General features: G+C 42.8%; 3 protein-coding genes and 1 non-coding gene across 24 annotated transcripts in view; 1 reads left to right on the top strand and 3 right to left on the bottom strand.

Annotated features, from left to right (window-relative positions):
- Positions 1–3,153: 3,153 nt before the first annotated feature.
- On the bottom strand, positions 3,154–15,278 carry Ikbip (IKBKB interacting protein). The gene is given in 4 exon segments (XM_051173020.1): positions 3,154–3,363; positions 3,366–3,989; positions 6,136–6,253; positions 14,919–15,278. Coding segments are annotated over 4 exon segments (1,122 nt in total). The 5' UTR covers positions 15,089–15,278.
- Positions 15,279–17,707: 2,429 nt separating this feature from the next.
- On the top strand, positions 17,708–92,236 carry Apaf1 (apoptotic peptidase activating factor 1). The gene is made up of 26 exons (XM_051172775.1): positions 17,708–17,905; positions 18,045–18,234; positions 19,557–19,754; positions 26,843–27,026; positions 33,924–34,036; positions 34,166–34,297; positions 35,620–35,858; positions 36,182–36,349; positions 37,342–37,473; positions 41,422–41,535; positions 43,472–43,656; positions 47,594–47,720; positions 48,942–49,067; positions 52,381–52,512; positions 56,311–56,436; positions 61,637–61,798; positions 65,995–66,123; positions 69,623–69,748; positions 71,292–71,411; positions 75,644–75,760; positions 78,268–78,393; positions 82,778–82,897; positions 84,094–84,219; positions 86,496–86,621; positions 88,473–88,619; positions 91,883–92,236. The coding sequence occupies exons 1-26, from the start codon at positions 17,768–17,770 to the stop codon at positions 92,027–92,029; spliced, it is 3,750 nt and encodes a 1,249-aa protein (XP_051028732.1). The 5' UTR covers positions 17,708–17,767; the 3' UTR covers positions 92,030–92,236.
- Positions 81,725–81,831, bottom strand: LOC127183815 (U6 spliceosomal RNA). Its single transcript, XR_007830067.1, has one exon. It is a non-coding gene; the product is annotated as a U6 spliceosomal RNA (small nuclear RNA).
- Positions 92,237–112,917: 20,681 nt separating the features above from the next.
- Positions 112,918–118,404, bottom strand: part of Anks1b (ankyrin repeat and sterile alpha motif domain containing 1B) — a 1,021,560-nt gene continuing 1,016,073 nt past the window's right edge. For 13 of the 21 annotated variants that reach the window (XM_051139819.1, XM_051139821.1, XM_051139818.1 and 10 more), the window contains 2 exons: positions 116,173–116,340; positions 112,918–113,366 (listed from right to left, as the gene is read on the bottom strand). In XM_051139819.1, coding sequence (XP_050995776.1) covers positions 113,256–113,366; positions 116,173–116,340 — 279 coding nt within the window. In that variant the 3' untranslated portion in view covers positions 112,918–113,255. Of the gene's footprint in view, positions 113,383–116,172; positions 116,341–118,404 lie in introns of all 21 variants that reach the window. The other 8 variants (XM_051139823.1, XM_051139820.1, XM_051139801.1 and 5 more) reach the window with 2 other exon arrangements.

Genomic DNA, 118,404 nt, shown 5'->3' with positions numbered 1-118,404 from the left:
TTCGAGACAGGGTCTCTCTGTGTAGCCTTGGCTGTCCTAGGCTTGCTTTGTAGACCAGGCTGGCCTCAAACTCACAGGGATCCACCTGCCTCTGCCTCCCGAGTGCTGGGATTAAAGGCGTGCACCACCACCGCCCGGCTACTGACTCCTCCTTATGCCCAAACCCCAAAGTATTTTTGAGCACAGTTAGCAAATTTACAAAACTTACAGTTTAGCTTATCTGTGATATAGGAACACACGTAGCCAAATTACAGCCTTTTTGATTCTCAAGAAAGCTACTGGCAACAGAGTCACAGGCAAGTTCTACAGACAGATTCCTGGTGCCCCAGGTGGAACAGTAGCAAGGGTAGCAGGTAGGTGGTCATCAGCCTCTGGAGTGGGGCAGGCCTAGCAGTGATTGCAAAATTTCATTAAAAAATTATGTGTGTGGCTGTTCGCCTACACGTATGTATGTGGACCATGCGTGTGCCTTGTTGCCTGTGGAGGTCAGATCCCCTGGAACTGGAGTTAAGGATGGTTGTGAGGCACCATGTGGGTGCTAGGAACCAAACTCAGGTCGTCTTTGAGAGCAATGAGTGTTCTTAACTCTCCAGCCCCTGACTAACTATTGCTATAAATATACCTCCAAACTTCACACCCAAAAGCTTAAAAATAATTAGGTGACTGTTTTGTGAAACCTGACCTATTTTATCATTTGTTTGTTTCTCTGTATTACGTGTATGCATTTGTATCTAGGTGTGGGTTTGTGCATGTGAGTCCATGTGGAGGCCAAAAGACGGCATCATCAATGCCCCTCACCAGTCCAGCATGATTGTTTTTGTTTCATTTTATTTAAAGATTTATTTATTTTTTATGTATACAGTGTTCTGCCTGCATGTTCACCTGCAGGTCAGTAGAGGGCATCAGATCATATTATAGATGGTTGTGAGCCACCATGTGGTTGTTGGGGGTTGAACTCAGGACCTTTGCAAGAGCAGGCGGTGCTCTTAACCACTGAGCCATCTCTCCAGCCGCAGCAGGCACTCTTAACTATTCTTCAGCCCCTCCTTGTACAACTTCTGCTGTGAGTGTCCTGCTAGATAGCCCAGCCTGGCTATGAACCTCACCTCTTCCTGCTTCAACCCGGAATTAGACACGCACCTCCATGCCTGGCTGTAAAACTGCTTTTTGTGTGCTGAAATTTTTAAATAAATGAACAACACTCTCTATAAGCTAACTGGCATAAAATTTTATTATCAAGTACAGAGACACAAACATGTGTATTAGAATATTGTTAAGTTCCCACAAAACACAACAAAATGAAGCTCTGTGACGTGACATATACCTGTAATCCCTGTTTCTTGAAATGCAGAGGCTGGAAAATGGAGAGTTAAGACCAACCTGGGCTACACACTGAGACCCTGTCTCAAAAATAAAACAAAATGTTCCAAAACAAAAAAGAAACAAAGGATGATCTGTCAAATGTATCTAGACATCTCCAATGACAACTTTGCTAAATAGGAAATTTAAGTTATATTTACTTTATGTAGATGAATGCTTTGCCTATATATGCCTGGTGCCTGCAGAAGGCAAAAGAGCGGCCAGATATGCTGGAAGCTGAGCTACAGACGGCCGTGAGCCATCATGTGGGTGCTGGCCATCAAACCCAAAGTCCTCTGCAAGGACAACCAGTGTTCTGAGCTATCTCTTCAGCTCTAGGGCAAATTTCTTAGCAAAGGAATGTATAGACACACATAAGGAATACACAGAAGAACATACTTAATGGTTTTTTTAATGCAATGTCTGCATTCTGTTCCTGTGTTGCAGTGCTGGTATTACAGGCAGGCGATGCTAGATCCAGCTTGTTACGTCACAGTTGGGTATCAAACTCAGGTCTTTGTTCTTTTCACAGCAAGCACAAGCACTTTGCTTACTGAGCTACCTCCTAGCCCTATTTTATTTTATTTTTTGAGACACGGTCTCACTATGTAGATCAGGGCAGCCTTGAACTCAGAGATCTGCTTGCCTCTGTCTCTGGAGTGCTGGTATTAAAGGCACACCTAGCTCCAGCCCTATTTGTTTTTTATATAAAATTAATATGTAAAACAAATCTAGTTTCATTCATTTGGGGAATCTTTAAAATAATGATATAAATATATCATAATTATCACACATTACTATTTGCTTGTTTTATTTTTAAAACAGGCACAGGCTTATTGGCATATTTTAAAGTATCTTAGTTATATTTATTAAACTCTAGTGTCACACAGTTTGAACTTGAGAAATAAATGTCCAGGTACACAGAGAGTCTCTGTAAGTTCATACTTCAGAGCATACCCAGTTAACAGAAAGAGCTACTAATGGGAACAAAATAACATATTTACGCATACTTTAAACTTTATATAGGTATCTGTAACACAGTGTAGAACCTATGCAAAAAGGAAAATACTCCTCAGGCTTCGTAGTTTTCAGAACGTGGCACTACCTTACAGAGGAGTCCCCAGGCTCTCCTGCAGGCCTATTACTTTTTTTTTTTTTTTGGTTTCTCAAGACAGGGTTTTTCTGTGTAGCCGTGGCTGTCCTAGACTCACTTTGTAGACCAGGCTGGCCTCGAACTCACAGCGATCCGTCTGCCTCTGCCTCCCGAGTGCTGGGATTAAAGGTATGCGCAACCACCGCCCAGCTACATAAAATTCTTATGAACTTGGCTGTCTGAATATAAAAATAACTGGAAGACAGGTGCTACCAACTGACTGCAAGAGCAGAAAAGGCGTAAGAAACAGATGTAGCTTTGAAAAACAGCAAAGTAGAGTCACATAGTGAAATGGTAAATGTCCTCAATATTTGCTATAGGTATGTGTGTGTTTATATATATATATATATATATAATATATATGTGTGTTTATATATATCTCCAGTATAATAAATGTAATTATTAATGATGCCTATTAGTTATTGGAAAGACATGTAAATATTAAATATATTGCCTAAAAAGTAGTGCAATGTACATTTTAGAAAAATGTCTACTCAAATGGTTAAAATAAGCTTTAGAGCTTAAAAAGATAAAGGTTTGGTTATAGGCATACTCCATGTATTCTCAAGGCAGAGCCAAACAACTAAAAACACATCGACCCGACTGACTTCCACCGGTCCATCAGAAGACGTGAAGGAAACTTAATAATCACCAGTTCCCTTATTTTCTAGGCTATATTCTCCCAGAGTCCCCTTTTCTCCCACACTTGGATATGCTATGAAGTTGTGGACTTTTTCCTTTAGAACAACCAGTTCGTTCTGCATCTTCAATATGTTATTGTCATACTGAATTCCCTCAAGGGCTGTCTGCACCTCCATTATCTCCGACACCGCCCTCAGCATCTCCTCTTCTCCACGTTAAACATCTGTAGAGTCAGCTCTTCTATCTTCTTTTCTGTCCCAGTCAGATCCTGAGAGACTCGGAGAACAGAGTGGATTGCATTTTCTACGGCCGGCAAGTGGGCCTTGCACTCTTCAACTTTGGGTTTGTAGCTGGAAAGTTTATCAGTCAGCTCTTCATCCCTGGCCACGAGCGTGAGCTGTTCTTCTTCTAGCCTCTCGAGCGCCTTCCTGTCAGAGCCAAGCTGTGCCTCTACTCGTAGGAGATCTTCCTCTTCTTGCCTGCTCACGGTTCTCATGTTTCGTAGTGTGCTGTCTTCCAGATCTTTCACTCGCTCAGTGAGCAATTTTATTTCATGATCAGCTGAGTTAATTTCCATGGTAACTTGAGAATGTATGTGTTTTGCTTCTGATTTGAAACTGGTGGTATTGTCGCTCATTTCGGTCAGTGTTCTCGTCCAGAAATCTGTAACGTTCTGGAATTTCTCATTCAGATTTTGTATCCTTTGTGTGAGCATCTCTTCACTATCCTCAATGTCATGGATGGATCTGTGGAGGCCAGCTACTTCCTGTTCAAACTGGGTCATCAAAGCCATGGATGATGTGGCTTCCTGCAGGGCACTTTCAGTGGACTCAAGCTGCATTTACAACACAAAACAATCCCTGAGCTATTTAATCATTTTTATATGAGAGGAATATAACTTTAGCAGTCAGGGGAGTAATATATACAAGGTTTAGATCCTGAAGCTACATAAACTATCTGAGTACATCTGAATCACATTGACAGAAACATTTATTATTAATGCTTTAGGCAACTTTAATAGAGTAGCCCTATGTTAGAAAAACGTATAAGTGAGCTCATAATCCTAGTTATTTAACATGTCTTTTTCATGAGGGCATAGTCAAAAGAAATGATGTTAAAATTTTGGAAGTATAGGCTGGGTGTGGTGGGACACACATTTAATCCCAGCACTTGGGAGGCAGAGGCAGGAAGATTGCTCTGAGTTTGAGGCCAGCCTGGTCTACAAAGCGAGTCTAGGACAGCCAAGGCTACACAGAGAAGCCCTGTCTCGAAAAACAAAAAAGAAAAAAAAGTTTAAAAAAATTTATTAAATATAACATAGTTTCTTTTTTCATGACAATGGCGGTTAGAATACTGCAGCAATGACACTTCCCCTAAATCCTATTTTGGAGATTTCTGGATGAATTGTAATTATTGTTTTTGCTAACCTCTTGCAGAGAAAGAACTAGAATTGGATTGTAGAAGGGCAAAAATGAATTTCTAAAAAAATAATTGAGATGGGCTAGAGAGATGACTCAGAGGTTGAGAGCACTGTCTGCTCTTCCAAAGGTCCTGAGTTCAATTCCCAGCAACCACATAATGGTTCACAACCATCTATAATGAGATCTGGTGCCCTCTTCTGGCGTGCAGTCATACATCCAGGCAGAACACTGTGTACATAATAAAAATAACAATTTATTATGTACACAGTCTTCTGCCTGCTTGTACCCCTGCAGGCCAGAAGAAGGCTCATCATATATGAGATAATTTCATTTCTAGAACTTGGAGAAATAGAAAAGATGCAGTGTTTGCTCTAAAAGGGAATGTGGGAGATGAAAAAATTAATAGCTAAAATACCCAGCTAGTGTGTTGATGGACTCAGCACAGGGCCACAAGAAATGTTCAGAGGAGAGATAAGTAGTCAGGAGAAAGCTTAAAGTGACTAAAATCTGCCTCAAAAGAGTGATTAATTGGCCAGGTGAAGAGCCGAAAGCCCCAGATTCCTTCCAGGAAGAAACCATGTCTTATATTTTTTTGTTGCTATGCTTGTTTTTGTCCCAAATATCAAGAATTTAAGGAACATATTTCTTTTTTTTTCCACTTTTAATTTTTAAATGTTATGTGTATGAATATTCTGCCTCCATGAATGCATGTGCTCCAGTGTATGCAGGCTCAGAACAAGGCTTGGGATCCCCTGGAGCAGGAGTTATAGATGGTAGCGAGTCACCACGTGGGTACTGGGAATCGAACCTAGGTGCTGTGGGAGGGCAGCCAATGCTCTTAACCACTAAGCCATCTCTCCCGGGAACACAGAAGATGAGAGGCTGAGGGCAGAATGTGAAACAATGGAGACGTAGAACTCTCGAGGGAACTCAATACGGCAACAGCTCTCTGGGATTATCTGAATGAAGGATCTATGTAGCAGGTGAAACAATGTGATACACAGGCGATCGATGACACACGTATACCCGAACTAGCAATGAAAGAAGCCCACTCTGAGACGTCTAAAAGTCACTTTAACACACGCATGTAGCCACACCACAATGAGAAGTCCATTGGTTCACTGGATGGAGCTGAGCGCATCAGTCTTGGCAACAAGAGTTTTTACCCACTAAGCCATCTTGCTGGCCCCACATTATAATTTTATATCTAAGGATCAAACATACCTTTTGTTTGTTTGTTTGTTCTGTTTAGCCCTGGCTGATCTGGGGCTCCCTATGGAGACCAGGCAAGCTTTGAACTCACAGAGATTTGCCAGCGTTAGTCTCCAGCGTGCTGGGATTAGAGGTGTGGATAGTGGGGCCCAGCTGGAGCCACCACACCTTCAGTGCTTTCTAAGAACTAACCTGGACTAGAGGGAGAATGTTGCGAAGTAGGACAGTCACTTAGGAGTTAAAACAGGGACAGTTTACAGGTAGAAAAAGAAGCTTTGGCCCAAAGTAGGAGAGTGGTAGTTGTGAGGAGGGGAGCATCTACCCTATACAGGCTAATTAATAGATTACCTTATTTGAAATTAAGCTGATTTTACTCTGCAGTCCTTGAAGCTCGCTGCTTTCTATGTGCAGTAATTGGTACTGGCTTTCCACCTTTGCAAACTTTTCTGATTGCTGATATAGAAGCCTGGAAGAGAAAAAAAAAAAAAAAAAATAATGGCTATTGTGCACTTCCCGTGAGAGCAGTGTGCTTTCTCGGATGGCTGCTGCAGTATTTGTCAGATGACAGCCAGGTGGCCTACTGTGTGGGAGGGGACTGCATGCATGGCCTCTGTCAGGGAGAGAGGCAGAGCAGCAGAAGTACGAGAAAGAAGGGTTTCGGAAGAAGCCAGGGTTGAACTATTTGGAATAAAAACTTCAGTCTCTTCTGAGGATACATGCCAGTAGTTCAGTCCCTGGCACTACTAAGCAATCGTCCCCCAAACTATTGCCCAGGCAATGGTATGGATATTCATGCCTGTGATTGTATTATCATTCAGGGAGGTGGAGGCAGGAGGAGCATAGGTTCAAGGCCATCCTCCACCACACAGTAAGTCGAAGGCTTACAGGCCAACTGGGGCTACATGAGACTCTGAAGAGATGGAAATACAAAAGAGAGCCATTGTCAAAGTGATAGAACACATATGCAGAGCAGGGCGTAAAGACTTTGTATTTGATTATACTCAACAATATGCTAATAGGCATACACACTGTAGAGATTGGTCTCTGTAGGTGTCAGGAGGGCTCAGGGCATCGGGAGATAGCTGTGGTGACAAGTGCTTGTCCTGTAACCATAAGGATCTCAGTGTGACCCCGAGCGCCCACATAAAAGGCTGGATGTGGTGGTACACTTGCCATCCTGGAGCTGCGGACACAGAGACGAGAGGACTCCTGGGCTAGCTAGTTAGTCAGCCTACTCTAATGAGTGAGACGCAGATCTTAGTGGGAGACCCTGTCTCAAAAAACAGGGTTGCTGGCTCCTAAGGAATGACAGCAGAGGTTGACCTCTGGCCGCCCCCCGACATGCATATGCACCCACATGCACACTCAGGCACAAAGTAAAATTAGGGTGGAGGGTAGGAAGGGTGTTTATGTGACATGTCAAAGACACCAGGTTTAATCCCAGCACATGAGCAAACAAAACTGGAGCATTCTCTTCATCTGATAAGTAGTAAAGGGGAGGAGCCAAAAAAAAAAAAGCTATCCTTAGGCTACGGAGCTGGTTCAGTGGCTAAGAGCACTAGGCTGCTCTTCTAGAAGACACAGGTTTTATTCCACACCCTCATGGCAGCTCACAACTATAATTCCAATTCTAGGGATTCAATGCACTCATCTTGCCTTTGCTGGCACTGGGCATACACTGAGCACATACATGCAGGGAAAACACTCCAGGCTTTAAGATGCTTTACTGATTGAGTTAGCCAGGTACTTATCCTAGTCTTTGAAACAATAAGTGAGCACATTTTGTAGAGGATTTGAAATGAGTAGGCACAAAGGAAAGGTTTTACATCATTTTGTTTATCTACTTGAACTCCATCCTCTGGGCTCAGGAAAGGCACTTCCCACATTTTGTACACTGAGTCACCAAGTGCCTAAGTCACAGGATCTTTTTTCTAAAAAAATTAATTAATTAATTATGTATACAGTATTCTGCCTCCATGTTCACCTGCAGGCCAGAAGAGGGCACCAGATCACATTATAGATGGTTGTGAGCCACTATGTGGTTGCTGGGAATTGAACTCAGGACCTCTGGAAGAACAGCCAGTGCTCTTACCCTCTGAGCCACCTCTCCAGCCCCATGTTACAGATCTTGATTAGTGCTTGAGCATCTTCCCTACATACTGGAATCAATCGGCAGCTTTCAGGCACCCATGTCCGGGTCCCATTCACAGAGATTCTTATTCAGTCCGTCATGGACGCGGCTTGGCTACTGGCTGTTCTAACAGCTTCCCAGAGAATCCGCGTATGCAGCCAAGCTGAGGTTTACTTACCCATCATATTTATAATCCTTTCCCAGTGAAAGACAAGGATCCACGGAGACACTTCTCTGAGTGCAGCTGAGCTGTGCTTTGAACTTAACAATGGTCTCACTGGGCTAACTGCCTGTAAGACTGTGTAAAGCTAAATAAACAGTTACCGTGTTGGATGAAATAATATCTTTTGATGAAGCAGGCTAATGTACACCATATGAGACCCTTACAATCCCTGGTTATGGAGTTAGTAGAGATCAACTTCTTTTTTTGTGTGTATTAACTTTTAAATAAAACTTATATTAAAAAGCATCGTCTTCCTAATTTTTAAAGTTAGATGATGGTTAGACAATTCTTCCTCCCCCACTTTTTAAATCTTTTTTGTTGTTGTTGTTGTTGTTGCTATTTCTGGGCACCTAGAGCCTGAGGCATGCTGGGTGAGTACTCCATGCTGAGCTACATCCCCACAATTGCTTTTGTCTTATTATGAATTTTAAGTTTCCCCTCTCTTTCATAGCATAGGCTTATCACCCATAAAAATGAATTTTTTTTTGAGGCAGGGTTTCTCTGTGTAGCTCTGGCTGTCCTGGACTTGCTTTGTAGACCAGGCTAGCCTAGAAATCATAGAGATCTGCCTGCCTCTGCATTCCTGAGTACTGGGATTAAAGGTGTGTGCCATCATACCAGGCTAATTAATTAATTTCAATGACTAGTTTTAATCATCTATTATTTCCTGTGTCACTTCATGAATTTATTCTCATAAACTTATCCTACAGAAGAACAACTTTACCCAGAATACAAACATGATTATAGGAGACTATGAGTAAAATTGATCATTATAAAAATGCCTTACTAGCCGGGTGGTGGTGGCACATGCCTTTAATGCCAGCACTTGGGAGGCAGAGGCAGGAGGATCTCTGTGAGTTCGAGGCCAGCCTGGTCTACAGAGAGAGTTCCAGGACAGCTAGAGCTGTTACACAGAGAAACCCTGTATCGAGGGGGAAAAAAAAAAAGGCCTTACTGAGCCTGGAGAGATAGCTCAATTATTAAAAGTCCTTGCTGCTATTCCAGAAGACTCAAGACCCAAGTTCAGTTCTCAGCAATGATGTCTAGAGGTACACGCACGCATGCACGCACATGAGACAGTGCACAAGCCTGAGTGCTGAGGCTTTTTGGTTTTATTAGACATTTTAATATTGTCTACTGGTGGACTTTTCTTCAAATTCAGGCACTGAGCAATGTCGGGTTGGTGGAGGAAATACCTTTGATACTTTGTCCCTTCCCGCTTTAGGTTAGCCTCTCACCAGAGTAAGAGTCACCCTTCCTGCAAGTGGATAAGAAAAAGAGCAGCATGCAGCTGACTTAGTGCTAGAGTTGAAAAAAAATTTTTTTTTGGTCTACACAGTGCTGAGGAGCTCATAATGCATTCTATTTCCACCTGCATTTCATAAACATTAACTCACTTGAAATCAAGAAAGAGAATGTTTCATTTTCTAGAAGTCAAGAAAATATGCCAGGGGGTGGAGAGGTGGCTCTGACGTTAAAAGCGCTGACTGCTCTTCCAGAGGACCTGGCAACCACATGGTGGCTCACGACCATCTATAATGTGATCTAATGCCCTCTTCTGGCCTGCAGATGTACACAGAGCACTCATATATATGTAAAATAAATAAATAAATAAATAAATACAATCTTTTAAAAAATGTTAAAAAAAAACAACAGGTGTGGTGATGCATGCCTTTAATCCCAACACTCGGGAGGCAGAGGCAGGCAGATCTCTGCAATTCCGAGGCCAGCCTGGTCTACAAAGTGAGTCCAGGACAGCCAAGACTACAAGAAAACCAAAACAAAACAAAAAAAGAAAATAAAAAAGAGAGGAAGGAAAGAAGGAAGGAAGGAAGGAAGGAAGGCTGCTTGAGCCCTGAGGACCATGTCCTTAATCTGCATCAGGTTTATGTCCAAGGTGTTTCATTCTGTTTAACGAATGACAAGCATCTCCTGACAGGAGCAATCCCCAGTCTTCCTGTTTAGACGAGGATGCCAGAGACCTGAACTTGGAGGGATACAGCTTCTGACAGAGGAAAGGACCAATCCAGGCCTAGGGGGAGTCACTATTTCCAGAATCCTTAAAATTAATAATTTTAAGATTTTATTTATTTATTTTATGTTTGGGTGTTTACCTCTATGTATGTATATGTACCACATGTGTGCCTAGTACATGAGGCCAGAAGTAGAGGTCAGAAGTTATGGACAGTTGTGAGCCATTCTGTGGGTGCTGGGTACAGGACCTGCACCCTGGGCAAGAGCAGCAAGTGCTAACCACTGAGCCATCAAGCTCTCCAACCCTCTATTCCTAGAATTTGTTTTGTTTGTTTTGAGACAGGGTGGTCTCACTATGTAGCCCTGGGTGTCCTGGAACTCACTCTGTAGACCGAGCTGGCCTCAAGCTCACAGAGATCTGCTGCCTCTGCTCTGGGTTCTGGGATTAAAGGTCTTTGAACTGTGTCTATCTTCAGACATTGATCTGATTTTGGGTTAATACTGAGGGAAGGAAACATATCACACAGGTTAGGTGGTTAGACTACCTTGGCTCCACACTTTCTAGCCGTATAACCAACCATCTTGGACACATTACACAATTTATCTTTGCTATTGTTTCCTCATCTAGAAAGTAGGAATGATAACATCTCCAAGGGTTTTTGGAGAAATAAAATAGGTTCATATTTATAGGAGCACATAGAGCAATACCCAGAACAACGGTTCTCAAACTGTGGGTCATAACCCATTTGGCAAACTTGTATCTCCAAAGAGACTTACATTAGGATACACACCACTAGCAAAACTATACCAGGTGGCGGCGGCACATGCCTTTAGTCCCAGCATTTGGGAGGCAGAGGCAGGCAAATCTCTGAGTTTGAGGCCAGCCTGGTCTTACAGAGTGAGTTCTAGGTCAGCCAGGGCTATTACATAGAGAAACCCTGTTTCAAAAACCAAAAACAATGAACAAAACAGAAAACAACAGTAGCAAAATTAGTTATGAGGTAGCGATAAAGATGATTTTATAATTGGGGTCACCACGACAGGCTTGACCTTGGCATCTATTTTTTCTTTCTGGCCTGGCTTCCTTCCTTTATGAAAGGGAGGGTGAAACTCAGGGTTTTGTGAATGCTAGGCAAGTAAGCGGTCCTTAGTCCTTTCTTTTGGACCCCGCTGTATACTTTCCCATCTTGTACATGCCTATGGCTGCCTGCCTAAAGGATTTTGACTCCCTTCTTCTTGCACATGGTCAAAGCCCCTGAGCACTAAGTTGGACAAGAGGGTTGGTTTGATAAGAAACAAAGCAGGGAATAGGTGTACTGACCACCTCTAAGTCTCTATGGGACTAGGACTTTGGATTTTCTTTGCTGTCCCACAGGTAAAGTCTTAAAAGTGTTAGCTGTAGGGGAAAAGGACCCACAAGCTTAATTGGATTTCAGTAAAGACCTTCCAAAAGTGTTCCCGCTCCTTCACATCCACTGTGGTCTATCAAGTCCTCAAACAAATTTAGGACCCCGTGTTAATGAATGGCACACAGCACCACCTCTGAGTGAGCCATATGTGGTGGCGGACAGCTGACTGAGGGCTTTGAAATAAAGGATTTCTCTGCCTCGCAGAGACTTAACACTGAAAAAGAGCGAACAGTCATAGGAAGCATTTTGGCTCAATACAGGTCACTATTAGGGTTAGTGCCCATTTATCATTGTTTCATACCATCTACAGCTACCCAATGTCCAAGGAAACACTGACTATATTTCATTGTTTAAAAACAAGGGCAAGGAGCCTGGCGTGGTGAGACATGCTTTTAATCCCAGCACTTGAGAAGGCAGAGGCAGGCAGATCGTTTGTGAGTTCAAGGCCAGCCTGGTCTACAAAGAGAGTTCAGGACAGTCAGAGCTGTTACACACAGAAACTCGTCTCGGGAAACAAACAAACAAACAAACAAACAAGGGCAAGGCTGGGTGTTGGCCCATGTCTTAGAATCTGAGTATTTGGAAGGAGAAGTAGGAGGACTGTTATAAGTTTGAGGCTAGACCTCAGCCCTCCCCCCAAAAAACAGCCATGAATGGCACATGTCTTTAGCACCAGCAGCTGGGAGGCCTTCTTAGTGAGTTCCAGGCCACCCAGGGCTACATAGTATAAAACTCCATCTTAACAAAAGTCAGAACTCAAACCAAACCAAATCACCCACCCAGAACTAGAAAGTGTTTAAAGTATAACCCCTACTTTATACCACACTCTACTGGTACTATTAACAAAAGCATTAGAAATAGAGTTAGCTAATATATTAAAAGATTCATAGACATAGACAAAGTTATACTGGATGAGAGAAAAAAGCCCTGAATCCTATACTTGTTAAAAGAGCTTTTGGGGAGCTGGGAAGATGGCCCAGTGGGTAAAATGCTTGGCCCTCAAGCAAGTGGACCTGAGTTCCTATCTCCAATGCTCATGTGAAACTGGGTGTGACTCTGTCTACAACCCCAGTGCGTGGGGGGGGGGGGAGAAGGTTAGAGACAGCAGGTTCGATGGAACTCACTGGCCAGCCAGGCCAGCCAACCAGTGAGTTCTAAGTTCAGTGAAACTCTAGCTTAAAAAAATGAAGTATGGGGCTGGAGAGATGGCTCAGTGGTTAAGAGGGCCACCTGTTCTTCTAAAGGTCCTGAGTTCAATTCCCAGCAACCACATGGTGGCTCGCAACCATCTGTAATGAGATCTGGTGCCCTCTTCTGGCATGCTGGTGCACATGCAGGCAGAACACAGTATACATAATAATAAATAAATCTTTAAAAAAAAATGAGGTATGTGTGTGGGAGGTAACAGGCACAGGTGCTGATGTCTGGCTGCCATATGTGTACACCATGTACCTGCATATATATCACCCCTACAACCCCAAGCAGCTTTTATTATTATTATTATTAATTAATTAAATTTTTTTTCTTTTTTTTTTTTTTTGAGACAGAGTTTCTCTGTGTAGCCTTGGCTGTCCTGGGCTCACTTTGTAGACCAGGCTGGCCTCGAACTCACAGAGACACAAAAGAGACACCTAAAATGTCATGGAAGGTGGACACTCTGCTTTTTGCCAGCTTGTCCTCACTGTCACTGGCAAGTTCATGTATCCTGTTGCTAAGGCTTCTTCAGGGTTCCACTGTGGATGGAAGACCAGCAGCTCTCCAGGAGTCCCCCACAGCTCCAGTGCCACATTGGACTACTGAGGTATCCAGCCTCGTGGATCGATTGAGCAATTACTGGATTTGCTGTAAGGCGGCCATTGTTGGACTACCTGGACCATATCATGTAAGCTAGTTTAACAAACTCCCTTTAATATATATTCTCTCTCTCTCTCTCTTTCTCTCTCTCTCTCTTTCTCTCAGCAGTTCTGTCCTTTAGAGAACCTTAATACAGTGTAAATTCTTTTCTTTTTTCTCTTTGAGACAGAGTTTCTCTGTGTAGCCCTGGCTGTCCTTGAACTTACTCTGTAGACCAGTCTGGCCTCAAACTCACAGAGATCCACCTGCCTCTGCCTCTTTTTTTTTGTTTTTGTTTTTGTTTTTGTTTTTTTCGAGCCTGTGTAGCCTTGGCGTCCTGGACTCACTTTGTAGACCAGGCTGGCCTCGAACTCACAGCGATCCGCCTGCCTCTGCCTCCCGAGTGCTGGGATTAAAGCCGTGCGCCACCACGCCCGGCTCGCCTCTGCCTCTTTTATATAAGCGTCTTTAATTACATGAAAGCTTAAGCAACTGAAAATTCCATTAGGAAGACTCTCTGGGATCTGGCACTAAAGGTGTGCACCACCACAGCCTGGTAAAAGAGTGTATGTTCTTGCATGAGCCTGTGGAAGCCAGAAGTAGGCACTTTATTCCATGGAACTGGAATTACGGCAGGTTGTGAGTTGTCACATGGGTACTGGAAACTGAACCTGGGTCCTTTACAAGAGCAACAAGCACTTTCGACCACTGAGCCATCTCTCCAGATAAGGTATACAAGCCATGCCTTTGGGCAACTGTCATCTTCAATACTATCTAGATGTGGCGATTTGAATGAGAAAGGCTCCCATAGGCTCATTTATTTGAATACTTGGTGGAATTATCTGGGAAGGATTAGGAGGTGTGGCCTTGCTGGAGGAGGTATGTCACTGGGTAAGCTTTGCCATTTCCCAGTTAGCGCACTTTCTCTCTCTCTGCCTCTTGCTTGTGGGTCAGATGTACGTACTCTACTATTGCTCCAGTGCCATACCTATGTGCCATTGTGTTCTCCCGCCATGATAGTCACGGACCAACCCTCTGCAACTGTAAGCCCTCAATTAAATGCCTTTATAAGTTGCTTTGGTCAGGGCATTTTGTCACGGCAACAGAAAAGTAACTGAGAAAATAAACCTAGACTTTAGGGGAAAGAAGAGATGAAAAGTAATATACTTTTAGGTTTGTTACATATTTTGTACTTTCCAAACAAGCTTTCAAACGTTAAAGTAGGCACGCATTTGTTTCTCAGCAACAACGAACTCTTTTTTTTTTTTTTTTTTTTTAAGGGTGCAGCCATTTCACTCGTGTGATTTTTGGGGAAAGGTTGGGTGGGGGGCAAACCCATCCGCAAAGCTGCAGGGTGGATGGGCAGTAGTGGTTTTTAGCTGCGTGCAAACTTGTGTTGTAGGCGCTTCTTGGGGGACTGGTTCCCAAACTTTAGCGGGCAGCGACAGCAGCATGCTACTAGACAGAGTTAAATGAGCGCATTCAAGCAAAAGTGGGTCGGCTCGAGGTGCTAGGTGCCCACGCGAGGCCCGACCCACGACCTGGGGCATCGAGCACTTACCAGGCTAGGCCCAGGCTGGTCGCCAGCGACAGAAGGCTGAGCCCAGTGCGGGGGTCCGCCCAGCCTGCGCCGCCCCGCGCCTCGGGGTTCTTTCTGCTGTCGCTCCGCTTCTCCGGCTCGGCCGCACCCGCCTTGGGCCCCGGCTTTTTCCGGCTCTTCACCTCGGACATGTCTGGAACCCTGAGGATCTGGAAGCCTGGACGGCTTCACAAGGGTGTGTGTAGGGGGTGAGGATCGTGGGACGTGGCTGTAGCACCGTCCCCCTTTACCGGCAGTGCTCCGCCCCGCAAGCGGCTGGCCCTGCCTCCGTGTTCCGCAAGCACCCGGGAGCGCTGGGGAAAAACTCTTAACTCGCGGGCGCGCGCGCCGGCTGCGAGAACGCGAGGGGAGGGGCCGGGGGCGGGGCCGAGCGTGCCACGTCCGTCTGGGCGCGCGCCCGCGGCTAGGCCCCGCCCGACTGCGCGTGCGCAGACGTTCTTTCCGCCCCTGGGCTTGCGGGCACGCGCTGGGCCCTCCCGAGAGTGGCTCTGCGTGCGCGGGCCCGCGGGGCGCGCGCGCGGTCTGGGACTGGGCGGGCCCAAGCAGTGTTTGAGCGCTCCGCGGTCCTGAGGCAGAGACGGGGGAGGTAAGCCGGCGAAGCAGACGGGTCTCTCTGCGCCCCCAAGGGCGTGAGAGGAGGGGTCGCCCGAGAGAGGGAGAGGTGTGAGCCGTCAGTGACCAGCGACCATCCGAGACAGTCGCGGCAGCGTTCCGAGGGGCGTCCGCTTCCGGCCCGGGCAGCTCCCGCTGGATGGGGAAAAGCGGAGGCAGGAGTGGCCGTGCTTTTAGGTTCTAGGTTCTGGTACTTTCCCCCCCAGCCCCCCCCATTGTCCCCCTGTGCGTCCCGAGGCAAGCCTGTGGGGTCAGCCCATCTGGGTGACCACCCCTCGACACCGCTCGGAGGTCCCGAGCATCCCCCTGCGCCCTGAGGTGTCTGTCTGGACCTGCCCGGGGCGCGGGGGTGGGTCGCTAGAAGCCAGGCAGACCCCGAGGTGTCCTCACGCCGCCGTCGGTTATTAGCTTCTGACCCTCCCCGGCTGCTCTTCCGAGCACAGCTCTGGTGCAAAAGCTCGGGTAAGTAAGTGTACCGCCTCGCTCTCGCTCTTCCCCGACGCCCTGCAGGCCAGTTCTTTTTGCAAGTTCTGCTGCGGCTCCCAGGGACTGAGGATCGAGGAACCCAGGATATTTTGGTAATAATCACCCTGCTCCTGTACCAGGAAGAGAAATTATCTAAGGAGGAAGTAGACCACTATTACTGTTTTCCGGGACAGACAGACTTAGACTTTATTTTGTGGTTCTGTTTCTTGCAGCAGTTTGACTTTCTCTTTTGAGAGGTGTGGCACACGCAGAGGTTGCCCAGTTTTTCAGTTTGTGTAAAGTTTGGAAAAAGTTCTTTAAAATTTATATATTTGAGTTTAATAAGGCTAGAGAGAATGGGCACTTAGTTGCCAAACAGTGTTTCTGCTTAATTATTACACATAACATAAAGTCCTTTTTTGTCATAATGAATTTAACAACTGCTAGTTGAGAAACCTTTAAGTGACTAAAATTGTTAATATTAAAAAATGATAGTCTTGTTTCTGATCATTTCTTTCTTCTTTGTTTTATTTATTTATTTTTCTTAGTTTCGCTGTAGTCCTGGGCATTTTGTGAACTTGGCAAGCACAAACAAATGCCTTCTTTTTTATTATTCTTTTGAAGTTGAATGATACTCGCCGTTTTGCATGCTCTAAATTACAATGTGCTTATCTCTGGTTTTGCATTTCAGATAGTTACAATCTGATTATCCCTATTTTTGTTTTACTAGATTGTAAATTTCTTCAGGGATATGAGTTAATATTCTGTAGTCTCAGGATGGGCTCAGTATATTGAGGGCTGAAACTATACAGCACTAGTGGTAGGTAGTTTGCCCACCACACATAAGAAGGCAGTAGGTTCAAGCCCCAGCACACACTCATAACCACGTATTGAAGGGAGGCTTAAGCCTGTTTAAGACATTCGCACTTTACTACATTGCATGGAGTTCTGTCAGTGTTTTTAGAACTTTCGAGCATTCGTAGCTGAGCTTTATATCCATGAAAAAAGATTTCATTATATTGTAGGGAGGTTGTTAGGAAGTGAAACTGTCTTTCTGTAAAGAATATAATTTATTACCTTGGTCCGAGAAGTGACATCAGAGGGAGTTTCCTATGCTTCTGTGAGTATGTGCTTACTAGTGAAGATGTGGGGCTGACGTCTACTTTGAGAACTCAGTATCAGCAGTGCCACTCCGTTTTAGGGTGGATAAGGGAGACAATTCAAAACGTCAGGACTTAAGTCTGATAACTTTAAAAGAACCTCAACCTAAGAAAAGAAATTTTTACTGTAAAAAATAGCAGTATGTATTGAAAAAATGATAACACTTTGTAAAATTACAAAGGGAGAAAGCTAAAATCTTACTATATATATTCTCCTAAACACTTGGATTAACAAACTTTTAAGCATCTTCTGATACATTTATGTGATATAACACATTTCATGTTATTTGGGGCTTTATTTCTCTTTTTCAAATCAGCAGTGTCAAAAACATCTTTTCTTGCCAGTATATGTACTGCATAGAGATATATGCCATAAAATTTTAAGTGGCTATGTAATGTTCCATTTTTACTTATAAACCCCAGTTAGGAAATGATTTAAAAAAAGTCTTGTCTTCCTTATATTTCTTGATTACCATTGAAGTTACACATTATGTTTCTTGTCACAGCAAATGTCTTGGTCCTATGCCTGCAGCTCATGCTTGACAGCGAAGAGAAAAAAAAACCCGAGGGACAATGGACGCCAAGGCCCGGAATTGTTTGCTTCAACATAGAGAAGCTCTGGAGAAGGACATCAAAACATCCTACATCATGGATCACATGATCAGTAATGGCGCGTTAACAGTCCGAGAGGAAGAAAAAGTGAAAAGTCAGGTAAAGCCGCCCCCCCCCCCCAGGCATTCTATACTTCTTTAAAACTCTTCAGACACTTTCAGAACATGCCCCAGTCTCCGCTAATTTGTGTTGTAAACATACTCACTGCTGTATTCTTACACTGTTTAATATTTTTCAGGCCACTCAATCTCAACGAGCAGCTACTTTAATTAAAATGATAGTTAACAAGGATAATTGTGCCTACGTTTCCTTCTACAATGCTCTGCTACATGAGGGCTATAAAGACCTGGCTGCGCTTCTCCACAGTGGCCTTCCGTTTGTTTCTTCTTCCAGTGGCAAAGACACAGATGGTGGAATAACTTCATTTGGTTTGTATCCCTGATACCTTGTGGCATATTGCCATGCTCGTGGCTGTCCTGCTTACAGGTCTGATTGAGTGAAAGCGTGCATGTGCAAAAGTATTTTAAGTTCAAGCTTAATATGTATTTGTGTCCGTGTTAATACGTTTTCTTCTTGCCCAGTGAACTATTTGTTGTGATGTAGTGGCCTGTGTATCTTAGAATTTAGAGCTAGTGAGAACGTTTGTAGCGCCATGATTATTTTTATTTGTGTGTTTATATAGAGTTTTTAGGACGGGAAAAAGATCTTTAGGAATTTATATTCTTTTAAAAAAAAAAAAAGGTTAATTTTATGTGCATGTGTTACCTGCATATATCCCCATACACCATGTGTATGTCTGGTGTCCTCAGAGGCCAGAAGAGGGCATTGGATCTTCTGGAACTAGGGTTACAGACAGTTGTGAGATACTGTCTGGGAATGGATCCCAGCTCCTCTAGAAGCGCAGCCAGCACTCCTTTTTATTTAGTATTTTATTTATTTATTTAATTTTATATTTTAATGTGCATTGGTGTGAGAGTGTCAGATCCCTTGGAACTGGAATTAACAGACAGTTGTGAGCTGCCGTGTGGGTGCTGGGAATTGAACCCAGGTCCTTTGGAAGAGTAGCCAGTGCTCTTAACCACTAAGCCATGTCTCTAGCCCCCTACTTTTTTTTTTTTTTTAAAGATTTATTTATTTATTTTATGTGTATGAGTACTCTATCTGCATATATACCTGTACACCAGAAGAGGGCATCAGATCCTAGTATAGATGGTTGTGAGCCACCATGTGGTTGTTGGGAATTGAACTCAGGACCTCTGGAAGAACAGACAGTGCTCTTAATTGCTGAGGCATCTCTCCAGCCCACAAGTCTATATATTTTGAAAGAATTCCATAAACATTGTTCCTTTTACATTCTGTCCCTGTTTCCTTTTTTTTTTTTCCCCCCTGTGGTTTTTGGGATAAAACCTATGACCGTGCACATACTAAGCAAATTTAGCCACTGAACTTTACCCTTCTTCTTCCCCAGAATTTAACATAAGACAAAAGAGGTTGGAGGGTCGGGGACTACTAGTGTGTCCAAGGCAGGAGTAGATGGAGACTTCCTTTGTGGGTAGCATTCTGGAAGAATACATGCTTTGTGTTCTGAGGCACAGGATCTGTGAGGTTCATATTCTAGTCATATTTAGAATTTCGTCTTGAAAAATTTGAGGCTAAGACCTCAGCCTTGCTTGTCTGGGTTTTTGTGGGAGGATTCCTCAGAAGCAGTTGTTCCAAAGTTGAGTTCATTCCCACTCGGTCCGCCTTTCAGTGAGGACGGTGCTGTGTGAAGGCGGGGTACCACAGAGGCCAGTCGTCTTTGTTACCAGGAAGAAGCTGGTGAGCATGGTTCAGCAGAAGCTCTGGAGGCTGAACGGTGAACCCGGGTGGGTCGCCATATATGGAATGGCAGGCTGTGGGAAGTCTGTGTTAGCCGCGGAAGCTGTCCGAGATCACTCCCTCTTAGAAGGTAATTGTCGCTGTCACGTGAGTGCCGCTTTTTAAGACTTTGCTTTTATTTTGACACTGGAATTTTTTTATTTATTGGTGCTTTTAGGCATTCCCGTTGCCGCTGGTAATAAAACTGCCACAAATTTAGTGACTTAAAGCAACACACGTCTCTTGTCTTAGTTTTGTTGTTGTTGTTGTTTGCTTGATTTTTTAAAAACTAGGTTGGAATCAAAGTGTTACAACTGCATTCCCTTGGAAGTTCTTAGGGTGCTATTGCTGTGAGGAAACACCATGACCCAAAGCAACTTGGGGAGGAAAAGGGAATATACGGCTTCTGCTCTCATTTCTCTGTTCATCACTGAAGGAAGCCAGGACAGGAACTCAAACAGGGCAGGAACCTAGAGACAGGAGCTGATGCAGAGGCCATGGACGGGTGCTGCTTACTGGCTTGCTCCTCATGGCTTGCTCAGCTTGCTTTCTTATAGAACCCAGGCCCACCAGCCCAGGGGTGGCACCACCCACAACGGGCTGGGCCCTCCCCCATTGGTTACTAATTAAGAAACTGTCCTACAGGCTTGTCCACAGCTCTATCTTATGTAGATATGTTCTTAATTGAGGTTCCCTCCTCTTAGATGACTTTAGCTTGTGTTAAGCTAACATAAAACTATTTGTCACATGCCTATATTTGTTTGGTATACACATACCACATACATATACACATACACACACAAATATATATATGCATGTGTGTGGATACATAGGAGTGTGCACCATTAAGTGTGTACATGTATATGAAAGCTAGAAAGTGACATAGGTTTTCTTTGATCATTCTCCATTGTATATGTTTAGGCAGTGTCACTTACTCTGATCCAGAGATCGTTGGGTATAACTAGCCAATTTCCTCTGGGGATCCTGTTTCTGCCTCTGGGATTGTAAGTGAGCCACTTTGACCACTTGGTATTTACATGAGTGCTGAGGATCTGAATTCAGGCCCTTATGCTTGTAGCAGTGCTTTTACTGTTGAGCCATCAGCTCAGCCGCCCCCCCCTTTTTTTTCTATAATTCTTTCTTCTTATTTTCTTTTTATTTTTCTCAGGACACCATTTCTCTATGTAGCTTTGACTATCCTGGAACTTGCTTTGTAGACCATGCTGGCCTTGAAGTCAGAGATCCACCTGCCTCTGCCTCCTGAGTACTGGGATTAAAGGCATTACTACCACCTTGCTAAAAATAACAACATCTTGGGCTGCAGGCATGGCTCGGAGATTAAGAGCACTGTCTGTTCTTCCAAAGGTCCTGAGTTCAATTCCTAGCAACCACATGGTGGCTCACAACCATCTATAATGAGATCTGGTGCTCTCTTCTGGTGTGCAGGTGTATATGCAAGCAGAACACTGTATAAATAAAAAAAATTAACATCTTAAAAAAACCGTTAGTAACTCATTTACCTTGTGTAATTCCCAAGAAGGAATCCTGAGGATTGGCTACAATTAGTGGAGTTTTTAAAAGAGCAGCCTTATAGATCCATTTATCATCTGGTGACTGATTTTTCTTTCTCAGGTTATTCATGTATACAGTAAATATTTGAAGCCAACAGTTTGACAGTTTGGGCCATGGGAGATCAAAAAAGAAGGCCGGGCATTTGAGGACTCATCCATAGTCTAGTAGGGGACAGGCATGTCACCAACTTATTGTGGGTGTGAAAGATGAAGAGTAGAAGAAAGTACCGGGTATGTGCTGTTCTTGCTTGCCACCTTGACTGCGTCCAGAATTAACTAAAACCCAAGCAGCAGGATACATGTCTGAGGGGTTTTTTTCCTTACTAAATCATTTGAAGAGGGAAGACCCACTTTTAACCCAGATCTTTTGAGGCGGAGAGATTCGCTTCTAATCTGGGCCACATCTTCTGCTGGCAGTTTATAGAAAGGATGTGGATGAAGGACGCTTGCTCTTTGCCTGCTTGTCCTCAGTCTCACTGGCAAGTCCACTTCTTCACTGGCATTAGAGCTTACTTCTTTGGCATTCTGGTGTAATGGTAGACCAGCTGAGACATCCAGCCTCGAGGACTGAACGCCTACTGGATTCTTGGACCTTCCATTGGTAGACATCCATTGTTGGGCTAGCTGGACCACAGCTTGTAAGCCGCTCTAATGATCCCCCCCCCCACCCCCGGTAGAGATTCATTCTGTAAGTTCTGTTCCTCTAGAGAACCTTAAGTAATACAGGGAACAAGGTTGGAAGGAAGGAATGCTTATCTTCTGGAGGAAGGGAATAGACAGGGTGGGGTTCCTGAATGAGAGGCCATTTAGTTGAATTTTAGAGAAAGAAGACAAGCTTGCTGGGCAGACTAGGGATGGAAGTAGGAAGCGTGGTTTGTGGTTAATGGAGAGGTGGAAGACAGACTTGGTAGAAGAGGGTTCAGATTAGCTTGGCAGGGTTCTCAGGATACCTCATTAGCGGTAAATGTATAACTACCCAATGTTTGACTTCCTCTATTCTTCTATACTTTCTAAAAATATTCCTTTGTGTGCATACTTGTGTGTGTGTGTGTGTGTGTGTGTGTGTGTGTGTGTGTGTACATGAGAGTACACATGCCACGTCACTTGAGTGAAGGACAGAGGACAGTTAGTGAGAGTTGGTTTTCTCTTTCTGTCATGTAGGTTCTAGCAATCCAAACTCAGGCTTAGATGTCTCACCAGCTCCTTCATTTTTCAGTGAGTCCCATTTGCGTAACACTTGTAGGGAACTCAGACAGTTTCTGACTTCTAGTGATCATTTAAAAAGTACAAGTCTTAACCAGCAGTCAAGGCAGTTTAAATGATACATTAAGTGGATGAAGTAATAGGCCTGTAAGAGATTGGGAAGATACAGGCTAGGGCACATGTTCATGCACACAAGGATTCAGTTTACAACTTCTTAGTCTTCTCAGCAGTGTTGTTGTCAGTTTTGACAGGATGCCCAGGCCTTAACTCTTAGTTTGTTTGTTTGTTTTTCTGTCATAAGAGAAGTTTCTTAGGACTTACTAGCTCCTTGAAAGTCTCTAGAGCCTTGGAATGGTTTTTAAAACCTCTTCAGTTGCCTAGTACTCGCATGCCATTAATTCCAGCACATGGGAGGTAGAGGTAGGTAGATCTCTGAGTTGAAGGGCAGCTTGGTCTACAGAGTGAGTTCCTGGATAGCCAGGGCTACACAGTGAGATCCTATCTAAAACAAAACAAAACCTTAACAAACTAGTGCTGACCTGGTTACTGAAGATACTTCAGCATGAAATGTGCTTAAGTTCCTTTAGTGTAAAGAATTAGGCTTTCATATCAGATTCATGATGAACTTTCTTTAAAATGTATATTTAAAGAATACTTCACTTAAGTTGCTCTATATTATGATGAACTTTCAATTTTAGGGGTTAAAAGTGAATAAAAACTTAGAGGGCTAAAAAACTCCACAACTTAGAGGGCTAATGGCTTTGGAAACACTGTATGATTTAACCACTGTGTGTGTGTGTGTGTGTGTGTGTGTGTGTGTGTATACACACACACATGCTGGTGGAGCAGAGGTCAACATAGATATCTTCCTCTGTTGCTCTCCACTTCCACTTTTTTTTTGAGACAGAGTGTCTCACTGAACCTAGAGCTCCATGGCTGAGCTAGGCTAGCCGCAGCCGGCCCGGGGCTGTGCCTCTCTCTACAGACTGTAGGCACTCCCTGTTCTACCTGGCCACATCTGACTTTTATATTGCTCTTAGGGAGTAAATCTAGATCCTCTTGTTTGATGCCTGTGCAAACACTGTACCAACAGAGTCATCTTCCTGTTTCTTTCTTTCTTTTTTTTTCATCTTCCAGTTTCTAACTGCTTGGCTTTGAGAAAGCCCCAGATACCCTAGTAACTGATTGATACATATGAGCTTAACTCATCCCTTGGAGATTTTGTGAGATCCAAGTGCTGGGATTTTCCTTGCCTGCCTATATGCTTTTAAGTAAACTAGTTTTCTTTGAAAGTTTAATTCTTTGTTTCATGTACAAACACACACATAATACATACTTAAATGGAAAATGCCAACACATCTTTAAACCACTTAAAGTTCCCTGTCTCTCTTTGTGTGAAATCCATGTAGATTTCAGAGGTTGAACTGAGGTTGTCAAGTTTGGTCCTTATTCACTGAGTCGTCTTGCCAGCCCTCTGCTGTGTTTTCAAAACAGGGAAGCTTTTCCTATAGGCTTCCTACTACTTGATTCTGTCTTTTCCAAGATTTCCTTGATGCTATTAGATTATTAATTTCTAGCAGGAAAAAAACTCATGTGAAAATGGAATGGGACCTCTTTTTTTTCCCTCTCTGAATAAGGGCTGTTTTTCCTTTGAATAAGTTTCTCCAAGTGAATATAAGCCTCATTCAAGGCTGAATTGCTCCCTCTTGTGCCCATAGTTAAGATGCTTAGATTCTTCCTTAAATGTAGATAACAGTTTACTGTTTAATTAAATGCTGTACTGTAGTGGTAAATTTGTAGTCAGTTTGATCACTTAATCTATTTGTTTATCTTTCTTTTAGAGGTTTTTGCTTTTCTTGCATATGCTTATAATGCCCCAATGTAGGGTAGGAAGGCTATAACCTAGGAAAATGGTACTTAAATGTGGAAGAGTTTACCAGGTAGCTCCATTAAGATACTTTGCTTTTTTTCAATCCTGGGATAATTTTTTAGAATATAAATTTGTTTAAATATAAAAGTAGAATTAAAAAAATTTTTAAAGTTTTTTTATTTGGTTTTTTGAGACAAGGTTTCTATGTGTAGACTGGCCATCCTAGGACTTGATCTGTAGAACAGGTTGGCCTCAAATTCAGAGACCTCCCACCTCTGTCTCCTGAGTGCTGGGATTAAAGGCATGCACCACTGGCAAAAGTAGAATTTTTAATTTAAGAAGTAAAAACGAAGTGTGAAGGTGTATTCAGGAGTCTGAGGCAAGAGAATTGGGAGATTGAATCAGACCTAGGCTGCAGAGTGAGATGCTGTCTCAGAAACAGCCAATAAGACGGCTGGATTAACTCACTTGGTAGAATGCTTGGGTAGCACACATAATGCGTAGGTTCAATCACAAAACAGAACAGCAGCAAAAGAAATAAAAGCTGTCTTCATTTGCCAGTCTCCTGAATTTTTCTTTTTCCCGAGACACGGTTTCTCTGTGTAGCCCTGGCTGTCTTGGACTCCCTTTGTAGACCAAGGTGGCCTCAAACTCACAGAGATCCACCTGCCTTTGCCTCCTGAGTGCTGGATTAAAGGTATGCACTACCACTCCTGGCTTATTTATGTTTTGAAATACATCTCATTATGTAGACCAGGCTGACCTTGAACTCATAGAGAGATCTTTCTGCCTCTGATCCCCTGAGTGCCAGGATTAAAGGCATATTGTGCCATATACCTACCACATTTTATATTTTAAATTTCTTTTAGCAGCAGTCAGTCAGTAGAGTACTCTCATTCCAGTATAACAGATGAGAACAACGTGAAATGACGTGCCAGAAGTGCGTAGCTAGTAAGCAATGGAGCCACACTTCAGAACCCTAGTGAACGAGTTACGTGTTCATGGATGTTGTTTGTTCTTTTTTTTTTAAAAGATTTATTTATTTATTATTTATTTATGTAGTACTCTGCCTGCATGTGAGACCAGAAGATGGCACTAGATCTCATTACAGATGGTTGTGAGCCACCATGTGGTTACTGGGAATTGAACTCAGGACCTTTGGAAGAACAGGCAGTGCTCTTAACCTCTGAGCCATCTCTCCAGCCTGTTTGTTCTTTTTTTTTTTTTTTTTTTTTTTTTTTTTTTTTTTTTTATCTCTATTTTATGTGTGTGTGTACACCACATGTCTGCCCCTCAGAGGCAGAAGAGGGAGTCAGATCCTCTGGAAGTGGAGTTAAGAAAGATTATGAGCTGCCATATGGATGCTATGACTCATACATGGGTCCTCTGTAAGAACAGCTAGCTCTCTAAACCACTGAGCCATCTCTTCAGCCTTGGGGTCAATTTGCTCTCAATTCACCCTCTATTATAGCAGGACTTATAGACCTGCCAGTGGTATAAACAGTGACACAGGCGTTTTCTTTTCTTTCTTTTCTCCCCTCCCCACCTCCCCCCCAGGCAGGGTTTCTCTGTGTAGCCCTGGCTGTCCTGGACTTGCTTTGTAGATCAGGCTGGCCTCGAACTCACAGTGATCCACCTGCCTCTGTCTCCCAAGTGCTGGGATTAAAGGCGTGCGCCACCATCATCCGATTTAGGCTTTTTAATATTTTAAAGCATAGGTGTTTGGGCTGAGCAGATTTCCAGCCAGCTTTGTAGCTTAACCCGACTACTTCTGGCACTGTTTCCTGCCACGGGGCCAGCTTTACTTCTCTGTTCCTGTCTAGCTGGCGAATCTCCCAGCAACCTTTGCTTCCTCCTAGGGACCCTCTCTCCCAGAAGTTCTGCCTTCCATTGCCTGCCCAGCTTTTGGCTGTCAGCTTTGTATTACATCCAATAGGCAAGTGAGAAAGGACGGATGTTTATAAAATATAAGGTGGGGTGATGGGCCATAGAAATAACAATACCACGATTGGCTAACTAACAGTTGACCCTACAGAGACACGCGTTCATACAATGTACCTCAACACCTGATAGGGGTATTCACAGTGTTTGAGGATATTTTTGGTTGTCAGTACTGATAAGGAGAGTCCTACTAAGTGTCCCAGAGTGGGGACCAGAGGGCTGTTAATCATCCTAGTATACACGGGAAAGTCCCTTACAACAAACAGTAACTCAGCCCCATATGTCTAGAGCACTGATGGTAAGAACAGCCATTATAAGGCACTGGTTGCTGGGAACAAAGATTATGAAAATATGCTTGGCAAAGCACAAAAACACTTACCTGAAAGCCTCAGATAGAGTCCTAAGTTAAAATCTTAAGTTTCAGTATTTCTGGTTTGTAGTTCAGCAATTAACTCCTATCAAAATGTATAGCTTGACTCAAGAGAAGACAAAGTTATAAGGTAAAAGCTTGGCATGCATTTGATACTTAGCAGTAAGACAGTTCAGAGGGACCTTGTTCAGAGGCCTTACAGTTACTCTGCTTTCCCTTATCAGGTTGTTTCCCAGGGGGTGTACATTGGGTTTCAGTTGGAAAACAAGACAAATCTGGGCTTCTCATGAAACTGCAGAATCTTTGTACACGGTTGGATCAAGATGGGAGTTTTTCTCAAAGGCTGCCGCTTAATATTGAGGAGGCTAAGGACCGTCTCCGCGTTCTGATGCTGCGCAAGCACCCAAGGTATGGATGGTGAAATGGACACAGTGTACGAGACCTTCCTGACACTCTGAGAGCAACATGCCCTGCCCTAGAGCCAGTGCTTTCCTGCTCTTCTCTCTTACACTTTAAAAACAGGAAGCCATTGCTCTGAATGGCTCATATTTGCCCCTTATTTATTACATTGCTTCCTAAATGCCATTGTAGGGTTTTGAGAATTACAATTTATAGTTGGCTATGGTCTTTACTGCTTCTACTGGATAAACATAGAATAAGGAAAAAAAAAATAAGATAAAGACTGAGAAAGGAAAGAAGGAAGGGTTTCTTATTTTGTGGGGCTGGGAATTGAACCCGCAGCCTAATCCATGTTATGCACGTGTTCTACCACTGGGCCACATGCTTGCTAAAAGGGTTTATTTTGTGTTATTATTTATTATGCTTTAAAATGCATTGTGTGTGTGTGTGTGTGTGTGTGTGTGTGTGTTTGTGTGTTTGTCTGGTTCTTTCTTTCTGCCATGAATTCTGGGAGTTGAAGTCAGGTCTAGGTCATCCCACTGGCCTGACAACTGTGTGTGTGCGTGTGTCCCTTTGTGTGCACGTGAGGAGGTGCCTTCCTCTCTAGCTCTCTGCCTTATTACTGTGGTGCAGGCTGTCTTACAGACCCTGCAGCTTGTAGTTCGTTTGGCCAGGCTAGTGCCTAGCAGACCCCAATGGTCGTGCCACTTGTGCTGCATCTCAGATGCTGCAGCAGTCATGCTCTTAGTCACTTTTCTGTTGCTGTGACCAAGGTGATTTGTAGAAGAGAGTTTCTTTTTGTGTTTACAGTTTCAGAAAGTTAGAGCCCATGATGGCAGAGTAAAGGCATGCCAGCAGGAATAGCTGAGATCTCACCTCTTGAACCCAAAACAGGAAACAGAGGTACACTGGCATTTACAATTTGAAACCCAACAGATGGCTTCTAGTGAAATACCTCCTTCACAGGCCACACCTCCTAATCCTTCACAGACAGTTGCACTAACGGGACCATTCTCACTCAAACCACCATACCCTAAAATCGTTGTTACGGAGATGCCCACAAGTGTCCAGAATTTTTTATTTTTTATCTGTGAGACAGGGCTTCTCTACATAGCCTTATTGTCCTGGAACTTATTGGAGAGCGCTTTAGGGGTTAAGAAATGGCTTAGCAGTTAAGAGCACTGGCTACTCTTCCAAAAGACCCAGCCCAATTTTGAGCACCCACATGGCAGCTCATAACTGTAAGTCTGGCTCCAGGGGCTCTGATACCCTCACACAGACATACATGCAGACAAAACACCAATGTACATAAAATAAGAATAAATAAGTTATTATTAGAAAAAGCACACACACACACATACACTTTCCAGCTGGGTGGTGGTGGCACACATCTTTATGCCAATACTTGGGAGGTGGATTTTTATGAGTTCAAAGCCAGCCTGGTCTACAGAACAAGTTTCAGGCCAGCCAAGGATACATAGAGAGACCTGTCTGGAAAATAAAAGCAGCAGCAACAAAAACAAACAAACAAACAAAAAACTTTGCTTAGAAATGCTGTTTTTCAGAAATAAAGGACAAATAAAGTCTTTCTGAATGAAATGACTTAATTAGCACTAATTTACAAGACAGGTTCTTTTTTTTTCTTTTAAGATTTATTTATTATGTATACGGTGCTCTGCCTGCATATGTGCCTATAGGCCAGAAGAGGGCACCAGATCTCAGTACAGATGGCTGTGAGCCACCATGTGGTTGCTGGGAATTGAACTCAGGACCTCTGGAAGAGCAGCCGGTGCTCTTAACCTCTGAGCCATCTCTCCAGCCCACAAGACAGATTCTTAAGGCAGATGCGAAAAGATAGCTCTCTCATGAAAACATGTAAAAGAACAAAACTCACTGGTCGAGTGTCAGCTGGAAAGACGATCAACACAGCACAGACGAGAATAGAAGAGGAAGAAGGGGATATCTAAAGCAACCAGTTTGAATGCCAACAATGAAAACATTCAGGCTGGGTGAGCTGGCTTAAGAAAAAAGTGATGTGCTCTTCACAAGAAGCTCGGCGCGCAGCTGGGTGCTCACGGGGGAGCAAAGAGCAGGCTGCAGTGCCTGCAGGATGCTGAAGCAGAGCTTCGAGGTTCCGAGTCAAAGGCCGGGAGCCGATGCTGGGACCTGAAGGAGGCTCTGATTGCTTGGACTATTATGTTCAGTTTGTGTGTGTGTCTTTACCAGTAAGGGAATTTCTTGTCGATAGAAAAGAGCTAGATGTTGGTTTTTGGTCCATTCAGCAATTTATGTCTTTAATTGAAGAATCAAGACCACTTTTTGGCTACTAGTAAGTGGTATGTAGTAATTTCTTCTTTCTTTATATTGAAGGCTTGCTGGGTTACCAAATTAATATAGTTTGATATTTTCCCCTAATTCTCTTTTGTTTATTCTCATAATGAAGTTTGTTCTCTCCTAAGCTGTCATAGTTTATATATATATATGATATATATATTTTTTTTCTTTTATGTGTAGTATTTCTTTAGTATCTTTCACAACTGGCCTAATGGTCATGGATTGTTTTAGTTTGTGTTTATCATGAAAGATCTTTTTTTTTTCTTTATTTGGTTTTAGAAATAATGTTGATGCATATAGCAATCTCTGTTGGTGGTTATTTTATTTCAGGGCTTAAAATAAATCAGTTCATGCTGTCCTGGCCTTTAAGTTATTCTGATGAAAGGCCTGTAGTTATTTTGGTTGGTTTCCTTTTACTGACTTGGTACCCGTCTCTTGCAGCTTCCAGTAGGTTTTTTTTTTTCATGTAGCTCAGGCTGGCCTCAGATCCACTGTGTAGCGAGGATGACCTTGAACGTCTGACCCTCCACTTAAGTGCTAGGATTACAAGACTGTACCATCATGCATGGTGTATGCTGTGCTGGAGATCAAATCCAGGACTTCACACATGCTAGGCAAACCATGCCAATATCCTTATCATCGGACTTGCTTCCTTCTGTACTTTTGACATTTTAATAGGTATAATACGATCTGGAAAGGGCTTTCTGTTTGTTTGTTTATAGGTGTAAATGCTTAGATGTCCACCCTCTCCCACCTAGATTTGGGAAAGTTTCTGCTATAATTTTATGGAATATGTTTTCTATGCCTTTAGTCTATATCTTCTTTCACGCTTTCAAAACTATATAACCATAAGTTAATTCTATTCTTTCTTTCCTCCTTTCCTCTTTCTTTCTTTTTCTTTCTTTTTTTTAAAGACAGAGTGTCATATAGTACAGGCTAGCCTTGAACTTAACTGTGTAGCCGAGAAAACCTTGAACTTCTAATCTCCTGCCTCCACCTCCTAGGTGGTGGGATAAGAGGTGTGTGGCATGGTGCCCACCTTATGTGGAACTGGGAATTGAATCAGGAGCTTTGTGCATGCGAGGCAACTGAGATACATCCTTAGCCTCCAGTCTCTTAGTTATGTCCTGGAGGTGCTTATTGCTGTGGTTATGATTGTTTTTTTTTAAAAATTGCTGTTCAAATATAATCATTCTTCAACCTTGTATTCATTTCTGATATTCTTTCTTTTACCTGGTCTAGTCCATTTAGTTTGATTGGTTGATCCCCTCTTTCCTCCCCAAGTTTCTCTTTGCTGGATTTGTCATTCAGGTGGTAGACTTTTTTCATCTAAATCTGGAATTGATGTCTTTGTTTCTTTTCTCTGTTTATTTGAATTCTTTCTGAGGCCACTGATTGTTTTGAAAACTTAAATTCTTTAGATTTCAACCATTTCAATGTTTTTGCATAATTATTAAAGAGTTATGAGCTTTTGGAGGAGTCATATTACTTTGCTCTTTCATGTTTCTTGTGTTTTTGTGTTGTGAGTTGCACATCTGTTGGGTTTTAGGTTTTACAGGGTCTTCCTGAGTAGCTTTCTGGTAAGGGTTCAATCCCCATGCCTCCAGGAGAAGGGAAGGCAGTATACCACACCACCACCACCACCACCAAACCCAACTACGTACAAAATACAGTAAAAGTCCATCACAGGTAACTTCCACACCCAGTAACCAGAGAAAAGAATACAAAAGTAAAAGTAACATAGAATAAACTTTGAAATTCAAAATTAGTAAAAATAAATAATGGACTTCAAAGAATTAATCAAGGAAGGTTCAGAGAAAGGGGAAGTAACAAATAAATTAGAGACAAAGAAATATGAAGAGAAAGAAAAGTTAAAAACCCCATTACAAAATAAAATTTTATAAATAAAATTAGATAAAAATAAGAGGAATACTTCTCTGAGATGATGGAGGGGAAGCATGGGGACAGGGGTGAGGACTGGACTGGGAGGAGAGGGGGGGAGGGTGTGAGGACTGGACTGGGAGGGGAGCATGGGGGCAGCTAACAACAGTCTAATTCAGTTCCAGGGAATCCTGCAGTCAGGATGTAAAGTGAATAAGTTAGTGGGGTTAAAAAAAAAAAAAAGGGATATGATGACATAATAGACTTTAAAGAATTAATACTAGACTATGGTTTCTACAGGGATTAAGATAGGGACTGGTAGGGGCTGGAGAGATGGCTCAGAGGTTAAGAGCACTGTCTGCTCTTCCAGAGGTCCTGAGTTCAATTCCCAGAAACCACATGGTGGCTCACAACTGTCTATAATGTGATCTAATGCCCTCTTCTGGTGTGCAGGTGTACATGAGGCAGAGCACTGTATACGTAATAAATAAATAAACATTTAAAAAAAGATAGGGATTGGAGAAGCCTCTTCTGGATTCTCTAGTCTTTCAGGTCTCCAGATGGGTAGTGAGGCACATCTGGAGTCCATTATGTTTTCCGCTGTGTGGCTTGGTGCCACATGTGGGGTCAGCTGTTAGCATTATGGGTATGTTCACTGTAGAAGTTTTTTTCTTGGAGCACAGACTGCCTCTGCTGGCCCCAGCAAACTTAGCAGCCTGGTGCTGCTCCAGAGGCCTCCCAGTTTGTGCTCTGAGGAGTGGCAAACTTCCAAATTAAGCAAATCTTCTAAGTGTGGAAAAGTAGAAAAAGCAAACAGCGTTGTGTTTTGTGTTGGAGTCAGGGACAGGAAGGAACTGCATACCCCTGTCACAGGTGTCAGTTCTGTCTGGCAGCAAACCACAGGCGAAAAAGAGGCAGCTGCTGTCTGGGTACCCTCAGTCTCCTTGGGCATACACAGGCCAAGGGTTCCTGCCTCTCCACAGGTGACAGGGCTGCCGACCACCGTCTTTTTTTTTTTTTTTTTAGTTTTAGAGACAGGGTTTCTCTGTGTAGCCTTGGCTGTCCTGAACTCGCTTTGTAGACCAGGCTGGCCTTGAACTCACAGCGATCCGCCTGCCTCTGCCTCCTGAGTGCTGGGATTAAAGGTGTGCGCCACCACGCCCGGCTCCACCGTCTTCTCCATAGCCAGAGCTTACCTTGTGGTTTGTTTCCTTACTGGCCTAGGAAGCTGTGTTAGAGTGTGCACTGTTTGCTGTTTTACCCCTCTGTGCCAACCTTCTGTTTTTCTTTTTTTTTTTTTTAAAGAAATCTTTATTGTTTTACGTGTATTAGTATTTTGCCTGCGCATGTGTATGTGCAGGATGGGTGTGCTTGGTGCCTGTGGAAGGTGGAAGAGGGCTTTGGATTCCCTGGAGCTGGGAATACAGACTGTTGTTAGCTGCCCTATGAGTTCTGGGAGCCAAACCTGGTTCCTCTCTAGGAGTGCCCAGTTCTTTTAACTGCTGAGCCATCTTTCCAGTTGTTCTTTATGTAAATTTATTTTGTATATGTATATGCGTGTATACTTTTTTTGTTTTGGTATGGTTGCCAACCTTGACTTCTGTCCTACTTACTATTCTGTTGTTGTGAAGCAATACCATGGCCAAGGCAGCTGCTATAAAAGAAAGCATTTAATTGGAGGCTTACTTACACTTTCAGAGGGTTTGTCCATGGTCATCATGGCAGGAGGCAGACAGGCATGGCACTCACTGGAGGAGTAGATGACAGCTTTGCATCCCGATCCACGGGCAGCAGGCAGAGAACAAGACACTTACCCTGGCATGGGCTTTTGAAACCTCAAAGTCCCCAGGCATGGTGGCACACGCCTTTAATCCCAGCACTTGGGAGACAGAAGCAGGCGGATTGCTTTGAGTTTGAGGCCACCCTGCTCTACAAAGAGAGAGTCCAGGACAGCAAAGGCTACACAGAGAAACCCTGTCTCAAAAAACCAAAAAAAAAAAAAAAAAGAAATCTTAATGTCTGTTTCTAGTGACATGCCTTCTCCAACAAGGCCATACCTCCTAATCCTTTCCAGACAGTTCACCAACTGGGGACTGAGCATGTGGGGGACCAGGGTTATTCAAACCACCACAATTCCTCATACTAAAATTTTATAAAATTCCAAAGCAGTTTTTAAATGATGTTCATAATAATTTTCACTGTTTGACAGCAAAGGTCTTAACCTCATTTCACCTTTCTCATTAAGGTACTCTTTAACATATGGTGAGTACATGTGACAATATTTAAAGAGTTAATAAATACCACGTGTACTCACTTAGGGAATATTAAATAGCATAAAATAGAGTCCCTGACTCTTCTTGTTCATGGAGATACATGGAAGAAATTTCTAGTCAGTCAGCTTACTCTTGTCTCAGAATTTATTTTTTCCCCTCTGTGTCCTGTACTCACTTTGTAGACCAGGCTGGCCTCAAACTCACAGAGATCCGCCTGCCTCAGAATTTATTTTTTCCCCTCTGTGTCCTGTACTCACTTTGTAGACCAGGCTGGCCTCAAACTCACAGAGATCCGCCTGCCTCTGCCTTCTGAGTGCTGGGATTAAAGGCGTGCGCCACCACGCCTGGCTGTCTGAGGATATTTTTAAAGGAAGTGTAAAATAAGTGTAAGTAGTCTTTTTTTATTTTTTTAACTTAGGTCTCTGTTGATCTTGGATGATGTTTGGGATCCTTGGGTGTTAAAAGCTTTTGACAATCAGTGTCAGATTCTTCTTACAACCAGAGATAAGAGTGTTACAGATTCAGTAATGGGTAAGGATTTTTCAATTTACTTTTTAGTACTACAGTAAAATTACCAAATTTATAAATCATTGTTTCATTCAGTACGTGTACACCTGTGACATAACAACTTGTTTACCTTGTGTTATGATTTTGTTTCAGGCCCTAAGTATGTTGTGCCTGTGGAGAGTGGTCTGGGGAAAGAGAAAGGGCTTGAAATCCTGTCGCTTTTTGTTAACATGAAGAAAGAAGATCTGCCTGTGGAGGCTCACAGTATTATCCAAGAATGCAAAGGTATGGTTGCTTGTGTGTGAGGGGGTGTTGTGGAAATGCCGATGCTCTCTTTATAAGTAAGCTGAGTCTGGTAACTCAGAACATGGACACCAAAACCTGTTTCATAGTTTTTAATATTCCCTAAGTGAGTACACGTGGTATTTATTAACTCTTTAAATATTGTCACATGTACTCACCATATGTTAAAGAGCAAGTTAATGAGAAAGATGAAATGAGGTTAAGACCTTTGCTGTCAAACAGTGAAAAATATTATGAACATCATTTAAAAATTGCTTTGGAATTTTATAAAATTAACGTTTCAGTTTGGAAGTTTTTATTTGTGGAATAAAACTTTTAACTTGTCTGAAGACATGGAGGGAAACAAAGCCTGCAATGTCAGCCTTAGTTTCTCTTACTAAACTTCGACAGCACAGATGACTGACAGCACATGTGTAGCTATATTTACCAGACAGCACGTGAGTAACCAGTTCTGCGGTATTCACAAGCTGCGTATCCCCTTAGTTAATTGTTACATGGTTTACATGGAAAAAGTGTCCTTCCTGCAGGTTGGGGTGTCAGTTCCCATGAGGATCTCTCTACTTCCAAGCCCTAGGCAGTTGTACCCATGCTTCTGACTCAGCGGCTAGAAACCCCCTCCTCAAATCTGCTTAATTGGTTTAGGCAGCTCACAGAAATCAGGGAAACATACATACAAGAGGCACATTGCTAAGTTTTAGGAGGGAGGACAGTTCCAGTGTTGCCGTCAGAGTGGCACCCTTCAGGAGCTCTTCCCTGTGTTCAGCCTGTGCGACTCTCCCTGGACTTCATTGCGTAGGCGTGACTCAAGTGTGGATAGCCACCTAGCAGAGGGATTGGGCAGAAAGAATAATGCAAACACAGCTAATGATATAGTAATGAGTATCTGTGAGGGAAATCTGCCTTATTTCTCATGATTTCCTTGGAAGGTATACCCTGAAGTAAAGTAAACCAGGAGCTAAGAATGTTCTAAGGCCTTGGATAACATGACTAAAAATTGTTTCTTATGCTGGTGAGATGGCTTAGTTGGGTAAAGATGGAAACCGCTAAGCCTGACGGCCTGAGGTTCATCCTCAGAGTTTGCATGGAAAGGCAGAACAGGACTCCTACAAGCTGTCCTCTAACCTTCGTACACTCACAGCGCCCACACTCACGCACTCACACACTCTCCTACATCCTCTGCACACCCACATACCTGCCGCTTCACACTCAGAGAGAGTAGGGAGGGAGATATTAAAAAATGTAAATAAATGGTTCACTGGTGATTTTAAAATAAGATGGTACTGACATAATCACCTCTCCCCCAGGGTCTCCTCTTGTAGTGTCTTTAATTGGTGCACTTTTACGTGATTTTCCCAATCGCTGGGTGTACTACCTCAGACAACTTCAGAATAAGCAGTTTAAGAGAATAAGGAAATCTTCATCTTACGATTATGAGGCTCTGGATGAAGCCATGTCTATAAGTGTTGAAATGCTCAGAGAAGATATCAAAGACTATTACACCGATCTGTCCATCCTCCAGAAAGATGTCAAGGTGCCTACGAAGGTAACGCACTGGCCAGCACTCCTTTTCATTGGGTATTATGGCATGTGAGCTTTGCTGACTGAACTGTGGTTGCTAGGTGAGGGTGCCAGAGTCACTCCGCTCCTAGTCTCTGAAAAGGCTGTCTGTGTTGAGCTTGTGAGTTACTTAATTCTCAAGAAGTGCTAGGGAAGCCAGAGAACCATGCAGTTTCTCTTTTTATCTTAAAGACTAGCTGAACTTCTTAAGACCATTCTAAGAGTGGTGTATTGGTCAAGACGCTTGTCCCCAGTACTGCCTCCTCAGGGTTCTTTCGTGGTCTATTAAATGCTTGCAACGGTTCCCAGGTGTTATGTGTTCTCTGGGACTTGGAGACTGAAGAAGTTGAAGACATCCTGCAGGAGTTTGTCAACAAGTCTCTTTTATTCTGTGATCGAAACGGAAAGTCGTTTTGTTACTATTTACATGATCTTCAGGTAGACTTTCTTACAGAGAAGAACCGAAGTCAGCTTCAGGTACTTAAATGTCCTCACATGTCTTTTTACTTTTGAAACCATTTTAGACTTTGATATACAAAGACTTTCTCTGTGTAAACGTTTGCCTTGTTTCCCTTATTGCATAACTTTTGCATAACTATAATACAATTATCAAAACCAGAAAATCCCCACTGAGGCAGCATTATAAGCTAATCCACAAGTTTATTTGAATTTTTCCACCTTCTCTACCAGTGTTCTTTCTATGGTCCAGATCCAGTTCAGGATCCTATGAACCATCTGATAATGACAACATTGATTTCCCTATTTGTCATCTCCCTAATGTCCTCCAATTTGTGAAAATTCTTGTGTTTGTCTTTAATGGGAATTAAGCCCAAGGCTGCAAGCATATCAGGCAGGTGCTTTACCCTAAGCTGTCTGTATCAGCAGCTCAGCTTTGCTTGTTTCAAAGAACACTAATCAGTTTGTTTAACCAGCGTTTCCTAATTTGCTTTTGTCTGATGCCTTCTCCTGAGTGAGGTTGGCAAGAATAACACGGGGGCTGGAGAGATGGCTTAGTGGTTAAGAACATTTGCTGCTCTTCCAGAAGACCCAAATTCTGTTCCCAGCACCATGTTAGGCAGCTCACAACTGCCTGTAATTCCAGTTCCAGAGGATCTGACAGCCTCTTCTGGCCTCTGCAGGCCCCTGCTTTCAACGTTCACAAACCTACACATGCACGCGCGCGCGCGCGCGCGCACACACACACACACACACACACACACACACACGACTTTTAAAGACTTAAGCAGAAGTGATTCTGTGCCTTTAGCACACGCTGTCAGGGGTTGAATTTGAGGTATCTTGTGGATAATGCAGATGATGATGATTTGGTTCAAGGGTACTTACTTGATGTTTCCTCTCTCTTTTGTAACTAGCTTGTGGGGGGATTTTCTTTATAGGGAGTGGGAGATGCTGTGCTGCTCAGGTTATTATATTATTTATGTCCTCTGACATGCTCTGTGTGGTTTCAGGATCTACATAGGAAGATGGTCACGCAGTTTCAGAGGTATTATCAGCCACACACGCTGTCTCCAGATCAGGAGGACTGCATGTATTGGTACAACTTTTTAGCCTATCACATGGCCAGTGCCAATATGCACAAAGTAAGATGACACATTTCAAAATCCTTTTATTTCACTTTCCTGCTTCCATATGTTGCATATGTTGTAAATGTTCCCTGCTTGGGTTTACTTATTAAGTATTTTATTTTTATTTTATGTGTATGAATGTTGTGGCTGCATGTATGAATGTGTACTACATGTGTGTAGTACCCAGGGAAGCCAAAAGAGGCACCAGGCCCTGGGAACTGGAGTTACAGATAGCTGTGAGCTTCCAGATGTGGGTTCTGGGAACAGGACCTGGGTCCTCTGAAAGAACGTCATGTGCTATTAACCACTGAGCCATCTCTCCAACTCTTTCTCTAGCTCTTTCTTTCTTTTTTCTTTTTTCTTTTTTGGTTTTTGGAGACAGGCTGTCCTGGCCTGGCCTTGCTTTGTAGACTAGGCTGGCCTCGAACTCACAGTGATCTGCATGCATCTGCCTCCCGAGTGCTGGGATTAAAGGCGTGCATCACCACACCTGGCCTTGATGCTACTGTAATTTAGTACTGTTATGAATCATAATGTAAATATCTGATATACAAGCTATCTGATATGTGATCCTCAAAGGTGTTGAGAAGCACTTAGTCAGAGAAAAGGATTGTTCTTCGTTATGAGTCTGAATCATGGACAGAGTGTCTGCTCTCACGTAGCTGCTGTCCTTGGGGAGAGAGACAATGCATTTATAGTAAGGCACTGAGTAAATCCGAGAAGGAAGGGATGATAAAGGGGATACTCATGGTTTGCAGGTGCATTTGCTGTGTGTTGTAACCGAAAGAGAAGGCTCAAAGATGATTGCGAGCATGTGCAGATGAGAGGCTGCAGTTGCCTTGCCCTGAAATACACAAGGGAAAAGGGGTTTAGGAATTGAATTTAATATTTTAATCCTAATACCTACTAAAGCATCTGATTTTAGATACTGGTAAGCTGTTAGATAAATGGATGTGGAATTCTGAGAATTATGGACAAAAGATAAAAGTATGGAATCAGTACCCAGATGGGATACGAAGTCATGACAAGCTACTGCACTGCAATGCTGTCTTCTGGATTTGACATGGCAGTTGCCTGCATAAACCTGCATAAGATCAAGCCATTTAAAATTTCACCTGAGAAGCCGGGTGTGGTGGTACACACCTTTAATTCCCAGCAGAGGCAGAGACAGGCGGATCGCTGTGAGACCAGGCTGGTCTAAAAAGCAAGTCCAGGACAGCCAAGGTTACACAGAGAAACCCTGTCTCAGAAAACAAAACAAAACAAAACAAAAAAACAGCAAAAAAAAAAAAAAAAAAAAAAATCAGCTGAGGATGGGGAGGGAGGAGCTCCTGGAAGCTGATGACTACCAGTGGAGGAAGAGTCCCTTTCCTTTGGGCCAGGACCCCAGTGGAGGAAGAGTCCCTTTCCTTCGGGCCAGCGCCCCAGTGGAGGAAGAGTCCCTTTCCTTCCGGCCAGCGCCCCAGTGGAGGAAGAGTCCCTTTCCTTCCGGCCAGCGCCCCATTGGAGGAAGAGTCCCTTTCCTTCGGGCCAGCGCCCCAGTGGAGGAAGAGTCCTTTTCCTTCGGGCCAGCGCCCCAGTGGAGGAAGAGTCCCTTTCCTTCGGGCCAGCGCCCCAGTGGAGGAAGAGTCCCTTTCCTTTGGGCCAGCGCCCCAGTGGAGGAAGAGTCCCTTTCCTTTGGGCCAGCGCCCCAGTGGAGGAAGAGTCCCTTTCCTTTGGGCCAGCGCCCCAGTGGAGGAAGAGTCCCTTTTCTTTCGGGCCAGCGCCCCAGTGGCTTGTCCCATTCTCATTCCCATATGGACAGAACTGATGAATTTAGATGATTATTAAAATAAAAGAGTATAGAAGTTAGGAACAGATGTCTTTATAGGCACCGATAAGGGAGTGGGACATGGATAAGATCAAGATACATCGTACATTGTATATATGCAGGACATTTTAAAAAAGTAAAACACTCTGTAGAAGAATATTCTCTATTATGTCACTACCGCTAGTAGGTGAGAGTGTTTATTTTGTCTCATCAGCCATTTTTTTTTTTTTTTTGAGTCAAGGTTTCTCTGTGTAGTTCTGAATGTTCTGGAACTCAGTCTGTGGACCAGGCTGGCTTTAAACTCAGTGTCTCTGGAGTGCTGGGATTAAAGGCCTGTGCCAGAGCTGACCGGCCATAGCCGGTATTCTTATAATTCCTTTATTCTTAGCAACCCAACATTATAAAATTGGTAAATCTTTCACTTTGATTACTTGTGAAATTTTGACTATTGGCTGTATATACATTTATTTTGTGAATGGCCCTTCTGTTGTTATAAACACAGTAAATCCCAAACCATTCGATTTTTACCAATAAAGACTCAGGAGCCAGATGCTGGGATGAAAGCCTGCTAGCTCAGAGAGGCAGAGAAAGCCCAGCTGACCTTATTACTCAGCTCACATCCCAGAGGAAAAGGCCAAAAGCCCCAAAGCCAAAGCTCCTTCTTCTGCACTGTCTTAAATACCCTCCCTCAGTGTCTTAAATACCCTCCCTCCTATCTGTTTATTCCCCGTCAGCTGGTTACATACTCTGCCTCTTGACCTAGGGTTAACCTCATTTAATCCTGTTTACACAAAGCTCTTGGATTAAAGGTGTGTGCTAGGGCTGAGCCACTCCACAACTAGAAACAGGTTTTTACAGTTCATAATCTCAGGGTTCACAATGGGATCAAATATCCTGCAACACTCTCAATCTTTTTTTTTTTTTTTTTTTTTTTTTTTTTTTTTTTTGGTTTTTCGAGACAGGGTCTCTCTGTGTAGCCTTGGCCATCCTGGACTCACTTTGTAGACCAGGCTGGCCTCGAACTCACAGCGATTCGCCTGCCTCTGCCTCCCGAGTGCTGGGATTAAAGGCGTGCGCCACCACGCCCGGCTTCAATCTTTTCTTTTTACTTTTGTCTCTCTGTGCCGCCCAGGCTGGCTTTGCTTTTGTGGTCCTTCTGCCTCAGCTTCATGAGTGCTAAGAATACAAGTTTTGGCCCCTGGACAGTGCAGACCCAGTCTGTCGCACTTGAGATGGAATGCAAGGCTTGGGATGCTGCCTCTTTTTCCTGTTGCTCTGGAGGGTGCTGGGGAGGAGTGGAGGTGGGTGAAGGAAGAAGTTTATGGGAAAAGGGAACCTTCGCCCACATATGCTGTCCTGCATGGCTCACATGCCCTACAGTGGATGAATGTGCTTCCCATCCCCCATTATATCCAAATGTTAAATCATTTGGCAAGAGTATTTTAATAATGTCTAACTACTCTATGTTCTATTTCAAGGTTTCTGTCTAAATAAAGTTGTCTTTTGAAATTCTAAAAAAAAAGAATACAAGTTTTTATGCCACCACATCTGAGGCCTCTCGTTTTATCCTGTTCTTTTTTCTTGTTGGCATTTGTCATTTTTATTGTTGTAGTGTTTTTATAATTTTCTATAAAGAATTACATTAAGCCTTACTTCATTATGTGTTTCAGTAATGTTTATTCACGTATTTAAAAAGTTTTGCATATATTGCTTTCTACTCTATAGACTATTTGGATTTTTATCTAGTTAAATTTTTATGTGTTTGCATGTTTGTGTATGTGTGTGTATGTTTTCATAGTGAGCATATGCACATGTGTTTGTTTTGTTTTTGTGTCATGATTGCAAAGATTTCCTTTATCCAATCTCTTTAAATTTTTTAGAAAATTTCAATTTTATACTTAAGTCCTTTATACAACTGAAGTTTTGTTTTGAGTTAAGATGTGGGACCCATTTTCTATTTCTTTTGAATTATGTCTTCATTTTATCACCTTTCCTCTGGTCTTAAATTTTAAATATATACAAAATGTTTCTCAGTAGTGTTAGGATAATGAATTCTGGTTGAAATAAATTCATTCATTCATGCATTCATGCATTCATTTATTCTTTCTTTTTAAAAACAGTTCCCCATCTTACTATTTTTCTTTATTTTTAAGGAACTTTGTGCTTTAATGTTTTCCCTGGATTGGATTAAAGCAAAAACAGAACTTGTCGGCCCTGCCCATTTGATTCACGAGTTTGTGGAATATAGGCATATATTGGATGAAAAGGTATCTACTAGCGTGAAAACAGTATTTAAAGGATGTCTCGTTTTGACATTTAGTTCTAAGTTTAATGGTGGGAATAAACAGAATGGAGACCATTTCCTTGCTCTGACCTTTGATTTTGGTTAGTTGCTGCCTGGCCCACTGAGAATACAGGTAGGACTGAAGTTTGGAAATTGGGGAAGCATGGTTTTCTTTTCTTTTTTTAAAATTAATTTATTATTAATTCATTCATATTACATCTCAATTGTTATCCCATCCCTTCTATCCTCCCATTCCTCCCTCCCTCCCACTTTCCCCCTACTCCCCTCCCCTATGACCGTGACTGAGGGGGACCTCCTCACCCTGTATATGCTCATAGGGTATAAAGTCTGGAAGCATGGTTTTCAGTGCTTTTTTTTTTCTTTTTTCTTTTTTGAATGTGCTGAGAAATGTGATTGATAATAAGATTTTTTTTTTGTTACTTGATTTTTTTTCTTTTTGAGACAGCATCTAACTATGTAGCGCTGGTTGTCCTGGAATATTCTCTGTAGACCAGGCTGATCTTCTTGCCTCTGGCTCCCAAGTGCTAGGACTAAAGGTGTGAGCCACCATGCTTGATGATAATGAAAAAAAATTTGTTTTTAAAAAAATTTTTCAAGATAGGATTTCTCTGTGTAGCTTTCACCGTCCAGGATGTGCTTCGTAGACAGGCTGGCCTTGAACTCACAGAAATCTGCCTGCCTCTGCCTCCTAAGCTCTGTGATTAAAGGTGTGTGCCACCACACCCTGCTAATAATAACTTTTTTTTTCTGAGTCTAAAAGTCAATAGATGATCATTGTATATTTATTTATTTTTATTTGGATCTAGTATTTCTTTTTGTCCTGTTTTCACTTGAAATCTCCTGTTAATGAAATGAATCTAGAGCCGGGCGTGGTGGCACACACCTTTAATCCCAGCACTTGGGAAGCAGAGGCAGGCGGATCACTGTGAGTTCAAGGACAGCCTGGTCTACAAAGCGAGTCCAGGACAGCCAAGGCTACACAGAGAGACCCTGTCTTAAAATACCAAAAAAAGCAAAACAACAACAAAAAAAGAAATGAATCCAAAACTCTTTAATTTAGCCTCAGATACATTCAAAGGTAATGGCCAAAAACCAGCTACATTTTTTTTGGCCAAAATATCACAAGAGCAGTCTCTAGCCCAGTTGCTGATATTGCTCTACTCTGAAACCTCTTTAGCTGGGCCTCCATAGTCCACATTACTCACAACGCTCTGTCTTCCAAGCTTTGGTCAGGATGGCCTGTTAAGCCCCATACAGCGTTCAGCTGCTTTTCTAGTCTGAAGTCCCAGTGTCTTCCATAGTCCTCAAAACAACAACAAACCACCACCAAAGAAAACCCAAGATGGCCAGGCCTATTCAGCAATACCTAGGTCCTGGTACCAACTTCTGTCTTAGATACTTTTCTATTGTTGAGACACCCAGGCCACTTATAAAGCATTTTAATGGGGGCATGCTTGAAGTTTCATAGGATGAGTCCATGACCATCATGTGAGGGAGCATGGTGCCATGTATACAGGCATGGCCCTGAAGCAGCTAGGTGAGGTGGAGGGAGGGAGAGAGAGAGAGAGAGAGAGAGAGAGAGAGAGAGAGAGAGAGAGAGAGAGAGACACACACACACATACACACACACACACACACACACACACACAGAAACAGACACAGACAGACAGTGTGAGAGGTAGACAGACAGTGAGAGAGAGACAGAGACAGTGTGGGAGAGACAGAATATGAGAATGAATATGAGAACACACTGTATTTATTGCTTAGTGGCTGACTGTCGTATTTCAGTTCATCTAGGGAATACTTAATTTACGTTTTAAAATGTCAAGATCACAGAAACAAAAAGATGTCAGGTTTTGCTCTGGCTATGTGTCTCACAGATTTCACTCTTTTCATAGGATTGTGCAGTGTGTGAGAATTTTCAAGAGTTTTTATCTTTAAATGGACACCTTCTTGGACGACAGCCATTTCCTAATATTATACAGCTGGGCCTGTGTGAACCAGAGATTTCTGAAGTTTATCAGCAAGCAAAGCTGCAGGCCAAGCAGGAGGTGGACACTGGGCGGCTCTACCTGGAGTGGATGTGAGTTGCTAGAGAGAGCAGAGGGGCTCCATGGCTGACTGTTCCTTTCCAGGTGATGAGTAAACTCCTCGTGAACCTTAACTGCCTTAGAAACGCAGTAAGTATACTACTCAGTGCAGAGTTCCAGAGCAGTGAGCAAGGAGAAGATGATTATGTCGTCACAGCCCATAGAAACAGCAGAAAGGCCTCCCTGAGTATAGTATCAAATGCTGCTATAATCTAGTACAGTAGAGAGGGCCACAGACTTGGAAGCCACAGGCCCAGGTGGGAGTCTCCATATTAAGACTTAGTTGTCTTATGATTTTTGAACATACTCTACGTTGCTTTCTTATGTGTGAAATGGAGATAACAACCCTTTGAGGTAAATACTACTTTTCTGAAAATTTAAATGAGATAATGTCTGTGAGGTCACTTTTACTTTGCCATAGAGATTTTTTTAATGCCACTGACTTTTAAAAAATATTTATTAATTATGTATACAGTGTTTTGCCTGCAAGCATGCATGCACAGCAGAAGAGGGCACCAGATCTCATTATAGATGGTTGTGACCCAGCATGTGAGCCGTCTCTCCAGCCTGTCACTGAATTTTTAAAAAAGCATTTTTACAGACTTTTCCTTCTTTTCATATTTATATGTGTATGGTGTGCATATCTGTATATATGCATGTCTTTATGTATGTATGCAGGTGCATGCATGTGTGGGCATGTGGATGTGGGAGCCCTAGGTTAATATCAGAAATCTTCCACGATAGCTCTCCCTTCTTATTCTTTGAGGCAGGCTCCCTGCTGCGCCTGATGTTGCTGGCCAGCTTGCTCTGGAGAGTCTTGTATGTCTTTGCCTTCCTTAGGTGTATTGCCATGCCCACCTGGCATTTAGATGGGCTCTGGGGATCCAAACTGCTGTCATCTTCCCCAGCCTGACTCTTCATATTTTTTAAAGGTGTGTTATTTATTGCTTATGTATAGTGTGTGCCCTTTTAAAGCTTATGTGTACCACATGCATGTAGGTGCATGGAGAGGTCAGAGAGCATCAGATTCCCTAGGACTGGACTTACAGGTGGTTGTAAGCCATCTGGTGTGGGTGCTCAGAACCAAGCTTGAGTCCTCTGCAGGAGCAGTAAGTACTCTTAACTGCTGAGATTTCTCTCCAGCCCCAGTTTTTCCAGATCTTAAAAAAGGCCATTCCCAGGGCAGGAGAGACAGCTCAGTCTTTAAGATCGCATTTACTTACTTACTTGGTGTGTGTGCAGGTGCATGTGCAACAGTGCACTTGTGCAGGTCAGAGAACAACTTGCAGAAATCGATTCCCTCTTCTGCCTGTGTGGGTCCCAGGGATTGAATCAGGTTATCATCAGGTTTGGACATAAGTGCCATTTCCTGTTGAGCCATCTTGCCATCCCATAATGTATATCTTGATGAAAACAACAACAAATTGAAGAGCTAGCGTGATGGCCCAGAGCTTAAGTGTGCTTACTGCTCTTGCAGGGGACCCTAGTTCAATTTCTTTCTTTCTTTCTTTCTTTTTTTTTTTTGATTTATTTATTTATTATTTATACAGTGTTTTGTCTGAATGTACACCTGCACGCCAGAAGAGGGCACCAGATCTCATCATAGATGGTTGTGAGCCACCATGTGGTTTCTGGGAATTGAACTCAGGACCTTTGGAAGAACAGCCAGTGCTCTTAACCTCTGAGCCATCTCTCCAACCCCCTAGTTCAATTTCTAGTGGGAGGCTCGTAACTGCCGAGGCTCTAGTATTGGGGGATTTGATGTCTTTGGCCTTCATGGCCTTCACTAGACTCATGCGTATACACACCTATAGACTCACACATAATTAAATGTTTTTAGTTAAAAAGCTGAGAGATGTAAAGTAAGAATTCATGCTTCCTATCATCCCTTTCACAGACTCAACTATCTTAGCATTTTCTTCAAAAGTGAAATTTTACTTCCATTAAGCAAAGTGAACGTTTGCTTTCACTCAGGGTAGCAAACTTGTGGAAGCTCCATCGGATCTGTTTGTTTAAGATTTATTTATTAAAAAAAAAAAGAAAAAGAAAAAAAAAGATTTATTTATTATATATACAGTGCTCTGCCTGCTTGTACACCTGTGGGCCAGAAGAGGGCACCAGATCACATTATAGATGGTTGCGAGCCACCACATGGTTGCTAGGAATTGAACTTGGGACCTCTAGAAGAGCAGACAGTGCTCTTAACCTGTGAGCCATCTCTCCAGCCCTCTATTGGATCTGTTGATGTTCTAGAATCCTCCCTGTTGCCACTTAGCCTTTATTGTGTTTTCTTTTTACTTCTGTGTTAGTTCATCTATTCTATAGTTGCTCAATAGTTTGGGGATTAAAATAGGATTCTTGCCCTTGGTTGCCTGGGCTTGGATCCCAGCTCTCAGTTATAGTTGTGTATTGTTGGGAAAACGGAGTCAACTTCTCTTGCCAAATCATACTAATTCAAAGCATGGTCATAGTGTAGGAAGTGAGGATTAGAGGGCTGTGTGTATATGTACCTTCATGTAGTATCTTGTTCACAGGAAGTGCTCGGAAAATATTAGCTGTTGTTACTAGGGAGAACATTTAAACTTTGCCTGCTTCTTATCATTGGTATTCAATAGAAACTTGTAGAAGTTTGAATAAACTGTTGTTTAGTTAGTGACTAAATGAAATCCTTTAAACAATTATTTATGGATACATGTTCAGATGTGTGTATGGTTTGCATGTGTGTTGGGTGCATGTGTTTATGGAGCCGTGCAGTTGACATCTGAACTCTTCCTTCATCTCTCCATCTTACCCGTTGAGATGGCTCTCTGAGTTGGACTCAGCTGATCAGTAGGGTTAGCCTGGCTAGCCGGCTAGCCCTAAGGAGAGCCCGGTCTTCACCTTGCCTCCCAAGTGCAGGAATTACAGGCAGGCTGCCCCTCAGCTGACAATTTATGTGTGTTCTGGGGACCGGACCTGTGGATTTTGTGTGTGTGTGCTAAGCACTTTAACAACAGGGCTATGTCTCCAGCTCTTAAATGGATTCTTAACACTTGATCTGATCAAATGGACAGAGATTCAGTTGTTTTTCTCGTAGGAGTTATTGAGTCATTTAATATGTTTTGCTGCCTTTCCTCCATTGCCTAGCTACATTTCAGCCTGTGACACTCTCAGAAAAGGATTAGTTAGCCATAGCTGTGTTTTTCTTTACCTAGATTGGATCAGACCATACTCAAACTATGCTTTATTTCAGTATCAGCCTTCCCTTTTAGATTTACAAAGGCTTACATTGGCATGAGCTTAAATTTGAGTTTAAGTTTTCAAAGAAGTAATTTGTTCACTCATCCATTTGTTATCTTTATACTCTGTGTCTTCATTTTTGCAGTGATTTCTTTAATTTTAAAGAAGTGTATTAAGAAGATATGCTTACATATATTATATTGATGTATCAAGAAAACAAGGGGCTAGAGAGATGGCTCAGTGGCTGAGAGCACTTGTTATAGAGGACCTGTTTTAGTTTCTGGCACCATGTGCTGGCTCACAACTCTCTGTCATTCCACCTCTAGGGGAAATGATGCCATGTTCTGACCTCGGTGGCCACTGCATGCATGTACATGGTGCTCAGATATACATGCAGGCAAAACCCATAAAAGTAAAATCTTTTTTAAAAAGGGAAAATAAAAAGTGGCATGTGTTTGATTAAGTGGATTTCTTTTAACTCACTGACCTTTGTAACATGCCAGGTGACTTGCTATAATATATTTCACTTAAAATGTCACTTTTGTTGGATTACTTTTTTCTTTATGTGTTATCATTTGCATGTTAGTAATTCGAGAATTTTGTATTTGGGAGAATTACAACCATGTTAAAAGACCTACAACCGTTATTGAAAGAAAATACTACTTTTACCCTCATTCATTGAATTTTTCTTCATCTTTCACTTATATTTAGAAACAAAAAAACTATCAAGAATCTTTCCCGCTTAGTTGTCCGCCCCCATACAGATGCTGTTTACCACGCATGTTTCTCTCAGGACGGTCAGAGAATAGCTTCTTGTGGAGCTGATAAAACCTTACAGGTAAGGCATATCTCTTGGGAGACACTGGAAGAAGCATGTGGCCTATTTGTGCAGATTACAATATGCTTAAATACTAACATTTAGGAAAATGGCAGTCTAGAAGTTAAGAGATGGAAATGTCTTGAACATTGGCAGAAGCTTCTTTACGGCATTAAAGATGTAGCTGCTTTTAGTAGTTCCAAACCTGCCAGGGACATTGCAGAGCTCCTTACCTCAGCACTTACTGCCCATCTGTTTGCCAGTTATGAGTAATGAGAAAATGACAGTTCTTAATAGACATGCAGACTGCGTCAGCTAATAGAAAAGACATTGCTGCTATTGAAAAACAACAACAACAACAACAACAACAACACAACAACAAACCATTGGTTAAACAAATCGTAAAACGCTAAGACAGAGTTCTGACAGGTAAATGGGAATTAGACTGATTGTTTCCAAAGGTGCTTAGTTCTTACGTTGTTTTTGGAAAGAACAAATGAGTGCTTTCCCCCGACATTTGTTCTCTACCTGCATTTGGAGAAAGTAGAATCTAACTATAATTTGAAAATTTAGAATAATTTTAATCTTTCCAAGATCATAATTGTAATTGTATACTCATTTCTGTAGTGCTTGATCACTAATTATTTCAATGTTGGCCTTAAAAAATGGCCCTGTTAATGCTGAAGATTAAACTCAGGGTCTTATGCATGTTAGGCAAGCATTCAACTACTGAACTATGTCTGCAGCCTTAATTTGAGTTTTTGACCCCCCCAAAGAAAGCATATTTGATTGGTTAGAATTTGACAGTGTAGTTCCAAGAAATGACGCTGTATCTCACCTCTCCTTTTTAATGATACTTAGCAACACTTAACAATGGACATGTCTCTGTTCATGCTTACACTTAGGAATTCTGACAAATTCTGATTTTTGAGTCCTTTTTTTATAGTTTCACTTGTTAAAAATAACCGTGATTAAGAACTTTCAGAAGCTGGGCATGGTGACACATGCCTTTAATCCCAACTCTCAGAAGGGAAGAGGCGGGTGGATCTATAAAGCAAGTTTCATGACAACCAGGGCTGTTACACAGAAAAACTTTGTCTTAAAAAACCAAAAAATTCCAAAAACCAAAAAAACCAAAAAAACCCAAACAAACAAAAAACCTCTCGGAGATGTGTTTTCATTAAATGATGCCCTAGAGATAAGTGGTCTACAGTAAAAAAAGATCTTACCGTTGTTGTGCAGGTGTTCAAAGCCGAGACAGGAGAGAAACTTCTTGACATCAAAGCTCACGAAGATGAAGTGCTTTGCTGTGCGTTCTCTTCAGATGACAGTTACATAGCAACCTGCTCAGTGGATAAGAAAGTTAAGGTATGGCTGGAGCAGTGGCTCAGAGTTAAAAGCACTTACCACTCTTGCAGAGCACCCACATGGCAGCTCACAACCCCTGTAACTCCAATCCCAGGGGATCTGACACACACCTCTGACCTCTGCTGACACTGCATGTACCTGGTGCACACACATACAATCAGGCAAAATTCTCATGCACATTGAGAAAAAACTAAGTTAGGGAAACATTTTCCTCTTGAGTTGAAATCGCAGCAATTTACCTTCTGTAACAGAGAGGCAGGAGTGAGGGAGGCTAAAGGACTCCTGCCTGATGCTCTACTGACTTGCTCAATTGTAAATTACCACTGTCTGCAAACTCATATGTCTTTGCATTATTATTGTTTTATAAAAGGTTGTTTAATCACATGTATGTGTGTGTCTATGTGTGTGTCTGTAAATATAAATGCATTTCCGTCAGAATCCAGAAAAAGGGCATTGGGTCCCATGGAGCTGGAGTTAATAGACATTTATCAGCCTCCTTAAATGGCTATTGGAAACTGAATTTGTGCCTTCTGGAAGAGTACTATGTAATCTTAACCACTAAGCCCAAATCTTTCTCTCTCTCTCTTCTTTTTTTATGATTTAAAGACTATTTCCGGGCCTGGAGAGATGGCTCAGAGGTTAAGAGCACTGGCTGCTCTTCTTCCAAAGGTCCTAAGTTCAATTCCCAGCAACCACATGGTGGCTCATAGCTATCTATAGTGAGATCTGATACCTTCTTCTGGTGGGCAGGCCCATATGCATGCAGGATGTTCTATACATTAAAAAATAAATAAATCTTAATAAAAAAGACTATTTCCTCTTTTATTAAAAATAGATGTGTTTCTGATACAGTGTATCCTGATTAGTTTCCTCTCCCTCCCCTCCCCACACACTTCTTTCCCACCTCCTCTTCTATCCAGATCCACTCCTTTTCTATCTCTCAATAGAAAAGAACAGGCTTCTAAGATAACAAAACATAACAAACTAAAATAAAAGATAAAACAAAAACCATCACTTTGAAATTGGACCGGGCAAAACAACAGAAGGAAAAGAGCCCCAAGAGCAGGCACAAGAATCAGAGACCCACTCTTTCTCACACTCAGGAGTCCCATAGAAACACTCAACTGAAAGCTATAATATATACACAGAGGACCTGGTGCAGAGCCTGCGGGCCCTGTGCTTGCTCTTTCAGTCTCTTTGAGCTCATACGAGCTTTGTTCTCTGGTACCCTCCACCTCCTCTGGTTTCCACACTCTTTCCACCTCCTCTTCCGTGGGCTTCTCTGAGGGCTGGGATTTGATGGAGACAAGTGTTCAGAGTCTCTGTGTGTGGGTCTTTGTATTTGTTCCCATCTGCTGCAGGAGGAAGCCTCTCTGATGATGATCTATGAATAAAGCAGATTTCATTTGGAATCATTTTATTGTTACTTTTATTTTTTTCTAGACTAGTGTTTGGTTTTAACCTAGATCTCTGGGATATCTAGTCTCTGGTTATTGTTCCCCCCCACAGTGTCAGGTATGGGTTCCATCTCATGGAATGGGACTTAAGTCAGATCAGATATTGGCTGGTTACTCCTACAAACTCTGTGCCACCATATTTTGTGGCCTAGCATATTTTTCAGGCAGGATAGATTGTAGATCAAAGGTTTTGTGGCTGGGTTGGTGTTTTTTTCTCTTTTGGTAGCCTGCAGAGTACCTTCCTGTACCAAAGACACTAAAACACGGGACAGGGGGGTGAAGGGTCTTTATAGGTAAGCTTGACCTCTCCATGTTCAACGAATTGTGTGGGTGCTGTCTTCGACCATGCCTTGCTGTCAGCTTGGGGAAAGCTACCTGTTGTCTTGGCAACAGGATGGCTTATTTAGGGATTTCCATGAGACTCTCTGGCCAACAACTTGATTGTATATAACCAAGTCCTCATACTGAAGAAAGTTTGTTGGCAAGAGATGGGCACGTGGGACTCCATCTCTCCCATCCTGGGAGACTTCGTTAGGATCACCTCCATGTCTTAGAGAGTTTGTACGGCACTAGGTTTCCATACCATCCCTTAGTGACCCCCAGTTTTAGCTCTTTATTCTCTTTGGAGAATTCTCTGTTTCGAATTCTGTGTTTAGATCTGACCACATTTTAAAAGTTGGATTATTTGGTTTTTTGATATCTAGTTTCTTGATGTTTTAAAATGTATTTTGAATATTAGTCCTCTGTTGGCTATGGAGTTGATTAAAATCTTTTCCCATTCTGTAGGCGGCTGCTTTGTCTGACTGACAGTGTCCTTTGCCTTACAGAAGCTTTTCAGCTTTTTTTTAGCTTTTCAGTTTTATGAGGTTCCGTTTATTTGTTTGTTTCTTTTTTCTTTTTTTTTTTTTTGAGACAGGGTTTCTCTGTGTAGCCTTGGCTGTTCTGGACTCACTTTGGAGACCAGGCTGGCCTTGAACTCAAAGATCCATCTGCCTCTGCCTCCCAAGTGCTGGGATTAAAGGCGTGCGCCACCACCGCCAGGTGAGGTCACATTTATTGTTAATCTTAGTGCCTGTGCTGTTGTGTTTTGTTAGAACTCTCCTGTGCCAGTGCCTTCAAGGCTGTTTCCACTTTCTCCTCTATCAAGTTCAGTGCACCTGGCTTTATGTTAAGGTCTTTGATCCATTTGGAGTTGTACAGGGTGATAAGTATAAGTATGGACCTGTTTCCATTTCTTTACATGCAGGCATCCAGTATAACTGTGACCGTTTGTGGAAGAAGCTAGTTTTTTGTTTTTGTTTTTCTTCCCCAGTGTGTCTTTCTGGCTTATTTATTAAAGATCAGGTGTCCATGTATGTGTCAATTTATGTCTAGGCCTTCAATTTGATTCCGTTGATCAACATGTGTGTTTTTATGCTAATACCATGCTGTTTTTATTACTATAGATTTGTAGTACAACTTGAAATTGGGGATGGTGATACCTCCAGCATTTCTTTTTTTTAAATTCAGAATTGTATTAGCTATTCTGAGGCTTTTGATTTTCAATATGAAGTTGAGAATTTTCCTTTCAAAGTCTGTGTAGAATTGTGTTGGAATTGTTCTGGAACTCACCGTGCAGACCAGGCTGGCCTGGAACTCAGCAATCAGCCTGCCTCTGCCTCCTGAGTGCTGAGATTACAGGCGTGTTCAGCTTTCTAAAGGGAGGCAGAGTGGCCATATTTAGAGAACAGGGAGTGGATTCCTGTTAGTGCCACGCTCAGCGGGAAAGGCTGTCCTCACAGGAGACAACATTGCAGAGTGGTTTCCCTTCGGAAATAACGAATGCTTATGCATTTCATTTTCTTTGTTCTCTTCAGATTTGGGATTCTGCGACAGGGAAGCTAGTACGTGCCTACGATGAGCACTCAGAGCAAGTCAACTGCTGCCATTTTACCAATAAGAGTAATCACCTTCTCTTAGCCACCGGGTCAAATGACTTCTTCCTTAAAGTAAGTGTGGATATTGACAACTACGCAGATGAGTTTGTGATACTCCAGGATATTTATCGCCTTTGATTTTCTCATGTGTGTTGTGTTATCAGTTTTGTTTTTGTTTTGAGACAGGGTTTCACTGTCCTTGAACTCACTCTGTAGACCAGGCTGGCCTCACAGAGATCCACCTGCCTCAGCCTCCCAAGTGCTGGGATTAAAGGTGTGCACCACCACACCTGGCTGTTTCTTTTATTTATTTATTTGAACTCTACTGCTAGGGTTAATCTAGGGCCTCACATATGCTAGACTAGGGCTCTGTCGCAGGCCTGCATCTCCAGCTCATTTCAGGTTTATTGTTGTAGTGATATAAATGTCCAGTCTGAATTCCACATCCATAAGCAGAAAAAGAAGAAGAAAAAGGCATTACTAGTTTATATAACTGCAGAGTTCACAGTGAACATGGATTCTGGTGTTGGCATTCTAGATACATCAGCTGATTCTCAGGTTCTCCCTCCCTCTCTCCCTGTCTCTGGTCTCTGTCCTCTTTGGTGGCCCAGTCATGTTGTCTTTATGGGACAGGAAATACCTCAGCTCCAGGTTTGTCTCAAAGTTCCTTTCCTAGATCCTGTAGGTGCGATTTAGAGAAGTCCCTGACTTCACTGCGTTTAGTTCAGGCTCACTGTTTGTACCTGCAGTGTCAACAGGGTGGACTCCTGGGTTTGCCCCAGGTCACTGTGTGGCCATGTAAAAGAGAAAAGGGAGGCGGCTTGATGCATTTGAGCCATAACTACTTCAGAAGGATGTACAGTTAGCAGATGAAGAAGGAAGGAGGGAAAACAGGACCCAAGGCGTATAAACAAAAATGTGTTCGCCTCATGTGTATTTGGTGATACTTACAATTAGGAATTAAGAAGATTATATCGTTTATTCTCTTTAGTGGATGAATACATGTAGATTAAATTTTTCATGTGTTCTAGAAAGATGTTATCTTCTTTTGGATTTTTGTTTGTTTTTTGTTTTTTCTTTCCTCCTCCTCTTCCTCTTCTTTTTTTTTTTTTTTGAGACAGGATTTTCTGTGTGGCCTTGGCTGGCCTCACAGTCACAGAGACCGGCCTACCTCTGCCTCTTCAGTGCTGGGATTACAGGTGTGCACCACCTCACCGGCTTCTTTTGGATTTTTAAAAAAAAATTTGTTTCAAATCTTTGGTCCACAGTGTCACACCATTTTTACAGTGGGATAATCAGATTTTTAAGAGGTGTAGGTAAACCTCAGGCTGTTGAGTATAGTGATGCACACCTGTTATTCCCTGTTCTTGAGAGGGCAAGGCAGGAGGAGTCTGGGCTCTGTAGCCTTAGCTACAGAATAAAAGTGTGCCTTAAACAAATGCTATTATACAACTTTTCAGAAGGATACGCTGAACCTTTAGGATAGAGTGCTACCCTGGCATATATTGGGACCCAGGTTCTATCCTCAGGACTGCAAAAAATAAAAATAAGATTTTTTTTTCCAGTTGTATTTTATAAAAGCTTTATTTACACCTGCACTCACCTTTTTGTTTATAGCAATTTACATCAAATCCTATGTATGTCATTTCATCCAAAATACTTCAGTTTCACTCTTAGACGTGAGTGCCATGCTATGTCCACACCTAACAGTAGTGAACTGTAGCTTTGTTATACACCTGACTTGTGTTAGTTTTCCCATATGTGGTCTCAAACGCATCTTTCTTTCTTTTTTAATAGCTTTATTTATTTATTATGTATATAGTGTTCTGCCTGCATATAACGTGTACTAGCCAGAAGAGGGCACCAGATCTCATTATAGATGGTTGTGAGCCATCATATGGTTGCTGGGAATTGAACTCAGGACCTTTGGAAGAGCAGCCAGTGCTCTGAACCTCTGAACCATCTCTCCAGCCCCTCAAATCCATTCTTTGAACCATAGGTTTATTACAACTAGAATCCAAGCAAACTTGGCTCTTGGCGGTTGTGTCTTTTATTCTCTTAAAAACTCTCTTGCTGTTTCCATGTTCTGGCTATTATGAATAAGGCTGCTATGAACATGGTTGAGCAAATTTTCTTGTTGTGCTCTGGAACATCTTCTGGGTATAGTCCAAGGAGTGGAATAGCTGGGTCTTGCGGAAGCCCTATTCCCATTTTTCTGAGATAGCACCAGATAGATTTCCAAAGTGGCTGTACTAGTTTGCATTCCCACCAGCAATGAAGGAGTGTTCCCCTCTCTCCACATCCTCGCCAGCATGAGGACAATACAGGCCGTAAACTTCAAACCCCTACCCAGAACTAGCCAATGGACAGGACATTCTCCACAGTTGAGTGGAGAGTGGGGTCTGACTTTCACATGTACTCTGGTGCCTCATATTTGACCACGTCCCCTGGAGGGTGAGACCTGGTGGCACTCAGAGGAAGGATAGCAGGCTACCAAGAAGAGACTTGATACCCTATGAGCATATACAGGAGGAGGAGGAGGTCCCCCTCAGGCACAGTCATAGGGAAAGGGAGTAAGGGGAAAATGGGAGGGAGGGAGGAATGGGAGGACACAAGGGAGGGGATAACCATTGAGATGTAATATGAATAAATTAATTTAAAAAACCCTCTCTTGCTCTCCCTTTTCCTTTTCATGTGATTGGTTTACTAGACAAATAGAGTTACTTGTCACATGGACTGTATCACTGATTTTTGGGTGGTGTGGTTATTTGACTTGATCTGTAGTTCATGTATTCTGGTATCAGTGAAAGTCTTGAAGTTTTTTTTAGGCCATTAGTAACCTTTACTTCCGGTAGTTAGTTCAAGCTTTGGGAAGTATTAAAAACAATGTAAACCTTGCCTAGACCATTTTTGTAGCCTAGCATTTAAAAATATGGAGATAATTTACACTTATTTATTGATTTTGTAGCTAATTAAACATGAGGATTCTAAACCACTCAGTTAAAAATAAGCAGCAATTGGCCAGGCATGGTGGCACACGCCTTTAATCCCAGCACATAGGAGATAGAGGCAGGTGGATCGCTGTGAGTTCAAGGCCAGCCTGGTCTACAAAGCGAGTCCAAGACAGCCAAGGCCACACAGAGAAACTCTGTCTTAGGGGTGAAAAAGCAGCAGTAGTTCAATTAATTCAGTATTCAGAGTAAAAGCCCAGTTAGGCCTTCAAGTCCCTTAGTGGATTGAGATGTTGATCTAAAGGTTGCCCTGGTATTAATCACAAGTGTATCTCTGTATCGGACAACTTTATTACTATGAGCTGAACATCATCCTGTAAACAAAAGCTCAAATGAGAAGGAAGGACTTAGTATGACTTCTACTTTTCCCCATTTAGCTTAGATCGAGTTTTCCTTTTTAAAATTAATTTTTATTTATTTATTGTTTTTGTACGTGCGTATGGAGGCCACAGAAGAGGGTATTAAATTCTCTGGATCTAGAGTTGCAGGCAGTTGTGAGTCACATGATGTGGGTGCTAGGAACTGAACTTGGGTCTTCAGGGAGAGCAGCAAATGCTCTGTAGGCCCCATTCAGTGTAGATTTGAAAATACGTCCTTTGACAGTTTGATTCACATATACGGTGCATCCTGATTAGATCCAACCCTCTCACTTCCCCTGGACCTGCCTTTCCTAGCCTTCCCCTCCTCTGTCCACCTTAATTATAGTTTTAAAGGGGCCCAGCTGCCCGGGCTGGTCTAGAGCTCTGAGCTTCAGTGATCTTCTGTTCAGCCTTCTAAGTAGTTGGAACTCCAGGTGTGCTCCCCATACTAGTCTCCAGTACTGGCTTTTCTTACTTATCTTTTTTTCCTTTCCTAATAGCTCTGGGATTTGAATCAAAAAGAATGTCGAAATACCATGTTTGGTCACACGAGCTCAGTCAATCACTGCAGGTTTTCACCAGACGATGAGCTCTTGGCTAGTTGCTCAGCTGATGGGACATTGAAGGTAAGCCTTTGTACATGACGGGGGGACCATCGGATTTAGCATGAGCACACATTTCTGTTGGGGTTAGTAGTGTTCCAGAACTGTGGCACAAGCCTGAGGTAAGCAACTTAGAAAGAAGGGAACACCTATTTTTTTCTTTTTTTTACAGTTCCAGGCGTTTTAGTCTGACCCTGTTGTTTCTCTGCTTGTGCCAAAGCAAGTGCCTTGTGGCAGGGGGTGTGTGGTGAAAGACATTGCTTGCCTAGTGGTGTCTTGGAAGCAAAGAAGGAAACAGGAAGGACTGAGGTCCCACTGTCCCCTTCAAGGGTGGCCTAACTCAGTGTCTCCAGGCCCTCATCCTTAAGACTCTCAAATAGTTCTCAACCTGTGCATCGCAACTGCTTTGGCAAGCTTCTATCTCCAAAACTATTTACAATGAAAATACTCTTATGGTTGGGGGGCTACCACAGAGGAACTGTGTTAAAGGGTCGCGGCATCAGGAAGGTTGAGAGCCCCTGCTCCAACCTCCTGATACAGTGCTGCACTCTGGGAACTGCAGCTTTAGCTCATAAGCCTTTTGCAGTCTCTGGATCAGAACCATAGCAGCATTTTTATGTATTAGTAGTATTTTCCTTCAGCTTTTAAAAATCTCTGTCGTACTGTTGTTTTTGAATGGCTTATAACCTATTGTTTAAATTATTTTTTTAAAAAGATTTATTTATTTATTACATATATAGTGTTTTTGCCTGCATGTACACCTGCACACCAGAAGAGGTAACCAGATCACATTATAGATGGTTATGAGCCACCACATGGTTGCTAGGAACCGAACTTAGGACCTCTGGAAGAGCAGACGGTGCTCTTAACTGCTGAGTCATCTCTCCAATCCTGTTTAAATTCTTAACTTTAAATATATATCACATCTTAAATGTGTATGCATCTAGTGTTTTTAGTTCTGTAGAGTCAGGAGGCAGGTTAACCTGCATCTGTCTTCCCTGAAGGGTGTAAAATCCAGTTTTGTTTTTAGTCTGGTTTTGTTGTTGTTTAAGAGTCTAGGAACCCAATTTGTGTGCAAAGGGGCATGCTTTGTATTTCATCTGTCATTTGTGGAGTCTTCTTGAATTGTTTGATTTCTTCTGCATTTTATTTTTTGGGAATATTTGTTACTGAATTTTTAATTTTTTTCTTGTCTTTTCTCATTTTGTGTTTCTGGATGTTTCTTTCATGTCATTTCATAGTATTTTAAATACAGTAGTATTTTAAAATTTGCTCTCAGATTTTCAGTACCTGTTCTTAGAATTAGGTTTTTAAAATTTTTAAATATTATACTGCTATTTCATGGCTGCATTTTTCTTTTTATTAACATGAATAAGTTTGGTTTCTGTGGACGTTTTAGAAATCTGTCTTCAGTGTCAGATCCTGGGTATGTGCTCATGTGTCAGCGTGCAGCACCGAGGGGCTGACTAGGAATTGTGTTTCCTCATAGACTTCTTAGGTTTTTATATTTGAAGAAAATAATTTTGTGCATGAGTATGAGAGTGGAGGTGCCATAGTGCGCATGTGGAGGTCAGAGGTCAACACTCGGAGTCTTGCAGGCTCAGCTTTCATGTTTAGTGATGAAACTGGTGCTTATCTTTGTCTTGATCTGGTTAAGTGTTCTGAGGAAAAAAAATCTTCCACTTTCTACTTGTAGTGAGGACACAGAATCCTTGGAGCATACTGTGGTATCCCAGCAGAGATCTCAAGTGGATGTGTGCTTTCCTTAGTTTCCTTGTTTTCAGTATAGTGACCCTGCCCATAACTGGACCGCTCTTAGGGTTACAGCCTATTTGGACTGCAGAGTGGCAGAGGGGAAGCTCAGTTGATTTTTAAAGAGCCCTCCTGATTTAGCCCCTCTCTTTCTAGAAGGTACAGGGCCTGCACTTTCTGAGCCACTTAGATTCATGCTATAATTATGCTATTTTTTCCCACTGTGGGCTCAGGAGTCAGGTTTTAGGAGCCCACCTACCTTTCTTATTTCAGGCCTTTACTACAATTTTGTTATCTCTTCAACAATTTTTTTTTTTTTTTAAATCTTGTGTCTTGTGGCTAGAGAAAAAGAATTTTATGTACTGTTGTTTTACATGGGTTTTGGGAGGGCATTCAGGTGAATGTGTTTTTTTACCCATGTCTTTAAGCCAAGCTTTCTTTCTTTCTTTCTTTCTTTCTTTCTTTCTTTCTTTCTTTCTTCTTTCTTTTTTTTTTGAGACAGGATTTCTTTGTGTATAGCCTTGGTTCCCTGGAATCACTTTGTAGACCAGGCTGGCCTTGAGCTCACAAGAGATCTGCAGGCCTCTGCCTCCCTAGTGCTGGGATTAAAGGCGTGTACCGCCACTGCCCAGCTGCTTTATTTTTTCAGTAACACTTTCTACATATCTGTGCTTGAAATGTGGGTATAATCTGTCTTTTTACTTAACATTTAAAAAAATTATGTATTCAATATTCACTGTTTGCTAGATACATCACTACGCTTTTGGATTTTAAATATTAGAAGAAAAAGGTGTGCTCTTTAGTCTGGCTATTCAGAATAAAGTCAGGGGTGGGGGTAGGGGAGAAGGCAAGTGGATAGACAAAGTGACAAGATTATATGCAAGCTTGATTTCTCTTGTTTTCATTTTAAAGATTTCATTTTTTAAAGTTCTGTGCGCTTGTGGCTTGCCAGTGGGTACAGACCAAAGGCACAGTGAGAGGTATGCCCTGAGTCTCTTCTCCATCCATGCGAGGCTGTTGCCAGGCCTCCTTTTAAAGCTACATTATCTATCTATCTATCTATCTATCTGTCTATCTATCTATCACCTATGTATCTATCTATCTATCCATCTATCTATGTATGTGTATGGGCATGCCCATGCCACAGCTCGTGTATGGAGGCCAGAGGACAACTTGCAGGAGTTGGTTCTGTTTCTGCCATGGTGGATTCTGGAGACTGAGCCCAGGCCGTCAGTGTATGCTCTTTCCTGCTGAGCCATTTTATCAGCCTGCAGGCCAGTTCTTGTGCAGATTCAGTGCAGCAGGTGTGAGTCTGTGACTGGTGGTTGCTGTAGCTTGCCCAGCAGAGGGCACTTTGCTGCCTTTCTTTCTCTCTTCTGGCTGTTGTGTTCTTTCCACACCCTCAGCTGCTATGGTCCCTGGACCTTGCAGGAAATGGAGTGAGTGTCTTGTTTAGGACTCCCTCTTCACTGTTCTCAGTGCTTTGTCAGCCATGGGTGTCCTCATGCGCCATGATTTCAGTGTGCATATGTACTACATTTTCATTATGAATCAGTTGATGGGCACAGAGGCAGATTCCATTTACTACCCAGCATCGTGGTCAGTGCATGGTCCTGAACTAAGAGATTTTATGTCATGTTGGTCAGAGATAGGTGTTTGGTTCCTGTATTCATGTGTGAGTGTCACTAGCAGTGGGGGACAGGCGTCACTGCACTCTTGGGGAGAACTGCCTGTGGTGAAGATGGCTTTCCCACAGTGCTATTAGGTCAGCATCCCTGGCTGGTTCGCACAGTGACATGTAGAAAAGCAGAGATCCTGCAAAATGGTGTTAGCTAACAGCATGTCAAGGTCAAAGCCTTGTAAAGCCTTTACCATCTGAGAGAATAAGAACTGTAAAATTACTTTATGTCCCAAAGGCTCTGTGATTTTTCTAAGCTTGTTGTAGGGTACCAGGCAGAGTGTGTGTGTGTGTATGTGTGTGTGTGTGTGTGTGTGTGTGTGTGTGTGTGTGTGTGTGTGTGTGTGTGTGTGTGTTTGGGCCTTAATCAGAAATTATTTTCAAATGTTTTACTTAAAGATTGTTATTTAAAGCACACAAGGGCTTAGGGTGTCCAGGGATCCTGGTATAGTGCAGTGACCTCAGAATGCAGTGGTGCGGTTGAGATCATCTCCTGATGTGTGCCTGGCTAGGGGCCGGGTTGGGTACAGAAACAGATGCAGTTTTGGTAGGTGTAATGAAATCCAATTGTGTCAACTTGCTTTTAGTTCCTAAACCCAAGTACTGGTTTCCTTGTTTGTCTTATTAACAGTATGGTTTCTCAACGACTCTGGATGATGTGATAAAGCTTCTGACACTTGGTTTGTTTCTTTTTAAAACTCAGAAATTAATTTATTTAGCTTGTGTATGTGTTCATGTTTGTGACATGTTTGGAGGTCAGAGGACAAGTTGGGCAGTAAGTTCTCTTCCTTGATCACATGGATCCTAGAGATTGAGCGCTGGCTGCCTGGCTCAGCAGCAGGTGCTTTTACCTACTGCTGACTACTGACCGTGCCTGCCTTCTCTCTGTATTAGGGAAGGCTAACCATGTTACTTCCTGTTGTCTCTTATTTTACAGGTTAGACATAGTTGTCCGAAGGGGAAAGTGTTAGGGTTGGTAGCTTTTTCTTTCTTAAAAATTGTAAGTGTGTGTGTGTGTGTGTGTGTGTGTGTGTGTGTGTGTGTGTGTGTGTGTAGGTGTAGGTGTAGGTGTGCATTTGTGGCCAACCCTTGGTCCAGGACATGGTAGCCCTTATGAAGCCAGGACACTGGTCCAGATCTGGGAGAGAGCAGGGCTGTTGCTTTTTGTACTCCCTGTGTGGCTGCTCTGCAATAGGCTGATTACTTCCTACCCCATTTCTCAGGAGCTGGTTAGTTCTGCAGCACTGCATTGCCCCACTCAGCACAGTGGAAGTTTTGCTTCCTCTCAGTACAGCTGCTTCTCCTTTAGGGATCTCATTATCACTGGGTGCTCAGCGGGCACTGGGCCCAGTACAGTTTCCTGCTGTGCTTGAGGCAGGTGTGACTCGCATCTCATGCTTGTCCAGCAGAGGGCAGCAGCAGCCAGCTACGAGTCTCTCCTGCACTTGTTCTTACTGTCAACACCACCAACCGTTAGCTTCTTCCACACAGTGCAAGGCCCAGTTAACTACTTTTTTTTTTTTTCCTTTTGAGATGAGGTCTTCTGTAGTCCAGGCTGGCTTCAAAAAGATGATCCTCCTGCCTTGGCTGCAAAGAACCAGCATTATAAGTGTCTGTTTGTTTGTTTGCTTGTTTTGTGAAATGGAAGCTGGAGTCTTTAATTTAAAAACCTCATAAAAAGTCAGACATATGTGAAAAATATTCATCAGGTAGAGAGCGTTTATATGACATTTAATCTAGTCGGAATTCTAGAGGTGTGTTGGGAGTAAATCAATTTTGTTTTTTAAAAAACAGCTTTGGGATGTGAGGTCAGCAAACGAGAGGAAAAGCATCAACGTGAAGCGGTTCTTCCTGAGTTCAGAAGACCCTCAGGAGGATGCAGAAGTGATTGTGAAATGCTGTTCCTGGTCTGCAGATGGTACCCAAATAATAGTGGCAGCAAAAAACAAAGTCCTCGTAAGTCCTGCCTTCCAAATCCACTCTGATGCGGTTTCAACCTCTCTTACATTTTTTCCACTTTCGAGTCTAGTGCTGTGATTTGAGGCAGGTTTCCTACCTGCTCATAAATCTTTAAAGCCCTGCTCTCCGGGGGATATGGAAGGCCTGTGAGAAAGTCACGTGGATCACAAAGACTGTCCTTTCTTAAGGCAAAAACATGTTAGAACCGTGGACAGCATATTAAAGCCATGCACTACAGATTGTAGTGTCAAGTACAACGTTCCTCCAATTTATTATTTTCAATTTTTAATTTAATGTGCACAGGTGCTTTGGTTACATGTGTGTCTTTGTACCATGTGTATACAATGCCTGTGAAGGCCAGAAGAAGGCATTGGGTCCCCTGGAACTGTAGTTATAGGTGCTTGCGAGCTGCCACGTGTGTGCTTGGAATTGAACACAGGTCCTCTGGAACATCAGCCACTGCTTTTCACGACTGAGCCATGTTTTTAGCCCCCCTTTAGTTTATTTGAAACAGAATATTTTCTTCATCACTTAAAATAATTTAGAATAGATTGATTTTGGTTATTTTTCAAAGTACTTTAAAAAACAGATTGGTTTTTAATTATATGTATGTGTTGTGTTTGTGTGTGGGTGCATGCATGTGAGCAAGTAGAGGTGCCTGCTGAAGCCAGAGGCATTGCGGTGTCCTTGAAGTCAGGGTTACAGGTCACTGTAACCCTAACCCTGAGCGGTGGGAGCTGGGAGCAGAGCGTCCATCCTTTTGAAGGACAGTGTGTGCTCTTAACTGCTGAGCCATCTCTCTAGCCCCTCAGAGTAGTTTTTTAAAATCTCCTTTACAATTTGATGACTCTGATGAGAGAAGTACTTCTTAGGAACTGAATAAGACTGTGAGATTTTCATAAAGTAAATATATACACAAAAGTAAATGGTAAGAAAATACCTTCTTTTTTTTTTTTTTCAAATCTCGTACTAGCATCATGATCTGAGTACTTATTACTGTGTATAATTTAATATATAAATACCCGAGTGGTGTGGTAGATTGCTGTAGTGCTGTGGTGACAGTGGGCGAACTGGGCTCTGAGCAGCCCCAATGGTTTGTCTAAAGTTGGATTGTGAGGAAAGCCAAGTCTTATAGTTCATGGATATTCTGTCCTACTCCTACTTTTAAAAGACACAAGTGATAGGTATTATAAATCAGTGGTACCATATATTTATGTATAAACTCATGGAGGAACTGGGTGTGTGTGTGTTTACTGATCTAGTAATTGTGAACTTGGGTCCTTGGTTTCTTGTGGACTTAGATCCCTCTGTCAGGAAACTAAGAAGAAAAATACATCCTCTTGTCTTAAGTGTGTTCAAGTCTGTAAAGATAGAAAACAATCAATTGTATTTGTAAAATTTGAAGATTGAAAGTTTGATTTTTGTTGTGATAAATATATATAATGTAAAAAATTCCGTTTTAAGCTGTTTTTTGTCTCTTCTGATAACTAGGGTGTGAATTTAGGTTCTTGGAGAGCGAGGCAAGCACTTTATTGAGCAACAGCCTCTGCTCTTTTCATTTTTCTTTTGAGATAGCATATTGCTACGTTGCACAGGCTGGCCTTGAATGCAATGTATAGCCTAGGCTTGTCCCAAGCTTGCAATCCTCTTGTTTCAGTCTCCTTGGTAGCTAGAATTAAAGGAGTTCCCAAACCATTCTTAAATGCACACCTTTAGCATTATAATTATGTTCCTAATGCAGTGCAGCCATTACCACTGCATCCACTCACCTTCCTTCCTTCCTTTCTTGCTTGCTTGTTTGTTTGTTTGTTTCTGTGTAGCCCTGGCTTTCTTGGAACTTGTTCTGTAGACCAGGCTGGCCTCGAGCTCAGAGATCCATCTGCTTCTGCCTCCTGAGTGCTGGGATTAAAGGTGTGCACTGCCATAACCCAGCTACCACTATCTGTTTCAAAAAGTTTTCATCAATCAAACAGAAACTCTATTACTACTAATAATTCTGCATTCTCTATCCCCACTCCCTGGTGACTAATAACATGACACATGAATTTGACTGTTCTGGAAATTGTACAAGTGGAATTATATAATACTGGTTTATTTATGCTTGACTCATTTCATTGAACATGATGTTTTTAAGGTTTGTTGGTGCTACAGAATGTGTCAGCACTAAACACTCTGTCTCTCTCAGTCTGTCTCTGTCTGTCTTTCTGTCTGTCTGTCTGTCTGTCTGTCTGTCTTTCTCTTTCTCTGTATGTATATTTTAAAATTACATTCCTCTGCTCAGGCACCTGGCTTTTCCCCACCTCTCGGCTGTTGTGAATGATGCTGCAGTGAATGCTGGTGAACATGCATCTGACTGAGATCCTGCATAACATTTTGTGTAGTCCTAATAGTGGAACTGCTGGGTCATAGTGACAATCTTGTGTTTATGTTTTTGAGGAGGGGTGACTTTCCCACAGTGGCTGCTTCATTTTACATTTCTATTAGCACTGCACGAGGATGTTACCTTCTCCACATCCCCATAACACTTGTTGCTATTTTTCCATTTAAAATCTTATTTATTTTTCATTAAAAATTTGCAGCCATTGAAGTAGGTGTGAGGTGGTGGCTTCATTTACATTTTCTAGATAACCAGTGGTGTTTAGGAAAGAAACTTCTCTCCTATTCCTTGCTGGTGCTGGAGACTGAGCCCAGAGCTGGGCTGAGCACTCTACCACAGAGGTAACCCCAGCGCCAGGGGAAGGTCATTTTAAAGCCCTTAGAAGGTCTGTTCTAGGAAAAGGAAAAGAATATATATTGCAAAAACCATACAGATCTTGTTTAAAAACCCTGTAGCCCAGATCCCTATTAACAGTGCTGAAATAATTACCTTAGGATTGCCTTTGTCTGTATGCATATCCCGTTTTCATTCTTTTTTTTTTTTTTTAAAGATTTATTTATTATCATGTATACAGTGCTCTGCTTGCATGTACTCCTGCAAGCCAGAAGAGGGTGCCATATCACATTACAGATGGTTATGAGCCACCATGTGGTTGCTGGGAATTGAACTCAGGACCTTTGGAAGAGCAGGCGGCACTCTTAACCACTGAGCCATCTCTCCAGCCCCAAGTTTTCATTCTTGTTTGCTCCTTTCTCCACTTTTTCCAGGCTCTCAGGTTGTTAGTCTACTCCTCTTGTGAGGCCTTTTCTCTGTTGTCATTCCCCAACTGGAACAATTTTCTATTTCACATTTGCCATTTTTTTTTCTCCCCTTTTCATTCTTAGCCACTAAATTTTAAGAACAACCTGCCCTGGGAACCATTTAAATATGATTTCCTGTCCTTTGTTTCTGGCCTTCCCCGCTGTGCTACTTGGCATCTGTGCTGTGCTTCTGCTGAGCTTCTGTATGGCTCCCTCTGGAAGCCTTTGCTTTCTTCCTGAGGACTGTCTATGCTGCGGTCCTGAATTCCTAGACTGTTGGTGTATGTTTGTGCGAAGCATACATTGTCTTACCATTTGGCAAAACCTTTGGAAGAACATATTGAGTAGTTGAGAGTTGAAATGAAGGTTGTATTATTAAAAGAAAATAGCCTTTTTGGTTCAAAAATGGGAAAATGATTAATTGTAATGGAGTAATTTGTTAGCTCTGGAGAGAAATAGAGCTTCCTTCGTTTTTGCAGGGCCTTGCTGTATATTGTTTTGGCTGCCTTTCTCATGAGTGCATTTTCTTTCTTGACTCAGTAGCATCAAGGAGAATTGCTTTGTGTGTGAACTTGACTAGCTTGTTTGTGCATTCACAAAGGTTTTGTTTCTCTCTAGGGCAGCTTGATGAACTTTTCTCTATAGAAGATAGCTTTCAAGATGAGGCTATATTTAAAACAATACACAGAATGTTCTATATCTTATTATGACTATCAGCATTTTATACCAGTCATCAGTAACTGTAGGTTTTTAGGACTTATATTTTATACTTTAGATATGAGGAGCATCTTTAAAAAATAACTTTAGGCCTTTAATCCCAGCACTTGAGAGGCAGAGGCAGGTGGATTGCTGTGAGTTCGAGGCCAGCCTGGTCTACAAAGTGAGTCTAGGACAGCCAAGGCTATATAGGGAAACCCTGTCTCCAAAAACCAAAAACCAAAAAAAAATTTTTTTAAGAATCAGCATGGGTATAATTCACGATGTCTTGTTTTTATAGATACTCTTTATTTTGACAGCTTTTTGATATTCATACCAGTGGCCTGTTGGCAGAGATCCATACAGCTCACCACAGCACCATCCAGTACTGTGACTTCTCCCCCTATGACCATCTGGCAGTGGTCGCCCTGTCCCAGTACTGTGTGGAGGTGAGTAGCTGAATGTATCCGATGGAATCTGGGTCTCCAGAAATGGGGGATGACTAGAGTGACCGCCCAGACCCTTAGCTGCTGAGGGTGCTTTCTTGGAAAATTGTGTTTTCTTCATAGCCTAATGACATATAGCTTTGCGGTATTCAATTATGTGACTAGCTTTATTATTTGAATGTGATTGAAGACATGATTTCACAATGATGAAATGACAAGATCTAGTGTGTGCTTGGGACTGGGGAGACAGTGGAATAATTATTGTTTTCCTAGGTATTTCTTTTCACTTTAATCCTGTGTGTGTGTGTGTGTGTGTGTGTGTGTGTGTGTGTGTGTGTGTACACGCACCTGTGTAAGTACATGCAGAGGCCTTAATTCCTCTTCACTCTATTTCTTTAAGAAACGGTCTCTCACTGGCTGGTGGCTGGCCGTGGAGCTTTGCGATTTGTCTGCCCTCATTCCTAAATGTTAGGATAATAGGCACATGCAGCCATGCTTGGTTTTCATGTAGGTGCTGTGTATTTGAACCCAGGCCCTCATGCTTGCGCAGAAGATGCTCTTAGACACAGAGCCCTCTCCCTAGCCTCCCTAAAATGCTTTAAACTTAGCATAGTAAGTAATAAATATGCATTGTATAAGATAATAGACTTCGTTAATTTTCCCACATGCATATAATGTACTTGGATCACATAGGCAGTTCGTAAACAGTACAGACATGTGGTATCTCATAAGCAGTATAGCTATAGGCGCTATTCTTTTTTATTTATTTTTAATTTGTTCACTTTACGTACAGGCTCTAATCGCGTGCGTGCGTGTGTGTTATATATGTCACAGAGTGAACGTCTTCCTCAATCTCCCCCCTCCTTACTGCCCTGAGACTGCCTCTCACTGAACAGCAGCTCACTGTTTTGACTATTCTGGCTGCTCAGGGAGCTCTCTACCCCTCGGTGCTGGGCTTATACTCATTTGCCTGGCTTCTTACATGGGTACTGAGAATTCAAACTCAGGTTCTTATACTTGCAGAGCAAGCATTCTTACCCACTGAGCCATCTCCTCAGCCCCAGATGCTATTCTTTTTAAAATAAATGAGTTAGTTCAGATTCTTAGATAATTTGAGTAGGGTAAGATGAAAGTTATATATCTGATTAGTAAAGATAGCATTGTCATTGCCAAGCACAAGTAAAATAATTCTTATAAATTACTTGTTTATGTTTACAATTTTGTATTTTCTAGTAAAATTTATAGTTATTATTTGTAGGATCCTTACCCTCTGTCATCCTTAGAAAGCTCCAGGAAACAATCAATGTCTCCCTTCTTGAAGTGTGAGGGCTTTGCTGTGGAAGCTCAGGGTGACGAACGAGGAAGAATAGAGTTAAAGGAAAGAAAAGAGGAGGGATTCTTGAGATTTATTTTTGTTGTGGGATTCCTTTAATTTCTGTCCTTTATTGCTGCATTTCCCAGTTTGCACTCTAGAGATAAGGCAGACTTTTCTTTCTTCAAAAGATCTATCTAGGTATCTATTTATTTATTACATTGACAGTGTTGCACCTGCACACCAAAAGAGGGCACCAGATCTCATTAAAGATGGTTGTGAGCCACCATGTGGTTGCTGGGAATTGAACTCAGGACCTCTGGAAGATCAGACAGTGCTCTTAACCTCTGAGCCATCATCTCTCTAGCCCAAGGCACACTTCATTTAAAAAAACTTCTTTTATATAAGTAATTTATTCAGATTACATCTCACTTGTTATCCCCTCACGTGTGTCTTCCTGTTCCCCCTCCCTCCCTCTTTCATCCTCTTCCCCTCCCCTAGGTCTGTGACAGAAGGGGACCTTGTCCCCCACTATCAGGTCTCTTCCTGGTAGCCTGCTTACTCTTCCTCTGAGTGTCACCAGGTCTCCCCACCAAGGGGAAGTGGTCAGATAGGGGGCACCAGAGTTCATGTTCGAGTCAGTCCCTGCTCTCTACACAGTTGTGGAGAATGTGGTGTCAAGGCATGCTTTTCATGTAATCACTTTGTAACTGAACTCAGCAAGTAAAAACCATTGGGCCTGTGATGAAGTACTTGTTTTATCCATGCTAATTCTGGTGTCGTGAAGTGGCCTGTAATTCAGAGTGAAATGAGAGGAATTCACGCACATATGGTACTTCATTAGACTGTAATATATTTGAGGAACAATCAGCAGAACCCAGGACAAAATACAGCCAGGATGGTGGCAGACTCCGGCAAATTGTAATAAGCATGGATAAAAAGGGAAATGTATACATGCTACAGTTAGTGTACTCACCTACTGTGGGATTTGTAGCCAGTTCAAAGGAAGGTTGGAGGGCAGTATTAGAGATAGTCCTTATATGGAGGCTGCTTATGTTTGTCCTGTTATTTTTAGATTGATTTTTTAAAAAGATAGAACACGTACACGATTCTATATTCAAAGCTTTGTCATAAGTTATTTTCAGAGAAATCTTACTGTAATTGTTACTCCGCTCTCTTCCCTTATTTTCCATCTTATAGGCAGCATCTTTTTGCATATCTAAGCAGATTTCTGTATGCATGCACATGCACATCTCTCTCCAGCTAGATGCTCACATACTTCTTTGTTTTTCTCATGTAGCCCAGGTTGGGCTCAAATTCACTCTGTAGCCAAGGATAACCTTGAGCTTCTGATCCTTCTGCCACCATCTGTGCCATGTCCCTAGACTTGGTAATCCTTTTTTTTTTTTTTTTTGGTTTTTCAAGACAGGGTTTCTCTGTGTAACAGCCAAGGCTGTCCTAGACTTACTATGTAGACCAAGCCAGCCTCAAACTCACAGAGATCCACCTGTCTCTGCCTCCCAAGTGCTGGGATTAAAGGCATGTGCCACCATGCCCAGTTGATGTTGTAATTATTTAGAAAATGTTTTTATTTATTCCTTGAGCATTTCATATTCTAATTCTTAAATAAAAGATGGTATATGTTTTTCATTTTTTTTCCTGTTAACACGATATCATAAAGCTTAGTTATTTAGGGTGTTTTCTCATCTCATTTTGCATGGTATTTCATTATTTGATTAATTATAATATAATTATCATAGTTTCCCACTGTTTTCAAGTTATTTTCCTTATGTACAATATATTCACGACATTCTCTCTCTCTCTCTCTCTCTCTCTCTCTCTCTCTCTCTCTCTCTCTGTGTGTGTGTGTGTGTGTGTGTGTATGTGTGTGAAGTGAGAGAGAGAGAGTGAGTGTGTTGTGGAGTGAATCCAGGGCCTCATGTTCACTAAATGTGAGATGCACCAACTGCCCTATATCCACATGGCCATTTTTGTTACTTCTGTTTATATACTATTAAAAAATATAATTGTATAATAAATCATCTTGTTCATAAGCCAGTTTTAAATTTGAGTAATGTGTTTTGGAGCTTTATTTGTAGAAATAGTATCACTGGGTCATTTTTTACAGTATTCTTGTTATATTAAGCTGTTTATGAATGTGATTTCCTGTGTTCTTTGTTTATTCTGTAGCTGTGGAATATAGATTCACGTTTAAAGGTAGCCGATTGCCGAGGACATTTGAGTTGGGTTCATGGTGTGATGTTTTCTCCTGATGGCTCTTCGTTTTTGACAGCTTCCGATGACCAAACGATAAGGGTGAGGAATATTGAGATTTTCATTTTAAACATTTAAATTAAATTTATAGAGAAATAAATTGTTGGGAAGTATTAGGGGAGGTAAAATAAGAAGCTACTAGGTACATATTTATCCTGGAAAAGTGCTGCTACATGGATTCCGTCAGTCTCATTCACTCAGACTGTGGGCCAGGTGCTGAGCCACGCCCAGCGAGGACACTGTTGTTTACACACTCCTTCAGATTATGGGAAGACCTTTAACGTTTTCATCTTGAATTCCTATGTTTAATTATGTGATTATTCTCATAGCTCGTGTATTGTACCTTTTAATTTGGTTGTTACTTATCTCTGTTTTTCCGTTCCTCCTGTCCATATTCAGGTTGTCTTTCTGCCATGAGCGTATTAGGCTACCCCATGCCTTCTTTCTGACTTTATTACAGGATGTGTCAGGGACATTTTCCTTACCATATCATACAGTCTCACTGTTATTTTGTCTTATTGGTGTTGGGGATTAAGCCCAGAGCCTCATGTTCCTGTCACTAAGACACATTTCTGTTTATGTCATCTTTTGCTCAAAAACAGAGGCTCTTTTGCTCATCAAAGTAAACAGACACTTCTAAGTCTAGCACTCAGCTCTTCCACAATATGATCTCATTTAGCCCGAGTCTGCCCTTCACTTGATTCCTGTAGGTAACATTTCCTGAATACCCTGCTTGCTCTGTTCCTTTCCTTAAGTAGCTTCTGATGTTTGGAAAACCTTTCTTTCCTGAATCTCTACTTGTTGGAGTCTTCACCATCCTAATGTCTGTTCCAGCCTTCTTTGTGTAGGGGAATATCTGTCTCCTTGATGTATTCTGTGTCACTTCTGATTGATGCCTATGAAATCCTGACAGAATACAGATTTGATTTACTCTACACTCTCAGGGTTCCACTGCCCCTTGACTTATTTACATATTTTAGAATTACATCTAGCTGTTTGAGTCTAGAAATTCTAGTTGGTGCTTATAACATCCAATACAGTGCTTTATATGAATCATCACTAAAGCTTATTTAATGTTACTGTATGTCAGACATTGTGCAAAGTTCTGTACGTGTACTGATGTACTAGGAAAACAGCGGGAGACATTAGGGACAGGAAAAGCTCAGTGCTACTATATGTGCCACCTTACTAAACTTGGCCTAGAATGTAAATCAAGTCACTGCTTCCCTCATCAAGAAGTCTTGTTTATAAAAAGCAAGCAAGCAAGCTGTGTTCAGCGATAATTGCCTTACCTTCTGCTGTAAGCTCTGTGTCTTATTAGACGTGGGTGTCAGCCATTCTCCTCACCTCCAGGTAGCACTGGGTTAACCTTCTCAATGTCACAGTAGAATTCACAGAGACATTTTGAGTGCAGAGCCCACAACTCATGGAATACTATTTCTTACTATAGTATGTGTTAATAAACATTTATTGTTGTCTTATAGCCTAATATGTGAACTTTTTATATCATAGGCATTTTAATTGTGAATCTTATTTTGTTACCTTGTTTTGAGACTACACTGTCTATACAATATCTCTTACTCAGGTCTGGGAGACAAATAAGGTGTGCAAGAACTCTGCCATAGTGTTAAAGCAGGAAATAGACGTGGTGTTTCAAGAAAATGAGCCGATGGTCCTTGCAGTTGACAACATAAGGGGTCTACAAGTGAGTATATTTTAGAGAATATTAGAAACATTTTTTGGTTGAGCTCATCCTTTTTTCCTATTTGTTATGGGTTCAGGATCCGGCATAATTATATGGTCCTAACAGGTGCCTACTAGGCATTAGTTGAGTAACTATGTGGCTCTGGAGATTTAGCTATGCCAGCCTTCAGAATTAAATTAGATGCCACCTCCTCTTCTTTAAACCCACACCCATGAAAGTCTGTGATTACATCTCTTGATTTGCATGGGGTCTTGAGACTACCACAAAGATAAACTTCAAGTTGTTCACCATACTGATTTGGATGTGTCTGATAGGATGAGCAAGGGGCGAACATACTAACCGAAGCATTTTTCTTTTAAAGGAAAGGAAAGTAGGGTCTGTAAGAACAAAAATCATCTTAATTGGAGGAATTTCAGTCATCGAAGCTGAGGTTGAGTGAGCTGGACCTTACATACTGAGGCATTCCTGCTCATTAATTCACTTATTCACACATTTGTTCAGTAATTTTTGAATACTTACTAGTCCCGGAGAAAGAAGGGATTGTATTAATAATATTTGAAGGGACTGTATTAATAATATTTGAATCACTAACTATATTGCTTAGAGATGCAAACAGCTTACCTTAGGGTGTGGCCACAACCAACAGTTCCAGAGGTTCACTGATGTAAAACGGTGTTTTTGGGCCTCTGAGTGGTTGTAATATAATTAGCAGATGACCCAAGGGCCGTTGTCATTTAGCAGGTCAGCACCACTGTGTTGGGGTGCAGTAGTCTCTGCACAGAAGTCAGTGCACTTGGCACCACCTCCGTAGAGAAGCCCTGCAAGTGGAGGTAGCCTTGGAGGTTTTGACAACAGGAAGTGTGTTCACTCCACACAAGAGCTTGTCTTCATGGTGGCTACACATACGAGCAGTTGGATGGTAGACCCTTGCAAGGAATGGGAGGAGCCAAGTGAATGAGCTGTGTTTAAGAGGGTTGGTAAGGGCAGCAGCCAGAGGAAGTACATCACTGGGACCAGTGTGGCTCTTACAGAAACTATGAAGTGATCATCTCTTGTCCTTGAGAGAGAGGCCTGGACAGGACAGAAACCTTGTCACAGTTGAGGATTAATGATCCTTGGAATGATTTCTTACATTGTCTCAGAGGCTGCCATTAACTCTTAGATGAGAACTTAATTGCATCAATCTCAATTTTTTTCCAGTGGTGGAGATCAGAGCCAGAGTCTTGTGCATGTCAGGTCAGTGCTCTAAACTGAGCTGTACCGTAGCCTTTGAAATACCTTACTAGTTTCTAGGGAAAGCTTTAGCACTGGTAATCTGATCTGTTGGACTTCTTTTTCTTTTTAAAATTTTTGTTTATTTTTGTTATATACATGTGTGTGTGTGTCTGTGTGTGTGTATTTACCCGAATGCATGTATTATACTATGTATGTGTAGTGCCCACAGAGGCCAGAATTGCATCTTCTGGAGCTGGAGTCACAGACCATTTTGAGTTACCATGTAGGTGCTGGAAACTGAACCCTGGTTTTCTGCTCCTAACCACTGAGCAATCTTTCCAGCTCTGGGTTTTATTTTTCTTGAATATTTATTTTTGTTTAATGTAAGGAGGGAGCAAGAGCACATGTGAAAGGACCAGACAGTGAAGTAGAGCAGGAGAGAACATATTCATGGAGAGCTGGGGCTAGGCCAGCAGACTGCAGGCAGAGCCTGAGTGCTCAGCTTGGTAGAGCAGCAGAAAGCCAGTGCATGTTCAGACTAGTACCAACTGGCTCTGTGGTGATGACTGAACTTCTCCCTTCTTTGAAGCTCATTTGTCACCTTCCAGGACATTTTCATCTTCAGCAGTCTCTGAGCTGGTTATAGATTGAGGCAGAATCGAAGTAGAGATTTCTATCTGGGAATCCATTGTTCAGAGCACATGATAACTTGTCTTCCACTGTTCTGGGATTTAGAGTCAAATTCTAAAACATCTCTAAGTTTGTCTGGATTTATATTTTATAAGTTCACAAACCATCCTCTCAATATGATGGTCAGTGTTCTGTATTTATGGTATGAACTTGGATAGGAAATTGAATATGAATTCCTTACTTAATTGGTTATTTTTAATAGTCTGAGTCTTTTGCTTGGAGTATTTTTATTGTAGTTTTTTCCAAGTTCATTTTTTCCCTTGGTTGTATATTTTTAAATCAAACCTATGCAACCTTTCAGTAGCAGTTGTCATAACCAAAGGATGATGAGGTTGCCCAACTATAAAAATGTTATTTTACTGTATGGCATAGTCTTCGGAGGATAGAGGACAGTTTAACTGACAAATGGTAGTTCCATTAAAATAAATGCAGAAAATTTAAATTATCAATCAGTGAAAGTGTTGAATTTGACTTGCGGCAGAAGATAGTAAGTTTTCAGTAGTTCAGTGTTTTAGGAAAAAAATATTGCTTGACAGTTTTATCCATGTATATAGTGCGTTTTGATCACATGTGCCCCATTACCATCTCTTACCTCCTTTCTACTCCCATCGAACCCCCCTTTTCCAATTAGTTGCTCACCTCCTTTCCTGTGTATGTAGTGTGTGTGTCCTACTGAGGTTTACATGGATGGGGGTTAGTTAGTGGAGTGTGGCAGTCAGTCAGTGCTGACCAGCTGAAGAAGATGACTTCCTCTCCTGCTAATGGGTCCTCACAGAGGGGCAGTACCTCCCAAGTCCCTCACCCGTTAATAATGGATTGTTAAAGGGCCTAATCTCATGTAGAGAGGTTGTGGAGGGAACCACAGTTACTGTAATTTCATGTCATATCCAGGAGACGTCATTTTACAGCACACCTCTCTGTTTCCGGTTCTTACATTCTTGTGGTCCCCTCCTCCATGATGCTCTTTGAGCCTTGGAGGGGGAAATATAGATGTCCTATGTAGGGCTAAAGACTTGATAGTCACTTAATTCTCAGCACTGTTACTAGCTGTGGGTCTCTGCACTAACTGCTGTCCATTGCAAAGAAGCCTCTGTGACCAACTGGAGACAGCATGAAGTAGTCTGTGGGTATATTCAGTCTGTGGGTATATTCAGTTTGACAACACATCTGTTCAGCAAAATAACAGTAGTAGCTTCCCTGCTTAGAGCCTGTGACTGCCTTAGCCATGGACTTTGACCAGCAGGTGTCAGTACCAGGCATGAATTCCCTTTATGGACAATCCACAAATCCAGTCAAAAAGAGGTTGGTTATCCCCATGGCAGTCATGCCACTGTTGCACAGTCTTACTTAGTGGGTCTATATTGTAGCATGGAGTGGCCATAATTAGGTATGAGCATTGATGACTTTTCTTCCCCTGCAGTTTGAAGTTGTGATTTTAAGTATCTAAATACATCAGAGACTTTTGGGCAAATTGTATTAAAGGAGAAACTATATATTATCAATTAACCTTATAATCAGTATAGCTGAAACAGTTTCATTGCATGTGCCATGCTGAGAAATAATTCAGCTTTTTAGATCATAACAGTAAGTTAGAAAGGTATCTTGTAATTGGTTTAAGCTTGAGAGTATTTCCTGAAATCATATCTTTTAATTGAAGTGCTAAGGTACTCATTTTTTTTTTTTTTTTAGGATTTCAAAAAATAATCATTAGCATTAGGTAGAGATTATGAAGTTGGATAATCTTAGTTTAAGAATTACAGGCCCAGTAATACAAATTATGCTTTCAAGTTCGTTCTGTAAGATCTATCTCCCTACCCTCAAAGAAGGAAAGAATCTTAATTTATCCTGCTTTGTGAGTAATTTAGAGTATATAAATTTCAATTTTGGGTTATCATTGTATGTAATGTCTGTCTCAGCCCTGTTTCACAGCCCCTTTGAAGATTTCAGAAAGGTGTATTGTAACAAATGATAACCCTATTAAAACAGGCTTTGAGAAGAAATAAAAGACAGGCTGTGGGGCTAGCTGTGAGACTGTATTATCAGACAGGTGTGTCTCAGGTGGTGGGCACAGCAGCTGCTGCGTTTCAAACCCTTTAAAGCTTGTTTTATTTTATGAAAATGTGTTTGAGCCACAGAAGTGAAATGAGATGAAAGCATGGAGTGCTAAATACAGCTGCTGAGTTTAGGACCCGGCTTTGTTGCTTCCCTGCGGACTCTTGGTTATTCTCTCTGCTTTCTTCTACTTTTCAATTGAAGCCTCTCTTTGGAAGAACAACAGCAGCAAACCACACCGAGTCTAATAACTCACTTGCCTTCTTTCTCATAAGCTCATTGCCGGGAAGACAGGCCAGATTGATTACCTGCCTGAAGCTCAAGTTAGTTGCTGCTGCCTGAGCCCACATCTTGAGTATGTTGCATTTGGAGATGAACATGGAGCCATTAAGGTATTCAGTTCCAGTCTTCAGAGCTGTGACTAGAGTTACTTACTTAGAATGAGCCATATGCTTGGCGTTGCACACCTGCATACTAAACAGACGCTTCTGTGATCGGGTAGACGTAGTCCGTAGACTACATCTTACCTGCCCAGTGTTTCCTCACACTATTCCTGCTTCTTGGGCTTCCCGAGTTTCTCCTTCTCTCTATGGGTGTCTTGCTGTTTTTAATGCATAATAAAAAGCTAACCATGTTTAGCCAACTGTACAAAAAGCATTTCCCCTCTCTTAGAGCTAGCCCTGTGATGTCATTTCCAGACCTTTGAGAGTGTCAGTACAGGGCCCTCTGTGTCCACTGTCCCGCTAGTCCTTGCTTTTATATTTGATGTCAGCTGTGTACACCACCTGTTCACCACTCACAATCCTGAGCTTACCCAGCAAGAGCAGTAAATAAAAAGAATCAGGGTCTGATGTAGAAAAGGTATCATTGTGGAAACCATTCTGTATAAAAGTACTCTGATCTTTATCCAATGCGGAGTTCCCCACAGGGGTACCTGTTGTCTAGATATGTAACTTAGTGAACTCTGGCTCTCATTTTTTCTCACCTAGGCTTTTGGGAATTGTTTTCTAACTTATTGACAGTGGCATTAGCCCTCTTTCTTTCTTTCTTTCTTTCTTTCTTTCTTTCTTTCTTTCTTTCTTTCTTTCTTTCTTTCTTTCTTTCTTTCTTTCTTTCTTTCCATGGGCTCTTTTTCATAAGGGATTCCACAAATATTCTCCAGGTCAAATTCTCCCACAAGAGGAGCCTGAAGGCTCGCACACACAGCGGTGTCAGTGCTGCCAGGCCTCCCTTGGCAGCTGTAGCCATGTGCATTCAGTTAAGACTGGGAAGTCTTTGCTAACATGGCTAGTGCTGTGAGCAGTGTCTGCACAGGATTATTGTATGACTGTAGTGTTCCTTGGTTTTCTCAGCCCCATTTTTTGTGCTGTTGTATTTATTTTGATGTGTCTGTGGGTTCCCTTGGTTGGTTGGGTTCCAGAACCTATGTGATGGTGACTACCAACTGTAACTCCATTCCCAGGAGTCTGAGGCTGTTTTCTGACCTCCACAGGCATGAGGCACACATATGGCACACTGAACATGCGTGTAGGCATACAGTCATATATGTAAATTAAAAACAAACCCCAAAAAGTAAAACAAACAAACAACAACAACCCCCCCAAAACCTATACATCTTTTTTTTTAAACATTCTTAACTTCCTTACAATTCTCACATAGTATAAATATACAGTGACCCATATGTGAGAATGCTAACATCTGGATATTTTAATTGATTTTTAATGTTTAAAAAGGGCAATTTCAAATGGCCCAGCCAAGCAGCTGTTTAATGTGTGGCTACTGGATACTGTGATGCTTGTTTTACAGATGTTTGGTCTCCTAATATCCACAGTTTTCATAAGTGGCAGAATCTAGTATTCAGTGTAAGTCTCTGAATGAATTGGTTAGCAGTCAATGCCACCATACTCCCCGTGTAGGAATATTGAATGAGTGTTCCACTCTTTTGAGAAGGCCTGAGCCGCACAGTTCTCTTTGCCTTTTGAAAGCCCATTCCCCCCAAACATACAGGTTAGATTTCTAGAATCTTGTGTTATAGCACCATCTTATATATTATTTTAACTTGGGCAAATAAAATACACACATGCACACACTCACACACCCATGCAAGTTCATTTGAACGTATTTTTTTGGTATAGTCATTATGTTTTGAGTTTGTGTTACTTTTTTTGTTTTGTTTTGGTTTTTTGAGACAGGGTCTCTCTGTAGTCTTGGCTGTCCTGGACTCACTTTGTAGATCAGGCTGGCCTTGAACTCACAGAGATCCACCTGCCTCTGCCTGCTGAGTGCCAGGACTACAGGTGTGCACCACCACTGCCTGGCTTGTGCTACTTCTTAAAAAAAAAAATCATTTGTGTATTTACAGGCTGCAGTCCTGGTGTGGAGATCTGAGGCTAGCTTTTGGGGGTGTCAGTTCTGTCCTTCCACCTTGCAGTCCTAGGGATCACGCTCAGGTCCTCACGCTGCTGCAGCTGTCACCTCATCCACTGAGCCACCACGCCAGGCCTGGTGCTGCTTTCTGCACCTCTGTGTTTGGCCTTTAAAGGCTTGTTACCATTGCACTGACATCCAGCCTTCCCAGTCCCTGTCTCCCTCGTCATCCTTTATCTCTCCTCATTTCTGTTCCTCATGACAAGCTTGCCTTATGAGCCAGGGTTTCCTCTTTCTCATTCATCATAAATGGCCACTTTTATTTTGGAGGCTGAGCCCAGACTGTCGTGTGTTTTGGTGACTTGGGTAGCTGAGCAGTGAGACGAACCATGGCCATTCTAGTGAATACTTGATTGGGACTGGGGGCGGGGCAGGTGTGTGCATGGCATAAACATGTATGTATGCGGGGATATGGTGCCTAAGTATTGCTTTATTTCTTTGTATTGATGTTTTGTGGTTTTCTGTTTTGAAGATTATAGAACTTCCAAACAACAGAGTTTTCAATTCTATGATCGATCACAAGAAAGCTGTGCGGCACATCCAGTTCACTGCTGATGGGAAGACACTCATTTCAAGTTCTGACGATTCTGTAATTCAGGTGAGAGGATGAACGAACTAACATTTGTACTGTTATGGAGAGGAACAGAAGGACTCCTCTGTAGCAATGCTGTGCTACAACTTGGTCACTTACACTGTTCTGGGTGTACATTCTGCTGTGCGCATGGCCTTTATCGCGTCCATTTGTGCTTCATATTTTTCTGTGGGTGTGCTATGGTAGGCGGTTCATTGAGAATGTTGTTTATTTTGAGTTAAGTACTTATTTAAATTCCTCCTGTCTTGCTATTGCTATTTATCTGTATAAATATATTTTTGCCACTTTATTTTATTTATTATTTATTTTACTTATAAAAGAAATGAAATGCCAGGCATGGTGGTGCACGCCTTTAATCTCAGCACTCGAGAGGCAGAGGCAGGCGGATCTCTGTGAGTTCGAGGCCAGCCTGGTCTACAAGCGAGTCCAGGACAGCCAAGACTACACAGAGAAACCCTGTCTCGAAAAACAAAACAAAACAAAACAAAAAAACCCAACAAAACAAAACAACCCCTCCCCCTAAAAACCCAAAAAAGACCTGACTCAAAAAGCCTAAAAAATAATTTCTTTTATTTTCGTGACTAAATTGTGTCTTAAATTTTTTGTTTTTTTGTTTTGTTTTTTATTTGTTCATTCGTCTTTCACGAGACAAGGCCTTGCTATATAGATTTAGACGGCCTGTATGTGGCTTTGTGCAGACCAGGCTTCCTCTGAAGTTTTGGCAGTCTTCTTGTGTCAGCCTCGTGAGTGCTGGGCTATACTCATGTACCAGGCACAGCTCCAATTTGTATGGCTTGCCCTGTCTTATTAAGAATGACGTTTATTGTGGTCTGTTTTATCTATCTTATCTATCTGTTTTATCTACCAACAAATGAGTAGTTTGCCATAATTATGTATAGTGGGATTTTGAGCTCATTCATATTCTCTTTAAATTCATTTAATTTTTGTCAAGTTCTAGTATACATACTTCAAAACCAATACATTGCTTATTATACTGGTACCTTTAGGTATTTTTACGTCTTTGAGATCCCGCCTTTTGATGTTTTCCTTCATGCCTCCATATGGCATACTTGTAGTGCCATTTCCAATTTTCCACTTGGAGAATTGCTGCCTTCCCAATAGTGGGGAGTTAGCATTTGTTTTTTTTTTTTGTTTTGTTTTTGTTTTTTTTGTGGGGGAGTTAGCATTTGTTTTCCCACTTCTCCTGTCTGCAGTACATGTGCAGGCATACATGCACCCAGAGCCATTATGCAGACCCACTGTCACAACAACTTTCACAAGATGATGCTTAGATCCTACGCCTCGTCAATGTGGCCAAGCAGTCTGTGTGAAAAGATACTGTGAATGTAGTTCCTGTCTTTTATTTTTATTTTTTTAGATCAGCTCTTACTATTAGCCAGGCTGCCCTAGACCTCGCTATGTAGCATAAGCTTACTGGTCTTGAACTCAGTATTCTCTTGCATGCACTACCACACCTCATGGTTACAATTTCTATTATAATATAGTCTAGAAGAACTCAATCCTTGATTACCTGTGGCTGGAAATTATATCACCTTAAAAATTTAAAGGTTCATTTCCAAAATTTATATTGCGAAGTGTAAAGTCATTCTGATTGTTTGTTTTGTTTTATTTTGTTATTGAGACAGGATCTCACTGTGTAGCTCTGCTTGGCCTGGAACTCATTATGTAGACCATGCTGCTCCTCCTGTGTCTGCCTCCTAGTGCTGGGACTAAAGGAATGTGCCACCAGTTTAGGTTTTAAATCTTTGTGGGAGATTTTGAAATCTTCCCTGTGGCCTCAGATTTGTGAAATTTCATGAAGATGTACCTTGGTGTGTGTTTTTTGCTTTCCGTTATTTTGTTCATTTTGGTAGTTTGTTTCTTTCTTAAAGATTTATTTATTTATTACTTATACAGCATTCAGCCTACATGTGAGCTAGCGGGCCAGAAGAAGGCACCAGATCTCATTATAGACGGCTGTGAGCCACCATGTTGATGCTGGGAATTGAACTCTGGACTTTTTGAAGAACATATAGCGCTCTTATCCTCTGAGCCATATCTCCAGCCCAGGGAACGTATTCTTAAATTCAGACTTTACTTGAATTATTTCTTCTTTTCCCTTTTCCTTTTCTGATCCAATCTCATATTCTTTTTGTAAACCCATTATTCATTTATTGGTTCCAGGGTCCTCTTATCTTCATTTTGGATTTATTGTTTGAGGCCAGGTCCTTTATAGCCCAGGCTGGATTTGAACGTACCACATAACTGAGGATGACCTTTCTGATTCTTCTGCCTCCTTTTCCTTGGGCTAGACATGTGCTGTAACACTTGGAGTCTACCCTCCCCCATGCATTTAAATTTTCCTTACAGTGCTCTATATCATTTCATTATTAATGCCCAAGAGTTTCTTTGTCTCCCTCCCTCCCTCTACTTCTTGAAATAAAGCTTTGTAACTCAGGCCCACTTTAAACTTGTTAATGCAGCCTTGAATTCAGAAAGATCCACCTGCCTCTGCCTCTTGAGTACTGGGATTAAAGGTGTACGTTTGCTTTCTACCCTAGCAAGTGTTCTACTGCTTGGCTAGACTCCTAATTTTATTTACTGCATATTTCTTATGGTGGCAACATTTAACTATCCCATTAAAAACTGTCTTAGAACACCAATTTTGCTGTGCTGTGTCTTTGTGAATGTGTAGGCTCAGAATGAAATTTGGCTTCAATACAGAAACTTTATTATAAGCTCCCATGATGCTTTTTTATTAGCTGTGAAATTCATATAATAGTCACATTTCTTCCACTCCAGATGTCTTTGAAATGGGGGAAATTTAACTACATCAGATAAATCCTGCTGGGACCCTTGTATGCAGTGTGAACTTAAATTCATAAGGTTTTATGACCTGTTTTGAGATATTCTCAGCCAGAGGGAGAAATAATTTTTAGAAATATTTTTAGAGTAGGAGTTATTTTTAAAAGTACAAGTTATATTTTGTCTTCTTTTTTTGGGCTGCTCAGAATGATTTTTATATATTCAGTGCTTTTAATATATGCTTATTTTATGTGGGCGCTCACACATATGCACATCATGGAGTCATGTAGGCTCATGTGGAGGTCAGAGTACAATGTGCAGGAGATGTTTGTGTTCTACCATGTGGATTCCAGGGGTCCAACTTAGACTGTGAGGCTTAAAAAAAAATATGGGCTGCTGTTGGCTGTGGTAGTGCACACCTTTAATCCAAGCACTTGAGAAGCTGAGGCAGGTGGGTCTGAGGGCAGCCTGGTCTGTATGGTGAGTTCCAGGACCGACCAGTAAGGACTATATAAAGAGAATTTCTCTTAAAAAAGAAATGAACTGCTTCATGAATTTTTGTATTATTTTTGCACAGGACCCATGCTAATCTCCTCTGCATAGTTCCAATTTTAGTCTGTGTGTTGCCAAAGTAAGCACCGTTTACAGAGTTTTAATGTTCCATTAAGGAAACTCTTGGTAGGTACTTAGGAGAAATGGTGGACTGAGCGCTGGCCTCTAGCACATCGTTGCAAAGGAATCACTGTTTTGTACTTCAGTAACATCTTTGTGTAGGAGTTTCTTTTTTTAATGTCTCATTTCTTAGGTTTGTTCGTGGTAGATCCTTGCTTGATTCACATTTGCCTTACTTGGAAACATGTTTATTAAGCTAATTGAAGTCAAGAATTTAAGAGCCAGTAAACGTGCTTTGGTTTAGTAATGGACGTTCTGCATATTGACACAACATAGACATTTCTGTTGACTGCTGTGCCTCAGATGTTCTTCTCTGCTTATTCTGTCCCAGTTGCTGGCACTGCTTCAATTCTTCCTTCTCTCTTGTGGCTAGGAGGCTCTTCCTTGAACTGGTGTGAAATAATAGTGCCTATTGCTGCCTCTTTTATTCTGAGAATGGCATTACGGCTGTCTATAAGACTTTTGGGGCTTGGAAGCTCCATGACCTGTTTTAACACTCCTGGCTCACTCATTTCTTTGGCCAGTGGAACAGTTTCATTAGAGACTGTCTGCAGCCTCATCCGATGTGCAGGCTTGCAAATCTGCACATACATAATTGGGATAATTTTCTCTGGAAAATTTAATCAGATGGTGAGCTCACTGGCACATTGTAGGTTTTTTTCTATCTTGTGGTTTAATTAACTATTCTCCAAGCAACTGAAGAAAACAAATTTTATTTAGAAGGAAAAGTGTTTTATTTGCCCCCCCCATCAAACTAATTAACTTCAACTTTTTCTCTTTGTAAATATGGATACATTGTTCTTTTTTACTCCTCTGTTTGAAATATTATGAAGAAAAAAAAACTAGATAAGAGAATATGTACCCTCTTTCCAGTGGGACATCATTATAACTGACTTATTTCTTTGATATTCAGGTATGGAATTGGCAGTCAGAGGACTATGTCTTTTTGCAAGCCCATCAGGAAACAGTGAAGGACTTCAGGCTCCTAAAAGATTCAAGATTGCTTTCTTGGTCATTTGATGGAACAGTGAAGGTAATTTGAATCCCAGATTTAAGATATATATTGCTTTTTAAATTATTTTGAAAATGTTCTTTAAATTTATTTTATTTTACTATGTGTATGGGTGTTTGTCTTGCATGTATATCTGTGCACCACGTGGTGGTTGGTGTCTCAGAGGCAAGAAGAGAGCAAGGAACATCAGAGTTATGGATGCTTTTGAGCTGGGTGCTGAGAGTGAACTCAGGATCTCTTGAAGAACAGTTAGTGATCTTAGCTATGAGGCCATCTTTCCAGATTCAAGTACCGTATTTAAAAACTATGTATGTATGTATGTATGTATGTATGTATGTATGTGTGTGTGTGTGTGTATTTTGAAACAGGGTCTCACTCTGTAGCCCTGGTTGGTCTGGAAGTTGAATGTGGATGAAGCTGCCTTGAACTCACAGAGATCCCCCTGCCTCCTGTGTGTCTGGACTAAACACATGTGTACCACCATACCCAACCCCAGATTGTTCTCTTAAAGAAAACATTCTGATGTTGCAGTAATTATACTGTGACAGCTTTAAAGCACATGAATGTTAAGTAATTAAATGAAAAAACTTTTGGTATTATGCCTGTTTTCTGTTCAGTACAGTCACCTACATATGTTGTATGTTTGTAAGCATTTATGTTAAAGGAAGCTTAAGAGATCAGAACAGCTACTATTCTAAAATTTGTTTTTTGGGTTTGTTTTGTAGCTGATTGTTTCTTTTAAAAATTTTAATTGTACAGGTGTTTTGCTTGCATGCATGTCTGTGCAGCACATGCATGTAGTACCCACAGAGGCTGATGACATTGCATCTCCTAGAACTGTTAGATGTTGTCAGCCACCTCTAGGTGTTGGAAACCAAGCCCAGATCCTCTAGGAAAGCAGCCAGTGCTCTCACCCGCTGAGCCTCACCAGTCTCCTCTCATGGACCCTCCTCATCCCGTGTCCTTCGGTCCCTTCTCCTCTTCTTCCTTGTTTTGTGATTCTAGGAGTCAAACTTGAGGCTTTGCACATGTTGAGCAAGCCTTCAGCCAGGAAGCCACGGCTATCCCGTGCTCTGTTGGAGGACTGTGTAGCCAGCCTGGCCTGGACCTCCTGGCCTTCTGCTTCTGCTCCTCTCATCTCGGGGTTACAGTTGTGTTCCATCATGTATGACAAAAAATGTTCTTAAAGTGTCACTTAATCTTTTTTTCCCCTTAAGGTATGGAATATCATTACTGGAAGAATAGAAAAAGACTTTATTTGTCATCAGGGCACAGTACTTTCTTGTGATATTTCTTCTGATGCTACCAAGTTTTCATCTACCTCTGCTGATAAGACTGCAAAGGTCAGTTAGTCACTTGACGTGTCAATGTTTAAAACTTCCAGTGTTGATTATGTTTTATGAGTCTAAATAATGTACAAGGCAGGATAGTGACAGATTCTGTTTACATTTCTGTATCATATGTATTTTTTTAAAGATTTATTTATTGTATATGAGTGCTTTATCTGCAGAAGAGGACATCAAATCACATTATATATGGGTTTTGAAGCACCATGTGGTTGCTGGGAATTGAACTCAGGACCTCTGGAAGAGCAGGTGGCGCTCTTAACCACTGAGCCATCTCGCCAGCCCATCATATGTATTTTTAATAAATTGTTTATTATTTTCCCATATGTATGTGACAGAGAAGGAGAGAAAAGGAGCCTGCATGAGTCATAGTGTACGTATGGAGGTCAGAGCACACAGTTGGGAGTGGGCTCTTTCCTTCTACTTTGCTGAGGCAGAGTCTCTCATTGTTTCTTCTTCTTGTGCACTCCAGACCCAGAGGCTTCCAGGTGACTTTTCTGTTTGACCTCACACCCTGCCGTAGGGATGCTATAATGCAGGCCACAGACACTTGGGTTGTTGGGCATGCCAGGCCAGTGCACTGGCTGAGTCATCTCCCTGACCCTGTCTCATATTTTAGGACATGTAGTGCTAGAAATTTTACTCCTTCTAGTCTCACTTGATCATAGGTATCATTGTTCCAATTCTGCATATATAGAACTAAAGCTAGTAGAGCCTTATGTGAGCTGTCATAGGGCACATTTGGAGGATGCCCTTTAGCATTCATTTGATGTTGGGTAATTTAAATTAATAACATTTAATAATTTTGATTCTCCTTTGTAGGAGAATTAAGAAAAATATTCTTAATTTCTCAAATTCTTCATTCTTTTTTATTTTATTTTATTTTTTCTGAAATTCTTAAAGCATTACGAAAAAGATTACTTTTTATTTATAACTAATCAAGTAGAGTCTCTACTGTATATTATATGCAATAAAAGTAATTGAAAGGGATGTAAGTAGACACAATTTTTAGTCACTTGGTGTAAGTGGATGTTTTGAAGTTCTCTGAATTGGGCTTCTAGCTTGGGGACTCTCAGCACTACAGTCTCTTCTCTGTTCCTCCATCTTTGTTAATGTCATCATTAGCTAGCTGCCTTTGGTGCTTTTGTTCATTGCTCGGTGTTGCTTCCAAAGACCATGCTTTCTTCCCTGTTGACTGCTGGGCAGCTGCTTGTGTACCTCCTCCACTCTGTCCGCCCTGCTGCCTCTTACGTGTGTTGAAACACCTGTCTTGTGATGCTCTACAGGCAAGCTCTTGACTTGTCACTGCCTTTCTTTTCAGCCATTTCCTCGGTTTCTGCTTGTCTCCACCTCCACCTTGGTGTACAAGCTGTGGCACATCACTTTAGACCTAAATTTCCTGTTGGCTCTTCCGTGAAGCCTTTCCTGCCTCTCAGGCAGCGTTAGCTGCTCTACCTTCAGAATTTCCCTTCCATCCCGTCTTTGGAGCATTTCAACTGTTCACAAAGTATTCCCGAGCCCACTTTCTTGGTTAAACTATAAACTTGAAGGGAAGGGGCTGTGTCTACTTCATCTCATACCACAAGTTGGTAGTGCCTGGAACGTGGTAATTTTCAGTGGGTCCTGGCTAAATGGTAATAACAAAACCACGGAGAAAATATTGGAAAGAAAAGGACATCAATCTGGGCCTGGTGGTGCACAGCTTTAGAGGCAGGAGGATCTCTGTGAGTTCAAAGCCAGCCTGGGCCCCTGTCTTAAAAAAAAAAGGGGGCGGGCAGCATTTGCCCAGCAGTAATATTGTAGGGCAATATGGTGACCAATCCTTAAAGAGCTTTGATTGGGTGTTGTCCTGTGTCAGAAATTGCGTTCTCTGTAATCCCGTTTAATGGGGTGGAATTGTCCCCATTTTACAAATGCAGAAGCTGAAGCTAGAGGAACTGTGAGTTGTCGTAGGTCACCAACGTTAGCAGAGTGGGCCTCACCCTGCAAACTGTTCTTAAATGAGTCTCTGTTTGTCCTTGAAAGCATCGGTACAAAGGTAAGAAAGCCGACTCTGGTCCTTGAGCTACATTTAACTCAAGTAATTAATTAAGGAGAAGTCCCCCAAATCGGCAAGGTTGCAGGCTGGAGCTCGGACATCTTGTGAAAGTGTATGAGCCCGCAATGTTTTCGCTTACATGTGAATGGCCTTTTGGCTGTGTAGCACCCAGGGCAGGCCTTAGAGGTGTTTAGAGGGTATGTACCATTCCTGATCAATCCTAATTGCCTTCCAGATCTGGAGCTTTGAACTCCTTTTCCCTCTTCATGAGCTGAAGGGCCACAATGGCTGTGTCCGCTGCTCCGCCTTCTCTCTGGACGGCGTCCTGCTGGCAACTGGAGATGACAATGGAGAGATCAGGGTAGGGTATGTGCTGACGGAGAAAGCATCTCTCCTTTGCCTTGGGTGGCATTCTTCCCCACATTGAGGTTGTTTATTGATGTTTTGGAGACAGAGTCTTGCAGTATAGCTTAGGCTGGCCTCAATTCACTATTCAGCCTTGCCTGGCCTGACTCCAGATTTAGTCTTTCAAGTCCTGCGAGTACAGAAGTTTAGCTGTCTTAATGGGACAGGAATGCACCGTCCTGGGGTTTTGGTTGGATGGAGCATTCTTTGCTCTGTTTCTGGTGCACACTGTGTTCATAGTCACGGTCATCTCAGAAGTCAAACAGATAAGTCAAGTGAGGTGCTAGTGCACACCTTTAATCCCAACACTCTGAAGGCAGAGGTGGGTACATCTCTGAATTCAAAGCCAGTCTGGTCTGCATAAAATGAGTTCCAGGGCAGCCAGCACTACACAGTAAGAGCCAGTCTGAAACAAAACAAAACAAAACAACATTAAAAAACAAACAAACAAACAAACAATAAGCATTACACAGACATTTTTCTAACATATGTGAGTAGATATTTACATTTGGTTCTCTGCCATTAGTCTGTGGATGGTTTGTCCTAATTGTTTGGTAAAGCATTGGGTCATAAATGAATTGCAATTTCTTTTTGTCACTGTTTAAAAGTAGAGATCTTCTTAGTCCTCTCCACATTAGTCAGCATTTCTTCTTGAGTTCGCTGCAGTCCCCTTATACTGTCTGTCTTTGCTAATGGAGCGTCACAGGGGCTCACATTTCCATCAGGGAGTCCGAATGAGCAGCCAGTTCCTACCACCCTGAAGTTCTAAAGGTACACGTGTCAGCTGTGCCCTCTTCATCTAGGGAGCACTTTCCCAAGAGTTATGGCCTGCTGTTCTTTTGTGTCTGTGGAAAGAAAGGCCAGTGAAATTATTGCATGCTAAAAGACCAGAAACCATGGAAAAGATGATGTGTGGTATTAGAAGAATTGTACAGAAGGTGAAAACTTGGGCACTGGGATAGCTGCTTTGGTAACCAGTTTTCTGTTTTTTAATTTTTAATTTCTTACGTGTGCGGCCTGCATCTGTCTGAGCACCACATGCATGCTTAGTGACCAAGGAGGTCAGAAGAGGGTGTCTGATCTCCCGCCTCTGCAGTTAGAGATGGTTGTGAGCCACTATGTGGCTGTTGGGAATTGAACTTGGGTCTTCTGGAAGAGCGGCCAGTGCTTTTGATTGCTGAGCCATCTCTGCAGCCTTATGGTGGCTTCTTGTTTTTGTGTGTTTGCTTTTAGGCAGGGACATTAAAACTCAGGAGGAGGAGGCATGGTGCACAGAAATAGGGGAGTGTGTACTTGTAGGAATGCCGTCATAATTTCTCACCTGCCTTATTCACACATTGTCTAGAATTTCAATAGGTAAACCCCTATCTATTGTTTAGTTTTGGATGTAGGCCTCATTATGTTGCCCAGCATCTGAGCTCACAGTATTCCTGCTTCAGCCTCCTGAGCAGCTAGGATTAGAGGTGTGTGCCACCATGCCACCCTTCACTCAGTGGAAGTTGACAGCATTCTCATCCAGCACACTGTTCTTTTTATTTTTAATATACATATTTTATTAATTTATTCATATTACATCTCAATTGTTATCCCATCCCTTGCATCCTCCCATTCCTCCCTCCCTCCCGCTTGCCCCCTACTCCCCTCCCCTATGACTGTGACTGAGGGGGACCTCCTCCCCCTGTATATTGTTCTTTTTGTTTTTAAAGAAAGACTTCCAGATATATCACAGTTGGTGTGTGTGCATCCTTTGAACCTGGCAAACCTTCAGGGGCACCCTGTTCCTGAATGATGTATCATGTTTCTATAGATATGGAATGTCTCAGATGGCCAGCTTCTTCATTTGTGTGCTCCGGCTTCAGTAGAAGAAGGAGCTGCTACCCACGGAGGCTGGGTAACTGACCTTTGCTTCTCTCCTGACAGTGAAATGCTTGTCTCTGCCGGAGGATATCTTAAGGTAAGAGTTACTCAAGGATGAGAAAGAAAGCAGTCTGGGTCATGTCTAAGTGGTTTTCACTTACTGTTTTCAGTTGGGTTTCCTATAATCCAGCAAAGTAGAAGGGAAGTTGTTGTTACGCCCACTTTACAGTGGCTAGACCGATGTCTGAAAAGAAGCTACTTTTTCTAGACCTCTCAGAGTCTTTGGTGCTGGCAGGAGCAACATGAGAGCTCTCATCTCCCCATCTGAACCTAAATGACCCACCTTCGTCTCCCATGGCACTCAGTAGTAAACGCTGTGGTTGGAATTATCTGAAGATTGTACTTGTGAATTTTTCTTTCTTGATAATAGTAGTAGCAGTATACTAGTTAATTTATAATCTCTAGGGTTTATTTCTATTAGCCCACTAATCAGTTTCATGATACTGAAGTTTTACTGCCTTCGGCTTATAGATGAGCAAACTTATTTTCATGGTGGTTATAATTTTTCTGAAACGTTGTGATTAGTAAGTACACATGCCAGGTTTCACAGCAGGCCTTCTGTGTCTTCAGTTGTCTCTAACAAGTTGGCTTCTTCTGCATGTCCAATAGTGACTCTTGAGGTTAGGCTTAAGCATGTTATAGGGCTCCAAGGCCATTTATTGGCCTATTTATCCATTCAGTAAGACTGTGTTTAGTGCCTGCTGTGCACAGATTTAAGGCTTGTCCCTTCCTCGTGGTGGCTAATGTTTCACACAGGAAGCGGGTGAGAAATAAAGTCCCCAAAGTGTAGGAGGGGCTCAAGAGACGTTTGCAAGCAGGAAGTGGGGGCACAAAGGAGAGGAATGGGCAGGTCGTTTGTAAAAGGGGCAGGAAAGGACACTCCAAATTATGGTGACAACTTGGGCATTCTGTGTGCTTTGTCTTAAGATTTTTTGAGGTTCCTGATGCTTGCTGAGAACAGCCAGGTGAAGAGAATTCTCATTATGTCACAATTCAGATGTTCAGATGTGTCTGAATGAAATCTTTGCATATAAGGGTCCCACATTATTGCAGTTTTGCTCAACATAAATGTCTAGCTTATAAAAGATAAGTGAAGGGCATGTTTTCAATTTGTGAAATGATCCCTCCATAGCCTGCAATGAAATAAAAGTCTCTTATGCTGCTTTAATGTATACCTTCTGGGGCACACTCTCATTTAGTCTTCAAGAGCTCCTGGGCTGGTAATGCCACTTGTCCCCTTTAGTGTAAAGATAAAAACTGAGCTCTAAAGAGGGTGCTTAGAGGAGAGATGCTGCTATCTTTGTGTTGGAAGTGGAAACTAACTGCCCAGCGTCAAGCTTCTAGATTCTTTGGGCACCATAGAATGCTGCCATATGACTGTGTCTGGGTCTTGGCAAACCTTGAAATAGGATATGCCACTACATAGTAAAGTTACATCCTGAGGCTGGAAGAAACTATAGCCTGCATGTGTAGTCTGTTCTGAAGTGACAATCAGTGCTTTGCCTTCTGGTTTGATTTCTAGGGTAAACTAATTATGTTGTAACCCAGCCTGCATCTACCCAGCGTGGTAAATGAGACCATCCAAAGGCACCGAACAAATTAGGAGGAAGAAGAAACAGCTGCTAGAGTGGCCACGAAATTAGGCCTTTTGGGTCTGTTTACTTTAAAATCTGAGCAGTATAAGTTGAGTGCCAGTAAGATAAAATAGGAGTCTAGTAGCTAAAATGTTCTTACCTTTCAAAATTATTATAAATGAAACATAGTATCACTTAAACTGCTAGAATGCCTTCCTACATCTGAAGGCAAAGGCAGATTTAAAATGTGGAACACATGCTTTTAAATGAAGGCATTTTATACTGAGAGGCAGAAGAGTATTGTCATGATTGAGGACTGGTCTGGGGAACAGATGGCCTGAATTCAGATCCCGGCCCTGCCACTCGTGCTTTACCTGTTTGCCTCAGTTGTTTTGTCTGTGAGATGGGTGCAATGATAGCATGTATCATATTACAAACATTTCTTACATGCCTTTTGCTGCTGTGCATACTCAGGCTTCTTCCACTATCAGTGTCAGATGTTTGCTACGACTGACGGACCCACCCCGTACTTCCTTACGTAAAGCGCATAGTTTGTGTAAGGATCAGGCTTGCTGTTGCACATTTTGTGAGTTTGGGTAAATCTCTGATGACATGTTTCTACAGCTGTAGAGTCATACTGAGTAATTCACTACCCTGAAAATCCTGTGCTAGCTGCTTATAAAATCTTGTATTTCTAGTTCATATGAGCCAGTGGCTGCTGTGGTGTTTCCAGGTAAAGCAGTCCTTCGTATTGGTGTGTGTGGGAACGACTGTGTTCAGAAGTCAGAAGCTGTTCCTGCTTTGTTGTCCACCTCCACTTGTCCCCTGAGTCTTGATCTCTCTGGAGTCCAGGTCCTTATTTCTAAAGTGAGGCAGGTGGTCTAGGGGATGAACTCTACAGGCCTCAGTCACTGAGAACCTGTGCGTCTCCTCTCAGGCTGGGCTGTGTCCTTTGTGCTTTCACTTATGGTGGTGGTTCAGGAAGTGCATGCAGCTGTAGTGAGCTTTACCAGACTCTGGTATTTATGTTTTATCAGCCCTGATAGAACACAGGGTAAAGGTGAGTATTCAACCTGCTCTCATAGACAAGGCGGAGTGGCAGGCTCTGTCCTGAGCACACAGGTGAGCACACTGCTATGTCGGTGCTGCTCAGGCTCTTGGTGCACTGCAAGCATTGTCTCTTGCCCTCAGCTTAGCCCTGAGGTAGGACAGTAAGTTTTGTGAACGCCGTATGGTAAGAGTAGTGTTAGACTCTTCATGAATTCAGTGCGGGAGAGGAAGGGGAAGGATGTGCTCAGAGCACCTGCTTCATTGATGTGACCAGTAATCAGCATAGATTGTCACATAAACAGCCTCCATCTCTCCTGGTGAAAAATGTTCTCTAGGGAGACCGTTCTCCTCCCTGTCTGCACTGTGAATAGGAGTACAGTCCCTGGCTATAGAAGAGCATCTCAGCGAAGCGACTCAGCCATGTGCCTGTTCCATGGAGAAGACCCTCCACAGTGCACTGTGTTTACCAGCTCTCCAGTGGGTGCAGTGGCCCTGGGTGCAGACATGGCTGGGAGCCCATCACCAGGCTAATCAACCAGGCTGAGCAGCTCAGGGGCCATTCCTGCTCATTGTGCGGCGCAGGAGACAGGAGGAGTTGGGTGAGGGACAGGCTAGCACTACACTTACCGTGCAGTGGACTACCCATCTAACAAAGGTTTTGTTTTTCTCTGAACAGTGGTGGAATGTTGTCACTGGGGAATCCTCACAGACCTTCTACACAAATGGAACAAACCTCAAGAAAATTCATGTGTCCCCTGACTTCAGAACATATGTGACTGTTGATAACCTTGGCATTTTATATATCTTACAGGTTTTAGAGTAAAATGGCTAAGCATTAATGCAGTTCAGCTCAATTTTGAGTTGGAAAAAATGGAAACTGTACATAAACTTTTTATAAAGCTGTGAATTGTACTGCAGTATTGCATCCATTGCAAACGTGTTTCTGGATGGATGAATAATGTTAGTATAGCTGGATGAATAATAGTATATCTCCAGAAATGAGCACACTTTTGCTTTAGTATTTTTTTTTAGTTATCATTGTTATTAACAGTCTGTCCTTAACATGGAATGAGATGTAAATATGTACCTTATTACGCTATTAGTAAGCTTCTTCCTTGATGCATTCAAAGTGGTTGGCGTAGTTAATGAGAATCGTTTGAAGGAATTCTTTAAGTTGATGCTATCATCAGGCAGGCTATGCTGCAAGGTAATGGTCGCCGGTTTTCTGAACCACACTTACCCTAGGGGTATGGTTTTCCAAGTATAATCATGCTGCTTATTTGCACTCTTTAAATTTGCTTTAAAATATTGTGTCTTTGTGCACAGTCTGCAACATTTCTTTGATGACTCAGTGAGTGGTGGGTTTCAACAGTTCTTTCCATGAGCTAAAGTCATGAGTTAGAGAGATTTCTCTGTAGCCGATGATAGCCCTGTGTGTAGCTGGACTGTGGCTGCCAGTCTGAATCGGGCACCACACTGCACTCTCTGTGTTTTTTGTTTTGTTTTGTTTTGTTTTAAAGCCAGGGTTTTTCTATGTAGCTCTGACTATTCTGGAACTCGCTATGTAGATCAGGCTGGCCTCAAACTTAGAGCTCTGTCTGCCTCTGCCTCCTGAGTGCTGGAACTAAAGGTGTGTGCCGCCACCACCTGGCTCTCTCCGATTTTTACTTTTTACTTGACTAAGCCTGACCGTTCCTAACCTCTGCCCCACAGTTAGATGTCAGTAAGTCAGTGGCGTGTGAAGTAGTAATGCACACTTTCCTTTAATCCATTTGCCATCATCAGTGCTGTTCTTTTTATGATACCTCCCCCCCCAACACTCATGTGTCCCTGGGAAATGAGAACTGTGTATTATGCAGTGGTTGTGATCCTCCTGCATCAGGCAGCTAAGTATCTGGGAGAGACGCTGCTGATGCAGAAAGAACTTTGCAACATCAGTAATCCGTTTTGTTTTTAACCTCTTTTTAGGATCTTTAGTTGAAGCTTAGATTTAACCACTTTCCTCTGAAGTATTATTAAAGACAATAGAGATAAATTAGTAGCAGATGTAGTGTTCATATAAAAATCTTTATTTTGCAATAAGAATTAGTGCGTGTTAGCTTTAATAGTAGATAGTCAGTGAAGCTGTTTTGTTGCCACTGCATATTACTAGCTTTGGTGTGGGTGGGAATAAACCACTCATTTCTGTTTCTTTTTCTTTCGTTATGGTGCTGAGGATTGAAACCAGGGTGTTGCACATGCTGCACAAGCACTCTACACTGGGCCACACTCCCGCCCTTGGATGGGCTTTAGGTTAGTTAGCACACGCCATTGGGGGGCTACGAGTAGAGTGAAAGAAATCTTGTATATTATTAAGGTTTTTTTTTTTTAAACCTTTTTTGTTTGTTAGGTTGAGGAACTAGCTTACGTACTTACTGTGATTTAAACAGATGTGATAAGTGATAAGTCTTAATTTTATACAAATACGTATTTGAATAGTATGTCTTGCTTAGAAGTTGCTGAGAAATCGAACTTTGATTTTCAGATGGCATTAGTGGCTTGTCAGTTCTGTAGCTGGGCTGGTGAAGTAAAACAGTAAACGTAAATTTTTGAAATATCTCGATTTTTGTCCTGAAAACAAGGGGAAAGAAAGACAAAGCAACACGAGGTAGCTTTTGTCGCAGCTCTGGGCTGACAGAGAAGGCTCGGCTTGTGGCCTGCAGACAAACACTTTCCTCGCTGTGCTTTTTATGTGAGAGATTGCACTGGACTTTGTATATGTCAAGATGGTTTTGTATCATGTGTTTTACATGCTCTGAAGACTTTTGTATTTATAACTTACATGTGTGTATTCCTTTTTTAATTTTTGCCTTGGATACTGTTTAAACATGAATTTTAAAAACAAAACTAAAATTCCTGAAAAATTTGAAAAACATTTTGGTTTCAGACTCCTTGCTTGACTTCTTTTTGTTGTTAGGAGACTGATTAAACAGCCTTAGGGATGGGCTGGGGAGATGGGCTCAGTCACTACAAACATGAGGAATTATCTTTGATTTTCAGCCTCTAATCTCAGCCCTGGGAAGGCGGAGACAAAAAGATTCCTAGGATTTGCTGTCCAGCCAGTATAGCTGACTTGAACTCCAGGCTGACAGACACTGTCTCCAGAAAACGATGGAAAGCAATCAAGAACAACACCTGGTACTGGTCTCAGGCCTTTACACACACAGATATACATACATGTACACTTACATACACTCTTAAGACAGACAGACACACACGGACATACCTATGTATACACTTACAACACACACACACACCTGCATGTATACTTATGCACACACTTAGACACACATGCACACATGGAAATAGCTTCATGTATACTTACATCACATGCACGTGTGCACACGCCCTCCTGCTTGGTAGCCATGAATTGCTTTAGTTTGTGCTTATCTTGAAATGTCCCTATTTCTCTGTTAATATTAAAAGACAGCTTTGCTGGACCCAGCAGTCTTGGGTGGGGCTATTTTGTTCCATGCTAGCCTGGCTTTTCAGGCTTTTTTTTTTTTTTTTTTTGAGAGGTGATCTTATCCTGATTGTGTTCCCTGTGTGAGTTGTTTCCTCTCACAGCAGGTCCCATCGTTTCTTTATTCCCTTAGCATCTTTAATGTGGCGAGGAGAGGCTCTTCTGTGGCCATATCTAGTTGTGAATGTTTTTTGTGCATGGGTGTCATGCCTTTCCTTAGATTTGGGGAATTTTCTATATATAAAATGTATGCTTTAAAAACTTTATTTTGTTTGCTTTTAATTTCAACTTTTACTCCATGTATTCTTAGGTTGGTCTCTTGGTCTTATTCTAGAGTTCTCGGAAATTGTGGTCATATTTTTTATTATATTGTAATTTTTATTGTGTATATTTATTATACATGATTCTGTGTTCTATAAGGACATTTCCATATACATAGTCAATGTATATTGAGCATGTTTGCTCCAAACCCCCTGTCCTACCCTTTAGCACCCATGCTCTCTCATGTTGGTCCCCTTTATTCTCTTTTTTTTTTCTTTTTTTATTATTAATTTCTTCAAATTACATCTCAGTTGTTAGCCCATCCCTTGTATTCTCCCATTCCTCCCTCGCTCCTGCTTCCCCCCCATTCCCCTCCCCTATGTCTGTGACTGAGAGAGACCTCCTCCCCCTGTATATGCTCATAGGGTATCGAGTCTCTTCTTGATGACCTATTATCCTTCCTCTGAGTGCTACCAGGCATCTCCATCCAAGGGACATGATCAAATATGGGGCACCAGAGTTTGTGTGAAAGTCAGATCTCCTTCTCCACTTAACGGTGGAGAATGTCCTGTCCATCAGCTAGTCTGGGTAGGGGTTTGAAGTTTACTGCCTATATTTTCCTTGGCTGGTGTCATAGTTTGAGGAGGACCCCAGGGCCCAGACCCGCCTGTAGTTTTCCAGGACCCTCTGGATCCTTCTATTTCCTCATTCTCCCAGGCTTCTCACACCTAAACTCTCAATAGGATGTCCTCCCCTCTGACCCACTTTCCTGATAGGTAAAGTTTTCCATGGGGACGTACCCCTTAGGCTAGTGTCTCCATATAAGTGAGTATATACCATTTAACTCTCTTTGCTTCTGGGTGAACTCACTCATTATGATAATTTCTAGTTCAATCCATTTGTCCATAAATTTCGGAAATTCCTTGTTTTTAATAGCTGAGTGGTCCCCTTTATTCTCTTATGAAGTTTCTCTTCTAGAACTTCCATGCCATTTATAGATTTACTTCATACATGATTTGCTGGCGTGCTCTCTCCCCCTCCCGCCCCGTGTGTGTGTGTGTATCACAAATGAGAGAAAACATACTTTTGTCCTGAGACTGACTTAGTGTAATTATCTCTAGATACATAGATTTTCTATTAACATAATTTCCTTCTTTGATGTGGAGAAGAATTCCATTGAGTATTATATAGCCACATTTTCTTTATCTACTCTGTTTTTGGACAGCTAGGTTGGGTCCATAACTTACCTTCTCTTTTATTTTTCTGAGAAACTTCCATAGTGGTTGGTTCATTTTATTTACATCCCCTCCAGCCATGTATGAAGTTCCCTTTTGTCCACATTCTCAGCAAGATTTGTTGTTTTGTTTAGTTTGAGATGAGGGTCTCACTATGTAGCCCTGGCACTAGCTGGATAGTCTAGGCTGATCTTAAACTCATGAAAATTTACCTGCCTCTGCCTCCAAAATGCTGGAATTAAAGGTGTGTGTCACCACAGCTGGTGTGTTTGTGGACTGACTTCTTTTCTTTTCTTTCTTCCTTTCTTTCTTTCCTTTCTTTCTTTCTTTCTTTCTTTCTTTCTTTCTTTCTTTCTTTCTTTCTTTCTTTCTTTCTCTTCTTCTTCTTCTTCTATGTATACAGTGTTCTGTCTGCATGTACACATGCACACCAGAGAGGGCACCAAACCTCATTATAGATGGTTGTGAGCCACCATGTGGTTGCTGGGAATTGAAATCAGGACCTTTGGAAGAACAGCCAGTGCTCTTAACCTCTGAGGCATCTCTTCAGCCCTTGTAGAATTAATAATTGTCCTTCTGACTGGTAGTTTACTTTTTATTTGTTTTTTCTGACTGGTAGTTTAAATTCTTATTTCTCTGATGGTTAATGAGACTGTGTCACCAATCTAAAGGTGGTACTAGGGACGATAGAGCCAGTAAATGGCACAGACTAAAATTTCATGCACCTGACAACTGTATTCATTGCACCAGGCTCTGAGGATTAAGAAAAGTCACATAAGTAAACTGTGTAATCACAAGGACAAGCCACACATGGCAAAACCGTGAGGCATATAAACAAATAACAATAGCCAGTTGTATGAACAATCTGAAGTGAGCTTGGTCCTATCTGCTGCACCTGAAAGGGCCACAGAAGCGCATGCCAAGAATAGTTCTGTGTTTTTGAGGACACTGAGGTCCCAAACTTTTATTTTCTTGGAGTTTTCTCACAAGCACTCCGGATTCTCACAGGACTCCATTCTAGGGCTGTGTTCTGACAAGGCTGGACATGCTCATATGTCTAGTGGTTGGGTCTGGTTCTTTGAAAGCTTCACTTCCTTAACCCATTTACTCTCTTTCCTTCCTCTTAAGGCAGTTGTGAGTAGGGAGTCACCCCTCGATTTCTTCCTCGTGGGTGCTTGCTGCGTGGAGGAAGGCTCCTGATCTTTGTGTTAGTCTTAGTCTCCCACTTTGCTGAAAGTGGTTATTAGAGATAAGAATTTTCTGGTGAAGTTATTTCGTCTCCAAATAAGAATGCTTTGACTTCTCTTCCCATTAATATCCTTCTCCTGTCTGATTGTTCCAGCTAAGAGTGGAGAAAGTGGACACCATTGTTTTGTTCCTGATTTTAATAGATAAACTTTTTGAGTTTTCTCCCATGCAATATAATGTCATTAACATGTGTTGAGATCTGGTCCCTCTACTCCTACTCTGTCAGAACTTTTATTATAAGGAAAGATTTTGAATCTTCATCAGATTCCTTTTCTTAATGTATTGATGATTGTCTGATTTTTGCTTTTCTTACCCCCTCTTACTGTCAGTATTATTTTGACTCATTTTTTATTACTTTTCTTTTGACGATTTCAAACCTGTGTCTCTGCATTCTGACCCCCTCCCCTTTCTGCTGGGATTACAGGTATGTGCCATCACACTGGTCTTCTCCACCTTGTCTTAGCCCCCTTCCTCTGCTCTCACCCCACCCTGACAAATAGAATTTGGTGACTGGGGCCATCTGTTAACTTATTTTTAAAATGCTATATTTTCATCTCCCTTACATTTATTTAGTTTACGTATGTTACTTGTTGTACAACCTGTTCTAATTCTTTCTTGCTTTGTTCTCTTTGTGTTATTACTGTTCTTTATCCTCTCTTTTTCAGTGCCATTTGACCCTGTGAGCCATTCTGCTATCTTAAACTATTTTCTTGGTGGATGCTTCTTATTCAGTTTCCTCATAAACAATAATATTATTAAAGACATTCCTATTGAATGAGTTTTCCTTTGGTATCTTCATATGATTTCTGAGATTTCAAATGCATATCATGGAATTACCAGAAATGATTTTATCAATTATCTTAACAGTTTAAAGACCAAACACTGAACATTAGGGCAATGACATATATTTTTTTGGTGTTCTTATTGCTGGAGACCTAGATGGCAACCAGAAACTAATTTTCAGATAAATAATTTATATAGTTAAAAAAAAAAATAGTCCACGAGAGCCAGGCGTGGTGGCACACACCTTTAGTCTCAGCACTCAGGAGGCAGAGGCAGGTGGATCGATGTGAGTTCAAGGCAGTCTGGTCTACAGAGCAAGTTTCAGGAGAGCCAAAGCTATACAGAGAAACTGTCTCAAAAAGAAAACAAAAACAAAAACAAAACAAAATCCCCAGCCCAGTGTGATGGCACATGCCTTTAATCCCAGCACTCTGGGAGGCAGAGGCAGGTGGGAGCTCTGAGAAGCAGAGGCCAGCCTGGTCTACAAAGTGAGTTCACAACACCAAAGGCTACAAAGATAAAACCTGTCTCAAAAACCAAGAAGAAAAATGTTTTAAATCATAATTTTAAAAAAATCTAAGGAGAATCATTGTCTTATTTTGGTTATATTAATGAATTATGAAACCTTTTTCAGTACTAATTGAAATGTCTTTAATACTTTATGAACTATATACACCAACAAAATTACCTTAGTAAAAATAGAATACAGCTCTGTGAACAATTACAACTTACTTACACTTATCTAAGTTTGCTTTACAAAAGTTACAGTAGTACATCTCCTTACCTCAACAGGAAGTCAAATCAGAGGCTTACAAAATCCTAAACATCCTAATCCCTCTGTGAGCCCACCCAAGGTACTTAAAAATTTTTTTTTTAATTCTTTGAGAATTTCACACACATACTGTGTTTTACTCAAATCCACTCCCACTCTTTTCCATCTAGCTCCTACCAGAACACCCTACCATGTCCCTCTCCTAATTTAATCTACATATGTTTTTTCTTTTTGAGATGGGGTCTCACTGTGTAGGCCTGGCTATTCTGGATCTTGCTCTGCAGACCAGGCTGGCCTTGAACTCACAGAGATCTGCCTCTTTCTGACTCCCAGGTTCTGAGATTTAAGGCATGTGCCATGATAACCAGCTTTATGCACTTTTTTCCCACCCACTAAGCCCAGCTAGTGCTGCTAGTATGGACACGGGTGTAGGGCCATGCTCTGAAACAGAGGCAACTTCCCAGGGGCCACATTCCAGAGAAAACCGACTCTCCCCATCTCCACGCCAGCAGCAATCAACTGTCAGTAGCCACTTCAGCAAGGGGTGGGGTGTTGTGAGCCCCTCTCTGGCCATGCTAGGATTTTGACTGGCATGACCTAGTGCAAGTCTTGTACATGCCACCATAGCTGTTGGTAAGTCATATGCCCTGCCATGTCCAGCAAGTCTCTTCAGACCTCTGGTTCTTAGTCTTTCCATCCACTTTTCGATGATCCCCGAGTCTTGTGGGTAATGAGCGTGATGTATAGTCCCACTTAGGGCTGAGCACTCCATAGTCACTAATATTTTCTGTACTTTGACCAGTTGTCTCTATATTAATCAGCAACCACTGCAAAAAGAAGCTTCTCTGATGAGGGTTGAGATCTACACTAATTTTAGAAGACAGTTTGATTGATTTATTTAGCAAAATAATAGGTTCTCTTCCTAGAGCCGATGATCTGCCTAGCCAAGGGTTCATAACGGTACAAAGCATGAAGTCTGTTTTGTGAAATGGACCTTAAACCCAATTATAAAGCAGATGGTTACCCCCCACAGCCTCTGTGTTGTCACTATTGTACCAATGTGTGGTATATCTTGTCATTATGTGGTCATCACTGTAGCTTGCAGCCTACAACTTGGGGAGACTGTTGAGGACTTCTCTTCCTCAGCAACCTACATAGCACCTCCCAGTACTGTGAACACTTACTAGGAGGGAGGAAGATTCCAGGTCAGTGCAAGCTTGACTTTTTCATGTCCTGTGATGTCTTACCATAAAGTTTGATTGGTTTCTGAGAATGATGTTTATAGCCTCAACAGTGTGGCCATCTGTGGAACCCCCTTGACCAACTCCAGGGGAAGCTGGACTTTATGAGCGATAACATATGACATATGAAAGAGGCATTATCCCCTTATATATCTCTTTGTGTCTCCCATCCTCTGTCCTTTCAAAGCTAGGATCCACATATGAGAGAGAACATGTGTTTGTTGTAGGCATTAATCTTTTAAAAACCTACTTTGCTTGAGGTTCTTTAATGACTCTATTTTCCTTCCAACCCACCCACCCTAGATAGGAGAGAAAAAAGTTTAATGGGAACAGGAGAAGTAGTCCTTTTTAGACTCAGTTCCTTGGGCCAGTTGCATTCTTCGTCATCAGTATTCCAGCAGACCTGTTAAACAGCAAACCAGCAATTCAGCAAAAGTGACTACAACCTCAGCAGCCGAAACCGGAGCAGCAACCAGACCCTGGAACCTTTAAGTGTTCTCTGGAGCGTTTCTCTCTAGGAGCATCTCTAAGTGAAGCCATGAACAACCAAGCAATGTGAAGCGATGATGCAGAAGGCCAAATGCCAAGCCTCTGGTTTTGGGCTCATACTTACCTCCTCTCAGAGTCTGTACCAGGATGTTTATCAGCTGGCAAAGACCATGCCTTCTGCAAGGGGCAGTTCCCCTTCTAGGGGACAAACACCACACGGCCTCTCACAAGTCTGTTGTACATCCCTCACTTGGGATCAAAACAAAAACATGTTTACATCCAATACAGTTTGTTTGTCTTTCAGGGTCTGGGTTACCTGGCTCAAAAGAATTATTTCCAGGTCCATCCATTTACCTGTGAATTTAATAATTTCATTTTTATACTCAATAAAATTCTGTTGTGCAGATGAAAAGATGGCTTAGTGGTTATGAGCACCTGTTGTTCTTACAGAAGCCCTATGTTTGACTCCCAGCACTTACAGTTCTGGGGGTCCAGTGCTGTCTTCTAACCTTCATGAATACCAGGCACACATGTGAGGCAGATCAAACACTTATACACATAAAATAAAAATGTTAAATATGAAAATGAAAAGAAAATAATAAAATTTCACTGTGTATGTACGAACTACATTCTCATGATCGATTCATCAATTGATGGATATCTGTGCTGTTCCCATTTCCTGACTATTGTGCATAGAGCAGCAAGGAACCTGTGAGAAGGATTGTAAGCTTTGTCACAGGTGAAAGCAGTCTTGGCCGACTTTGCCCTTGGACACACCATAGATACTCCCTGAGAGTAACCTTGAGATAGACTGAGTGGAGCCATCTTGGGCCTGGAATTCAGGAAGCCGACCTGGGGACTCCATCTGGACTATTGTGTTTTTAATCGACCGGCCCTCAATGGGAGAAGGAGACCGCCCCTTGCACATCCCTTGCACATGACAGACAGGCAGCTGGAGAGGACAGAGAGAGCAGCAGGTTCAGACCAAGCTTGAGTGCAAGTGGACTGGGAAGAGGATCAGCGAACAGGCTGGACCAGCGCCAGGCCAGAGATACCTAGGGACCCGTCCCGTGGAATGGATACCGGAAGGTTCACTCTTGTTTCCCTTTAACCTCTTTTCCTTCTTGTGTAAGCTAGTTGGGTTGTATAATAAGGTTTAATTGTTAGGAAACAGAGCCAACATTACAAGTATCTCTATATTAAGATTTAGAGACCTTTGGCTATATGCCCAGATGTGGTAGGTCTGGGTCATATGGTAGGTACATTTATACTTTTTTGAAAAACCCCACATTGATTTCCTTAGTGGCTGTATTAGTTTGCACCCTCACCAACAGTAAACAAGAACTCCCTTTCCCCGAAATCCTCACTAACATTTGCTCCTACTTGTTTTCTTGAACTTAGCTCTTCTGGCTGAGGTAAGATGAAATCTCAATGTAGTTTCAATTTGCCTTTCCCTGATGTCTAAGGATGTGGAACATTTTAAAAACGATTTCTTAGACATTTCCCTGTTCTTCAGGTTGTTGAGATGTTTTTGAGGCTCAAGGATTCTTGCACCATTCCCAGCAGAGAAATAAAGGCAAAATTCCCTAAGAAGTGAGATGAAACACCAGACCTGCATCTAAGAGAACTGGGCATAAGAATTCGAAAGCTGAGGTACTTCTGCTGTTGGAGTATTCAGTCGAAGTTCTAAAGAAAAGTTAGCAATTGTGGGTGTCTAAGGGGACAATTGCGCAAGGGTCACCACATCCTTAGAAGTTCATTGCATGAATTCAACCAGTCATTGAACATAGTTTAGAATTATGGGCTCTTGGGCTGTTAAAGCACTGTGACTTAGAGAAAACAAAACATTGTCACTGCAAAAGTTTGGATAAGATTATACATAATGTAAAAATACCTTTTTTTCATTTGCATCTTCTTTAACCCTAGGATTCCTCCTGCGTGTGTGTGTGTGTGTGCGCGCGCGCGCTTCTCTTGTCTTCCATCTTCTACTTGGGTGTCTATGTTCACATGGTTCACCGGACTCTGATTGTTACCTGCTTTCTCTCTCAGTAGCCTTTCATACTTCCATGAGGTGTGTACTATGAAGTGGTCCATGAGGTAGGTGCTCTGTTAGCTTCATCACCCTGAGAACTCTCTCATGCCTCTGCCTACCACCAGCCTGCACTGCCCACACCCTCTGCTGGCACAAACTTTCATCCAGAAATCCTTTCGTAGGCCTTTAAGGTTTTCGAACCTACTTTATTTGGGGTTCTTTAATGCTTATATTTCCTTTCCAACCCACCTACCCTAGATAGGAGAGAAAAGAGGCTAATGGGAACACGAGAAGTAGACCTTTTTGACTCGGTTCCTTGGAGCGATTCTACTCTTCGTATTCAGGATCCCAGCAGACCTGTTAAACAGCACACCAGCGATTCAGCAAAGGTGACTGCAACCACAGCAGCCGGAACATGGAGCAGCAGCTAGAACCCGGAACCTCAAAGTGTTCTCTGGAGTGTTTCTCTCTAGGAATATCTCGAAGTGGAGTGATGAATAGCTAAACAGTAGGAAGTAATACCCAAACCAAAACCCTGCCTCTTGCTTTGGGCTTATGTGTATAGCTCCTTTCAGAGTCCGCACTAGGATGTTTATCAGTCGGCAAAGACCATGCCCTTGCAAGAGACAGTTCTTCTAGTGGATAAACACCATGTGTTCTCTCAAAAGTCTGTTTTCAAGGGACAAACCGCACACCCTCACACAAGTCTGTTTCACATCCCACACTTGGGATCAAAACAAAAACATGTTTACATCCACTACATATGTTTTTCATTACTGAGATTTCTTTTACTCCTTGTCTTGAACCCTTTCTTAATGAACCTAGCCTGTATTGATTAGTTTTCCTGTTGCTGTGATAGAATACTGACAGAGGCAACTTAAAGGAGAAAGGTTTATTTTGGCTCAAACATGAGGAAGTCAAGGCAGCAGGAGGTTGAAGAAGCCAGTCACATTATGTCCACAGCGAGAAGAGAGCAAGGAATGCCTGTGGCTTGTAAGCTTTCCTCCGCTTACACAGTACAGACTACTCTGCAGGGACCCATCCAACATGGGTGCTGGGAACCGAACTTAGATCATGATGGAGCAGTTTTCACTCTTAATTGCTGAGTCATCTCTCCCCGGCCCCGGTTATGCTCTTTTTTTCATGGTATTTCCTAATTTTAATTTTGAACATCTCTGTGTAAACTTCAGTCTGTGTACCCTGGGCCTGTGTGCTGAGAGCTCTCTCGTGTCAGTGGCTTGGCGTGAGCTGTTCTCCACTACCTTCCAACCCCAATTATATTTTTTTTCTCTAACGTTATCTTTTATATATCCTTTAAAACAACCTTCAGTGGTTGATGGTCTGCCCTGCCTCTCTCGCTGTTCTCCCTTTTCTGGCAACACTTCTATTTCTTTATACTGGCATTGCTTATTTGAATATTGGGTCCCCTGTAAGATGGGACACTCTTGAAAGGCAGATGCACTTTAACACCGGAGTCTTTAACATTGCCTGCCCTGCAATTATAGCCTCAGTGAATGTTGAATGATTGAAGTTCCCAAGTGCCTGGATGCATACGAGGTTCTCAGTGTCCCCTCATCCACGAGGTTATTGCAAAGGTGCTGAATCATGTTGTAATCTGTTGCTAGAGTTTTCTTTATGGTCCTGTTTTTATCACTTTCCTGTGAAATATCGTTAGGGGAATGTAAAACTTCACTTGGAGAAAAGAGGTTTGCCACTAAATTATAGGGAATGAATAAACATATCCCCAGAGTGTTGAAGTCTGCAAGAGAGGCCGCCTATTATTCAACAACTGCTTTATATTATAATTTTCTTAGTGACCTTTGGAGAAGGAGAACTGACTTTCTAATAATTCCTAGTCTCAGAAGAGTGTCACTGGAAAAGATTCTTTGCTTGCGTCTCCTCCCTACAGGTCTGTGGATGTGCTAAGCAGTTATTAAGATGCCTGAATGAGAACCTCAGTTACTCTTAGGCTATGAGCTTAACTGCAGAAGAAATATTCTTCCAGGCACCTGTTCACATGGAAGGGGCTGAAGAATTGGATCAAATGTGGTGCCCATCAGAGACCAGGCCTTTGAAGTCACTTAGCCTTGGATGAGTTTGTTCCTGGGTTTCCTGCTAGTACGAGGAGACTAAGACTTGGAGACTTTTCATTTAGGATTTCAGAAAATGAATTGCTCATATTCATTGCAAATTCATTTATAAGGTCAGAACTTCAGGACTGGGAATACAGCTGATCACAAAAAGTCAATTGGTGAATAGACAATGTACTCCTGTCATTCTCCATCACCTTGGACCAGGGGTGTCCAAGGTTCAAGTCTGGATATGTAGTCCGAGCTGTTGGGCAGATTTCAGGGCACTAGGTCCTGAGAAGGACTTGAGTGGGGGCTGGGGGCAGGTGCTCTGAGGAATTAGCATCATAGCCACTCATCCTCAGACTTACTTCCTGGCTACTCCACGCGTGGGTCACCTTTGCCTCATCTCCACAGAGCTGGAGGTTTGCACACTAGGCATCCCCAGTCTTATATTTATTTATTTGGTATGTGTGCATATTCATGTGTGTTCATGTATTTGTGTACCTGTTTGAGTGCAGACACGCATGCTCACTCCATGGTGTGAGTGTGGAGGTCAGACAGAAGTCAGTGGATCCTAGGGGTTTAGCTTAGAATTTGTATCATCAGGCTTGGTGGCAAACATCTTTACTCACTGAGCCATCTTACTATCTCCCCCCTCCCCTTTTGAGACCAGTACTCATCCTGGGCTTCTATCTTCCAAGTGTTGGGGTTCTTTTGGTATACCACCTAGTTTTTGACTAGCATCCAACCCTGGTTTTCCTTTTTTGGAAAGCCCAGCCCCACTGGTCTGAGTAACTGGTTTCAGGTGGGACATGACTGGGTTTTGTGGAGGTGAACAGTCTTGGTGGAAGTTGGGTGGGTGGGGGCACAGGCCTGCGTTTCAGTATCTCGGGAAGATCACCTACCGGTTTCTGTGTGGCTTTGAGATATTCTTTCTTCCCTCTTGGCTTGACAGTGACTCTAGCCTCTCCACCTTGGTATGGCAGCAGTTCTACTTTCCTCATCTTGGACTTGTCATTCACCAACACTTTTTTTTTTTATTTTATTTAAAGGCAGGGTTTCATGTAGCCCAGAAGGCCAGGTTCACCTCAAACTCAGAGTCCAGAATGACCTTGAACTTCTGAACTTCCTGCTCTAGTGCAAGGCTTACAGGTGTGTATCCTTCTACCTGTTTTATACATTTCTGGAGATAAAAAATACCCAAAAACCAAAACGGGGCTTCTTTCATAATAGGCAAGCACGCTGCCAACTGAGCCACATCTCTAGCCATGTGGACTAACTCTGGGGGAGGGAACGGAGAGGTGTACTGTCTGAGAGTGCCTTCAGCGCCAAGCTCTGGGCAGGGTGCTGTCCACACACGATCTAACTGAGCGCTACAAGGTGTTCGTTCAGTTGTCTGGAAACACATTACACAGAGATGTTAAGTCTCTAGGCTACAGACTGGTGGGGAGCAGGAGCTTGGCCACCTAACTGCCTCCCATGGTAGCTCCTGCAGGAGGTGCAGGGAGGAGGGTCTGGAAGCACTGCTTCAGTTCTGCGCTCAGGCCATTCATTTTGTGTGTCTGCTTCAAGCAGCTGGAGCGATGCGTCAGCTCCCAGATCCCGCAGTCAACATCAGATGACATTTTCTGCTCCCAGGGAGCTTCTGGTAATCAGATTCTCCCCTCTTTTTGCTTATTGGGGTGCTCTTTGGCCATTCCGATAGGAGCCTGGTGGACAGCAGAGACTGGGATGTTTTGGATTTGCCAGCATTTGGCAGCTGCCTGGTCTGCTTTTGCCTCTCAGGTGATGGGAGGCATTGAGGAAGGGAGCCTTTGCTCAGCTTTTCCCAGCTGTTCTAAACTTCATTCCCTTTGGGCCGTCTGTGCTTCAAAGGAGTGGTCCCGGAGAATTGGGAATGAGGGGGATTTAAGACTGTGGCGGGCGGACACAGGTTGGCTTGGTTGGTCAATGAGCTAAGTGCAAGAGTTGGTTGTACTAACATTCTAGCCGTGTGACCCCAGACAATGATTTGATATTCTTAAGGATCTGCCTTGGAGGGAACCACTTGTGTCTAAAATTCTCCCGACCCAGACCTCACCCTCTCCAGGAGATGGGGCCGAGGCAATAGTTTTAAAAGTTCCCCGTGTAATTCTGGTATGTAGTGGAGTTCAAGGCAGCCGCCCTCAGCCCTTGGCCGTGATGCCTGACAAGGCCAGTTACCTCTGCACCAGAGCTGAATGCACCTGTGGCATGCGAGCTGCTCCTTACGCTCCATCTGCAGGCACAGCCAGGCAGCACAGCTGTGTGTCAGCATGGGGCTTTTCCCTAATTGGGGTTCATGGAGCAGCTCGGCCAGGATCATCACCAGCGCCCCCTGCAGTCTCCTCCGCCTTCTTCACCAGCGCCCCCTGCAGTCTCCTCCACCTTCAGTCTCTCACCTGTGTGAGTTTACCTTTGCCTTTAACCTGTTTCTGTGGGGACCCCTCCCCAATCCAGCCTCCCTCTTTCCTTTACTAACAATTCTTTTGTTGTTGGGAGTTTTTGTTTGTTTGTTTGTTTTTTGTTTTTAGCTTCCTAGAGAGTAGGGGTAGCCAGTGGGCTTTATGAAGTTTGAGGGTGGAGCTTTCTGGAAAGCTCTTAAAAGCTTGGCCATCCAGGTACTTTAGTCCTTACCATCTTTTCTCCTGCCTGGAATATGAATACACAGGGCAGTGTTCTGGCAGCCACACTGAGACAATGAGGTCTTCTGTCCTTGAGGCTAGAAGCCACAGGCTTGGGTTGGTGGGGTAAGGGTACTGAAGAGCCCAGAGATTAGGAAGGACAACACCTACCATTGAAAGAAAAGTATTGGCTCAGGACCCCCAACACCAAGTTCTCAGCACAAAGGAGATGTATTTGCTCCAGGGGGACAGAGAACGGGGATAAAGGACAAGGACAGGAGCTAGAGGAAGAGGCAGAAGGGGAAGGAGCAAGGGAAGAGGGGTATTTTTCTCTGGAGAGGGGCAAAGGACTGTGCTTGGGTAGGGAGGAGACAGATGCGGCCCATAGGCAAATGACAGCTTATAAAGGTAAAGGGGGAAATGAGATGTTTAATTTTAATTGAGCATGTTAATTAGGTGAGCTAAAGAGGGCTTTTGATTGCTGGACTTCAATACTTTGATAGCTGGACCTTGGTAGTCAGCCTTAGGAAGAGGAAGTGGACAAACAAAGGCATAGATCTTGGTGGCTAGCTTTAGGAGTGTCATCTCATGGGTTTGTTCATTCGTTTTCTAACAAGGCAGAGGGAACTAGGGGGAAGGACAAGGCCTGCCAGAGCCATGCTCGCCGTGCTGGCCAGATCCCCTTCAACCATTATGGCCTGTACTGCCTGTCTCTGAAGTTCATATTGCATGAAGGAAAATGCAACCACTCCCTTGTAGAAGCCACGGCTGTATATGTCCTTCTAGTTTACTGAATTATGTTTATAACAGATACTCTCACATAGCAATGAAATATCAGGCAAGCAGCACCAGCAACTAACATCTCCCTCCTCCTGCAGCACTGACGTGTGCCACATGCATGTGGAAGCCATAGAACAACTGTATGGAGTTGGTCCTCTTCTTCCACCGTTAGCTGGGTTCCAGGCATGGAATTCAGGTTTTCCTGCCGAGTTGTCTCACCGATCCCACACTTAACTTTTAAATAGTTAGTTGCCAACATCTCAAAATGTGTCACTTTCCCATAAGAACTCCGCTTCCTTACAAAGCTTGTGGAGGATGGGTCTTCATTTCTACTCCTGACAATCTGCTGGCACAGTTGCCTCTTAAAGGGCACCCCACTCGTTACCCAGTGTCTCTGAAGATAACATACCTTGGAAATGCTGATAAAACATGTCAGAAGTGCCTTTTTTCTCCTCAGTATCTCTGTCTCTGTCTCTCTCTCCTCATCTCCCCACCCCTCAAAAAGCTGGGCGTGCACTTTTGAGAAATGTGGAGAATTCAGCTTCTTGAATGTCAGAACATAGTTGACATACTTAGCATCTTCCTGGGGTGGTCTTCACTTTTCCTCAGTGCCTCCTTTTGGCCTCTTGTGAGAGAGAGTAGCATGCTCTGCCCCTGTGGGGATGACTTGGTCCAGGACCCCTCACAGATGCACCTGTTGTCAATCATCTGACTGCCTTTCTCTGTTTGGTGGAATCAAGTAGGGCCATTCATGAAGGAAGCCTCAGCTGCAGCAGATGGCTGGGTGAGCCCGCTGGAGGTGAGCCGCATGGGTTCACTCAGCCTTATGCCCCCACTTATCCCCTCCCCTGCCTCTATCATGACCCACTTCTGGAAAGTTCAAGGCCCAAGCGGCTTTTATAAACACAGGTCGCTGGGGGCTTGGAGAAGAAAGACGAACACTGTTTTGACAATGAATGCTAGGTAGCTATGAATCGCTGAGGACAGTAGGTCAGGTCTGGAACCATCTATCTACAGAAGCAGGTGGAAGGAAAATGGTGTGAATTCTCAGAAGAATGACTTGAGATGAAGCCAGGATAGTTAAATCGAGTCCCTCTATGGAGGGGTACAAGGAAACAGCACTGTATGCTGGGTGGTGACCAGGCGACAGGCCTGAGCCCTGTGCGCAGGCCCCACTATGCTTGAGAACTGGCTTCTGCGGGAATCAGTGCTCTGTCCCTGGGGCCAACAGCAGTAAATGTTTGTGAGGCCATGTGGGCTTGGGAGCAGTGTGCTGGGTGGGCACAGGGCTCAGGCCCCACTATGCTTGAGAACTGGCTTCTGTGGGAATCAGTGCTCTGTCCCTGGGGCCAACAGCAGTAAATGTTTGTGAGGCCATGTGGGCTTGGGAGCAGTGTGCTGGGTGGGCACAGGGCTCAGGCCCCACTATGCTTGAGAACTGGCTTCTGCGGGAATCAGTGCTCTGTCCCTGGGGCCAACAGCAGTAAATGTTTGTGAGGCCTTGTGGGCTTGGGAGCAGTGTGCTGGGTGGGCTGGCAGACGCTGGCTGAACAGATGCTACTGGCTTATGTTGCTTGGGCATTGTTTCTATTAAGACAGTGTTTACAAGCATCCTATTGCTGCTCGTAGGACCTGTACTCATTGAATGGCTGGTAGAGAAAGAAAACTTAAAAGATCTAATCTTGTAAAGCAGGTTTATTCCCTGTAAGTTTTCTGAACGTAGATATTACATTCTAGCTCACTGAAAACTAGGCTACGCCCCACATTTTCAATTCTATTTGGAAACAGGGGTAACATCACTTGGAGTCCAAATGCAAATTTTTACTGGCTTTTGAGAATGTGGCCAGAGGCCCTTTAAGCTTAAACTTCTATTCCATTTTATCCACACATTAGATAGGCTGGCGACATTCCCAAGCAGTCCAATGAGAAAAACCACCTTCATAAGTTATTAATGAGTTGGGCATAATTTTCATAGGGTTCACTTATTCAGAGTTATTACAGAACACCATTTAATAAGAAAAATTAAATGGATCAATTGAATTCAAGTTCCTCTCTAAAGGGGACATTTAGGTTCTCTTTTGATTAATGTTAGCCTTTATAGGCTGTCACGTTCACTCTCTGGTTACTGCATTTTCAAGTATCAGGTTTTCCCTTTAAAAAAAAAAAATCAGCTATAAATCCCATCTTCCATGCCTGAGCTGCCTTTTCTCGTCTGGGCATGTCCCTTTCGCTCTGGCCATGGGCTGATCTTGTGCCCCAACCTTCAGTGGGCTTGGGTGAAGGTGGAGAGGGAGATCAGGGTTAACTCTTGCCTTTCTCTCTGAGGCTCACTGCAACTGTTGGTGTCCCTACTCTGGAGGGGCTAACTCTGCCACATGGCTATCTCTGTCCTTACTGCACCTCCAAGAAGACTGTCCTGTCCCACCACGTTACTCTTTCACCTTTTAACTCCTCCCTAGTTGGAGTGTGCCGTCTACTTCCAGCTGGAATCATTATGGATACGAAACGTGGCAAACAGGGTTGATATATTAAGACTGGAGAAGAGAAAAGGTAATAAAGGAACAAACCAATCTAGTGGGAGCGTCACAGTGGAGAACCCCAGTCTCATGGGTCCCAGGTCCCATTCCAGCCCAGTCTTCATTGGTTTTGCTCTTCCCGGGCCTCTGCACCCAAAAACTGCTTTGAGTTCCCAAGGGCAGCAGTCATGGACTGGGCAACAGGTGATTCGGAGGTCAAAGGTCACGCAGCATGATGGTCATTGACCACAGAATCAGTGTGGCCCATCACCCACCTCAGGCACAGGTTTTAGGAAAAAGATGAAAGGCTTAGTGGATGATGTATAGGGATGTATAGTGGACGCTTTCCCAAGAAAGCTATGTATGTTGTGCGACGTAGCGGTTCATTTATTTCTTGGGGTGTGTGTGTCCCCACTGCTTTACAAATATCCATCTTACCTATCCCCTCCCCCTTATGTGCAATGCAAAGACACGGTGGCTTATGGCTGAAATTGAAGCTTTAGGGGTCATGGTTACTTTTTCAGACTGTATGTAATTAGAAATGAGTTTTTCTCAGTGATGTTGCCAATTGGAAAAAACAAAAAACAAAACCCAAAAACCAAACCAAACCTCTTTATCTGTGGATGTGAGAGGGCTGGGCCTTTGGCCCTGCTCCTCAGTGGGAGTGGGGAGGTGCTCACAGAACGATGCCAAGCACCAGTCACTGTACAACTTCTGTTTTATTTTGTGTGCTTTTTTTTTTAATAGGATATAAATAATGACAAAAATTACAAAATTTATAACTGGAAGCCCAAGCTTATTTACACACAGGCTTGTGTGTCAGCAAAGCTACTGGTTGCCTCGCACCTACACAAGCTCCTTTTGGTACCATATTTTAGTGTTATTTTCCTCTCATTTTTACTACATACATATCAACAGTAAATAGGCAAAATATATACAAGGAACTATTCAGTTCAAGTAATTTAATATTGTATTAAAATTCTTCAACACTGAACTAAAACCATATACATTTGTCAGTTGAAATGAAATTTAGTTTTTCTTCAGAGCTCACCAACTGATGAATGTGATAATCTCAAGATTTGAAATAATATCGGTTAATAAAAAAACATTAAGACAAGCTCACAATTTATCAATATCGCTATAATGAACTTCAGATTGATTCACAATATGATTGGTTAGAACAATATACATTAAAATGTTATTTTTCTATAGTGATATTGGTACTGTTTATATAATTTGATTCTACAGAAATATACATTATGGTATCATACAAATACTCCACAGAGACATTAAAAAATTAAAATACCTTAAAGAAATGTAAGTAAATTTATTTAATCAAATAGTAAGCAAACATTTTCTTAATCTGTTTCAAGAAAAGTTTTTATTACTTTGGAATTTCTTCTTTTTTTTGTGTTATTTATTTTTTTCTAAAAAACAATTTTGAAATAGAATTTTATTAACACCGTTCTCAAATAAGGTTTCCATGAGAGAAATCTTGACAGCAGGAGCCCTAGATTATATATTTTTTGTTAAACATGTTCCTTAAAACACTTCAAAGGCTAAAACAACAAAACAGACCCCAAAACAACTCAAAAAACCCACTTGTGCAGGCTGCTGCTGCGTCATCACCTTGGGTCACCCAGAGTGCTAGCCTGTTCTGCTCTTGAGGAAGGGATGACATCAGGGCTTCGCAACTGAGCCAGGGCCTCAGGGCAAGTAGCAGTAGAGATGTAGTCATTTGAAATGAAACCAGAAACATCCCGCACAACAAACCTATTTTTCTTATGAATGCATTAATGAAACATTCTTTTAATAAAAATATTTAATACAAGACACATTTTTTCTGTGCATAATAAATTCCTCTGTTTTTAAATCACTTTAAATTTTTGAATCATTCAATAAAGGTTCCCTTTATCTGACATAGTTGATTACATATAAAATCCACAAATATAGAAATCGGGGGACAGAATTTCCTGGCAATCGTGAGGGTTGCTTTGTCTTTTTGCATGAAACTGTACTCGGAGATACAATGATTTTACAGGTGCTTTTTTGGGAGGGGGAGGGGAGTAGTAGTACTTTTCTGACTTCCCCTTCAAAATGGCTGACAGTGAAAACTTAAACCCAAGATGTTTAGACTTTTAGGCAGTACTGGAGACCCCCACCCCCCAACGCCTCACTTTTAAAAAGGTACCCTCCCCAACTAAAGCAAAAGCAAGTACGGGGCAGTTGAGCGGTACCTCGGAGGCGGTGGTAGCGGAGTTGGGGCGCCTCGCGGATCCCCCCTCGCGCCTCTAAGGGGCGGCATAGTCTCGCTGGCAGAAAGTTCCCTAGGGATGGCCGGCGGTCTTCCGCCCGTGACGAGGCCACGCGAGCTGAGCAGTCTTCCTCCCGGGCGGGTGGACACGGAGGCGCGAAGGTAAGCCTGCTGCGGGGACTGCTTGGCGAGCAAGGCACCGCGAGGACGGGGCGGCGAGTATCAGAAAATCGTGGTTTCATACTTGGTATTAATGCCCCTCTTGGCTTCTTGCCCCGGCTCCACAATCCACGGCAGATTGGCCAGAGTCTTTTGCTCAGAAGGGTCGATCTGCTTTAAAACAGAAAGGCTGATGCCCGTTATCCGGCAGCTGGGCGGCGGCGCGGCCGCGTGGGCGCCGCTGGAACCCCACCTCCGGCCCCGCTCGCCCAGCCGCGCTGCGGTGCGGACCCGGCGTTCGCGCTTTCGCACCTGTACTGCACAGCGACTCTGCAGGGGCCTGCAAGGGTGACGCGAGTGAGACCCGGCCCCGCCCCCAGGGCTCAGGCGTAGGAGCAGCGGTGGTTCCCACCCCCCGTGGGGTCCGAGAAAGAACCTGAAATCCTCACGAGGACCTTGCGGAGCCCACCCTCTTGCCAGCTGCCTCTCTGAGCTCTGGCCATGCCTCCCCAGGGCTGGTCCTCAGGGGCACCCATCCCTGTGCGAGGCCTCTCTTCTCCCTGTTGGCTCCCAGCCAGGGCGGCCCAGGGCTTGGCTCCAATACCACTTCCTCTCCTAGAAGCTGTACCTGCCACACCCTCTACAAAATGGCACCTGAACTTTCTGCTTCCCCCTTCCCCTGTCTTTCTGACACAATTGATGGCAGACGGTCTCTTCCACAATGGATGCCAGAAAGGTGGGGTCTTATGTTTAAACCCCTTTTATTGCTCTTTTCTCTAAACCCGGGGAAGCTCCTGGCAGCCCAAAGCAAAGAAGGTATACAATAAATACTTGTAAGTCAATCAGTACTGTTAGGGTAAGAAACGTACTGGGGTGGATAGAAGGCAGGTACAGATCCCAGAGGGAGGGGCAGGTGGCAGAGGAAGGAAGGAGTTGGCAGAGGCCTGTCAGGCTGGGCCTTGGTAGATTTCGCTCTGCCCTTAGCTGATGCTCAGACGAAGCCAAGCACATCAACTCCCGTGCAGTAGCTAAGCTCTAAGCTCTGAGCTCTGACAGGCCTCAAGTGAAGCTCTTTCCCTGGTGGCTCTCTCATCCTTTGCCCATCTACTTTGCTCTGTAAACTGGGCCAAGGAATTTCTGGAAGGCCTGCTCAGTCTTCCTCTACCAGCTTTTTTAGCCTGCTGGAGGCTACAGGGCCTGTGCCTATGCCCCTGACGGGTTGCCTTCTGCTGTGTTTCCACGGAGTCTCCAGAGGCCAAGGGAAGGACTTTGAGGAAGGACAGTAAACAACCAATCAACCAGAGCAGAGGAAATGGGAATACTGAAGCCTGGTGGGGGGCTGGATCCCGAGCCAGGCATTTTTCACTGTGGATGAATATTCTATGAGCCGTTATGGCAACAAACCCTTTTTGCTTTTCTCAAAGGAGCCTATGTAGACCTCAGTAAATCTGGGAGGAGGCGCGTGCAGTCAGCAGACTTATCCAGCCCACATGAGAGGGAATATAGGACTCTAAGTGACAACCCCCAAACCTGATGTGCGTTCTTGGACACTCCGAAGCCTAATCACACTCCAAGACACATTAGTTAAATCCACCCTCGGGACCGCATTACTCTAACCATAGATTTGTGATAAGTGCGTCTATGGTACTGGCCCCGGGGTGACAGCATGCCAGTCTGCTTGTACTTCATGAAGCAGATACTTTTGTGGAGGAAGAGAGGCAGAAATAAGCGGTAAGTAAAATACTCAGAAAATACTACACAGAATGAAAAGGGGGCTACAGTGTGACCAGGCATCTACCCTTGTCAGGAAATGCTTCATGCAGCTGAAATCTGAATGATACTATGGAGTGGTCCATGCAGAATTGGGGGGGTCAGGGGAGGCGGGAGAGCGCATTCTCGGTGTAGGACTCAAGTAGGACTGAGCAGTATATACTCAAGGAATGGGAAGGCCTGGGCATTGTGGACTGTGGTGTGAAATTAGGTTTTGGTATTTCTAGGTTGCCACGATGTCTGCTGTGTGGAGAGAGGAAGACCAGACCGTAGGAGGGGGCCCCCAAACCAGAAGCCACATCACCACCAAGGAAGGAACCTCTCTTTGGAGGTTAAAAATGTCTAGTTCCTCATGACACGGAGGCTGAGAGATGATGGGACGAGGAGAAGTATTGTAGCAGATGGAAAGAGTGGGGGTGCAATGCATTCTGGGGGCCTGCCCGTTGCCAATCCCAGAGAGTCTAGGATGCAGGATGGTAGCTGGAGCAGAAAGCAGATGGGAAGCTGGCTGGGGACCTTCCAGCTTTGGGGTGTTGCTACTACCAGAGGCGGCGCTTTGAAGTCATACCAGCCTGATGGGACAGGATGTCTGTGGAGCCTGTGGGAGGGAGGGAAGGGAGGAAGTTCCTGGAGGGAGGCAGATGACTAGGAGGAGGGGTAGCTATCACCTTCTAACAGTTACTAGGCTGCCGAGAGGCTGCCCAGAGGGAAAGGCACCCAGGCTGTGGCTCAGGCATCTCAAAGATAATGCCTTGGCCCTCCCGATGGACGGACACACGGGCTGTGGCATCTGGCTTCTGCCAGATGGGTGCCAAGGTATTGCACCTCTGCAGATCTCTCTGGAGGGCAGAGGCGTGTCCCCTGACAGAATGGCAGGCGAGACCTCAGAGAAGGCTGCCCCCCAGACTTTTCTAGACCTTCTGGTAAGATGTGTCAAGCGCGGAAGCAGCAGCTGGTAATCTGCTCTCACAAGGCTGGGGCTGCAGGTGGTACTTTTGGGCTCAGGGAGAGGTCTCTTTGAGACTGCGGAAACCACGCTAAGGATGATGGTCACATGCTAGCGGGAGGAGACCAAGGGAAAGGACAGAGGAGGGCAGGCTGGGTTCTAAAGACCTCCCTGCCCCTCACCGCACTGGGTCGTGTTTGCAACCCCCCTCCCCACTCTGGCTGCAGGCTTACAGATGTCTCTCTCTCTCTCTCTCCTACTTACCACTGACTTGCGAATGCTAACGCGGGGCTTTGGGATGGGTTTGGAGGGCTTGTTTTCAAAGCTTTCTGGAAGCGTAGAGGAGTGCCCTCCTTTTCTTGCTTGTAGAGCTAGCTGGTAAGCGACCTCAAACGCCTGCCCCAGTGTCAGGATGATTTCATAGGCTAAATTCTGCAAGAAAAACAAACAGCAAAACCACTTACTGTATAGGCACACAGTGGATCAGAATGGACAGCTGAGGGACAGGGTGTAACTTGAGCTGGTGTGAACCTTGAACTGCTTCACCTGCAGCGGCTGTGACTCGGGGACAAATCTGTAAGAAGTGGGCGCTCTGGGCACTAGTCATTGAGGTAGCATCCTTGTGTGGAGTCATACTGCAGGGCCTCCCCCGACAATCTCTTATAAACAGAGTACTGTGCAGGCAGGCCGCTGGCCCTGGGTGTTCCAACAGGTGCAGCTCCCTTGTGTGTGGTTTCTGTGCTTTTGGGGGGGAGGGGAAGGGGGGAAGGGGTTAGTAGCAGTATCATGGCTGTGCTCGGAGCGCCTCCATCATGCCTGCACAGATGATCCCACACGCTCCATGGGAGGTGTTCCTGAGAAATTTGGGTCCTTTTTACCTCAAACATCTGTGACTCAGTGAATATATATCCGAAACACCATCAAAATATAATTTAGGCCGGGGGCGAAGCATTCATCATGCTGGTGTATGGTCTCACAGTCACAGCAGTAAGCATGCAAACACTTGAACTGTTCAAGCAGAGCAAATTATATGTCTATTCCCCCCCCCCCCCCCCACACACACATACAAGGGTTCACTATATTTTATCATCAAATCACCAAGAGACAGAGAGTCTGTCAGGCCTGGATACTATACCAAATATCTCCAGGCATGTATGCTCTCGCAGGGTGGTTCCTGCCCTTCTTCACATACTCATTTTTGATTTCTGCCTTCTCTCCCACATGCAGCGTCTCCTCTGTCCTCTCTCACAGGGACACCATGACAGTTAGCCTTCTCCAAGGCAGGATCTGAGCCACAACATCCCCAGGTCAGAATGTATCATACAAGTGGGTGCCCGGGGGGTTGAACCTGTGGCTCTACACTGAGCCACACGCCCAGCCTGAGAATGTTTTCCGTGCTGCTGTTCCAGCTGGAAGCAGCCACCTACAGTGTCTCTCTTTGGTTTTTCAAAACTGCAGGTGGCGTTCTGCTTCTGCTGAGAGTACGCTACGTCTTGCTGTCCTGACTCCCCTTGCTTCCTTCCCATCATGCTGCAAGAGTTGTCAGGGACTGCTGTCCTCTTCGGCATTTGGGTGCGGATGGATGATATGACATGGCCTTCTAAGGCCATGGGGAGGAGACTCACCAAGTCTGGACCTACCAGATTTTTAGGTCAAAGCCATATCAAGTTTTATGGTCTTAGAACCCAGTGGGGCAATGCTTGTGATCTTGAGAGCTGGTGTGACAGAGGGTGAGTGAGTTAACCTTAGAGCTTCTATCACACGGACATTTGATCCTGTGAGCCCGTCCCTTGCACAGCTAGGCCACGCATTTCCCTGCAGTGAACACTAAGCCAAGTTTGCCTCCATGGATGAGTCAGACAAGTAAATTAGCAACACAGCAGCAAATGACAGTGGAGGAGGTCTGGGAGGCAGCTCTGACCATCACTGCACAAAGAGGGCTGAGCCCTTTCTTCTGCCCACACTCTGCGCACACGTCATTGTCAGCTCTGCCTCAGTGCTGGTGTCGGGTATGGGGGGGCAGTCTATGGAAGATGACTTCTTTTGTTTGTTTTTGAGACCTGGTTTCTTTGTGTAGCTTTGACTGTCCTGTACTAACTTCGTAGACAAGGCTGGCCTCAAACTCACAGGGATCTGCCTGCCTCTGCCTCCCAAGTGCTGGCATTAAAGGTATGTACTACCACCACTGAGGAATTCTGACTTCCTTGGTGTCAGGACTACGTTTCTGTCCAAAAACACTTGTGTTCTGGGTCTGGTAGGAATCTGACAGACATCCTCTGCAGTGGTTCAAGTGAGCTTAGAGTACTTACTCTTCATCGCTAGCCTCAGGCAACTTCCTGAAAGTGAGAGCTGTGTAAGGCAACAGTATCTTCAGACAGGAGTGGAAGTTGCTTATTTGAGCATCTGAGGCTTTCTCTTGGTTACTATGGGTTACTATAGGAAGCCAAAAGCTTCTGCCTGGTAAAAGGTTAGATGTTTTGCCCTTGTGAATGAGTG

Source organism: Acomys russatus, chromosome 31 (genome assembly GCF_903995435.1).
Source record: "Acomys russatus chromosome 31, mAcoRus1.1, whole genome shotgun sequence".
Taxonomy (NCBI): domain Eukaryota; kingdom Metazoa; phylum Chordata; class Mammalia; order Rodentia; family Muridae; genus Acomys; species Acomys russatus.
The sequence above is the reverse complement of the archived record's forward strand: the minus strand, read 5'-3'. Positions and strand labels throughout refer to the sequence as shown.

Coding starts and splice junctions, on each gene's coding strand:
- Apaf1 (XM_051172775.1), top strand. CDS start 17,768: ATGGACGCCAAGGCCCGGAATTGTTTGCTTCAACATAGAGAAGCTCTG. Junction 41,536..43,471: donor GGCATATATTGGATGAAAAG/GTATCTACTAGC, acceptor CTCTTTTCATAG/GATTGTGCAGTGTGTGAGAA. Junction 75,761..78,267: donor ATGAACATGGAGCCATTAAG/GTATTCAGTTCC, acceptor TCTGTTTTGAAG/ATTATAGAACTTCCAAACAA.